The 139,701-nt window shown below is 38.7% G+C and overlaps 1 protein-coding gene, 1 non-coding gene and 2 pseudogenes across 3 annotated transcripts; 3 read left to right on the top strand and 1 right to left on the bottom strand.

The window, feature by feature from the left end:
* The first annotated feature begins 18,397 nt into the window (after window positions 1-18,397).
* DEPDC1B (DEP domain containing 1B) lies at window positions 18,398-102,781 on the top strand. Of its 2 annotated transcripts, XM_047877464.1 has the most exons (12): window positions 18,445-18,523; window positions 19,284-19,424; window positions 26,035-26,300; window positions 54,058-54,193; window positions 58,855-58,982; window positions 59,621-59,751; window positions 61,685-61,732; window positions 65,521-65,661; window positions 90,549-90,715; window positions 92,958-93,134; window positions 100,315-100,500; window positions 101,782-102,781. In XM_047877464.1, the coding sequence occupies exons 3-12, from the start codon at window positions 26,068-26,070 to the stop codon at window positions 101,941-101,943; spliced, it is 1,509 nt and encodes a 502-aa protein (XP_047733420.1). In that variant the 5' UTR covers window positions 18,445-18,523; window positions 19,284-19,424; window positions 26,035-26,067; the 3' UTR covers window positions 101,944-102,781. The 2 variants fall into 2 exon arrangements, with proteins under 2 accessions (XP_047733412.1, XP_047733420.1); XM_047877456.1 differs by lacking the exon at window positions 19,284-19,424 and having other exon boundaries at window positions 18,398-18,523.
* Window positions 81,242-81,987, bottom strand: LOC125176278 (protein YIPF5-like; annotated as a pseudogene).
* On the top strand, window positions 95,863-95,993 carry LOC125147517 (small nucleolar RNA SNORA18). Its single transcript, XR_007145226.1, has one exon. It is a non-coding gene; the product is annotated as a small nucleolar RNA SNORA18 (small nucleolar RNA).
* A 34,358-nt stretch (window positions 102,782-137,139) lies between the features above and the next one.
* On the top strand, window positions 137,140-138,413 carry LOC125167498 (tubulin alpha chain-like; annotated as a pseudogene).
* Window positions 138,414-139,701: the final 1,288 nt, after the last annotated feature.

Here is a 139,701-nt window from a genome sequence, read left to right as displayed (position 1 = left end):
TAGTTGCTTTGCCCTAAACTTTTAATAAAAAATCATGTCTCCAATACACTGAGATTGTAAAACTGAAGAATGAAACCTGCTAGTCTAAAATATTTCAGTAATGTCAGATTACAGAATGTTCTTAAATTAACTTTTTCAAATGCATTCTCGTAGGGGATATGTTTTCATGGCTGTACATACGCAGTTGGCAAACATACATAAGACAGTCTTATAACCAAAGGCAATATAGGCTAATATGGAAAAAGACGTGGAGTGTGCAGATAAATAACTCTTTACTGTGATACATGAAATGAGAGAATGGGACAGAGCATTACCATGGTTTATAAATGAGTGGGTGTGATTCTTCAGCTTTGTGAGGACTACATTTCAAATTCTTCCCCTCTAAGCAGTTGGTGATTGATAATGTATTGATCCTTCACAGTTTCTCCTTTCCTTAGGTTTAAAATAAAAGGAGAAAAAAAGTTGTTAAATGAGGCAGAAATGTGTGGTTTGTGTGTTTAGAGGTAGTAGACGAAAGAAGGGTCTGTGTATCTGCCTAGTTCGGGAAGCCTTTAAGGAGAAGAACACCAAGACAGGCCCATAATGATTTTCTTGTTAAGATGTCATACTTTTTTACCACGTTTACAGTGTGAAACTCCCAACACTCATTGACTGATTGTAACCTTGCACACAATGTGGAAAATTAGCAATTTTGTTCTAGTTTAAATACAGAGTGAGAAGAAACATAATTATTTCCATTGTTTTGGGGTTTTTTCTCCTAATCCTTCTTTTTTTAATTATTTTTAAATGTTTATTTATTTAGTGTTTATTTTTGAGAGTGCACATGCATGTGAGCAGGGGCGGGGCAGAGAGAGAGAGAGAGAAAGAGAGAGAGAGAGAGAGAGAGAGAGAGAATCTGAAGTGGGCTCTGTGCTGACAGCAGAGAGCCCAAAGCAGGGCTCAAACTCACAAACCGATCATGACCTGAGCCGAAGTAGGACTCTTTACCCACTGAGCCACCCAGATGCCCCCATGATTCTTTCATCTTAACAGTAAGACAGCAAAACAGAAACCTTTCATCCTATGACCCGAGCCAAAGTTGGATGCTTAACTGACTAAGCCACCCAGTTGCCCCTCCTAATTATTCTTTTAAATTATATTATTTTTTTCCCACCTCAATTTAAAAGGTAACATAGGCTAAGGTTAGAAAATGTGGAAAACACAAAAAGTGAAAAATCTACCATATTCTATTCATCAAAAGAAATCCACGATTAATATTTTGTTAGAAGTTTCAGGTAACTATTGGCAAGTAATGCTACATATCGATCAACTTCAAAGTCTCAGTAATTTATAACAACAAATATCTATTTTTTCCCACTCATGGGTCTGTGCATTGGTTGGACTGATTTTGGCTGGACTCAGTTGGATTTTGCTTCAAGCAACCGATGTGGGTTAGGTCCCCTTCATGGGATTTATTTTGGGGGCCCAAATAAGACTGAAGAGCTTGAAGGGCACTACAATTTTCTAGTGAGATGATATGGTGGGATGCATGTTGGGCTGGGGAACAGTGGGTGGGGCTGTAGATGAAACAACATTGGCCTTAAGTTGATCATTACTGAAACTGAGTTTATTATACTATTCTTTATACTCTCGTATATTTTTAAACTTTTACATAATAAAGAGCTAATTTATATCCAGGGTACTGCCTTTACTATTAGCAGTTTCTTTAAACCAATCTTTAATGTCTACACACTGTAGCAATAGTAGTATAGCAGTTATTGTTGTTATCTGGTAGCAAATACTGTATGTTAGGTATTTAATCTATAATCCTGTCATGGTCATGAGCTGCTCTTAAGATCAAAGGACCTATCAAAGGCCCAGCAACTTTTATTGAAGCTCCTGACTTGTTATATTTGTATGATTCATTGTATTTTACAGTAATAGATACGGACAAATCTGTGGAAAGCATTTTAATAGTGGACCCACCAGGATCACCACACGAGCCACTCTGCCTGCCACGTCTCCCTGGAATAATCATACCCAAAGCAATTACATGGTTTGTTTACTCATACCCCATCTGCCACCTGTGTATTTACTATAGAATCCCAAAGTTTATTGGCACTATAACTAGCCATGCCACTCTCCTGTTAAACTTCAAGAGAACCCCTGTTAGTGGGCACTGGGCAAAAGAAGGGCCCTCTGCCTCTGACCCAACCCTCCTCCATCTACTACTGCGTCCAAGAAGAGAACAAGTCCTCAGTGAGGGGTTTCATCACACTCTCTTCCAGTCTGAGCTCTAAGGAACTCACAGCCAGTAGGGCCATATCTTCTTTCTCACACATGCACAGTCCTACAGGGCATCTTCTTTGTCATCAAACATTATGGTAATGTCCCACAGACATAGGGCATTTCCACGGATAGGAAACTCAGCCTTAAGATCTAGAATGATCTGCTTCCAAATCCTATCAGGACTTCACCCATAAGAATAACTCTACCAGTGGCAGGGAGTCTGGGTGGTTCAGTCAGTTAAGCAACCGACTTCAGGTCATGATCTCATGGTTCATGGGCTCGAGCCCTATGTTGAGCTCTGTGCTGACGGTGTGTTGCCTGGAGCCTGCTTCGGATTCTGTGTCTCCCTTTTTCTCTGCCCCCTCTCTGTCTCAAAAATAAATAAATATTAAAAAAAAATAACTCTACCAGTGGAATGAAGAGTTCCTAGAAAGTTTGACTGGTTGCTGGATATTCTAAGTTCTTTGCTTTTTAAACACCTATAACCCCAACAAGTCTCCTACCAGACACAGGTGAATCAAGTCTTAATCAGTAGTTAAAGTTATTTAACGATTTGCAGTGCTAATAACTTAACTATTTGTTTAGGTTATCTACTGTTGCACAACAAACTGCCCCAAACTTGTGGCACTGAAAGACAACTAACCATTTGTTATGCTCTCAGATCAGGACAGGACACAACATGCATTGCTTATGTCTACTGTGATATCAGGGCCTCAGTAATGAAGACTTAAAAGGCTGGAATGTCTTGAACGGCTGAAGGTTGAAATCATCTGGAGGCTTTTTCTACATCTGGCATCTAGGCTGAGATGATTCCAAAGCTGGGCTCAGCTGGGACCATCATTCATGCACCAATATTTGACCTCCCACCAGCTTGGCTTTTCACAGAATGGCGGCTGGGGTTCAAGGGGGAGTACCCAGTGAAGGAATTTACATAGAATGAGCAGTCTAAGAAAACTGGGGCAAAGCTGTGAGACCCTTTAGGACCTAATTTCAGAAATCACTCAGTATCACTTCTGATCTATTAGTTGAAACTGTCACAAGCCTACCAGATTCACAAGAGGAGATTTAGAGCTCACCTCTTAATGGGAGGAATTTCAAAGTGCTTTGGGGCAAGTTTTAAAACCGAGACACAGAGGCACCTGGGTTACGTATCCTACTCCTTATTTCGGGTCAGGTCACAATCTCATGGTTTTGTGGGCTCTGCATGTGGTACTGCACAAAGCCTGCTGAGAGATTCTGGCTCCCTCTCTCTCTGCCCTTCCCCTGCTCATTCTCTCTCTCTCTTTCAAAATAAATAAATAAACTTAAAAAAATAACATTTAAAACCACCACATCGGTGTTCAGTGGATTCCAGCTCCAGTGGGAACTGCTGTGCCTTCAGAACTCCCCAGGTAAGGTGCTTTGCTACCGGCATGATAATAAATACATATGCAACTTACAACTCCCACCTGGCATTGCAGTCTTGAATAGAGCACTTTAGGAGTCTTGCCTTTTTTCCATAAAGGCCCCAGCATTCTTTTCTCTGAAACAAAATGTGTAGTTCATCCATCTCACTTGTGTTTTCAGAGCTTTTTAAGTGCTCAGTTTGAAATGCTAGAGCATTTCAAATGCATCATTGGTTTCGGCGTTATGGATGGAAATGTTTCCTCTGGCTGTCCAGCCTCCATTTTCTCACATTAAACGGATACGTCAGTTTGGGTTCTGGTCCTTGCAGAGCAGGACAGAAGCATTTTTGACACCCCTTCTGCTGTAGTAGCCACACAAGGTCCCTTCACTCTTTGTCCTCACAGAGGAAGTGACCAGAGAGCTAGACAGGGTTCCATCCTGTCTCCCCAGCCCCTGCTATCAATCCTTGGACATATTCATTGACTACTTCTGCTTCATCCCTGGCAACCTTCTTGTGCCCATCCTTTACCCACTTTTCTATTAATGTCTTTGTTTTTTTTTAAGGAAAGTCTCCTTTACATTAGCATAGCAGCGCTTGGCTTCCATTTGAAATGAAACATTTTTAAAGTTTTTTTTTTAACTTTCTTCTTGCATTTATTTTTCTTTTTTTATCTCCAATTTTCACAATAAACATATGCACTTTTAAAATTTTTAAAAGTAAACACACACCCATTAGGATGACTACTATTAAAAAAAATAACAGAAAATAACAGGGGTTGGTGAAGACAGAGAAATTGAACCTTGTGTGGCTGCTATGGAGAAAACGATGGTAGTTCCTCAAAAAAATTAAAAATGCAAGTACTGTATGATCCAGCAATTCCACCTTTAGGTATGTAATGAAAGGGACTCAGAGATATTTGTACACCCAGCATTTGCTACATTAGCCAAAAGGTGGAAGCAACCAAAGTGTGCATTGACCAATGGATGGGTAAACAAAATGTGGTCTATGGGCACAGTGGAAAATTACTCATCCTTAAAAAGGAAGGAAATTGTGACACATGCTATGACATGGATGAACTTGGAGGCCATTACAGTAGGTAACATAACCCAGTCACAAAACGACAAATACTGTGTTGTTCCACGTATATGATGTACTCAGAGTAGTCACATTCGTAGAGACTGGGGGTAGAAGGGTGGTTACCAGGGGCTGCGGGAAGGGGTAGTTGTTATTAATGGGTATGGAGTTGCACAATATAGTTGCACAACATTGTGAGTGTGCTTGACCTCTACTGAACTGTACCATCAGAATGGTGAAGACAGTGTCTTTTATGTTGCCTCCTTCCCATTTGCATTTACTATGTCTGTCAGATTTGGTGTCAGAGTTATGCTAGTGTTTTGAAAGGAGTTGGAAAGCTTTTAAAAAACCTTTATGACACTTTGAAATAGCTTATGAGTTGGATGTGGTTTTAAGGAATAATTCAGGTTATTCTCTGGCTCCCTTCCTCCCAGCTATGTCTGCTAACATTCATCTCTCACACATTCCCTGCCCCCACCTTACTATAGACTTCATTCCTTCCTGCTCTGCTTTCACCATTACCCCTGCTCTCTATTTCAAATCATTTCCACCGCTGGGACAGACCAGGTTTTTTTCATGATGCCACATCTTATGGTGGGAAAAGGGCAGATCCTATAGAGTAAGGGCTGGGTGTGGGAAGTCCTGTGCTCAGCCCTCCATTAACCTCTCATCCATCCTTTCCTCCTCCTCACAAAAGAGCCAAACAAGGGAGCCTGGGTGGCTCTGTCATATAAGCATCCAACTCTTGATTTTGGCTCACCTCGTGATCTCACAGTAGTGAGATGGAACCCCATATCCAGCTCCTTGCTGAGTGTGGAGCCTGCTTGAGATTCTCTCACTCTCTCTCTCTCTCTCTCTCTCTCTCTCTCTCTCTGCCCCTGCCCTGCTGTTGTGCGCACTCACATGTTCTCTCTCTCTCTTAATGAAAAAAAAAAAAGCCAAACAAATTTCTACCTCCTATCCCATCTCTTTCCCTTCCTCCAGAGACTTCCACCCTACTTGTGACGTATGTTCGGGTTTTGGGTTCTTGTACCTTTCTGTTCCTAAGCTCTTGCCGAGAGATCAACTCTGACCTCCCCTTTGTGTTTTCCCTACTGTATAAAAGAAAAGCAAGGAGCAGAGAGAGTGGGGGCTGGGAGGGAGATCTTAGGGAGGAGCCCATTAACTAGATTCCCCATTGTCTTTAGAAACTTTTAGAGAGCTGAACATGGGTGTGTGCTAGCTTCAGTGACAGGAAGTGACAGTGATGTTTCACAGCCACCACTCTATAACACATTACTTGGCAGCTCTCTATGCAGTCCTGCAAAGAGCCTGCCATCTGGAGGCTAACATGCATCCTTTCCCCCAGCCAATCTCTTCTGTATTAGCCATTATTCATTTGAAAGTGTAGATCTAATTATGCCTCTCTCCTGCTTAAGTCCTTTAATGGCGTCCCTTTATTTGGAATACGGTAAAGACTAAACCCTGTAACTTGCCCTGAGCTTCCTATGGAGTTAGCATCTGCCCAGTCTTCCAGCAACCCGGCTAGCCTCTTATCCTAGCTCTTGGCTGAATAAAGATCTCACACCCTTCTGTTTTCTCAAGTTCCTCCCTTAACCTGGGTCTGGAACCTACTTGACTGACAACCCCCCTTACCTTCTGCTACCACCATCACTACCCCCAACATTACACAAATCCCCTACCCTTGGACTGAATAACTGCTCTCCATTTTTCAGTTCATATGTTTAATGAAGCTTTCCCAACTACTCAGAGTATATCAGATTCCCTGTTGTACGCTTAGAACTCTAGAATCTTGTGCCTATATTTAGAGTGCTTATGGTATTTTTAAATATTTGTAGGGTCATCTGATGCATATTTGCCCTGCTCCCTAGACTGTGTGCTCCATTAAGCCCACGAATGTGTTTGTTTTGCTTCACATTTTATCATGGGTGCTTAGCATAACACTGTGAACAATAAGCATTAAAAAAATATTTTGAATCAACATAGAAATGTGAAGATAAGGTGTGAGTCTGTTCTTTATCACATTGGGTCATGTGTTGAGGTGTAGGGGGATTAATTCACAACACCACAAATTCTCCTGCAAACATGGAAATAGATGCAGGAATCAAGCAGGTAAAGATAAAAACATTACTGTTACTACTGAACAGAAATGGTATGATAAATGCCATCTCTACTTAAAAGGGATGTCGGCTTCTTGGAGAGATTGTTGATTTCATGTCTAGAGAAGGAAATATACAAAGTGAGCCTGAAGTGTCTTGCAGTAAAAATAAAGGCCCTTCCTAAAGGCTAATGGAGACATGTTGAAAGAACACAAGAGCTGGTTTCAAAAAGACAAATAACAATTATGAATCATAATTTGTCAAATAAGCAAAAATCCATTGGTCCATAATGATACTCAAAAAATCAAGAGGGGCGCCTGGGTGGCTCAGTCGGTTAAGCGTCTGACTTCAGCTCAGGTCGTGATCTCATGGTCAGTGAGTTTGAGCCCACATCCGGCACTGTGCTGACAGCTCGGAGCCTGGAGCCTGCTTCGGATTCTGTGTCTCCCTCTCCCTCTGCCCCTCCCCCGCTCATGCTCTGTCTCTCAAAAATGAATAAACATTAAAAAAAATATTTTTTTAATAAAAATTAAAAAAAATCAGGAAAGGGAAAAAAAGTAGGAAGTGGAGTAAAGGGGAGAAAAGCTCCTATTTATAGTGGACTGTCTGTTAAAAAATGTAGAAGGAATGGCAGAATTAGAAAATTGCTATTGGCAACCACCATTGTCATAACTGGTTATCAGTGGATGCTAAGACCATTGGGTATAAGTATGTTGGGAAACAGGATATTCATATGGTTTAATAGTATCATCCTGCAGATTATTTATTCTGTATAAAGTAAAAACATACCTTTAAAACAAAGAGTTCAGGTGGGTGCCACCTTAACTAAGTGATTAAACTCAGCATTGGAGACAATGGGGCAAACTGACTTTATGATCTTCCTGATGTGATACAACTGGAACCACACAACATCATCAACATGGTATTCTTGCTAAATATTTAAGTTGAATCTTAGGGAAGCATCATGACTTCTGGGGTATTCTGCAACATACTCTGGCTCTTTTAAATTTGTCAATGTCTTGTAAAAAGGAGGGAGATTATGCTAGATTATGGAGAGTAAAGAGACAAGTAAATGCAGTGTGAGGTCCTTAAAATAGGTATAAAAGAGATTTTGAGATGATTAGAAAAATTTACTTTTTTAAAAGTTTATTTATTTTGAGAAAGAGACATAGAAATCATGAGTGGGGGAGGGGTAGAGAGCGAGGGAGAGAGAAAGAATCCCAAGCAGGCTCCACACTGTCAGTGCAGAGCCCAATCCGGGGCCTGAACACACAAACCACAAGATCATGACCTGAGCTGAAATTGGATGCTTAACTGACTGAGCCATCCGGGTGCCCCCAGATAATTAGCAAAATTTAAATATGGATTGTAGATTAGGTAATATTAGTGTATCAGTGTTAAACTTCTTGAGGGTAAAAATGATATAATGGTTAAGTAGAAAAATGCCCTTGTTTTTGGGAGATACCTATTGAACTACGCAGCTTCAGCAGTGGGTGGGGAGAGGTGGCAAATGAAGCACAGCATTAACAATTAATGAAAGTGGGGGCACCTGGGTGGCTCAGGTGGTTAAGTGTCCAACTTCAGGTCATGATCTTGCGGTTCATGGGTTCGAATCCCACATTGGGCTCTGTGCTGACAGCTCAGAGCCTGGAGCCTGCTTCAGATTCTGTGTCTCCCTCTCTCTCTGCCCCTCCCCCATTTGCACTCTGTCTCTTTCTCTCTCAAAAATAAATAAACATTAAAAACTACTCCATTAAAAAAAACAATTAAAAGGGGCGCCTGGGTGGTTCAGTCAGTTAGGCATCGGGCTTCGGCTCAGGTCATGATCTCGCTGACCGTGAGTTCAAGCCCCGCGTCGGGCTCTGTGCTGACAGCTCAGAGCCTGGAGCCTGTTTCAGATTCTGTGTCTTCCTCTCTCTCTGACCCTCCTCCGTTCATGCTCTGTCTGTCCCCGTCTCAAAAATAAATAAACGTTAAAAAAATTAAAAAAAAAAAACAATGAATGTATGTGGAGAGTTATGGAGGTTGACGTTTTCCCAAATTAAAGCTGGGGAGGTAAATGTTCGAGGAAGATGGCTTCAAACCTGTTGACTAAGTGGGATTGCTGAAACTTCCTTATACCTAAATTAGATAGCCTTAACTTGTCGTTGTCACTTGTGCACAACCATAGGCTTCTCCCAGCTCCTGTTCCCTGTGCCCCTTGCCATAGGGCCTAACATTTAAAAAATTGATGTCTCCGAGTAGTAGAACAGATTTGGCACACTTTGTAGGCAGGCAGATCCCAAATCAAACCCAGCAGAGCCTGAGCCATGCTTGTTGTCTCACCTCCTGAACTCACTGCTCAGAGAAATTCCAAGGGCAGAAATATGGCTCTAGAGCAATGGTTCTCAAACTAGATTGTGCTTTATAAGCCCTTTACAGTCTGATGCCTGGGCCATTCGCAGAACAATTACAGCACAATCTGTGGAGGAGGAACCCAGGCATCAGTAGTTTTTGAAGCTCCCCAAGTGATTCCAATGTACAGACAAGCTTGAGAACAACTACCCTAAAGAAGTCTCTCTGTGTGGAAATCACATTAAGGCAAGGCTGGCAACACCAGTCAGAGAAGAAAAGCTCTCCACCAGGGGCCCTCAAGTTGTAATAGGATGCAGGCTCAGAAAGGGAAGAAAGTCTCCTGGGAGCTTACACAATCTAGAACCCTTGTGCCCATAACCATCCAGTCCCTACATTGCTGGAATCTCTATCCTTGGCCACAGGATTGCACAACTTTTGCAGCTATTTTGTAGACCTCATAGGATTTTCTGCATAGACAATCACATTGTCTACAAATAAAAACAGTTTTGCTAATTCTTTCTAATCTGGATCCTTTTTATTTTTTTCTTGCCTCATTACACTAGTTAGAATCTCCAGTACAATGTTGAATGAAACTGATGAGAGCAGACATCCTTGTCGTGCTGCTGATCTTAGGGACAAAGTGTTCACTCTTTCACCAGTAAGTATGATGTTAGCTGTAGGATGTTCATGGGTTCTTATCGCATTGAGAAACCTCCCTTTTATTCTCTGGTTTGTTGAGGTATGTGTGTGTGTGTTTAAATCAGGAATGGATGTTGGATATGGTCAAATGCTTTTTGTATTTTTTCTTTTCCCTTATCTTAAAAAAAGAACTTTTAAGAACAGAAATTGCAAACATAACAACAGTAGACAGAATAGTCATAGGGAGCCCTCATGTACCCATCATCCAGCTTGTTAGAAATGTAAAGTTCTCAGACTGCCAAAAAATCCTACAGGACAGAAACTCTGGGAGGAGGGTCCAGTAATCTGTGGCTCACCAAGTCCTCCAGGTGATTCTGAGGCATGCTAAAGTTCTATGTCCACTGCCGGGAAGAGTAAGGAGGCTTGGAAAAGATAACTACATGGCGATGATCACACCTAACATTTTAAACTGCAATTCCTGATTATCTTCAAGTATTTGCTCAGTGGTTCCAACTCCCAGTTGTCTCTTTTAAAATATTTTAGTTGTTATTATTTTTCCACTTGGTTGAATTATAATTCAAATAATGTCCACACACTGCAATTAGTTCATGTGTCTCTTAAATCTCTTGGGGTTGTCCCTCCACCCTCTGTTCTCCCCCTTCCTTTCAGTGGCAAACACCTGCTCATTACAGCCTCTCCCACATTCCAGATTTTGTTGGTTGCCACCTTCCATATTCTTCCATCCTCTGCATTGCCTGAAAATTGACAGTGGAGTAATAACAGTGAGGTGTGGCCAGGTTCAAGTTCTACTTGTAGCAGGGGTAGGGGGCAAGAATCCTTAGCAGATGGAATTGTGGTCCTTTTCCCTTTAAAAGCTCCTGGCCCAAACTGGGTTCTAGCTATCTGTACTGCAGTTCTGTGATTTTACTCCATGCTCTGCCTCAAGCCCATGTCCTTGTACCTCCTCTGTTCCCATCTCCTTGAGTTCTTTATTTTTCTGGCCCAGTTTGGAGACCTGACTTGACATTGCTTATGGACTTTATTGAACATTCCTTTAGGATGCTACTTCTGGTAATGTCAGCTTTGAGCATAGAACACATGGAAGGCACTCTCTCCTAGAGTGCTGCCCAGGCTCTCAGGACACCTCTTGGAGGGTCAACAGAACCTTACCAACAGCTGTCAGCTGGCCTGCGGGAGGGGGTCAGATTACAACATTTCTGTGGTCATTCCTCTCTTGTCCCTTCTCCCCAGAGCCGTTACTTTCTGGAGACCTGGAGTCAGGTCTGGCATCAGTATTTTCATTAGTTTTCAGTGTTCTGGTGTGTGGACAGCCTGGGGGGGGCCACTTCTTAGTGAACTCTGCGTAGATACTCTTCCGCCTACTCCCTCCTTGGAGCTGGAATCAAATCACTGTCCTGTTGTTAATTCCAGGAGTACCCCAATCTGAGATTTTTTAGAGAGAGCTACATAAGAAAATGCATTCAAACAGGTTTGAATGACTACAACGTTTCTGTTTAATTTTAAATGAACGGAGAAGTCTAAAAATGGTATATGTAGGGATGCCTGGGTGGCTCAGTAGGTTAGGCATCTGACTTCCGCGCAGGTCATGGTCTCGTGGTTGTGAGTTCAAGTCCTGCATTGGACTCTGTGCTGATAGGTCAGAGCCTAGAGCCTGTTTCGGATTCTGTCTCTCTCTCTTTCTGCCCCTCCCCCCCACTCATGCTCTGTGCCTCTGTCTCTGTCTCTCTGTCTGTCTCTCTCTCAAAAATAAATAAGGATTAAAAACTTAAAAAAAATAATATATCTAGTCAGGCTGGAAACCACTGTGTTTTATCCACTAAATAAAATCCTTTCATCTCTTCTCCCTCCACATTCATAGTTGGTTTTTGGGTTGCCATATAGATGGACTAAATTCCTACTAATTTGTGAGTTGACTCCTGTTCCCTCTTTGGTCTGGGATAAACTCCTTCTTGTTTCTTTTTTTTTCTTACACAGCAAAAGACCTGTGACTGTTATCCTTGGGGGTGGAGACCGGAGGTGGTGTGAGAATGTCTGCTCAGGCCATGTTCTGTTTCTGGATTGGAGTGCTTGTTACCAGGGTGTGTTCACTTCGTGAAAATTCCTCAAACTCTCTACAGATAATGTGCGTGTTTTTTGTCTATATATGTTACAATCCAGTGAAAAGTTGAGAGAAAGAAGGAAGGAAGAGAAGAAAGGAAGGAAAGAAGGAAGAAAGGGATCTGTGTCAGGAATGAACAAAAGAAAACTATGAAATAGAAAATAATCATCATTAGTAAGGACAAATGTTTAAAATCATTTTTTAAAAAATACATCCAAACCAGTTTCAGTTCCTTGTCCCTGAAAGAAAATAAGAGTGGCAATGTTGTAGGCAAACACAATAACCATTGTTGCCTTTGTAAGCCCTTCCAGATAGCTCAACAAGTACAGACACCCTGCCCCAACCCCCGCTCACAGACCTTCCTTGTTTGACAACAGCTTTTGCCACAGGATCTCATTTGCATCCCTGCTCCGGCTTAGTAATGCTCACCCTGTCCCACTTACTCTCTGGGCTCCTGTGTGTGTTTGTGGTCCACAGGCCCTGGCTACCAGGATTATCTGTTGCTGCTGCCAGAAGAGGAAATACCCCATTACATATCTTACCTTGCAGGATGCAACCCCTGCTACTACTTACAAGTGTCTGGCAGTGAGACCCGAAAGTAGTGTCTTCTGAAAGTTCTGCACATTATCCTTCTCTGTCTACTCTACTTTTATTTTTCCTTGGAAAATTGAGTTCTTTTTTGGCTATATTAACTACATTTGCTATTTCAGGGACCACTTGTGATGAATCTTTTTATTTTTTATTTATTTTATTTATTTTTTCTAAGTAGGCTCGGAGCCCAACACGGGGCTTGAACTCACCGCCCTGAGATCAAGACCTGAGCTGAGATCAAGAGTCAGATGCTTAACCCACTAAATCACCCAGGCTCCCCTGTGATGAATCTTTTAAAAATGCAGACGACGTCATCCTAGATTTTAGGTTTTTCTTAAAAGTGAGCTTAGGTGCTATGGTCAAGGCAATTGATCTACTGAAGCTGGAGTTTATCATTGGTCTCTTTGAGAGCTAGTCAAAAGTTCGGTAACATGTATTGATTTGCAATTCTGGTGAGGCTAAAACTGGAATCTGGTGCCTTTGGCAGCAAAATGGAAGAGAAGGTCTTTGATAGATGTCCAGAGCGTAAGCTTATAGACAGGGAACCAAGAATGGGGACATGCTCCAGGGAAGCCTGGGGAAATGATGTAAGTGAAGTGACAAGAGTGAGCAGAAAAGCCTAGATTCAGGGGTGAAACAGCAGGTTTGAGGGCCAAAGAAACAGGTCAGACAGAGTAGTAAGCCCAAAGGTCTGAATGGGACAGTGGAGAAGTCCTTTCTTCTCTCCATATTCTTCCTTCTTCTAAGTCCTCATTTACCTGTAGGGTTCCAACTTACCCAACTCTGTCTCTTCTGCCCTTTTGATTTAATATTTTCAACCATGAGTCATCTCTATTTGGATGTTTCACTGTCAGTCAAATGCTGCATGTCCAAACCCCAACTTCTTTTGGCCTTTGACATTTATGGCTTGGGTGAATTCTCAAAAACCAGTAGATATGTTCCCCATACCATGCATAAACATGAAGAGTCGAGAATGTCAGGGTCATATTGAGTGAGGGAATACCTACTCCTACCTAGGTGGTTACGTAGGCTCACTTACAATCTGGATGACATACTCTTGCACAGCAACCTCCAAGGGGAGTTTTATGGTTTTGCCTTATCAGAATTAAAAATCTGTACATGTCATGGATCTCTGGAGTCACTGGTAAAGAGTCAAACCATAAATACCTATGGAATATAGATACCTGGAGGTACTTCTGTGGGTAGAATCCATAAAACTGAATTTTAAACAAGCTACTTTGGTGGTTCTTATGAATAGTAAAGTCCCTTCTCTTTGTTCCTTCTTGCTTATGCAGACAAACCCTGTTTCATTGTGACCAACAATACAATCTTTCTGCCAGTCTTCCAGGTGTCATTTAGAGCCGTATGTGGCCTTTTCTTCTCCCTCATCCTTAGAGCTAACCGTTCACTAAGCACTGACATTTCCACTATCCCCTCTATTGCTGTGTAGTAGCTAGAACAAACATTTATTGAGAGCTTGTGTGTACAAGATGTATCAGTTACCTATTGTCAAATAAGAGAGTACTATACATTTAGCAATGAAACACACTCGTTTCTTAGCTTATGTTTAGTAGGTCAGAAGTCTGGAGTGAGGTGGCTGTGCTCTCTGTGCAGCGTATTAAGTGTCAGAAGCCTGAAGTCAAGACATCAGCCAGGCTTGGTTCCCTTGTGGAGGCTCTGGGAGGACATCTGCTTCCATGTTCATTCAGGGTGACAGAATTCTGTTCTACTTCCAATCTCTGACTTCTGCAACCAGCTTAGAGAAAACTCTCCTCTTAAAAGACTCGTGTCATTAAGTCAGGCTCATCTAGGTAATCTCCATGTTCCGAGGTCAACTGATTTGATATCATAGGCAAATTCCCTTTACAGCAGCACCTGGGTTAGTGCTGACAAAATGGGAGAAGTAGGCACATTGGGCCTGGGAATGTTCGAGACCATTTTGGAATCTGCCTACCATACAAGGGAAGCAGAATTCTCAGAAATCTGCATGTATTTCCTTAAGTAAGTCTTTCAATAGCCCTATGAAGCAGATACCACTGTTATTTCCAGTTTTTGGATTAGAAACTGACACACAGGAGTCTTGCCCAAGGCTACACAACTGTTTTCATAACACTCCACTGCTCTTGGATTTTCATGTCTATGTTCATTTGACTACCTTCTAAATGGCTTTCCTGTTTCCACAATCTTCCTCTTTGAAATTATGCAAGCCAGACCAATGCTAGTTAAAAAAATTTTTGCCACCAAGTGGCTTTCCTATATATAAAGAATCATACTTAGTTCTAGCAACAAAGAAGCATGGTTAATGTGCAAGAAACTGAACTTATACTCAAATATGAGAATCCATTCAGCTATATCCTTGGCAAAGGTTTTATTATGCTAACTTAGCACACAATTATGTAATTGTGAAGGGGCAGGAGGTGTGTGTGTGTGTGTGTGTGTGTGTGTGTGTGTGAGAGAGAGAGAGAGAGAGAGAGAGAGAGAGAGATTATAACACAAGGCATCAGGTATGGATTATGTCTAAGAAAAAAACAGTATAGTAGGTTCAGTAGCAAATTTTATAGGTTATATTGAAAATATAAAAGTTAGCTATTATATTGCAGAGTACATGCAATATAATTAAGACATCGACTTAGAGACAGAATGAATTGATCTTTAAGAGACAAATAACTTACAAAGTTTCATTTTAATTTGTTCATCCATTTATTCCTTCAGCAACTGTTTGTTGAATGGCACTATGTGCCAAGCACTGTATCAACCACATTTATTTATTGTTTTCTATTAGAGTGTTGCAAGCTTCCTAACTGGTTTTCCTGCTTCCACTCCACACCTACCCCCATTCCAGTCCATTACTCACACAGTGGGGAGAGTGATGCTTTAAAAAACCCACTGAGATATTGACACACTTTTAAAACTTTGTAATACATTTTCAACCAATTCAGAGTAAAATCCAAGTCCTGTGGCCCATAATGTGACCTCTCCTCTCTGTGTCCAAACTCATCTCCTCCCCTCTCCCTTTCACTCATTCCACTCCAGTGACACAGGCTTCCTTCCCATGTTCCCTGGGTGGACAAGCATGTGTCCACCTCATGCTTTCACACGGGCTATTATTCCATCATCTTAGAAGGTCTGCCCCCAGACAGCTAGTCTTTTGACTCAGATTGTTTACTCAGCTGTCACTTCGACAGAGAGAACTTCCCTGACCACTGGAGCCAAAATAGCATCCTTATCCCCTCACCCTCTCCTCTTTCTTCTTCTACTTTCCTTCCCAGCACTCAGTTATCCCTTGATATAGTATATATATTTTTAGGTATATAGTTGGCTTGCTGTCTCCTCCCACCCTAGGATGTCAGCCTCTGGACTTTGTTTTTTCTCGTGAAGTATTCCAGTGATTGGAAGAGTGTCTGGCACATAGTGGGAATTCATACATATTGAATAAGCGAATGAATGAATGTAAATCTCTATTTTTGTGGTATTTATTTTTTAAATGCTGAAATAAAAATATTATTTAACAGTTTCAATGAAATAGTATGGTTTTACATTTCCCATATATTTTTATCCTTTCTTTGCCACCCATATCCCCAAAGAATATGATGCCCTTATTAGTGAATAGTATTGATACAATTTCTGGGGGAACATTTCCCAGTAGAGTGATGACAGTACAGACCAATAAGTATGGAAATCAAGTCACGGATTTTGCAACTTTTAAGAACCTCAGCAAATGGACTGTCTTGATAGCTTAAATGCCAAGGAACACGACTGAATGGGGTTACAGCATAATCCAAATGGCTCAAGTCTAATATAAGCAGTGAACGACTTGGGTTTCAGCAGAGGAGTTCTTTCAAAACGACCCATCCAACCTGCCGGGAGACCTTTCAGGCAGCAGGAGGAATGAATGCGGCAGTCAGGAACCCTCTGGGCAGTGAGGGACTTGCTCCCAACCACTCCCTACTCAGTGATTGAGAAACACAATTTCCAAACCCACATTAAATATACTTGGTGCCTATGTTGCTTTTTGCTCCACAGCCTGGAATTTCCTAACGCCAGTGATAAGTTAGCTGGTGATGGTGAAATTGCCAATACTCACTGCACCTTATAAAGATGTTCTGAGGCTGAGTCAAAGTTTCTACAGGATCTTGATGGTGTCACACTTAAACGTGCCAGAGAAGAGTATGTAAGCAGTTTCCCAATTGTTTTTATGTGATGCTGAAAGACCGGTAGATTATCAGCAGCCCAATTTAAACTCCAGTCACAAAGACTGTGGCCTCTGATATGTAGATCATTTTGAAATATGTTTTTCCAGTAAAAGTAATTATCTTGTGTATGGCTCATGATGGACTCTTGGGAAAATGCTCAGGAGGCAGGGCATGACATTTTGTATCAGATTGCAGTTTACAACCACAGTGGCTGGTGACAAGTCCCGGATGGATAAGGTTCTGAAGTTACATTTCTTCTTTCTCTTGTGCCTCATTGGAATCCTTTCTGATAAGGATTCACTCAGTGGAGGCAAAAATTACCTTTATGCTATCTGTATTGTTTTTTCTGAATATAAAAGTAATACATACATGTCATCTCTGAATTTTTCTGGGCTTTCTAAAATGCAGCTAACTATATATCTAAAGGAGCAAATGGAGGAGGGGTGTCATGAAAGTGGGGGTTTGATCTTATCCCGGGTACTCACTGAGGTGACCAGATATGAACTTTTTTTTTTTCATATTTGAACTTTAAACTCCAGTTGTAGGTATAGAGTGGTAACCTCATTTTTCCTTTAACAATAGCAAATCAGACCAGCACTTCATAGGGGGAAAATTCTGAGCAGAAAAACAGCCCTCTGGCAAAAGACAGAAATTTTTAGGCTGATATAAAATATAGAATTCAAATTCAAGGGATAGACTATCAAAAGAAAAAATAGATGAATTGGCACTCTTCCTGCTCTTTTTTTTTTCATTAAAAAAAGTTTATTTATTTTGCAAGAAAAAGAGAGAGAGCGAGAGCAGGAGTGGGGTAAGCACAGAGAGAGGCAGAGAGAATTCCAAACAGGCTTAGCTGTCAGCGCAGAGCAGGACATAGCGCTCTATTCCATGACCCCGGGATTCTGACGGAAGCCCAAATCAACGAGTTCAGATCAAGAGTCCCACGCTTACCTGACTGAGCCATCCCCGCGCCTCCCCTCTCCGCCCCCCGACCCCTTTTCCCTCATTTTATTTATTTTAGAGAGAGAGAGCCAGCGGGGGAGAGGGGCAGAGGGAGAGAGAAAGAAAATCTTAAGCAGGCTCCACGCTCAGCACAAGCCTGATGCGGGCTCAATTCCACCATCCTGGGATCAGTACCTGAGCTGAAACCAAGAGTTGGATCCTTAACCTATTGAGCCACGCAGTCATCCCTGTTTCCAGCTCTTTACTGCTTCTAGGGGCTGTCGACACTCTTTGGGGTCAAGTGACCTTATCCAGTGTTTCAGTGTCCCTCCACTTGTAGATGCCGTTCACTCGCTTCATTTCACTGCCCACTTCTCCCAATCCTACTTAGTAGCACCTGCAGGTTCACTGTACGTATGGAATGCTGACTCGGATTTGTTCACAGTCCACGATTTCCATCACCGAATTATACACTCTTTATTGACCCTCTACCAAAGAAAGCGTAGGTATGCCGTTGTCTGAGGTCGGCCAGGTTCGCTCCAGTGCTAAACAGAGACACCCCGCACGGTCAGTGCACATCCTGGCGTGAGCCGGGTGGGATAAGGGAGGACAGCCGACTCGGTCCCCGGCCGGTCTGAGCTCACAGGAGACGCCAACACAGCCACCAGTCGCCTACCAGGCGGGGCCCCGCCCCCGCCCCTCAGTTCCCGTCACGTGTCTCCGTGTCGCCCAATCAGCGTCTGTAGCGCTTAGGCTCGCGATTCAAACTGCTGCGCCGCCAGCCTGCAGGGATCCGCGCAGGGGCGGCCGGCGCCGCCACTGCTTACCAGCTATGGAGCACCGCATTGTGGGGCCCGGCCCATACCGGGCCACCAAGCTGGTGAGTGACCATGCCGGGGCTGGGCGCAGCCGCCGGCCGCGTACTGGTCAATCCTCCCCTCTACAGGGCTGGCGGGGCCCGGGTTTGGAGGCGGGACATATTTCGGCCGGTGCGGACGGGCCCCACCGGAAAACCGGCCGTTTTCCGGGCGGTGCGCTAGGAAAGGCTTACCGGGTCTGGAGCTCAGCACGTCGTTGGGGTGCGTGCAGCTTCGTCCCCAGACGTCGGCCTGGTTCTCGGCAGTAAGTGACGCCTTCCGATATAAAGCATCCGAAACACTAGGGTGACCGTACCCCCCACCCCCTTTGTCCTCTGGAATCGAACGCCTGCTGCCGGGAGAGGAAGGACCCACCTCATCCGTAACCTCACGGCCACCCACCCTTTCTAACACTCACCCTTTGCCGCAATCCAGGCAGGGCGTGTCTCCGTCTTGAGTGTCTCGTGTGGTGACACTTGCGGTTCTTTCTAACGGTGCCCCCGGGATGGTGGTGGGTCTTAGCCGCTTTTCTGGCTCCCAGCGTTTCTGGTTCTGGCAGCACCGACCTAAATCAGCGGTTGACCCGAATGGTTGTGAAAGGGACTTTGCAGCCCCTGATGGTCCCGGATGCTGTCTTTTCTTCTGGGAGAAGAACTTTGGTGTTCAGGGCTCTTAGGTGTAGTTGATTTCTTTGTGACCTGGAGCAAGTAATTTTAGTGCTTTGCGTTTCAGAGGATTACTGTAATGGAGTAAGTGGTGACAATTTGTCAATGTCACTGGCAGGTTTTTAGAAGCTTTGTATGAAAGCCTGCTGATAATTTGGCAGGAAGGACATCGCTCCTTGGTCTGTTACCACTTCTGGCCACGTCTAACTTGGGAATTCGTTTCATTGTTCTCTGCCACCTAACGGATATCCAGGAAAAGGTAGGAACAGCACGGGAGGAATTATTGCACTCATCCTTGCAAACAATCTGTTTGTTACAGGCATTCATAATGATTCATTCATTAAAAAAAATTCAGCAAATATAAATTTAGAATTTCCATTGGGCTAGCCTCTTAGAGGTGTGGATGGTGCTGACAGAGAACAGATAAGGGTTTTAAAAAATCGTGTTTTCATACCTGCTTCCACTTCACAATTGCTTCTACCATTTGAAACCATCTGGGGTCGGGGCTATTAGTAGGTCCATCTTTAGGGATGAGATATAGATTGTGCTTCATCAGGAACTTTGAAAAAGTTTACTGTCCTTTGTGGAGGGAAAAGACACATCCCTCTCTCCCCAGTTTATTCACAGTAGTTAGCAAGGGAAACAGAGAGGCTCAGGATCTTGGAGTAACTAGTTTTCATCCTTCCTGCTTTAGACTAAAACAAGTTACATCAGAATTGGAACTGTTTTTAATCTCATTCACTGAATTGTATGAATCACTACTTTTCTTGGATGCAGAGTACCTATGTAACAAGACACCGCTTCATTCTGAGTCACATTAAAATATTATCAAAGGAATTTATAAAGGAATGTGTTCTTTGTCCTCCAGAGGCTGTCATCCTCCAAGGAGTGATACACAGGTCAAGGTTAGCCAAGCCTGATCAAGTTAAGCAGAAAATTATGCGAATCATTAATGAAAGCACCTCAATTTTACCAGAATTTCCCAGGTAGTCAGTTCATTTGTCAGCTTTATTCTGTTTGAGATCCTTGATCCTAAACTAACATTTTGAAAGCCCAAAAAACATTAGCAAAATTTTTTTAAAAAGTGAGACTTTCTGATTTATCAGTCATCTCAGTCATCGTTACAGGTGCTTTCTCCCTCATTATAAAATGTATGTTTCCCCAAGCATAATTCACTTGTGTCTTACACCTCTTACCAGGTAAATCATGAAGTTTGTGACCAGTCCTCTCTTTACTTATTTATCCCAGCTCCCCTTTCCATCTCCCTCTCCCCACTTATCATTTTCCCCTTCTCCCAGCATCACCCTCAACCCAATCTTCAGGAAAAGCTTGGGAAAATCTGTTGGCATTCCAAGAGCAGACCATTACTTCCTCCTTTCATGCCTTGCTGTACTTTTTCAAACCATGTACAGCTTCATTTTCTAAAGCATCAAAGTCTTATCTGAAAATAACGTTTTATGGATTCGGTGAATTTTTTATGCCAAAAATCAGATGACAGATTCTAAGTCATTACATGATGAATGTGGAAGTTGATTAGCAACTTACTCATCTTCTTTGAAATAGCTTTCACTTTTGTAACCCACATACAAATACAGTTTACCCTTAAACAGTATGGGGGTTAGGAGTGCCCACCCATGTGCATTTGCAAATTGGGGGTGTTTGCTGGCTCAGTCAGAAGCATCTGACTTTGGCTTAGGTCATGATCTCATGGTTCCTGAGTTCGAACCTTACATTGGACTCTGCTGTCAGCACAGAACCCATTTCAGATTCTCTGCTCCCTCTCTCCCCTGCACCCCCAAAATAAAATAAACATTTTAAAAAAAGAAAAGCTGTGTATAACTTTTGACTCTCCTAAAACTTAAGTACTAACAGCTTACTATTCACCAGAAGTCTTACCAATAACATAAATAGTCAATAAACACATACAATAAAACCTTGGTTTGTGAGCATAATTTGTTCCGGAAACCTGCTTGTAATCCAAAGCACTTTATATCAAAGCGAATTGCCCCATAAGAAATAATGGAAATTCAGATGATTTATTCCACAACCCAAAAATATTCATATGAAAATGATGACAATCCTGTAATATAATACAAAATAATAAAGAAAATACAAAATATAAAGAAAAATAAACAAATGAACATGCACTTACCTTTGAAAACCTTCGTGGCTGGTGTGAGGGGGATGAGAGAGGAACGTTATGGTGTAGGACGACTTTCACTGTCATTAATGGAATCACTGCTATCTATTGGCTCAATGGAATTTTTTTCTGCATAGGGGCCATTGTATACACTCACATCGATGTTGACTACAGTCCAGTATTAATAAGCTCTTGTCATATACTGTATTTAATGAGACTGGCAATAAGGCAGCAGAGGATAGGGTCTGTATCTGCAGGCAGCCTAACCTAGAATGAAGCAAAGCATTCCTAAGCTTACTCTTGTATGGAAAAGCAAAGGACCGTCCATAGGTGCTTTGAAGTGACAAAAAATACACTGGTGCCACTTGTGGGCACCTTCCAGTGTTCTAAAAAATCATTGATTTCTGCTAATCACCGTGGCCTGAGACTGAGTGTCTGAGCATGGGAGATGATCACCCACAATCCCACAGAGAGAGAGAGAGAGAGAGAGAGAAGAACCATTGGGTCAGTTGTGATCATATGATGTTTGGCGTCATGTACAACTCATATTGCAAGACACCTCTCGTTTAAATTTATTAGAAATGTTTGCTCATCTTGTGGAACACTTGCAGAGCAAGTTACTTGTAATCCGGGTTTTACTGTATTGTGTATGTTTATGTATTATATACTGCATTCTTAGAATGAGCTAGAGAAAAAAGTTACTAAGAAAGTCATAAGGAAGAGAAGATACGTTTACAGTACTGTACTGTATTTATAGACCAAAATGTGTATAAGTGGACCCATGTATTTCAAACCCGTTGTTTAAGGGGCAACCATAGTTGATCATTTTAATAGAAATAATGAGGAGAAAGAAAACAGCTTTTTAAAAACTCCTCTATTATCTATGGATTCTTTGAACTTAATTCTGAGTTATTTATAGCATTTGAAGCAACTGTTAAACTTTAAAACACAGCTGTCATTGAATCTGAGAACTAGAATGGATGTGAATGATTGTCTAGTCCAGTCCCGCCATTCTGTTGAGACCTAAAGGGGTGAACTGACTCGATTAGGCCTGTCTTGTTAGTATGCGGCAAGTACAACTAGATCTAGAGTTTGGTTGTCTCTGCTCCCAGGTGCTATATCATTGTAGCACCATTATCACAATATTTTTGGTACTAAGAAGGAAGGAAATAGAATAAATATCCTGGAGAAAAGAACAGGAAGCACATTTCAACCCTCAGTGCTGTATTTTGTAGTTTGGCTCATGATGTGAAGCAAAAACAATTGTTTGATTCCTTATTTCAGATCCCTAGTTTAAGAGATAAATAAGTAAAACAAAAAAAGTCTTTTAATCACAAAGAAATCTGTTTTATCCCCTTTGCTATAAAGATTATCTCTTCAAATGTAATATGTTGTAGAACAAAATCATTCTGAAGCTCTGCCTTGTTCTTTGTTGATGTAGGTTATTTTCCTTCTAAGTGTGACTGAGAATTGTAACTTGTTTTACGCAGAACTTAATTCTTTGTTTTACAGAGTAACGAAATAGCAACATTATTAGTTTTGGAAATAAGTGGGAACAGAAATCATGGTTCTCACTAGGTTTTAGAATTCTAAAGCGTTTCATGGATTAAGTAAATATAATCCATAATGATAAATGCCATTAAAAAGCAACATAAATTAAAAGTTCTTTTTATAATTTATGTTTGATAAATATGTCTTATTAGCAAATTTCTAGTGCATAATGAAAACCAGCTGTCCACAGAGTCAGTAAAAATGTTATCATAATGAATTGTTTTTTTCTCTGTGGAAAATGCATTGAATGAAAAGCTCATACAGAATAGTAAAAGTATGTTCAAAAATTTTTTTTTGGAAAAAAAAAGACTGTAGGTGACCTTGACCTACCAGAAATTTAAACTTAGTATTAATTGATTGTAATCACAATTAATTAATTGTAATTAATTAATTGTAATTTCCTGTGGTATAGTATAGCACAGGAAAACACAAGTAGCACAGTGGGATAAAAAAGAGTTCAGATCTTGATTCAGAACAGAATCAAGAAAGATACTATGTAAGGTAATTTACTATTTCAATTCATTGAAAAAAGGGTATTCTTCCTCCTCCCATAAAAAATTCCAGTTGTAGATTCAAACAGTAAAAAAAAAAAAAAAAAAATCACTCTAAAATATTAGAAGACTTTGATGAATACTTTTAATACATCAGGATGGGAAAATGTCCAACTTCCTTCCCCTAAAGGGGAAAACCCTGAAGCTATAAAGAAAAAGAAGATATATTTGTTTCATTAAAATATCATCATCAACAATAAAACCTTCATGTAGCTAGAGACTACATAAACAAATTGATAAGCCAGGAGAAAACATTCCTAATATATTTAAAAATAGATTAATATTCCATATTTTTTAATTCAATACACCTTTATTAAATACATGTACACTGCCTTCAGTTGTGGGGATATGGAACTGAGCAAAATAGACTAACTTTCTTGACTTCTTTGCGCTTTGACTTAAATGCTAGATGTAAACATTAAAAAAAAATTAAGAGACTACCCAATAGAAAAATGTCAAGTCTCAGATGAGTAAATGAAACTTACTAAAGATGAAGAGAGCAACATGCAAACAAAATTTAAGCGATACCATTTCTTGAACGCAGATTGGCAGAAACAGTAACATCTAGATGATAGTAACATCTAGTGATGGACAAAGGTAAGGTAGGATGCGCATACGCTGCTGGTATCACTCTAAATTGTTACATTTGATTTAAATATGCTGATCCTCTCTAGAAATCCATTCTAACAAAAATAAATAAAAACATTGGTCCTTTAGGTTTTTAAAATAAGAATATTTTGAAACAACAAATACTCATTATTTGAGTACTCATTGAAACAACAACTCATTGAAACAACAACTTATTCATAAGAATGAGTAACAACTCATTGAAACCACAATACTCATTGAAACAACAACTTATTCATAAGAATGGGCTGGATCTACAGGTATTGATATGGAAAGACATCCATGCTATGTTCAGTGCAAAAACAAGTTGGGTAATGTGTGCAATAGGATTGATCGTATTTCTTTAAAAAGGAAGCAAACAACAGCAGTAATAATAAATAACACACATGTATAAAAAAAGGAAAAATCTATATATATGTGCATATGTTTGATAGGTATGTGGGATTGGAGAGAGACTGGGCAGGCTCTATTGTATACACTTCTGCATTTAATTTGTTACAGTGTATATTATTACTTACCTAATTAGAATAGAGGAACTGCTTACCATCTTGAGTCAATTAATAGGCATGTTTACTTCTGTTTTGAAATATTGGATCCCAGGAACCCATGTCTCCATTACATTTATTAAGTAATATATAAAGTATGATGTATTAAGTTTAACTGATAATGATTATGATAATTCAGTCAACCTAAAATAAATGCAAATCTTTTTTATTAACTCTTCCCACTCCCAATATGCTTGATCAGGACTAACGTGAAGGCTAGGTGTCAGCAGAGAATAAACAACAATGGTTAAAAATATGTGGATATTGTTTAAAAGTATGTTTATATTTATAGCTATAGGTGCTATAATGAAATGACCACTTAATGAGGAAACTACAGAACAGATTTCAGATTATATTCTGAGACTAACTGCCTGAGGGAGATGTGCCATTTTGCACATCTTCCTTGGGTCTTGGTTTTGCCCCAATTTCTTTCTAGCCCTAGAATAGTTTGCACCCCAAATTTGTTGTAAGAGATTACCCTGGGGGTGCCTGGGTGGCTCATTCCAACTCTTGATTTCAGCTCAGGTCATGATTCCAGGGTTATGGGATCAGGCCCCTTGTTGGGCTCCGCCCTGAGCGTGGAGTCTGCTTAAGATTCTTAAGATACTCTCTGGCTCCCTCTACCCCTCTCCCCCACTCATGCTCTCTCTCTGTCTTTCTAAAAAAACAAACAAACAAAAAAACCCAACTATAATTATTAGAAAAAGATTTTCTGATTTCAATGGGAAAGGAGGTGAAAAGTAAAAATTCACTTGGTGCAGTGATACAGAAAGAGAAGAGTGGGAGAAGGGACAGTGGTTAGGAGAGTAAGACCGTGAGGTTTTAATACTTTTAGGAGTACTGGCAGGAAGCCTAGAGTCCTAAAAAGAAATTGGTATAATTATGTAGGAAGGATACCTTATGTGAACATTTCATTTAATTTAGGGAAGGCAGATGAAGGGGTGGATGTCTAGATTTTTTTTTAAGAGGGAAATATTTTGCAGGAGTTTTAAACATGTTTTGACATCAGGACTATATCTTGTACATCTACCTTTTCTTCTCTCCATTTGATGCTTTTCATGTAATAAAAGATACATATTGCTTAATGATGTAAAATCATATTAGAGCTCCAAGAAGTGAATTAGGCATATTGGGCTCTGGTTTATCAATTTTTTTGATCATATGTTTGTCATTAATGTAAAAATCCATTAAATTCACATAATGGGACAACTTTCTGGTCTTATCTCCAGTAAATACCTATTGAATGAATAAAATACAGTTTTTAAAAATATAAAATACCGTTTCAAAAGTTATTTTTCTTTCAAGTGTGAAGGTCGTAAATAAAAAAAAGTCGAGGCTGTCATTAAGACGGTTTTCTAAGTGGAAAAACTGCCTTCATCATCTTAAATATTTGGGATGTAATAACTTGAACAAAACCAGTTGATTGCTACATGCTTTTCTCCCTTTTTTCCCCAGTGGAATGAAACAGTTGAGCTTTTTCGCGCTAGGATGCCCTTACGGAAACATCGCTGTCGTTTTAAAAGTTACGAATGCTGCTTCACGGCGGCTGAAGCCGTGGATTGGCTGCATGAGCTGTTGAGGTGCAGTCAGAACTTTGGCCCCGAGGTGACCCGTAAGCAAACAGTCCAGCTGCTGAAAAAATTCCTTAAGAATCATGTTATTGAAGACATCAAGGGAAAATGGGGTCAGGAAGATTTTGAAGACAATCGTCACTTGTACAGGTAACGGTGACAAGTAAACCTTAAGGGGGAGGACGGGCGGCTCTGGTCAGTCTCTTGAAACTGCCTCATGTGAAAGAATCTCTCTTGTCCACTGGAGTGATGCTCGTCCTTGTGATTTGTTGAGTGAAGACCTGAATGTGTTGTCACAATAAAGCCTCTTGCCGTGTTCTTAGGTCTGTAGAGTGCCCCCTGGCCGTGTTTTGTTGTAGTGAGTTTTCAGAGAGGACATCTTTTCTTGCCTTTTGCACATCTGGGAGGGTGATCACAGTGGCTCAGTGCTTCTAGAGAATAGGAAAGGGTGAAATAGCTCTGGACCGGGCCTCTCTGGCAGTGAGAATGTATTTATTCAGGGGATTAGCGGCAGAGTGGGTCTGATCTTTAGGCAGATCTCAGAGCCTGTATGAAGCGTTGTACTAGAATTCCCTGATGTATGTCTGCTTTCCGCCAAATGTTTTTGCTCATGTTTTAGTGCTATTTTGTGATTGGTCACTTACCACCCGATCGCCCAAGGGAAAAATGCATGTCTCTCACTCAGACTTTCCTTCTCACTACATGCTAGGTTGTTTTACTGCTGGAGGCGGACGGGACTTACCTAAGTAAGCTTTAGGGACTGGGAGAGTATTAGAGGAATGAAGCTGCACATGTCCTGAAAAGAGTAAGTATTGAGTTACTGACAGGCCTACCAAAGGGGTGAGAACCTGAAAGGGATTAAAAGAAGAAATGGAGAATATGGATCCTTAACATTTGTTTTCTTTTACTCCAAAAGAAAATCGGGCATGCTCTTACAACACATTTAGTAAGGGAGTTTGGGGTCCCTGGGACCCATGACTTTGAGCAGAGAAAACCTGTTTATTTCCTCCCTGAACCATTTGGCTCTTTTGTGGACTAGCTGCTGAGGAAGCTCACAGAGCAGTGTGAGGGTTGCCACCAGCCCCAAGGCTAAGACCAGACACTGCTGCACATTTAGCATTAACTTCTTTATGGAATTTCATCGGCAGTCTCCAGCTTCTAGATAGCAAGACTGTCATGGGACATTTAGTTGTCTCTCCATTTGGCAGTTATTTCTGGCTTGTTCATCCAACTTTTAATTAGGATCTTGGGTGATTTGAGCTTATTCTGAGACCGTAGTGCTTGTTAGCATCAGGCAGTGGAAACTCCAGCCCTGGTTCTGCATGCCATACTTCCCTGGGGATTTGTAAGTGATTATTTCTCTTGGGAAACTGTAATTGCTTGTACCCCATCACAACTTAGTTAGAACACTTGTGAAAGATTGTCTGGATGAGTAACTTGCAATCTGTTCTCTTGTGACCACCTTACGTTGGGTAACATCCCTTGCATCTCAGGAGGCTTTGAGGGTCCTCAGAAGAGTGAAATGGGAGAATGCTCTAGGAGCCGGCCACCCCGCCCTGGCAGAGCATGCTTCACGTCAGGATGAAGATTTAATCAGGTGTCCCGCTTTAAAACATCGAGTGCATAGCCAGAGTACATTTGTCCTTTAAATAGCGATTTTCTCTTCACTTTCTCTAATACTTGTGAATCATAAAGGGAGCACTATTTTCTTCTGTTGTTTACCACCTGAAAACTCATAGCTTTCCATTTGCCCCAGTGGAAGTATTCCGAGTTACCACTGGTGTTTGCCAATTTCTCAGATTACTGTCAGATGAAATCTATTCAGATAAGTAAAGCATTTGTTAAGGAGCATGTGCCCTGAATTGAGAGTGAGCTAATGAGAGAGGCGGCAGCTGTTGCCCGCGTGCAGCTTCCAGGACCGGAGCTCGGATCCTCGCAGCTGTGTGCCAGGGCTCCAGAGAAGAGTGGGACGGGGGCTGCCCTGCCTGCTCTGCTTGCACCTGCTTTCCTAGCAGAGTACGTCCTGCTGCCGGATTATAATGGAAGCAGATGAGGGAGATGAGGATCTAGAGGCAGGTTAGATTTGAAAGTAGATGGAGAGTCAGTAAGGTGGAGAAATTCCAGAACATGCTTCTAAATATCAAGCCTTCCTAGGTAGTATCAAGGAGGCTGGAACAGATAGCCGAGGAGTCTTGCTGGCAAGGAAGGAGCTAAGGTACTCACACACTGATGATGTGCTGACTTGTCACGTTATTGTTATTTAATTCAGCATCTGTCGATGTAGCGTATTATCCTGATTTTAAAGATTAGGAAGTTATTAAGGCCAAAGTTTCTAACTTCTGCAGAGTCACTCAGCTGGTAGTAAGAGTCAGGATTTGAATTGAGGTGTCTGTGTCTGAAGCCTGTGTTCTTACGATAGGCTATATTGCCTCCATTTCCACAACGTGAGATTGACTTAGGTTATTAGATAGTGATTGGATGAGTAAACACACAGTAATAAACAAGATGCATTTGGTGTACCCAACATGCGTTTATGTATTTACAGAATTCCAGTAATGTTTTAACTACCAGGTAATACAGTTAATGATCCTCTGTCTTCAGGAAATTGTCAAAGGATGACTGGGTGGCTCCGTTGGTTTAGTGTCTGACTTCAGCTTAGTTATGATCTCACGGTTCATGAGTTTGAGCCCAAGATTGAGCTCTCTGCTGTCAGCGGGGAGCCTGCTTTGGATCCTCTCACTTCCTCTCTCTCTGCCCTTTCTCTGCTCACGTGCTCTCTGTCCTTGAAAAATAAGCATTAAAAGAAAGAAAAGAAGTTGTCAAATAAAGGAAGTGAGGTAAACATCATCAACCTAAGCACTTACAAATATAGCAGGAGGTGGGTGGTTTCTTGGGTTTGTGAATTACAGAAAGCTACATGAAATACCAAAGGCTCTTACAGCATTTTTTGGAAGTCCGAAAACACACACACACATATACACACACACACACGCATGCACACACAGTATATGTGGGAGAATTTTGTAACAGAAAGTTAAGCTTTTATTTTGGAATGTACCAAATTTTATTTCTAGTTCTTAAAGACTGTGTGTCATATTTCTTCTGTGACTACAGTTACATTTGTTAACCATGATTTTTTTCCCTCCAGAATCAAAGATGTAAGTATAGAAAATAGAAGGAAGTAGTGAATTTTAGCGTGCAAGAAAGGAAAGCAAGATCCCAATATCTGAATGTCCATCATTGTCAGAGATGTTGTAGAGAACTGCCCAGAGCTAGTTACCGAACCACATCCTTCTTGTTAATAATGCCGTTGTCTGGAAAGAATTATGAATTTGCTGCTACTAAAGACCATTTTAGATTTCACTAAAGGGTCTATGTAGTTGAGCCAGATGCTTTCATCTGTGTCTGACAAAGTTTCCTGGTCCTATACCTCTAATGAGGAGAGGCATTGATATATATTTGTATGAAAAATTTCAGTTTATGAAGCAGTTTCCCTTCCATGATCTCCTTTGATCTTCATGGCAACCCTGGGAGGTGGACAGGGTGGATAGTTCATCCAAAGAGAACCAAGGATGTTTCTCTTTGAAATATCTAAACCAAACACCAGGAGTGTTCTAGTTAAGGAAAGTTCATGCTGATCATCAAATGTGTCCGTTTATTTATGTGAACAGGCAGTTATATAGGAGTATTTAAGACTAATGTAATGGGTCATATAAAAATTGAAGTCGATATTATGATAATTGCTTGTTTTGAATGATTTAATGAGAAAAGTGTTTGTCCTACTGTAGATTTTTAGGAGGATGAGGTTCCTGGTCTTGTGAGATACCTGGCCCTTGACCTGTTCTCATTACTGATGCTAGCTCTGGTGGATCGTGTAAGTGGGAAGGTGTTTGGTGTTCACAGATAGGAATTTGCTTGGCTCAGCTTTAGTGGTTGAGATCTGATGTGTAGGGAACCACTTCCTCTGTTTTCCCACCTCTCCCTGTCCCCTTTATCTCTTCTTTTCCTTTGTTTCTACCTCTTTACGTGTGTCTCTCTCATGTTCCTACTTCTTTCTCTTTGTTTCCTATATTCTTTCTGTTCCCTTGCCTTCATATTTGCTTTTTTTCCTGTCCTATTTCCAAAACACTGATTTTAATTTGAAACTAGAATTTGTTAGGTAGATATTGCCAGCTCTCTTGAATAATGTTACTTCCACATTCTTAATTTACAAAAGCAAGACTCATGCTGCCCAGTTTTAAGACTTATTACATAAAGCTACAGTAATGGAGACTGTGGTGTTGGTGAAGGAATGGATGCTTAGATTGCTGGCACAGAATTGGTGGTCCAGAATCACACACAAACTTGGCCACTTGGTTTTTGACAGAAGTGTAAAAGCAGTTTAAAGGAAAAAAGAGTAGTCTTTTCAGCAAATGGTGTTAGAACAATTAGATATATATCCTCTATATTAAAAAAATGAACCTCAAATGTAAACTGTGTACTTTATGCAAAAGTTAATTAAAAGTGAATCATAGATTTAAATGTAAAACTAGGAAAAATTTAGAGAAACAAGAGAAGCTCTTTATGCCTTGGGGTTAGGTAAAGAGTTATTAGACATGACACCAAAAGCATGATTCATAAAAGAAAAAAAAACATGATAATTTGGACTTCATCAAAATTAAAAACCTTTGCTCTGTGAAAGACACTAGTAAGAGTCTGAGGAGACAAGGTACAGATGGGGAGAGACTTTGCAAGCCATATATATGACAATGGACTGGTATCAAGAATATATAAAGAACTTAAAAAACTCAACAGTAAGAAGACAAACAACCCAATTAAAAAATGAACAGAACACTTAAATGGACATTTCACCAAAGATAACTCAAGAGCTACTGATGCCTAAAATGATTTTTATGATTAGTATTAGGGAGATGCAAATTAAACCTGGATAAGATACTACTACATATTTATGGGAATGGTTAAAATAAAAATACTGACAATATCAAGCGCTAGAGAGGATGCAGAGCAGTTGGAAATCTGCTCTACTGGTGGTAGGAAGCTTGGATTGGTTATCACCGTGGAGAGAAGTTTGGCATTTTCTTTTAGAGTTGAACCTCTATGTACTGTATAACTCGGTATTCCCATGCTTGGGCATTTACCCTAGAAAAATGAAAACTTATTTTCACACAAAAACTTGTATATGAATATTGATAGCAGCTCTATAGTAATTGCCAGGAGCTGAAAACAAACCAGATGTTCTTCAGTGGGTGAGTGGATAAACATTTTACATCTATAAAATGGAATGCCACTGTGTGTGTTGGGGGGAGATGTGACTGTAAAATCAGAGGAGGGAGTTCTTGGGAAAAATGGAACTGTTCTGTTTCCTGATTGTGGTGGTTGTACAGATGTATACATGTATTAAAATTGATAGAATTGTGGACCAAAAAAAACACATCAATTTTACTGTATGCTAATAACATTTTTTTTAATGCTGGAGATTTGAAGATCTCCGTTTGTACCTCTGGAGAAAGAAATTTGAATTGTTTAGGTCCGTGGCTCTTTAGTCACATCCTGTGGCCCTGGGAAAATGTTTTCATTATCCGTTTGAGGGGAACACTTTTACGGACCTCACCTTCAAGTTAATGGACTATGGCTCCCTCTAGTGGGCATCCTGTATTCTCATAGTAAGCTCAAAATGTGTGTGTGATTTTTTTTTCTTTTGTTTTTATTCTTTTCATCAAATCCTGGGTCGTTGTCCTGTCATAATTGGAGGGGCCAACATGGGGGAGAAGTAGGGGGTCCATACTTCCTGTGTCTCTCAAACAAAGAAGTGCAGAAGCCAAAGGACTTTGAACATCAGAGCCTGGGAGGAAAAGAGACTGAATCTACCAGGAAGAAAATGGGAAAGCTGGAAAAAAGGGCTACTGCAAGAAACAAATCAAAGCACACCTGGTGGAGGGTCCAAAATATCACTATGAGTACGGTAATAAAATAAGCAAAGTCACAATAACAGAAAGCAAGTAACAGTCTGAGAAAAGACACCTCCTGAAGGGCCAGGCCCTGGACAGTGTATGACCCTCCTTTAATATAGCAGTGCTTACAGGTGCAGAGCACACAACAAGTTTTTAAAATGCATAAGGGACAGAAAACTAGCCAAAGTGACGAAACGGAAGAATACTCCTCAAAAGAAATTCCAGGAAGTAGCCACAGCTAATGAATTGATCAAAACTGATTTAAGCAATATAACTGAACAAGAATTTAGAATAATAGTCATAAAATTAATTGCTGGGCTTGAAAAAAGCATAGAGTACAGCAGAAAATCTATTGCTACAGAGATCAAGGGACTAAAAAATAATCATAATGAATTAAAAAATGCTGTAAATGAGGTGCAAGATAAAATGGAGGTGGCCACAGTGCGGATTGAAAAGGCAGAGGTGAGAATAGGTGAATTAGAAGATAAAATTATGGGAAAAGAGGAAGCTGAGAAAAAGAGATTAAAAAAAAAATCCAGGTGTACGAGGGGGAGAATTAGAGAACTAAGCGTTGCAATCAAATGGAACAATATCCGTATAATAAGAATTCCAGAAGATGAAGAGAGAGAAAGGGGCTGAAGATGTACTTGAACAAATCATAGCTGAGAACTTCCCTGATCTGGGGAAGGAAAAAGGCATTGAAATCCAAGAGGCACAGAGAACTCCCTTCAGACGTAACTTGAATTGATCTTCTGCACGACATATCATAGTGAAAGTGGCAAAATACAAGGATAAAGAGAGAATTCTGAAAGCAGTCAGGGATAAATGGGCCTTAACATACAAAGGTAGACACATAAGGGTAGTAGCAGACCTATGTACTGAAACTTGGCAGGCCAGAAAGGAATGGCAGGAAATCTTCAATGTGATGAACAGAAAAAATATGCAGCCAAGAATCCTCTACCCAGCAAGTCTGTCATTCAGAGTAGAAGGAGAGATAAAGGTTTTCCCAAACAAACAAAAACTGAAGGAATTCATCACCCCAAAACCAGCCCTACAAGAGGTCCTAAGGGGGACTCAGTGAGTGAAATGTTGCAAGGACCACAAAGTAGCAGAGACATCACTACAAGCATGAAACCTACAGACATCACAATGACTCTAAACCTGTATCTTTCAATAATAACACTGAATGTAAATGGACTAAACGCTCCAACCAAATGATAAAGGGTATCAGAATGGATAAAAAAAAAAACAAGACCCATCTATTTGCTGTCTACAAGAGACTCATTTTAGACCTGAGGATACCTTCAGATTGAAAGTGAGGGAATGGAGAACTATCTATCATGGTACTGGAAGTCAAAAGAAAGCTGGAGTAGCCATAGTTATACCAGACAAACTAGACTTTAAATTAAAGGCTGTAACAAGAGATGAGGAAGGGCATTATATAATAATTACAGGGTCTACCCATCAGGAAGAGCTAACAATTATAAATGTCTATGCACTGAATTCGGAAGCCCCCAAATATATAAAACAATCACAAACATAAACAACCTTATTGATAAGAGTGTGATCATTGCAGGGGACTTTAATACCCCACTTACAACAATGGGTAGATCATCTAGACCCAGGATCAATAAAGAAACAAGGGCCCTGAATGATACACTGGATCAGATGGACTTGACATATATTTAGAACTCTGCATCCCAACGCAACAGAATATACTTTCTTCTCGAGTGCACATGGAACATGGAAAAATATTCATGGTCATGGATTGGAAGTATAAATATTGTTAAAATGTCAGTACTACCCAATCTACACATTCAGTGCAATCCCAATCAAAATTGCACCAGCATTCTTCTTGAAGCTAGAACAAGCAATCCTACAATTTGTATGGAACCACAAAAGACCCTGAGTAGCCCAAGTAATATTGAAGAAGATGACCAAAGTGGGAGGCATCACAATCCCAGACTTTAGCCTCTACTACAAAGCTATAGTCATCAAGACAGTATGGTATTGGCACATAAACAGACACATAGACCAATGGAATAGAATAGAGACTCCAGAATTGGACCCACAAATGTATGGCCAACTAGTCTTTGACAAAGCAGGAAAGAATGTCCAATGGAAAAAAGACAGTCTCTTTAACAAATGGTGCTGGGAGAACTCGACAGCAACATGCAGAAAGTTGAAACTAGACCACTTTCTTACACCACTCACAAAAACAAATTCAACATGGATGAAGGACCTGACTGTGAGATAGGAAACCATCAAAACCCTAGAGGCAAAAGCAGGAAAAAACCTCTCTGACCTCAGCTGCAGCAATTTCTTACTTGACACATCTCTAAAGGCAAGGGAATTAAAAGCAAAAATGAACTATTGGGACCTCATGAAGATAAAAAGCTTCTGCACTGCAAAGGAAACAGTCAAGAAAACTAAAAGGCAACCAATGGAATGGGAAAAGGTATTTGCAAATGACGTATTGGATAAAAGGCTAGTATCCAAAATCTATAAAGAACTCACCAAACTCCAAAAAACATCCGAAAAACAAATAATCCAGTGAAGAAATGGGCAGAAAACATGAATAGACACTTCTCTAAAGAAGACATCCAGATGGCCAACAGGCACATGAAAAGATGCTCAACGTCACTCCTCATCAGGGAAATACAAATCTAAACCACACTGAGATACCATCTCACGCTGGTCAGAGTGGCTAAAATGAACAAATCAGGAGACTATAGATGCTGGCAAGGATGTGGAGAAATGGGAACCCTCTTGCACTGTTGGTGGGGATGCAAACTGGTGCAGCTGCTCTGGAAAACAGTGTGGAGGTTCTTCAAAAAATTAAAAATAGAGCTACCCTATGACCCAGCAATAGCACTGCTAGGAATTTACCCAAGGGACACAGGAGTGCTGATGCATAGGGGCACTTGTACCCCAATGTTGATAGCAGCACTTTCAACAATAGCCAAATTATGGAAAGAACTAAATGTCCATCAACTGATGAATGGATAAAGAAGTTGTGGTTTATATATACAATGGAATACTACTTGGCAACGAGAAAGAAGGAAATCTGGCCATTTGTAGCAACATGGGTGGAACTGGAGAGTATTATGCTAAGTGAAATAAGTCAGGCAGAGAAACACAGATACCATATGTTTTCACTCTTATGTGTATCCTGAGAAACTTAAGACCATGGGGGAGGGGAAGGGGAAAAAAGAAAGTTGTAGAGGGGGAAGGAGACAAACCATAAGAGACTCTTAAATACTGAGAACAAACCGAGGGTTGATGGGGGGTGGGGGAGAGGGGAAAGTGGGTGATGGGCATTGAGGAGGGCACCTGTTGGGGATGAGCACTGGGTGTTTATGGAAACCAATTTGACAATAAATTTTATATATATAAATAAAAAGAATGAACAGAAAAATAAATAAAATGACGTGATAACCTAGATCTTTAAGGACTTTTAAAATTCTAAATGCTTATGATTCCAAATATTCAGTAGTTTTCCCACGTGTTTGTCATTCTAATGCAATATAACATGATTCATTTCCTCCCTAACTTGGCATTCTCTGGAGAGATAGAGTATACATATATGAAAAAGATAAGTAGCAGAAACAGGGTGTTATTTAATTAATTAACCAAAATGAACCAGAACAAGTAATAAATTAGAGGTGTTACACTGTTAGCCCTTGGATTGACACATCTGTTTTGTCTCACTGGCATAGTGTTTTTAGTGATAAAAATGTTTTCATCTCGTTTTTTTTTTTTCCCCAATTTTGGATATTTTGGGAAGATAATACTTTAATGTAGTTCAAAATTTATAAAGTATAATAGAGTATTTGCAATGAAAAAATCTCCATTCCACCTCTCTCCTCCAGCTACCCAGTTCCTTTCCCCAGAGGCTCCTAATAATTCTGAGCTTTGACGCAGTGTCTTAAGAAATTGTGAACCTGAAAGTCTTTAGTTGGGGCAAACCCACTGCACTTGATATTCTTGCCACCATTCCCTTCCATTATACTGCACTGTATCATGGTGATGTTGTCTGCCTGGCCACTGCAGGATTTGTGTTTGTGACCCACTTGCTGTGGGAGTGTTTTGAGATCTCATGGAGCAGGAGGTGGAGGACTTCAACCTGGGTCCCAAGAATGTGGTGGGATCTGGTTAATGAGAAGAGAGAGGGTATTTCAGGTGACAAGGATAGCAAGACTGAGGCTATTGTTCAGAAATGTCTAAGTGGGCTTTCCTAGGAGAGGAGAGAGGAGAATGGCCTGACTGGAGAAGTTTAAGGTCAGGAAGTCATAGGGATAAATTTGGTGCAGTTACTTAAATATGTGGTTGTGGAGCAGACTTTAACTTTTAAAATTTATTTTTAATCAAAGTATAGTTGACATATAGTATTATGTTAGTTTCAGGTGTATGACGTAGTGATGAACAGTTATATATATTACAAAGTGCTTACCACGATTAGTATAGTTATTCTCCATCACCATACAGAGTTATTACAATATTATTGATTATATTTCTTCTGTACTTTTTATTCATGACTTATTTACTTTATAACAAGAATTTTGTACCTCTTAATCTCTTTTGCCTGTTTTACCAATTTCTCTCCCCGCTCCCCTCCAGCAAACACCAGTTTGTTCTTTGTCTTTATGAGTCTGTTTTTGTTGTTGTTATTGTTCATTTGTTTTGTTTTTAGATTCCATGTGTAAGTGAAATCATATGGTATTTGTCTTTCTCGGTCTGATTTATTTCACTTAGCATAATACTCCTTGGGTCCACCTATGTTGTTGTGAATGACAAGATTTCATTCTTTTTTATAGCTGGAAATCCATCCTTCCTTCCTTCCTTCCTTCCTTCCTTCCTTCCTTCCTTCCTTCCTTTCTCTTTCATCTTCTTTATCCATTTGTCAGTTGATGGACACTTGGGCTCCTTCCATATCTTGGCCATCGTAAATACTTCTGCAATAAACATAGAGGTGCATATATCTTTTTAAATTAGTGTTTTTGTTTTCTTCAGGTGAATACCCTAATATGGAATTACTGGGTCATATGGTATTTCTTTTGAATTTTTTGAGATACCTTCATGTGGATTTCCACAGTGGCTGCACCAGCTTACATTTCCACCAACACTGCACAAGGGCTCCCTTTTCTCCACATCTTCCCAACCCTTGCTGTTTCTTTTTGATTCTAGCCATTCTGACTGGTGTGAGGTGGTATCTCATGGTTTTGATTTACATTTCTCTGGTGATTAGTGATGTTGAGCATCTTTCCATGTGTCTTTTGGACACTGGTTATGTCTTTGGGAAAATGTCTCTTCAAGTCCTTTGCCCATTTTTAGTTGGATTATTTGGGTTTTTTGCTATTGAGTTGTAGTTCTTTATATATTTTGGGTATTAACCCCCAATCAGATGCATCATTTGCAAATATCTGCCCCTACTTAGTGGGTGGCCTGTTTGTTCTGTTGATGGTTTCCTTTGTTGTGCAAAAGCTTTTCAGTTTGATGTAGTCTCAAAAGTTTTTTTTTTTTTTGTTTCCCTTGCCTGAGGAGGCATAAATATGTTGCTAAGGGCAATATCTAGGAAATTACTGCCTATGTTTTCTTTTGGGATTTTTATGGTTTCAGGTCTCACATTGAGGACTTTAATCCATTTTGAGTTTATTTTTGTGTATGGTGTAAGAAAGTGGTTCAGTTTCATTCTTTTTACATGTAGCTGTTCAGTTTTCCCAGCACTGTTAATTGAAAAGACCACCTTTTCCCCCATTGTATGTTCTTGCCTCCTCTGTTGTCTATTAGTTGACCCTATAGGCTTGGGTTTATTCTGTCCTCTTCTTTTCATCTACGTGTCTATTTTCATGCTAGTACCATACTGTTTTGATTACTATAACTTTGCAGTATAGTTTGAAATCTGGGTTTGTGATACTTCCAGCTTTGTTCTTCTTTCTCTAGATTGCTTTGACTCTTCAGAGTGTTTGACTCTTCAGAATGGTGATACAGAATTTAGGATTAGTTGTTCTATCTAGTCCTGTGAAAATTATCATTGGAATTTTAATAGAGATTGCATTAAACCTGTAGATTGCTTTGGATAGTATCAACCTTTAAAAAATTTTTATTTTAGGGGCGCCTCGGTTGGTCAGGCGGTTAAGCGTCTGACTTCAGCTCAGGTCATGATCTCACAGTTCATGAGTTTGGGCCCCACATCAGGCTCTGTGCTGACAGCTCAGGGCCTGGAGCCTGCTTCTGATTCTGTGTCTCCCTCCCCTCAGCTCCTCCCCTGCTGACACTCTGTCTCTCTCTCAAAAATAAATAAAGATTAAAAAAAAAAATTAAAAAAAAATTTTTTTAAGTTTATTTATTTATTTTCAGAGAAACAGAGACAGCTTGAGTAGGGAAGGGGCAGAGAGAGAGAGAGAATTCCAAGCAGGCTCCCCATTGCCAGTTCAGAGCCTGATGTGTGGTGCTCAAACTCATGAAACCATAAGATCATGACCTGAGCTGAAACTGAGAGTTGGACGCTTAACTGACTGAGCCACCCAGGTGCCTCTCAACATTTTAACCATATTACCTTCCAATCCATGAGCATGATGCATCTTTTCATTTGTTTCTGTTGTCTTCAATTTCTTTCATCAGTTTCTTAGAGTTTTTAGAGTGCATCTTTTACCCCCTTGGTTAAATTTATTTCTAGGTATTTTATTCTTTTTGGTTTTTGGCTGTCTTGAGGTTTATTTATAATATCCTAAATATATAGCAGTCTGTATTAAGTCTATGGTCACTTAAGTTTGAGCACATTCTAAAAACCGACACTTATATTCTCCCACCTGTGTATTTTTTTCATTTCAGAATTGCCTTATACTTATTGGCCTTTTCTACTTAAAGAAATTCCTTTAACATTTCTTGTAAGGCTGCTTTAATGGTGATAAACTCCTTTAACTTTTGTTTGTCTAGGAAATTCTTTATCTTTCCTTCAATTTTGAATGATGTCCTTATTGGGCTGAGTAACTTGGTTATAGGTGTTTTCCTTTCAGCTCTTTGAATATATTATGCCACTCCTGTGTGGCCTACACAGTTTCTGCTGAAAAATCAATTGACAGCCTTAGGGAGTTTCTGTTGTTTATAACCACAGCTGACCCTTGAACAACACAGGGTTTGACTGCATGGGTCTACTTATACGTGGATGTTTTGCAGTACAGTATTATAAATGTATTTTTTCTTTATGATTTTCTCAGTAACATTTTCTTTTCTCTAGCTTACTTTATTGTAGGAATATAGTATATGACATATAATACACAAAATATATGTTAATTGACTGTTTATATTCATCGGCAAGGCTCTGGTCACTGGTAGGCTATTCGTAGTTAAGTTTTGGGAGAGTCAGAGTTAGACTTGGGTTTGGGGTGCATGAGGGCAGTGAGTGGGGTGTCATTGCTCCTAACCCCCAGATTGTTTAAGGGCTTCATTGTTATTTTTCTGTTGCCCCTGTTAAGATTCTCTTTTTATTTTTAATTTTGGGCATTTTAATTATTAGGTATCTTATTGGGACCTGGATGGACATTTCTTTCCCCAGGTTAGGGAACTTTTCTTCAAATAAGTTTCTGTGACTTTCTGTCTGTCTTCTTCTGGGACCCTTATAATGTGAATGTTAGTATGCTTGTTGTACCAGAGGTCCCTTAACCTATTATCATCAGTTTTTAAAATTCTGTTTTCTTTTTGCTCTTCAGCTTGGGTGTTCTCTCTTACCCCATGTTCCAGAATGCGGATTCGTTCATCTGCATCCTTTAATCTGCTCTTAATTCCCTCCAGTGTGTTTTTTTATTTCAGTTATTGCGTTCTTCAGCTCTGGTGGTTCTTTTTTATATTTTATAACTTTGTTGAAGTTCTCACTAAGTTCAACCACTCTTCTCTCCAGTCTGGTGAACATCTTTATGAGCATTACTTTGAACTCTTTATCAGGTAGATTGCTTATCACTGTTGTATTTAGTTCTTTTTCAGAGGTTTTGTTAATTCGTTTGGAGTATATTCTTCTGTCTCCTCATATACACTTTGTGTATATGTTTCTGTGAATGAGGTGGTTTGGGCTGGCTGTGTGCAGCCGGAGCTGGAGTGGGGTGGAGGACCCTGCAGAGGGGACATGCTGGTGGGATGGCTGGAGCTAGAGGAGGCATGGGCCGGGAGGTTTCCCAGAGTGGACCATGCGGTAGCCCTTGTTGGGCTGGGTGGAGCTGGGACGGGTGTGGGTGGGGTGGCCACCTTGGCAGCATGGCTGGAGCTGGTGTGGGCCAGGGACCCTGCGCTTGCTGAGGCAGCAGGCTGGCTAGAGTGCCTTGGCCCTGCCCCCCTCTGTGCTGTCAAGATAGGGGAGGAACAAAAACAGGACCCTCACTGGCATCTCCAACCTTCGAGAGAGTTTCAGCAGTTCCTGCACTGTTCCGTGGGTGCTCTAGGGTTAGTAAATGGGATTCCTCCATTCAAAGTCTAGTTGCCCTTGAAACTGCTATTTTTTGCTGTGCCCCAGGTTGTGCAAATCTGTTGAGGGCCCTCTGTTGCTATCCCTTCCTTCTGCAGTTTATAGTGTGGGGGGGTGGTGTTCTCATCATCACCTTGTCTCTGTCTCTCCTGCCCATTCTCTGTGTGGTCCCTCTATCCTTGGGTGTGCAGAAGCTGTTCACTGACCCTCAGTTCTTTAGGAGTAATTGCTGTACATGTAGGTGTAGATTCCATTTGTCTCTGGGATGAGGTGAGTTCGGGGTCTTCCCATGCTGCCATCTTGGATCTCTCCCTTCACCCCTTTGCATTTAGAATCTTTACTGATGTTTAACATTTTCTTTTACTGAGGTCTGGAGTCTAACTCTTACCTTTGTCAAGGCACCTGTCAATCTGTAAGTCCTTGCAGTTCTTCAAATACATCTGCGGTTAGTGAACATCTAAATCTTTAGGATTTGTTCCTGTATAAAGTCTCTGGGAGCTTAGACCCTTTGGAGCTGGATGAGTATCTCAGAGTCTCTGTACCCACTCCTCCCATAAAAGTCAAGAATGAATGTCCAGGTTTCCATGTCATAGTTGTGGGGATACTGATAAAAAACATATACTGGACATTTCACCTTTTTTGCTGCCAAACATTTTAAGCTCCTTTTCTGTTTTGTGAGATTCCCTGTTTTTGTGAGCCTTGGAGGGAGGCAGAGCCCTGTCTTCCTTGTAGAAGCCGAGATAGGTGAGATTCTCCGTCTTTCAGCAGTTAGGGTTCAGGGACCTGTCCTGCCCTTGGAGGTTGATACACTCCTACCTACGACTTTGAATGTCAAGTGAGAGATGTGAAGGGGAAGGGACAGCATAGAATTTCTTGTGACAGCAGTGGTGGCCTGCAGGAGCAAGGGCAGAGCACATAGAGGCAAAGGCATGCAGAGGCCATGGTGTCAGCCGTCGCTCTCACACTAGACTGTCCCTTGTGGTTCCTGCTCTGTGTGCTGCTGTGGCTTCCTTTCTCCCTAGCACGTTTTTTCCCCCTTTCTGATGCTAGTTCTCCAGCTCTCCCTCCTATTGATTTTGTAACCTACTTGGATATTTTCAATTTTTTTGTGTCTGGTTAAATTAGTCAGAATCGGTTTTTGCAACCAACAACTCAAACTGATATAACAGGCAGTGCCTGTTAAAGGAGCAAAACTGGGGAATTGTTTTGGGCAGAGGAAACAGGCCATGATTATGGTGTGTATATAGACTGCCCAAAAGGTAAGCAGCAGTGCAGTCTGTCCCAAGCTGTGGGGATGGATTCCACCTGAGGACCCTGGCAGTCCCTGAGGTGCAGGAGCAGAATCCGCTAAAAATAAGCCGTAAGCTGATCTTTGCCCTGGGGCAGACAGTTCTATACCAGGCTCAGCTCATCCTGAGGTTACATTATGGCTGCCCTCTTTGGATGTAAAATGTGCCAGGGAAAGTAGGTGTGTTAAACAGAGTATTGAATAGACTGTCTTGACTCATGAAAAGCATCTACTGGTTACTGATAAACTTTTGTGGCATCCTTTTTTTTAGGCTTTTTGGTGATTACCTCAGGTTAATTTCGAACCTATGTTTTATCTTTCTACCCTGGCCATTCATGTGTGGTCATATTCCTGTGTTTCATGTTTTGTGTCATGTTTCTTTTTCCCTTCACTTTGTATTTGTTTCACCCACTTGGTCTTTAATTCTTTTTTCCTTTAATCATTACCCAAGTTTCTTTCCTATGAATTCATGATGCCTAGTGATTATAATTAATAGAGAATGGAGTTTCATAAGTAGAGAATCCAGAAAAATCAGTGAACATAACCCACTGAACGCTCCCCTTAGAGGAAGAGAAAGGTATTTTGGCCAAAGAAGGTAGATTGAACAGTTCTTTTTTTTTAAACTTTTTTTAAAATGTTTATTTATTTTTGAGAGAGAGATAGATAGAGAGTGAGCAGGGGAGGGAGAGGGGGAGGGAGAGAGAAAGGGAGACAGAATCACAAGCAGGCTTCATGCCATCAGCACAGAGCCCGATGTGGGGCTTGAACCCATGAACCATGAGATCATGACTGGAGCCGAAATGAAGAGTTGGATGCTTAGCCATCTGAGCCACCCAGGCGCCCCAGGAGTAGTTCTTAAATACTCTGACCTCAAAACAAAATGATCCCATGGGGATCCATCAGTTTTTCTCAGTTAACCCCAGACCAGAAGTTTCTGAGAAGAGTGGGAACTTGCCTTGAGGTGCAGGCTGTAAGAGTGGACTTGTGAGGGCTGTGGAAGGGTGGGGCAGGCTACTCTCTGAATTTGATAAGCCTGCAAACTAGCAGTGGGAGAGGCCTGACAGGTGTTTTATGGGAGTGTCAGAAAGCATAGTCTGTTTCACCGTTTTTGTTTTTTAATGTTTATTTATTTTGAGAGTTCATGTGCAAGCTGCTGAGCAAGCAGGCTCTTCACTGTCAGTACAGAGCCTGACATGGGGTTTGAACCATGAACTGTGAGATCAAGACCTGAGCTGGAGTCAGATGCTCAACCGACTGAGCCACCCAGGTGCCCCTGTTTCAGTGTTTTTATGCAGCTGGTGTCCAGTCAGCATTTCACCACTTGCAAAATACTTCTGGGTTCTTTTTGGTGTTGGTCCTTGTTTGTTACGGTCCTTGTTAGTTAGATTGTCAAGTGTGCTGCTTGTTGCTGTCCTCTTTTTGCTTCCCTTTCTCTTCTCAGGCATCTAGGAATACCTACTTTATGCCAGGCACAGTGCTAAACACTTTGGATGCATGACCCATGCTTCAAAGAGTTCCATTTTAGTTAGGAAGACAGATAAATCTGAATTCATTATCACAGATGCCATGATTAGGGTGTGTTATAGGAGGACTGAGGAATCAACTCTGCTTGTGTATGTCAGAGAATATTTTGCCCAGAAGTGATGCTTGGGTTCAGTCTTGATGAGTCCGTGGGTGTTTCCAGGCAAGGGAGAGGGTCAATCAGGGTGGAGGGAATTGCTTATAAAAGTGGTCATCACAAGTGAGCTTGAAGGATATAAGAACGTGGAGGGTGTTATTAGGAAGGGTGTGGTGGAAGATAAGGCTGTGAAAGAATTTGCTGTTATCTGTGTCCCCCACACCTAACACAATGCCTAGTATTCATTGAGAAAGAAGTTCAAAGGTTAATAAGGTCCCTTTAAACTGAGAAGTTAAGCAATAATCACTCCACCTGTTCCTGAGTCAGAGTGGCTCAGTCTTTTCCCACATCAAGTGAGCTGCAGTTAAGTATAATTGTGAAGTCAGTAATGGAAGGACTGTAACAAACACACTGGAGTGAGACAGGCCTGAGTCTGTTAGTTCAAGTCTCTGAGAAGAGAAGGAGATGCCACGATGGGGCTAGATGTGAAAGGAAATTAACGCTAGTATTTGGGGCCTGTCTGGAATGGTTGAAGGGGGAAGGGAGCAAGGGGCTGGGACTCTGATGCAGGTCTGATCTCTGGGAAAGCAGAGGGGAAAGAATTGGGCAGGAAGGACCTAAGATGATAGGGTGCAGTTCTGAGAAAGTCTTGGCCAGGTTGATGGGGAGTCCTTGGGCAATAGTTGCTTTCTAGAGGAGTCCTATGTCTTCTGGTGGAATTGGCCCAGCTCCAATACCCACTGTGTACTCACTGATGTGCTGGAAGCATCGTGGCAAAGCCTGAAAGGCACAGCGGTTAGAGCCTGGGGACTGTCTTGGAGGCTGTTGGCCTCTTGAAGGAAGGTAGGGGCCGTGCACCTCCATGGCTGGCATAGTCAATCACTTGTGCTGCACACATCTGCTTCTCTTTGCATGGGCATGGGACTTTCCTCCTGAGACGACATGCAGGAGATGGAAATTACTGAGAAGAATATATCCCTTGTTGCCACAGCTGGTCTTAGGGCTACAGCTGGTCCTCATCCTCTTTCTTCTCCTCTTGCCACTGTAAAGTTCCTCACCCTCAGCTATCACCTTGACAAGCTTTGGGTGTGTTACCTCATAGTGTGACCCTAAAGTTCATTCCTGAAAGTGTCTGGACCTTTGACAACCATACACTTCTCAGGTTGATGTTTCTGTCCATACCCATGTACAGTTACAGTGGGACAAGGAAGTACCAACAGGTGCCATAGGTGTTCTTTTTTTGTTTTTTTTTTTTCAATATATGAAATTTATTGTCAAATTGGTTTCCATACAACAAGGTGTTCTTGCCCCCACAGGTGAAGAGCAGCCCACCCTCCTCCTGCTGGTCAGGGTCAGTTACCCCTACCATGACAGCAGCCCCTCTTCTTGCCTCTGCTCCTTGCCGCAAGGAGTCTAAAGTGTACTTAGTATGTCTCCTGGCAGGAATACTTGTTTCTCTTTTGGGAACAGGACCTCTAACTGCAGAACCAAGAGTTGTGGGGATGGGTCACTGGGAGGGATGGTCAATAGGGCTCTTCCTACTTCTACTCCTTGATCCTGGGCCGTACTCTTGCGGATATGGGACATAACATCATATAAAGTCCTGTGACTTAATTTATATATTGTTCCACTGTCCTGTATGTCCAGCTTGTCTCCAGTACAACAGTCTTGATTACTGCAGACATATAATAACTCTCAAAATCAGTTAATGTAAGTCCTCCAACTTTGTTATTTTTCAAAATTATTTTGACTATTCTAGTTCTTTTGCTTGTCCACATAAATTTTAGACTCTCCTTGTGCATTTCTATAAAAATTTTGTCAAAATTTTTAATGATATTGTATGGACTCTATAGATCAATTTGGAGGATTTGACAAATTAACAAAATTGAGCCCTCCAAATCATGAACATAGCATAGCTCTCAGTTCATTTAGGTCTTTAATTTCTCAGCCGTGCTTTGTTGTTGTGCATGTACTGATGCTGGACAAGTTTTGTTAGATTTAGATCTAAGTAGTTCATGTTTTTTGCTGCTATTGTAAATAGTGGTGATTTTCTTTGTAGATCTCACACATTTCTTTAAGTTATATTTTATATATTTTCTTCTGTTGTGAATGGAATTCATTTTCTAAATAGTTATTGCTAATAAGGTAAGAGTGTCTTTCAGACCAGATCACATTTCTCCCTTCCTTAAAAAAAACTTATTTGATCCTTTACTCATAATGGAATCTTTATTCATATGGAATAAGGAATGATTTCTGATCTCAGAGGTCATGGCTTCCTTAGTTTGGCAACTGTTTTTTCCAGCTTCATCTTTTATTCTCATTCTCTCAGTTACTTTATGTTTCTGATACACCTTTAAGCAGTTTTTGTGAAATATAGTCATTTACGGTTTTTCAGCATTTACACAATACTGTACTATATACCACTACTGGTCCTGAACAATACATTGAATGGGTACAGAGCACATTGGAGCCCAGCAAATTGCTACCGGTTTGCCTAATGCTTGGGTTTCTTGGAAACCACAGTCTCAGAGAGGTCAGCTCCTATAATCACTTTCTGCCTGGCTTTTCTTGTACAGAGGCTTAGGTGACTAAGGCAAAGAGGCAAGCTGGCAAAAGCTGTAGATGCTGCAAATTTCTGCTGATGCTAAAGAAACAATTTTAGCATATGTAATGGGAAGAACTTTGTTAGTGCATTGTGTCATTTATGACTCAAATTTATTAAGATTTATAAACTATGTTCTCCTTGCAGTTTAGATGCCCTAGAATATTTTAATTGATTGATTAGTTAATAAATTCTAATTTAAGTAAATTTGTCAAAATATATTAAGTTCTGGGATAGTTTATTACTATTCATTTTATTTTTAGTGAGACAGATGCATGAGCTGGGGAGTGAGGCAGAAGGAGAGAGGGAGAGAGGGAGAGGGAGAGGGGGAGGGGGTGAGGGAGAGAGAGAGAGAGAGAGAGAGAGAGAGAAAGAGAATCTGAAGCAGGCTCTATGCTCAGCACAGAACACGATGCCAGGCTTGATACCATGACTCTGGAATCATGACCTGAACCAAAATCAAGAGTTGGATGCTCAACCAACTGAGCCACCTAGGCACCCCGGAATGGTTTATTTTTAACTGCTTTTTTTCCAACCAAAAATTTGGCAATACAGGTAAGACCTGGATTGTTGTTGTGTTGGATGATTAGCTGGTGCTGATTCCTTTTCTGGTCTCATTTTATTCAGTGTACAACTAGATCATTTCTAAGAGACTCTAATTTTGGAAGCCATGATCATAATGGTAGAATTAAATTTAGAATTTTAAAAGCAAAGACCAATATAACCCACTGGAGGGAGCTCTGCTCTTTTTAAATGTTGTCAGTTGTATTTAAAATATATGCCATAGGTGAGTGTATAAACTATCTGAATGATTTATATAAGAATAGTAAACACCTGTTCACTGACAATTTGCATTTTCTTCTGCAAGAGATCATCACTCTTGCCTTATGTGTTAATCATTTCTTTGCTTCTCTCTATTGTTTTAACACTTATCCTTGGATCATTTTGGCTCCTGAAATATTTTTCTCTGCTTTGAAATTTATATAACAGATATCAAACAGTATGTATTCTTTTCTGACTTTTAGTTCTCATGATTTTTGAGATTCATCCATGTGTATTGGATTGGTGTATTTAATTATAGTTAAGGAATTTTCTCAGCTACTTTATATTTTATCAGTATACCACAATCCATTATCTCTTCCTTTTCCAATGAGATTTGGGTTGCTTCCAGTTTTTTGCTTTTATAAGCAGTGCTGCCATGAACATTTATGGACTTGTCTCCTTTTGTACATGTGTAAGAGTTTCTTTAGGCTACCCAGAGTTACATAGAGTGAAATTAGTTTAGAAGATACTGCATATTTCTTCACCTTTACTAGGTAATGCCAACATAGCATAGGGGATATGCTAAGTTTTATCCAGTAGTAGAAAACATTTGATATTGACTGACTTGATCTTTTGCCAATCTGGTAAGTATGAAATGCTGTCTTGTTGTGATATTATTTGATTATCGATGGATCAAGTGTCTTTTATATGTTTATCATCATTCCTGGTTCCACATCTGAAAATGCCTGGTTCATGTGTTTGCCCTTTTTCTATAGGATTTTTTTTCTTATATGTTTTTAGGAGTTAAAAAAAAGTATATTCTGGATATTAATCCTTTTTGTCAATTATTTGGATTGATATAATTTTTTTCAATTATTTGGATTGCAAAGATCTCCTTTTTTTCATTTTATTGTGTCTTGATAAGCAGAACTTTTTTTATTTTAATGTAAGTGAATGTGTCAATCTTTTTTTTAATAGTTTATGTTGTTTTAAAGTTTTTAAAATATTTATTTATTTTTGAGACAGAGATGGGGGTGGTGGCGAGCACAAACAGGGGAGGGGCAGAGGGAATGGGAGACAGAATCTGAGGCAGGCTCTAGGCTCTGAGCTGTCAGCACAGAGCCCAACATGGGACTCGACCTCACGAGCCATGAGATCATGACCTGAGCTCAAGTCAGGTGCTCAACCGACTAAATCACCCAGGCGCCCCATTTACTTTATGGTTTTTGTATCTTGCTTAACAAGAGTCCTTTTATTACTGAAAGTCAGAGAGATATTTTCTTATATTATATTCTAAATTTTAAGGTTTTTACCGATGATTTTTATTCATGGTGTGAATTTGGGATTGTTCTGGTATTCTCATTCTGAGAAACAACCTATCTCAAACATTAGTGGCTTTAAGCATTTTATTTTGCTCATAATTTTGTGTCAAGAATTGAGAAAGAGCACATCTGGCAGTTTGCCCATTACCCATAAAGCATCAGTTGGGCTGCACAATTCACTTCCAAGATGACTTATTTCTCTGCTCAGAGTTGTGGTTGGTGCCTTTGTGCTTCTTGGCCCCTCTCTCTTTTCACATGAGGTTTGATCGTATCGGGCATTTTCACATGGGTTATACTTTTCATGACATGATGTTGTTAGGGTGGTCACTATTCTTATATGGTGGCTGGCTTCCAAGAGGTTATGTCCCAAGAATGAGCATCCCAAGAGCAAGTATTTACAATAGGCTAAAAGAGGAAACTGCCAGCTAGGTAAGGTCTATTCCTGGAATCAGCAAAGTGTCACTTCTGCCATGTTCTGTTTGTCAAAGCAGCCAAAGGGCCTGTTCACATTCAAAGAGGTAGAGAAATCATCTCATCCTGTTGAATATTTGACCTCATCAAAGTTACACTGAGGAAGAGTCACACTGGAGAAGAGTCACATTGGGGAAGGATGGGCAATACTGTTGTGGCCATTCTTGCAAAATACACTTTGGCCACAATGGCATTCATTGGCAAACTGCATTCATCCTCTGCATCATGACTCTCTAAATTTGTCCCATTATGGCATCACATAAAACAGTGTTAGTCTATAGCACTTCTAAAATGCAGTTGAACATCTGTCTGCCATTCCTTGATTAGCGCCCAGTTCTGCTTCCTGTGAGTGATGGTACATGGTTCCTGGCTCTTCCCCCTAGAGTCTTGTCTCTGCACACTTAGTCATTTTTCCTTTTCCATAAAGAATGGCTCATGTTTGCAGTGACATAACTTTCTGATAAACTTCCTGCTTACAGAAGCTTGAGATTCTTGACTGGTTTTTTTGCATTTTGAACTGTTCACTTTTTAGTCCAAGTGGATGGTGATTCTGCTAGTATTAGTGTCTTAAAAGTGCTGTGGCTTTTCTGTGAATTTTATTTTGATTTATTCCATTAGACAAAAGTCACACAAGTGTCTTTGAAACAGGCTCTTTTCTCCCTGGGCTACTTATAAGTCTGCCATGATACAACACCTTCAAGATTCTTAAACTCTAACTTTAACCAAGATGATCTGTAAGGTACTGCCTTAAATCTTTTTAAGGTTATAGTAAAAGTATTTTATAGCCACGCATGCAACTACCCAAGAACCATGTCTTACTAGAAACATCTTGAATTTGATATTGGTTGTAAGGCCATTTTACTTTGAGAACCTTTTGTTGAGAGAGACTGGGGATGAGAAATAGTTTTGTTTATGAATCAAGTCATAGCTCTTTTATGTTTCCTTTAAATTCTGCTTAAAATTTGAAGTGGTCATTCTCTAGTTTATCTTTGTCCATCCATACCTGGTTATCAAAACTGAAAGAGACTGGTTGGCACTTTCAACATTCATCTTGGAAAATTCCTTATCCAAATCCACCTTTCATATTTTCCATGTCACTGCAGGGGACAATTTTGACTGGAATTGTTGCCACTAGGCAACATGGGTCTTTCCTATCCCTCCAACCTCAGCCTTCTCACGGCCCTTCCACGTTCCTGTAACAAGTCTCCCTGAGGCTCTTCAGAGGTCCACTGACTGCCTGTTCTGATATAAATAAATTTCTTTTCAGCTTATCTGTTGTTGTGTAACAAAACTATGCCCAAACACAGTGGCTTAAGACTGTTGTTGCTTTTACATAATTTTGTGAGGAGTTTGGGAAGTCTTAGCTGGACATTGGCTGGGACTGCTGAGCCTGGAAAGTGCACCTCCATGGTGACCTCTGCATGCACAAGTCTGGAACTGCCATATACTTGACCTCAAGTTTCTTTCCATGCAGTGTCTCATCTTCTAGGACCTCTTTTTGATGCTTACGTGCCTCGCAGTATTCTGGTCTCAGAGTACTCCCCCTTCTTTACATGATGGCTAGTCTATAAGAGGGAGCTTGGCAAGAAGAGTGGAAGCTCTTAGAGGCAGGAAGGGCATTCCAGGCCATTTTAAGGCTAATGCCCAGAACTGGCACCCCCCCCCCCCTTTTTTTTTTCACACTTGAAGTATAAAATTTGTTTCTTAATGATCTGAAGCAAATACAGGCTGTAGAACTGGCACCCTCTTACTCTTGCCATCCTAGTTACTAAAGCCCTTGGAGGGAGTCTCACCCAGAACCAAAAGAGTAGAGAAACACACTCTGCTGCCTCTTGATAGAGTGGTGGCAAGATCACTTGCAGAGAAGCATGTGGGAGGGAAGTGCCTTTGTAAAACATCTTTGGAGGTGCAGTCTACAGCAGGGGTGCAATTTCACGTTTCCCATGTGTGAAACTCTTGGACCAGAACTCTTTATTGAACAGTCCATACATTCTCACTGATCTGTAATGTCTGGTCTGCCATAAACCAGGTTTCTAAATAAATGTGTATGTTTGTTTTAGATTATCTGTCTGGGCCCATGATTTTCCACTGGGGGCCATTTTGCTGGGGACAGTGTCTGGAAATATTTTTGGTTGTCACACTTGGGAGGGTGTGCTACTAGCATCTAGTGGGTGGAGGCCAGGGATGCTGCTAAACAACCTATGGAACACAGGATAGCTCTCCACCACAAAATTATCCAGCCCCAAATGTCAATAATGCTGAGGCTGAGAATCCATAGTCTATGCCATCAGTATAGCCCTACCATATTATCTTAATTAGCCTTGATAGCTGGTAGGGTAAGTCTCCTCGCTTTGTTTTTCTTCTTTAAGAATGTCTTGATTGTTTTTGGCCTCTTGCATTTCCATGTAAACTTAGAATCAGTTTATCATATTTCATAAAAAACTTTATGTTCTAATTAGAATTTCTCTGTAAGTGTATATCTTCATGAGGAATATTTACATTGCCATTTTGCTGTTGAATATTGATATTGAATCTTATTTACCAATATGATACATCTATCAATTTACTTCATTAATGTTTTTCAATAAAGTTTTGTGATGTCCTTATTAAAGGGCTTACAAATCTTTTGTGCAAGATGGTTTGTTTGCATGGCCAGTTAGTTGTGAGTCTTTTAATAAGTTGCTTTCCTCTTTTGGGCCTTGATTTCCATAAGTAAAGAACGTGACAGTTGGATTAGATCATCTGTGACTGCCTTTGAAGCCTGAGAAGACATGATTAAAGTGTTAGAATTAAATGGAAAACTTTCAATACACACAATAAAAACAGTCCACGAGAGGGAGCTCTTCTGCATTTCATCTCTGGCCAGGTGGCTGCAAAGACACCACATCTGTTATTGATCTTCCCAGGGCATCTTCTCAGGGCAAAGGCAGAAAGTGACTCCCTGGTATCTCTTCAATCACAGTTCTCCACTTAGGAACTGCTGCTGTGGGTTTTGGAAGCTATTACTTGTTTCAGGGTGTGGGAATACAAGAAACGCATTTTGAACCCAGGAGGAAATTTATGGATCATCCAATTTAATCCCTTTGTTTGACAAATGAATAAACTTAGAGACACTGTTATTTTCCAGAGGACACAAAGACTGTTCCGGAGAGAACTAGGGCTGGAGCACAGGTCAAGTTTTCACACTTTAGTTGACAGAGTTGGGGAATAAGCAGTGGGTGTTAGTGGTGGGGTGGGAGTAGGGATGGTGTTTAAATTTTTTTTAATGTTTTTTTTTTGAGAGAGAGGATGTGTGAGAGAGAGAGAGTGGGGGGAGGAGCAGAGAGAGAGAGAGGAGAGTATCCAAAGTGGGCTCTGAACTGACAGCAGAGAGCCTGATGTGGAGCTTGAATGAATTGTGAGGTCATGACCTGACCTGAAGTCAGACACCTAACCGACTGAGCCATCCAGGCACCCCGGGATGGTGTTTAATTTTTAAAGAACTGAGAAATGGGTGATCTCCGAATTCCCTGGAGACAATTTGCTACACCACATGTGTTTTTGAATGTGAGAGTGTTTGTGTGTACCTGAGTGTGTGCCTACGTGCTGTATGTTGGCAGTAGGACTTGTGTTATGATTGTTGGCTTCTTAGAAATAAGCTGGCTTAAGTAAAAGCCAGCCTTTACTTAAGGAGTAGGGGCAACTGTGTGGCTCAAGCAGTTAAGTGTCCAACTTTGGCTCGGGTCATGATCTCACTGTTCGTGGGTTTAAGCCATGCATCTGGCTTTGTGCTGACAGCTAAGAGCCTGGAGCCTGCTTCGGATTCTGTGTCCTTCTCTGTCTGCTTCTACCCTGCTTGCACTCTGTCTTTCTCTCTCTCAAAAATAAATAAAACATTAAAAAAAAGAAGTAGAGTGACTTTTATGGGCTTTAGAGATTTAATTTATATTTTGGAATTGTTTGAAAATACCTGTCTTTTAACTTGATTAAAAAATTTAAGCTTTCAGTTTATTTATCTTTGATTTAATGATTTCATTTTTTTCTCATTGACTTTTCAAATAAAGCAAAGTCATTGCATATTTTTTTCAGAGAAGATGAAACTTATCTTCATTAGCCATCACTTTTTTTTTAATGTTTATTTATTTTTTTTTTTTGAGAGAGAGCGTGCAAGTGGGGCATTGAGAGGGGGAGACACAGAATCCGAAGCAGGCTCCAGGCTCTGAGCTGTTAGCACAGAGCCAGACTCAGGGCTCAAACCCAGGACTACAAGATTATGACCTGAGCCAAAGTTGGACGCTTAACCAACTGAGTCACCCAGGTGCCTCTAGCCATCCCTTTCAAGTCTATTGTGACTATTTTTGAAATGTTGCTTCATAGTGCTTATTACTTGTGATTCTTCTGATTCACCGCAATACAAACTCTTTTGGTAAACTATAGGCATTTGAAAACTATTTCTGTCTTCATTTGCCTTAGGAATAAGATCTTTCTAGTTTATTTGGATTATTTTTCCTACAGGTATCATGGATAAGATTTTAAACCTTTATTTTGGCTTAAATAAATGAAAAGTAAACTACCTACTGACTTCCATGTCAACATGAAGAACTAGAGATCTTGTGTTACCTTTTCAATGTCCTGCAGCCTGTCTTTTTCTAACAAACTAACAAGAATAGTTACTCTGAGGAAAATATGTATTTAGTTACCTTTCTATTGTTGTTTATCAGGTATGGCCTAGACTGATTTAAGGAGGGTTAGCATATTTAGGTTTCTCTGTGTTGGTCCAAGGAGTGATGTTGCCAGTGACTTGGCGGTATGGGGACAGAGGAGGGGATCAAAAGGCAGAAGGACACTGGGCAGCTTTCACCTCCTCTAGGACTGAGGCTTCCATCTCACTGTGAAGTGTTCCATATTCAAGGGAAAGAGGATTGATTAATCTTCTTTTGAAATAGTTATAAAAATGAACATTAGGGTAAAAGATTCTTGTGCTGATATGATCTTCCTCAGCAAGTAGCGCTGAACATTCATCGGTCCATATTTTCTTTTGCATACGTACCACCTAGACATTTCAGAGAGTTGTGAGGTACTAAGGATTTCCAGCTGGGTGAAAGAACTGGCTTGCTCCAGCAGTCCATTAAGAATATCTTTATTCGTGAAAATCACTTGATAAGAGAACAAATTTTATTTATTTATTTAATAATGTGTCACAGGTTTGATTCCTGTTTTCATAAATGTTTTCTAGTAGACATAATGAATGAATTTTGAAAAAAATCGTATGTTGGGCATAGTGAGCCATGTGTAATAATTTGAGCATTCATACTCTGATTGATAGTGAGAATTCCATTATCTGAAGTTTGGAATTATTACATAAATTATCAAGGACAGAAGAAATGGGGGCTATTGTTAAAATATCTGTGTCTCCCACTGACTGAAATAATAGAGATTTCCTTCTTGGTTTTTAGGTTTCCTCCTTCCTCACCCCTGAAACCATATCCAAAGAAGCCTACATACCAAAAAGATGCTATAAAATTTCCAGAATGGAATGACCCCCCACCAGGGACTTCACAAGAGAACATCCCAGTGAGGCCACTTGTGATGGTAAGTGTGTTACTAAAAGAGTGGGTGGGATGGTCGGGGCGGAGTGGGGTGATGGTGGTGGCGGTGGCTGGGGCGGGTCTAGCAGCTACCAGAAATAGGATATGATCTGTGAACCACCAGCCTTAGTCTTTTTTCTACTGGTCCCTTAGGAACAATGGTCTGAAAGTACTTTAAAATATCTTAGGTGTCAGTAGCTGAGAGAACAGTGACAAGGAAAGATTAGCTGTTGAACTCTTGCCTGTTGAGGCTTTGGCATATATATGGTACCTATTTTCATATGTTCAGAACAAGTAGGTTTATGTGACAACTTCCTTATAATCTCATTCTCTTGTGTTCTAGAATTTACTCTTTTGCCTCTTTGTCTCCTGGATTTTGTTCTATTACTAGTTGAGAATGAGAAGGTTAGGATGTGAAGTATTGTGGAATGACCCCTGACACTATAGATGATCAAAGGTAGATTCTGTTAGTTTTGGAAAACCTAAGCTTATTGTTGAATAATCTAATTTTTTTGGTATCCTTTTTCATTAAAATATTCCCAGTAGAAAACTACCATGATTGAGACGATGCTAAAAGATAAAATACAAAGAAAAACTTTTATATGGCAGTTTTTAAGAATTGTACTCACACCAGTGTTTTAAGTTAGTCTAGTCCAATAGGACTAGATGTCCAGTTCATACGTTTGTTTGCGAAGATGGGATGTAAACATTTTTAGGCGATGTAATTAAAAGAAAAAACACTTATTTTTAAAAGAGATTGTATTTTCAGTTTGAAGAGAATAGCTAAGAAGCTTAGGCTTTATTAAAGATAATTCTAGAAAGAGAGTGGCACCAGTAACAGAAATAAGGACTCCTTTAAGGACTTGCAGGTTTGTCAGTCAGGATGGTGATGAATTTGGTTTTAAATATGATTGGTGATAAACCTGGCTTATCTTAAATGGAAGTGTCTCATAGGCAGATGGAGATAATGATCCTGGAACTTAAAGGCAGGATCATATTTGGAAGTCATTAATTAATTTATTTACTCAACAAAGATAATATTGAATCAGCGTCTACTGTGTGCCATGAATTGTGCTAGGCTCCACAGACACAGTAATATGTGATACAGTTTTTACTCTAAAAAGGCTCATAGTCTAGTGAAGCATACAGTACCAAAATAGATAATTAGAAAACAGAGTCAAGTGACTTAGGGTATTTGAGGACTTTTAATTAATTCCTAATAAGGAGTACTTAATTGAGGTCTAGTTGATAGTTTCTGTCCCAGAGAAAATTAGAATATAAGTTCCATGAGATCAGGTACATTTTTTTCTTTTAACATTTGCATTTAAACATTTGATATGACCCCATTGGCAGAGTGGCTATTCAACAGACATTTTTTTTCATTATAAGGTCTTCAGTGCTGTTTATACAAAGGAGATAAAATCCCGTAAATTAATATGTATTTATGTCATCGATAATAACTACTTTCCTTTTCTATTCCACTTGGTTCTATGAAGTTGGAATATTCCTGGTATCACCTGCAGAAGACCAAATGCTCATTAGCATACTTTAATGCCCTAGTGACAATGACTTCTGTCTTTTCTTGTCATTTTCTAATTTTTCAGGAGCCCTGAAGTGGTAGACCAATGCTCTAGATTCATCAACCATTTTAGCCCAAAGCTTATCCTTTCCCAGGTCATCTGTACCTGTATTTGTTTTGATGCTTTTGTCTCGCCTTCTCTTTCTTATACATCCCCCTTAATTCAAATGGTAGAGGTTTGAGCTCCCTGCTCATTGTAATTCCAGCAAAGCTTAGGCTGCTACCTCTTGAGCATGGTTCACAGGAAGAATGGCAGAGCAGGATCTGTGTCCCCGCTTGGGCCTTGGTGTAGGTTTTAGAATGATGAGGTTATTAATGTCAATAAAGAAATGTCATCTTTCTTAAAAAGAACTTCAACTCATCATTTATTTCTATTTTACTTTCCCTGTTTCTATCTTTGCTTCCTCTTTGCTCGGTGGTTTTTTTGTTTTATCCTGTCTTTTCTCTTGCCTAGCCACTTACACAGTTAAAACATAAAAGAGTAAAATGAAACCGTTGTGTTTGCTGAGGGGCAGAATAGTATGGAAAGTAAGATTGTGCACTCTGGAGCGAGTCGACCGGGTTTGGATCTTGGCTCCTCCATTTACTATTTATTTGGACTTGTTTCTCTGTTTTAGTCATTGTGTTTGTGTCTCAGTTTTCTTATTGGTGAAACTGAGATGATAATAGTACCCTCTGAGGTAGGCTTGTTGTGAGAATCAGGTGAGTTCATATCTATAAAGTGCTTAGAATGGTGTCTGGCCCACAGGTAGTCAGTAACTTAACTGCTATTGCTGTAATTCACTTATTCAATAGAATTGTTTTCAGGCAGAGATGAAAAAAAAAATCACCCATGATATCATCCAGAGAGAATTAATATTAACATTTTTCTTCTGTATTCTTTTTTCTGTGCACATTTTTACCTCCAAAAGAAGATCATGTTGAGTTTTTTGTGGCCTGTGTTCTTCACTTACAACAATGTTTTGCTTCTTTTTTCATGTTATTATTTAAAAAAAAAAATTTTTTTTTTTAATGTTTATTTATTTTTGAGACAGAGAGAGACAGAGCATGAATGGGAGAGGGTCAGTGAGAGAGGGAGACACAGAATCCAAAGCAGCCTCCAGGCTCCGAGTTGTCAGCACAGAGCCCGACGCGGGGCTCAAACTCACAAACCACGAGATCATGAGCTGAGTTGAAGTTGGACACTCAACTGACTGAGCCACCCAGACGCCCCATCATGTTATTATTTTTAAGTTTATTTATTTTGAGAGAGAGAGAGAACAAGTGTACAAGCAGGGAAGGGACAGAGAGAGAAGGAGAGAGAGAGAGAGAGACAGAGAGACAGAGAGAGACAGAGACAGAGAGAGAGAAAGAGAGAAAGAGAAGAGAAGAGAGAGAATCCCATGCAGATTTTATACTGTCAGAACAGAGCCCGATGAGGGGCTTGGACTCATGAATCATGAGATCATGACCTGAGCCAAAATTATGAGTCAGATGTTTAACCAACTGAGTTACCCAGTTACCCCCTTTTTTCATGTTATTAAACATTTGACATCATATTTAGTATCTGTATCTTGTCTAATATAAAAGCACTATAGTTTATGTATCTAGTCCCTTCCTGTTAGTACATACCATGTTTCTAGTTTTCTGGTAAACAATGTAATGAGCAATGTCTTTACACATAATTAGTTGAGTATGTCCATGGTATTTCTTTAAGCTAACCTTTTGGAGGCGCCTGGGTGGCTTGGTCAGTTAAGCGTCTGACTTTGGCTAAGGTCATGATCTCGTGGTTTGTTAGTTTGAGCCCTGCATCGGGCTGTGTGCTGACAGCTCAGAGCCTGGAGCCTGCTTCAGATTCTGTGTCTCCCTCTCTCTCTGACCCTCCCTCACTTGTGCTCTCTCTCTGTCTCTCAAAAATGAATAAATGTAAGAAAAAATTTTTTTATAAAAGGTAACATTTGGAAGTAGATTTTTTTGTGTGTGTGTTGCCTAGTGGCAATTTTTTTAAATATGAAATTTATTGTCAAATTGGTTTCCATACAACACCCAGTGCTCATCCCAACAAGTGCCCTCCTCAATATGCCTCAACCACCCTTCCCTCCCTCCCACCCCCCATCAACCCTCAGTTTGTTCTCAGTTGGAAGTAGATTTTCTAGGCAAATGCAACAATTTACATGCCTGCCTTCAAAAATGAACACCTAATTTAATTTAGATACTTAAAAAAAATTCACAAATCCACATGGTCTTCGACTTTCTTTTGTAATTCAGTAATTCTCTAAAAACAAAATCATAAAATAACTTTCTGGCTCCTTTCATCCAAATTTATAAGATTTTTCTGTAATGATACTTTCGTAAAAAACTATTACAGAAAATCTTTATAAGTGATTTCTTACATGTTTTGTCTGTAAAACCTCAATGTTTCTCTTTGTGATTATAAAAAGGAAGTTTTAAGAATTAAACGTTTAGTAGACTATGTGAGAAAGGAGATACTAAGAATGTTGAACTGGTAAAGCTGTGTGGCTTTGAGCAAATTATTTAACCTCTCTGAATTTTAGTTTTTCTTCCTACTGTCTCAGTTTTCCGGGGAGCTCTTGTTTTTTCTGCCTTCTGCAGTTGCCTAAGATCTGGGGGTTGCTCTTCAAATTGTACTTATTTGATTTTTGCTTATAAAAAATAGAGAGTTCTTAAAAGTAATAGACTTTAATTTTGTTTTAAACAATCACTCAGTTTGGGCAGCGTGTGAATATGGATAGGTATTCTTTTTTTTTTTTTTTTTTTTTTGGATAGGTATTCTTTGACTTAATTTTGAATTAATACAATTTTATTTCATGGCTACCTCGTTGATTAGTTGAAATTTCCACAGGAAAAAAATAGCTAGTCAATGTCATGTTTATTGCTATAGTTCTTTTGCAATTTACAAATACGCATTTATGATATAACCTGATCTTTAACAGTTATACTTCTCTGCAGTCAGTACAAAGAAAGTTAGTTTATATTTCTAGTTATTATTTTAAATCAAATTACAAATAACCAAGTCAAAGAAATTTCTCATACTACTGCCTGTTGAAATATTTATTCTCTTTTTCTTTCTTCTCTCCCCCAATTAGAACTCTGAGATGTGGTTCAAGCGTCACAGTATTGCTATTGGAGAGGTGCCGGCCTGCCGTCTTGTCTACCGCAGACAGCTGACGGAGGCCAATGTAGAAGAGATATGGAAGTCTATGACATTATCATAGTATGTGCATTTGATATTAATGAGAACTTTCAGTGTTTTTTTTTTTTTTTGTGGTTTGCTTCTCTACTACTCTCTGCATATTTAATTTTCTGAAATTATGTATTAAAAGCTTAACTTTGCATTTGCAGCTATGCTGCTTAGCAAACATAATTTAACTGAATTCTGGGAATTTTCTCTTGTCATTTATAGGACAGTTAAGAATAGAAGTTTAAAAGTTCTTCAACTTTCTAGTAACACTGAAGTTTTATGTTTAATGAAACACAGTGGTAAATTTCATCTCCTAGATACTTGCTGTACTGTAGGTAATTAAGGTAAATGATGTTACAAAGCATTTTCTTTCCCTCACAAACGTGTACTAATAGCAGTTTCTCATCATTGGATAAGCTATTTTCTGTTTTTATTGTGTCTTATGAAATCTTTTTCCTGGCATTGAAGGTGTTATATTAAATTAGTGAAGCAACATGTTAATGACCCAAGGATCTTTTAAATTTGTTTTGTCATATTTAGTTTCTAGCCTTTTTGCCAAAGATTGTATAAAATGCCTAAAAGCAGCACATTTTGAAGATTGATCTTTTACATGCCGGGTTTTTGGGTAATAATGATTTTTTAAAGTAATTAATTATCATACATCTTTTCAGTTTACAGAAAGTCCTTGGCCTGGATTCTTTGGAAGAAGTCTTAGATATTAAACTGGTCAACTCCAAGTTTATCATCCATAATGTATATAGTGTGAGCAAGCAGGGAGTTGTCATCCTTGATGACAAGTCAAGTAAGTGCATAAAAACCACTGTGGTCCCATTTGATCCACTATGCTGGCTGCACAGCTCCCTCAGCTTCTTTTTGACCATTCCTCAAACCCTCAATGAAGGTACCTCCTCAGTATGTATAGCCTTCTCTCACTTTCATGCCTTTTAAATGATTGTGTGCATAAAGGAGATGTCATGGAAAGTCAAAGCCTCAGCACAGTCCATCCAGAGGCTAGTTCAATGTTTGTCACACTGGGCATTAAGTGGTTCTATATTATTCACAGAAAATCCCTGAAAAGTAGGTAAGTTTAAGACCTGAGTGCTTAAGTCAGTTAGAACTGGGTCTTGGAGATTAATTTTAGGTTTCAGGTGAGTTTGACTGATTTTAGATTCTCCCCGACCTTTTCATTATGGAGTCTCTGTGGTAGATTTTCCAGAATAGTCTTGGTTTATGTCGGTTTTTTTTGTTTTTTTTTGTTTTTTGTTTTTTTTTAATTAATAAGGGTAGTTCTGTAAATGCTGAAGGTGCTTCAATTTTTTTTATACCTTTTATTCCAAGCCAGTTTACAAATCAGGAAAAAAAGACATTAGGCAGCTGCCTATCCTCTTTTTTTGTTTGGAAAAATAAGGTCATGGTACCCATTGTGGGCCAGAATCCCCGAACTGATTTACTGATTTTAAAGCTTACTTCGCTTGGATCAGGGATGGACCAGAATTAGATGGGTTTTTTGAATAGTTCTTCCTTTACTTCCAACCCTTGGTCCTGGAAATAGCTGGAACTAGAATGACCTTTGGATGTGGGAAGATGCTATAGTACTTTTGGGTTTTTATAAATTATTATTAAATTTAGAGCTGGAGTCGCCTGGGCAACAAGATGGAGCTCTACCAGAAGGAGCCTCAGCAGCTGTGAGAGGGGAAGAGGTTTTTCTAGGCCATGTTTCCTGACAGGAACAGAATGTGTCATTGAAACTTGAAACACTTCTTTCATATAGTCCCTGTATTGGGAATGAAGGACATTAAGGAAACAAACGAATTTGTGACCTTGTGAGTTGTCAGGTTAATATCAACATATAAAATTAACTTACATAGAATGATGGAAGTATTGCCTTTGAAATATATCTAAAATCCTTCCACATTCTTTGAGTGCAGCAAACATGAATACTTTTACCTACCAGTTAGATGACCAGTCATCTTTTGTCTTATCAAGTTCTTCAGAAAGAAGAGCCTCAGGTTCATTAGATCTAGCACAGTTCAGCCAGTATCTTTGCAGTTTTTAGAAAGTGGAGAAGGGGAAGCATGAGTGATGGTCCATCTCATCAGAGGTCCATCTCATCAAAGGAGGGGAGAGACTCCAGAAAAAAGGCTCAGCTGGGACTTTTGGTAGCCGTGTTAACAATTATTATTTTAATACTGTCCTAAAAGAGGTAGCCTATATTAGTATGTCAGTAGCACTTTCTTGCCCTGAAACATTTTGAAAATTGAAATGTGTAAAATGATGCTTATATTGGACATTGGACATACAGAATTCACCTTTTTTTTTTTAAGCTGTTTGCTGAACTGAATTCACAAATACAATTGATAACTAATATTTTTGCTTTTTCTGTTTTTTCTTTTCCTTCTTTAATTCCTAGGATAACTGATCTGTTAGTTTGCTTCTTTGCAATAAACTGTCAGATGTATACTTTTCACCAAAGCTTCAAAAGGTGCATCTTATCCTTAGAGAAATTTGTAGGCATGATTTATAAAAGCATATTGGAACACTGCTGCAAAAGAAAAATTTCCATGTTTTTAAAACATTCGGCTATATTAATAGGTGATTTGTGGTTTGCGATTGGCAGATAGGTTTCATATTATTTGGGCAAGTTATATATTCTTATGATACTATGTATGTATATAATTCTTTGAGTTATATGCAGTTGAGTAAAATACCTTCTTTTTATTTTCATTTCTCTGCAGAAGAACTTCCTCATTGGGTACTGTCAGCTATGAAGTGTTTGGCAAATTGTAAGTACTAATTATCCTCCAGTTTTATGAGATTAACAGAAATTAGTGCCCTGAATTAGAAAATATTTTTGCTCAATGGCTGAACATTGATTTGACACCTGTGAGACTGGCAGTTAATTATTTTGGGACTTGTGTGCTTTTAGTGATGAATTTGTGACTCGGTGAAAGGGCTGAGTTATAGAACATTTTTAAAGGTATTTTGTGCTTCTTTTTTCTAGTGCATATAATCACACTACAGATTTGCCCATACTACTACTTCTGACTGCACAGTAAAGAAAAATTAGTAGTATTGAATATAATATTGTACAGATAGCTGCCTGTTGACCGTTTGCACATTTTTATTTCTAAAGCATGTATTTTATTCCTAAAACATATATCCCTAAATATGCCCTATATTTACATCTCCATTTGCTCAGCAGCTCCTATCTACTATTGGCTTTTTATAGGGCACCAGTTGAAATGGGAAAGAAATATTTTAGACTAGTCTGACTGATAAGCAGGCTGGTTTGGAAGGAGAAGAACTTGGCGTGCAGAGAAACAAGAAGGGATGTTTCAGTAATTGGATGTAAAACGAAGGGGCTTGGATCACAATGGTCCTTCTGAGGATTTTCATAGGCACCCACAGTCCATTTCACAGGCATGTGATATCCACGTCATTGGATGCTGTAGGCACTGTGAAAAATGTATTATAGTATCCCACTAACATTGCCATTTTTTTCTGGGGATTTTTTAGAAGGGTTAACCCAAAGAAGGAATTCTAATAGTTAATGGCTTAACCCAAACAAGTGATTTTAATGAGAAGAATTCTAGTTCTTTTGCTAATAGTGGTGACATTTGGTCTATGAGGCCTTTAAGCCTCACAGATGGCCTGAGAGAGGTACCTTTTGGGTAGAACTAGCATGTACAGAGACAGGTATAATAAAATTTTGAGTTAGTAGACTCTGAATGATTTATTTAATTGATGTTAGTTTTGTTTGATTATAGAATGAAATTAAGATAACCAAGCAGCTTACTGTAGGTAATTCCAGTCATAATATGTGGACAATGATTATATACTATCATTCTGAATATGAATACCAATTATTAGCTTGTATGAAGCCCAAGGTTCTCTGTGTTTAACTATTAAATTTTCATTGGTTTTGGTTAATATTTTGGGACGTCTGAGACATAGAGTGCTTTTAGCTTGGGAGAGTGCTTTTTATTATTCCCAATCAACCATTTGAGGTAAATTAAATTTAAATTATATCTTTGGACAGTGTTGGCAATGACGAGATAGAAGGTCTAAATGCAAAGTTAAATTACCCATTTCTAAATTCCTGGCAAACCAAGCATTTGGTAATTGATGAACTGGGAAAGAATAGAAGAAGCCAGTATGACAAATCTAGGCTATAATATGTTGTATAATGTATATTAAGGTGGGATTATGATACAGATTTATCAGTGATCAAAATGTTGTGAAGAGTGTAACTTTTCCTGCAAGTAAGATGTATACATAAAGCCACAAAAACTTCTGCAGGAATATTATAATAATTGGAATTACTTATTAATGGAGAGGAAAGATGTAAAGAGCAACTTAATAATGTTCTCCATGTGTGTGGTGGTGTTATATTATTAGGTGGAAATTCTTGAGAACAGGGACATGTCTCACATGTATCAAGTGCAGTGTTTTACAGATAGTTGGCATATCCATAAAAATGCTTATTTATGTTTCAAAGACAAAGTGACCAAAAGGCAAGAATATCCTTTTGAATAGTTTTGTGACATTATTAAATTTTCCAAATGCTCCTTGGCCCCTTGAGTTTACTTTGAGTCTATCAAAGTGATGACCTGTTACTTATCCTTCTTATCCTTATTGAGTCTAGGTTCCCATTACAGTCATGTAATAGGGAACAAAAAGGATAGGCTGGCTGGTTTATGTGATATTTTGAAGGCTTCTTGCCTCCTTTTCTGTAAATTTCCTGCCTACCTCTTTCTCTGAGGCCCATTGGTAGACCATGTGCACATAGGCCTGCATTCTTTCCTTGTCCAGCCTCATGGTTGGCCACAGGATGATGAACTGATACTAAGTATAAAACCAGGTTAACTGTGTCTTCTTTGTGCATGTACATTGCATTCAATAAAAAAAAAACAAAAAACAAAAACAGATACAGACAACTTTTTTCCAAGATCTGTCAGGAATAACATTTATAAAAGCTATTCTGAAGTTCAAGATGATTAAGAAACAGAAGATCTTAGAAATATGGCCTCCTCTCATGGGGCCTACTATGCATTTGCATTTGTATGGAAACTGTTTTTGTTTTGTTTTTGCATATTTTTAGCAAGAATGATGAAATGTTTGTTCAGGGATACAGCTGCTTACAATCAACCGCATACTTCTCTTGGGAGGAAGTAATTCATGGCATTATGGATTACTGAGACATTAAACTAATTGTTTCAATCGATGAAGCTTGGAGTATTTCAAAGGAGGAAGCAGGCAAGAATGATGGTTATGTTGGCTGCTAGGTTAACATGGTACCACACAAGAGTCTCTCATAATTTTCATTATTTTAGTCAATCAAATTAAGTTATTTTATGACAAGTGTATACAGAATATTAAAAGGTGAGAGGGTTTTTAAGAAGACCAAGAAAAAGCCATTTTCACTTTGTCCCATTGGCCTTGGGATGTGAAGGCCCAGAATGTTTATCTGTTCTTTTTAGTTTGATCCTTTCTCTTTAGTTACAGTGGTGCTGGAGGAAGGCTTTCTTTTAGTTTTTACTGGCTTTATCTTTCACTCTCCTCTGAGGGTAGAGCTCTGTTTGGATCTAGTTGTTTAGTCTTGTATTCTGCTGGCCCAGAACCGGCCATTGCACTTGCACTGCTTCTCCCTTCCACGCTGTCAGAGCAATTGAGAAGACTGGCCAAACTCTCCCTCATGAGGCTACTTGCCATTTCCCCAAGGCATGGGCAGCTCTGGTTTGTCTCTCCACTTGACAATGTCAATCTGTAGTCTGTGTGTGGATTCTTGGGGGCATTTACTGCTATATCTGTAGAGGGCTAGGCATTTCTTCTTGTTCCTCTTTGGTCCCAGATACAACTGGATCTTTGCCTTGCTGTCTGCATGGGATATGGCTGGGACCACGTTGTTCCAGGCTTTTTATTGTTACCCTAACTTTGGAATATGCTTTGCCTGATACACTATCTTTTAAAGGTTGGTTGGGGATCACATAGAGTTTTACAATCAAAATGAATCACAGGACCCAGTGTAAAATCTCCTTTTTAGAATATCTTTATGAAAAAGAGTGTAAGTTTTTATTAGTCTGAAATAATTTAGTTAGAGGCAGACATCGATTAACTCAACTCTGATTCTAGGATTTCATAATATAGCAATGACAAAATACTAAAAAGCTTTGAAAATTGCTTTATAACTTGTCTATTACATATGTGAGATAATTATCACCTTGGTCAACTGTGTCAAGCCTAGGAAAACATCGAATATTTCAAACAAAATAATCATTGTCTACATTTAATAAAAATGCCTTTCAGAAGATGTAAAAGAAAAGAGTGGGTTTCTCTTAAAATGCAAGTAAGCCATTGATTTTCCTCCTTGTTTTATAATAGATTTCGATTTAGACATAAAGTATTCATGTAAGCAAATGTATAATGTCCTTTTAAATAACATCAATTTTCCCCATGAAAACTTTTGTGATCTTGACTATCTATACACACCATACATATGCACAGAGACTAATCCTCATAAGTGATCATCCCAGTAATGTTTCTTCTTTCTCTCTTTCTCTTTTTTTAACAGGGCCTAATTGTTCAGATTTGAAGCAGCCTATGTATTTAGGATTTGAAAAGGATGTCTTTAAAACTATAGCAGATTACTATGGTCACTTGAAAGAACCTCTACTTACATTTCATCTTTTTGATGCCTTTGTCAGTGTATTAGGTAAGTTGGAATATAATGAACGTGTGTCTGTATTATTGATATGGAATCATTTCATTTTCCAGTGTCTTGAGATTTCCATTAGTCAAACCTCCATAGCGTTTCTAAAATAAAAATGGATGAGGTGCTTGCCTGGTTACAGTCCTGCTCTGTGAAGGAGGAAAAGAAAATGGTTAAGCTCTGTTAAGAAGCTGAAATCAAGGACCAATAGTTTTTACTTGATAAGAAAGAATAATATGCTATGTGTCACTTTTGTGCAAAACAGTACAACTTCTTTGGTAGAGAAGAATGTCAGTTTGATATTGACTGTTGCAGTAGATCTACTACTCTGGATGTGCCTTTATGAACAGTCATGTATGGGAGACAGATTTTCATTTAGAAATCTAATTTCTTTTCATAGAAGGAACAGGTTTCTGTAGGGCTATTTGTTATTTGTAACATGAAAAATAAATATAGTAACTTTATCATTCTCTGAAACTTGTTACTGTTCTTCACATAGATCTGTATGCCAGAATTTATAGTGTCACAAAAGCAGGGTAGAGAGGAAAAAAAAATCAATGTTATTGCTGTAGGCCTTTGTGGTATTGTTCCTTTCTTCTTGCATATCAGATTTTCCTGTTGCTATTGTGATTGTTCAATAAATATTATTCTTTTATTGTTTGCTTTAATGACTGATCATTGTGTAGATATCATACTCTGTTATGTAAATTTGTAGGAATTTGCATGCTCTTGTTCCTGAGTACTGGGGGGCTTAGCCCCCTGCCCTGCCCCGCCCTGCCCTTTCTTCTGCTTTCCATCTTATTGGAAAGTATGGATGCTACCATAGAAAATACTCATAGTATGAGTAATTTACCTGATCTCATAGTACAGTACTTTAAATTTTAAGATTCTATAAGTTTTCTGATAAGAAGAAACAAAGTACAAAACTATAAATCATGCGCATAAGAGTGAGTTTGTTTTTAGAGGGATTAGTATTGGGAACAGATGAAAGGATTAGGCCTGTTACAGGTGTTTGAGACCACTGGGCTGTCTTGGTATTTTGTTTTCAACCAAAGAGGATCGAGTGCTTATGTCCTTTTGAACATTGTACCTAATGATGAATACTTGCTGTTGTTTAATATGCATTTGGACTCATTGAGTAGATTCTTTTAGCCACTCACTGCCATGTGCCACTGGTAAAATAAGAATTCTAAGGACTGGAATAAAAATTACTTAGGTTTTCTTTTCATTTTCCATTTTCATAATGTTATGTAGTAAAAATGATCTGGTTTGGAAACACAAGTACTTGGAACTTTTTTTGGAGAACAGATTCCAGTTTGAATCAGCTGTGTTTATGACATCACTGGTCTGTTCTACCACAATTGTTCATTTTGATCTCTGCTAGGAATTAAAGCTGATTATTTCCAAATTGATGTCAGAATCAGCCTCCTTCTAAAGTATCACTTATACAGGGTTTAGGGTGGAGAAGGATGGATAGATTGGAGAATTTTGGCAGTTAAGTATCAGCAAGAATAGACTAATGTGTGCAGATAGTCAAGATTTATTATCCTTCTCTGATCCAGTCCTTCTCAAGTGAACATGTTTGAGACACCTTGCATTGAAAACCATATATTTTAGATCCTTATGTAGTAAAAGGAGAAATATAAGGACATATAGATTATCATAAATTTGATCATCATTTGATCAATGAAGATCATCTAGTATAGTAATCTTGTTAAGAGTCTGTGGGAAAAGGTGTTATATATAGATATGTGCAAAGCAGATATATAGGTTGAATCTTGGTGTGGTTGACTCAATTCTTCAAACTTTTTGACTTACTTGGACTGCAGTAGGATGCTATTAGATTAGATAAGTAAGTAATAAAGTAGGTAATCAGCATACTTTGTGTAGCACCTAAAAATCCTATAGCATTTTCAGTGGAAATAGTTTTCAGTTTAATTAATGGGCTTTTTTGAGGCTGATTCCTTTGCTTCTAGAATGAAATAATGCTAGCTTGATGTAAAAGTTGTGACCTTGAGAGCTGTTAGTTATTGATATATGAAAAAAAAAATCTAAGAGTTCTTAAACAAAAAAAAAAAAAAGAAAAAGAAAAAAGACTTTTTGGAGAAATGAGAATTATTCTTTAATCACTAGAAAATGATTTAATTTGGGTCAGCAGTCTGACCAAACAACATAGCTGTATATAATAATAAATTTTCATTTCTAAAATGTCAGTTTGTTATTAAGATAGAATTTGGCTGACTCTTAAGTGGGGTGAATGAGATGGTATAGCATCCTTCACTCCATTCCATGTGTACCCTAAAATCCACTGAGCTGTGTAGCTTGCTGTAATTTGTCATATTGAGGAAAAATGGACACCCGTAGGAGGCACAAAAAGGCATAGCAGCAGGGGATGGTGTTTGGACAGTTGAGAGACTTGTGGGTTGTATAATGTTATAGTCTTAGTTCCCAAACTGGTGATCTCTGGGCCAGATCTGAGTTATAAATACATCTGATTTGACCTCTGTGTTTTGTTTTGTTTTGTTTTGTTTTGTTTTGTTAATGTGTATTTATTTTTGAGAGAGAGAGACAGAGAGAGATGGAGACAGAGTATGGGCGGGGCGTGGGAGAGGGAGACACAGAATCAGAAGCAGGCTCCAAGCTCTGAGCCATCAGTGTGGCTTGAACTCACGAACTGCGAGCTTGAGCTGAATCAGACGCTCAACCGACTAAGCCACCCTAGCACACCGACCCCTGTGTTTTAAAAAGAAAATGTAATTAATTGCCAAACTTTAAGAAACAGGAAGTTCAGGTAAGAATTTGTAAATTTGTGAAGAGAAAAAGTGGAAAATGTGGCTGCTCTGGGCTTGAATTTACATGGGCACCAACTGTTGCATCTGTGTGGCTAGTGCCGCCACTAGAAGGAGCAAGTGTTCCAGGGACACAAACTCCAATTTGCAGTGCTTCCCACTGCTTCTCAGACTCTCAAGCTAAGTTCACTTGACTCTTTGCTCATTTATCCCTTTTGTCTGCTCCTGCAGGCACTTGGGCTTTTGGCTCCTGGTTTATTTGCTCAGAGGCTGGAATACTGAGTAGCTCTTTCCTGCTCTCTACCTTCTAAAATGTCAAGTTTAGAAGATGCCATTGAAATTCACTAGATTGATCGTACACTGGATTATCAAACTAAATAGCTGAGATCTTCTATGTATTTTTTAAGCCAGAGACACCTATAAGGGTTAACTTTCCAATCTTTGATTCTTTTGTCTGATGACTTCTCAGATATCCTGTGGAGCTATATGCCATCATGGACTTATTACCTCTTGTTATGTTCTTCAAGTTATCTTAGGGTCTGTGTCCCATAGTAATTCTTAAGGGAAAACAATTCTTTTTTTCAGAGAGTGCCTGGTTGGTGTGCTTGACCAGACAGAGGGCTCTTGCCCATGTTAGTGCAAAGTTCTTGCTGGTGGTTCTCTTTGCTCTCAGAGCCCAGGGCTTATGGCTGGAGTTTTTGAAGATGTAGATGAGCCAAGGTAAGGATGTTGAATCACCTCCAAATAAAATGACTACTGTTAAGTCAATTGCTGGAATAAAGTGGGGTTAGCTGCTCCTTAAAGATAGCAATTTAGGGAAGTGCCTAGGTATTTCTTGGCTATAACAAAATATCTAAGCTGTTTGTAAATATACCAGTAATCACTAGGATAGCTGGTAAAACTTCTGGGGGAAAAAACTTAAGACTTTTCTCATACCATTCATCAGGATAAATTCCAGCTGAATTAGAGAATTAAACGTAAAAAATGTACATCTAAAATATAGTTGATGTTGGGTGGGTGAAGGACTTTCTCAGCCTGAAAGCAAAAGAAGTCATAAAAGTCCTATAGCAGTTTGGGACTCTTCATGTAGGAAAGGGCATCATGTTGTGGTAGGTGAATCTGTGTCTACTTTTAAGCAATTCAAAGACGACTTGTTTGTGTTTCCTTAAAAGCCCCTAGAAAAATAGTCTCTCTTGATATGTCTTTCTTTAGGCAGGGAGTTCTGACCAATTGATGTGTAGTCTGAATTCTTTTACCTTAGTATAAACCTTATCCTTTTTATACCTCTTCTCTGTGAAAATGAAACTTTTTTTTTTTTTTATTCCTTTCGTTGTTCGAAAAACTTGAGTCTTCTTGAGTTTCTCCTTCTCTGGCTGAACAGACTCGATCCCCCTGGCCTTTTGGGGAATGCTGGGCCCTTTCAAAAGTCTTCATATTTTACTATTTTTTTTTTTGAAGCTCCCATAAGGGTTCGCTTATTGATAACATAGCATATATTAGTAGAAATGCCATTTCTACTTTACAGAAATAAAAATTTGTGTTTGTAATGATTTGAGAATGGAAATCTGATGTAACCACTGGAGAATGGGAAGGAGGGTGACAAAGGTAGTTGTCATACAAAGCACTGACAACTCTGAAGCCTGTCATGTGATCTTCATGGCTGAGGTGTCACCTAATCTCTAATCATAGAGAATATTATTTTAATTTTACTTATTTTTATCATAAGGAACACTTGGATTTTTTTGAGTATTCAATTATTTATTCACTCATCCTTCATCACTGGGGCTAAATAATGAAATGTTTCTTTTCATTATTTTATTCTTTTTTTGTTTGTTCATTATTTTATTCTTATTTTACCAATGGAAACATCTCCAAACTCAAGAACTTGGTTTGTTCACTGAGGTGTACCCACTTAGATGACTCACTCTGCCTTTCTAGACCCTGGTTTTTTCATTGGTAAATGGCAGTAATGCCTACTATATTTGTAGATATGAAAACATGAAATTTAAAGTAGTGGGTTACACTTGTTTTCCTACTGAGTTTCATTTTTTTTGTTTTGAAAAATACAAAAAAAATGGCAAAATGTGTAAATTAAGATAGGATAATCATATGTTGCTAGCTAGCCATATCTTCTTTCAAATGATAGCAAGATTTTTTTAATGTGAAACTACTTGTGATACATCTTTATAATCCATGATTGGGATAAGCACTAGTATATCACTCTGAAATGCAAGAAACGAGTTACCTTTGGGGCTGCCAAAGGTACTTGTCATTTTCTTGCAAAGGAAGACTCAGTATTTTTATGGTGATGTTGAGGTTGAAGAAATGATGAAAGATGAAAAGTTACTCTTTTAGCTTTTGTTCAGCAAAGTGAAATTAATCCAAAGAATAAAGTAGTTAGTCTTTTAAACTCTTTGGTTATAAAATGAGGAGAGCCTACTAATATCCCTCAGGAGCTCTTAAAACCTAAAACACCCCCCAAGAAGCTCTTTAAAATCAGTAGTAGTTTATGATCTTGAAGAATCCAATAGTACTTGTTGAAGATGTGTTTTGAGTTCAACTGTATACCATCATGTGTATTTTAAAACTAAATTCTCTTGCAGTCATTTCCCCGAGTTCTGTAATGTGCTTTTGTCAGTAACATTTTATGAAAGAAAATAAACGTAATGGTCAGCAATGAGAAAGAAGTTAGGAAACAGAGAAATCAGATTAAACTGTTTTTGAGAATCTAAGTATTCTGCATGTGTTTGAACTGAGGAAAGCATTATGTCGCACTCCAACATTCAAAAGCAGAACTAAAAGTGAGTCCTGCTTTGACATTTGGACAGATTGAAAAATAACATCCTTGGAACTGGTTGCCAAGAAGGGCTGAAGTATTACAGGCGCTTCAAATCTCAGCTTTTCCCCATACGTCTTCCCTTTGATCATATTCATACTACTTCATAGATGACCCATGTGCTAAGGATTTCCACTCCTTACTTTCATCCTCTATCTGTCTCCTGAGCTCTGACCAGAATATCTCTTTGGCTCTGGCTGTGTATTCCTGGATGTTCGTTATACAAGAGCCTTGGTTCAAATTCAGGCGTCTCTGTAAGCCACAATTTCAGAAACTGTGTGTTGGATGTGAATTCTCTGTAGTAGAACAGTGTTAAAAAGACAGAATATACATAGTAGGTATATTTGTAGACTTTGTTTTAAATACCTTTGTATATGCGTATATATTGTGATGTAACATATATTTCTTAATTTTTGTTGTAAAAAATTTTTGAAAAAAAACCCTACTTTAAATTTCATCTCCATTTACCTACATAGTAAGATGACTATGAGGATTTAATGAATGAGAAAATCTCTCAAAGTGTAATATTTCTCAGATATTACTAGTAATAGTAGTGAATGGTGAAAGATGCTTATGCTATATGTGGTTTGTCCTTTAAACTTCGATAAAAAAAAATAACTTTTTACTTATGGATCATATATATTTTTTTAAGTTTATTTATTTTGAGAGAGAGAGTGTGGGGGAGAGGGAGAACACAAACACAGAAGAGGCAGAGAGGGAGAGAGAGAATCCCAAGAAGGCTCGGTGCTGTCAGCCCAGAGCCTGATGTGGGGCTTGAACCCATGAACTGTGAGATCATGACATGAGCCAAAATCAAGAATCGGCCACTTAACCTACTGAGCCACCCAGGCGGCCCCTATGGATCATATTGTTTAGAGTTACATTCAATTTTTCCTTCTTTTTGTGGTGGAATTAGCATTTTAAAGTGGTTTGGAGGTTTCTTCAGGGTTATACTACATTGTAGTTTTACTTGATGAGAGAGAAATGAGGAGAAGAAATGGTTTTATGTGCTCTCTCTGGTATAAAGGAACTAGTTTCAGATTTCACTATGTTGAGAAATTCTCTTCTTTTTACCATCTACTTCTTGCCCCCAGTTGAAGAATGCAGAGTGATATTTTGACTATCTGCGTATGAAATATTTGTGCATATTCTTTGAGCCAACATTTCTACTTATAGGAATTTATCCTTAGGAAATAATTGGCCACATGGACAAAGTCAGTAATATAGAATGGTATTGAGGTGTGTCTGCCGTAGACCATGTGAGTAAGCTCACACCCCACTTTGCCACTAACTAGCTGTGTGATTTGGGCAAGTGACCTCATTTCTTTAAGCCTCACTGTCTTTATCTGTAAGTGGGATTAATGATGGTTAAATACCTTATAGAGTTTTTGTAAAGATTAAATGAGATAATGTTTAGTGTTTAGAACACTATTAGGTACATAATAAAGTATGTTTAATGTTAACTCCATTAATGTTAACTATTTTCTTCTCCCATAGAAAAATTAGTTTTATTATTATATATATTATATATAATATAATATATATAATATATATATTAGCTGCTCTTATTTTTTTATTCTGATTTTTAAAGACAGAAAAATAAGCTTCAAAACCACTATCATGCTTTTAAAATTCCTTTCTGTAGTGGAAGATCTTGTACTTTAGTTCAAAAAGTATTTTATGAAATTCATGTGCTTTTACATGTAGTAGACCTATCTACTCTCATCAAGATTAATGGCATGGAAGTGTTGCAAATTGCCACATTCTACAAATATTTTTACTTTTAATCTAGTCTTCTATTTTTCTCTGGTATGTATAGTGATGTGATAAACTGGGGCCCAGTTAAATGTCTTTGGGACCATGTTTTTCCCCTTGTCTATAATATCTATATTTCTAATGCTAAGGGAATTCTAGGACTATGACTTTTTATGCTATTGCCTCTTGAAACTTTCCAAAATATTTAAAAAGAATAATTTATAAAGTATTCCCCTGCCAGTTTTCTAAACTTCCTACCAGTTAATATTTTTGTGATTACAAGTTGTGGCTTTGACGTGGTTGAGCAATGCTATTAGTTTATGTCTCCTTTATTCCCTAGGTTCAATTTCTTTTAAAATACAGATTTACTTAATGGGTACTAGAGCTTGAAGACTTTTTTTTCAGGTTCCTGAAGATTTTGGTGGTAGACTCCTTAATGATATAACACAATGATGATGGATGGCTGACAGATAAACTTTTTAAACCTACTCCAAAATTATTATTTTTTTTCTTTAGGACTCTTAGAGTAGTCAAGAAAAATATATCTGTCAGTGTTAATAAAGGATATAGAGTATGGTATTAATTCAAGAGTGTAATCTTTTAATTAGCAATTAATAATTGCTGACCATCAATTTTAAAACTAAATTAAAACCAAGTAGAGTTTATTGGAAGCAGGTTGATGATTATGTGTTGATAATTATGTGTGTAAGGGAGGAAGAGCACATTGGTGTGAATCCCAGGTGTATTTTATGTTTATTTATTTTTGAGAGAGAGATGGGGGTGGGGGAGGGGCAGAGAGAGAGGGAGACACAGAATTGGAAGCAGGCTCCAGGCTCTGAGCTGTTAGCACAGAGCCCAACATGGGCCTTGAACTCACAGACTATGAGATGATGACCTGAGCTGAAGTCGTATGCTCATTTGATGAGCCACCCAGGTGTCCCCCGGATGTATTCTTGGGACAAGTCTTAACTACTTTGGCATAGCCTTTTTATAAAACATTTTGGCATTTCTTTAAAAAAAGTTAAACATTGCCATATGAGTCAGCAGTTCCACTCTTAGGTATATACCAAACAGTTGATAACATATGTCACACAACCACTAAATGTTGATGGCAGCATTATTCATAACAACCAAAAAGTGGAAATAATGGAGATCTCCATGAAATGATGAATGAGGGAGGAGCCAAGATGGCAGAACAGCATGGAAGCTTTTTGTGTGTCTCGCATCCATGAAATACAGCCAGACCAACACTAAACCATCCTACACACCTAGAAAACCGATCTGAGGATTAACACAACAATCTGCACAACCTGAACCACCGAACTCAGCAGGTACATGGTGGGGAGAGGTAAACTTGGGGAGCGAGAAGCCATGAGAAGGGAGGTGCTTTTGTGGGTGGAGAGAGGACAGATACGGGGCGGGGGGGTATGGGAAAAGCACCCCTCCCCAAAAGCGGCTGGAGAGAAAGTGGAAAATTGGAAACAGCCGCAGGGACTAAACTGAAAAGGGAGAAAGGAGAAAGAAGAGGGTTTAAATTCCATTAAGACTGTAAACAAGGGGAGCGCAAAGATTGCAACTCCACAGCTTGATACCTGGTGGTCGCAGGATATATTCAGTGTGCTGAATCAGAAAAATATGCAGCCAAGAATTTTTTATCCAGCAAGGCTGTCATTCAAAATAGAAGGAGAGATAAAAAGTTTCCCAGACAAAAATTAAAGGAGTTTGTGACCACTAAACCAGCGCTGCAAGAAATTTTAAGAGGGACTTTTCTGAGGGGGGAAAAGATGAAAATATATATATACATACCAAAAGCAACAAAAGATTAGAAACGACCAGAGAACACCACCAACACTCCAACTCTACAAGCATCATAATTACAACAAATTCATATCTTTCAGTACTCACTCTAAATGTCAGTGGACTCAATGCTCCAATCAAAAGACATAGGTTAACAGAATGGATAAGAAAACAATATCCATCTATATGCTGTTTACAAGAGACCACTTTAGACCTAAAGATAACCTTCAGATTGAAAATAAGGGGATGGAGAACCATCTATCATGCTAATGGCCGATGAAAGAAAGCTATGTTTATATCACTCAATCTAGACTTTAAAATAAAGATTGTAACAAGAGATGAAGAAGGGCATTATATCATAATTAAGGGGTCTATCCACTAAGAAGACCTAACAATTGTAGACATTTATGCTCCAAATATGAGAGCACCCAAATATATAAATCAATTAATCACAAACATAAAGACACTCATTGATAATAATACCATTATAGTAGGGGACTTCAACACCCTCCTTCAGCAATGGACAGATCATCTAAACACAAAATCAACAAGGAAACAATGGCTTTGAATGACACACTGGTCCAGATGGACTTAACAGATATATTCAGAACATTTCATCCTAAAGCAGCAGAATATACATTCTTCTCCAGTGCACATGGAACGTTCTCCAGAATACACCATATACTGGGACACAAATCAGCCCTAAGTAAGTACAAAAAGATCAAGATCATACTGTGCATATTTTCAGACCATAATGCTATGAAACTCGAAATCAACCGCAAGAAAAAATTTGCAAAGGTAACAAATACTTGGAGACTGAAGAACATCCTAGTAAAGAATGAATGGGCTAACCAAGCAGTTAAAGAGGAAATTAAAAAGTATATGGGAGTCAATGAAACTGATAACACCACAACCCCAAACCTCTGGGACGCAATAAAGGCAGTCATAAGAGGAAAGTGTATAGCAATCCAGGCCTTCCTAAAGAAGGAAGAAAGATCTCAGATACACAATCTAACCTTATGCCTTAAGGAGATGGGAAAAGAATAGCAAATAAAACCCCAAACCAGCAGAAGACAGGAAATAATAAAGATTAGAGCGGAAATTAATGCTATCGAAACCAAAAAAACAGATCAATGAAACTAGAAGCTTTTCTTTGAAAGAATTAACAAAATTGATAAACCACTAGCCAGTTTGATCAGAAGAAAAAGGAAAGGACCCAAATAAGTAAAATCAAGAATGAAAGAAGAGAGATCACAACCAACACAACAGAAATAAAAACAATAATAGAATATTATGAGCAATTATATGCCAGTGGGTAATCTGGAAGAAATGGACAAATTCCTAGAAACATATACACTACCAAAACTGAAACAGGAAGAAATAGAAAATTTGAACAGACCCATAAACCAGTAAGGAAATCGAATTAGTAATAAAAAATCTGCCAAAAAACAAGTGTCCTGGACCAAATGGCTTTCCAGGGGAATTCTACCAAACATTTAAGGAAGAGTTAACACCTATTCTCTTGAAACTGTTCCAAAAAATAGAAATGGAAGGAAAACTTCCAAACTCTTTCTATGAAGCCAGCATTACCTTGATTCCAAAACCAGACAGAGACCCCACTAAAAAGGAGAACTATAGACCAATTTCCCTGATCAACATGGATGCAAAAATCCTCAACAAGATATTAGCCAACCAGATCGAATAATACATGAAAAAAATTATTCACCATGTGACCAAGTGGGATTTATACCTGGGATGCAGGGCTCGTTCAATATCTGCAAAACAATTCACGGGATTCATCACATCAGTAAAAGAAAGGACAAGAATGATATGATCCTTTCAATAGATGCAGAGAAAGCATTTGACAAAATACAGTATCCTTTCTTGATAAAAACCCTCAAAGTAGGGATAGAAGGAGCCTATCTCAAGGTCATAAAAGCCATATGTGAAGGACCCAATGGCAATATCATCCTCAATGGTGACAAATTGAGAGCTTTCCCCTAAGGTCAGGAACAAGACAGGGATGTCCACTCTCACCACTGTTATTCAACATAGTATTGGAAATCTTAGCCTCTGCAATCAGACAACACAAAGAAATCAAAGACATCCAGATTGGCCAGGAGGTGGTCAAACTTTCACTCTTTGCAGATGACATGATACTCTATATGGAAAACCCAAAAGATTCCACCAAAAAACTGCTAGAACTGATTCATGAATTCAGCAAAGTTGCAGGATATAAAATCAACACACAGAAATCAGTTGCATTCCTATACACCAACAATGAAGCGACAGAGAAATCAAGGAATCGGTCCCATTTACAGTTGCACCAAAAACCATAAAATACCTAGGAATAAATCTAACCAAAGAGGTAAAAATCTGAAAATTATAGAAAGCTTATGAAAGAATTTGAAGACACAAAAAAATGAAAAAGATTCCATGCTCCTGGATAGGAAGAACAGATATTGTTAAAATGTCGATAATACCCAAAGCAATCTACATATTCAATGCAATCCCTATGAAAGTAACACCAGCATTCTTCACAGAGCTAGAACAAACAATCCTAAAATTTGTGTGGGAGCAGAAAAGACCCCGAATAGCCAAAGCGATCGTGGAAAAGAAAACCAAAGCAGAAGTCATCACAGTCCCAGACTTCAAGCTATACTACAAAGCTGTAATCATCAAGACAGTATGGTACTGGCACAAGAACAGACACTCAGATCAATAGAACAGAATAGAGAACCCAGAAATGGACCCAGAAACCTATGGCCAACTAATCTTTGACAAAGCAGGAAAGAATATCCAATGGAATAAAGACAGTCTCTTCAGCAAGTGGTGCTGGGAAAACTGGACAGTGACATGCAGAAGAATGAACCTGGACCACTTTCTTACACCATTCACAAAAACAAACTCAAAATGGATGAAAGACCTCAGTGTAAGACAGGAAGCCATCAAATCCTCGAGGAGAAATCAGGCAAAAACCTCTTTGATCTTGGCCGCAGCAACTTCTTACTCATCTTACTCAACTTCTTGCCTCTTGTCTCTGGAGGCAAGGGAAACAAAAGCAAAAATGAACTACTGGGATCTCATCAAAATAAAAAGCTTCTGCACATTGAAGGAAACAATCAGCAAAACTAAAAGGCAACCGACAGAATGGGAGAAGATATTTGCGAACAACATATCAGATAAAGGGTTAGTATCCAAAACTTGTAAAGAACTTCAACACCCAAAAAACAAAGACTCCAGTGAAGAAATGGGCAAAAGACATGAATAGACACTTCTCCAAGGTAGACATCCAGACGGTCAACTGACACATGAAAAAATGCTCAACATCACTCATCATCAGGGAAATACAAATCAAAACCACAGTGAGATACCACCTCACACCTGTCAGCTTGGCTAACATTAACAATTCAGGCAGCAATAGATATTGGTGAGGATGTAGAAAAAGAGCATCTCTTTTGCATTGTTGGTGGGAATGCAAGCTGGTGCAGCCGCTCTGAAAAACAGTATGGAGGTTCCTCAAAAAACTAAAAATAGAACTACCTTACGACCCAGCAATTGCACTACTAGGCATTTTTCCACAGGATACAGGTGTGTTGTTTTGAAGGTGGAAACATGCACCCCCATGTTTATAGGAGCACTATCCACAATAGCCAAAGTATGGAAAGAGCCCAAATGTCCATCGATGGATGAATAAAGAAGAGGCGGTATATCTATACAATGGAGTATTACTTGGCAATCAAAAAGAATGAAATCTTGGGGGCGCCTGGGTGGCGCAGTCGGTTAAGTGTCCGACTTCAGCCAGGTCACGATCTCGCGGTCTGTGAGTTCGAGCCCCGCGTCAGGCTCTGGGCTGATGGCTCAGAGCCTGGAGCCTGTTTCCAATTCTGTGTCTCCCTCTCTCTCTGCCCCTCCCCCGTTCATGCTCTGTCTCTCTCTGTCCCAAAAAAATAAATAAACGTTGAAAAAAAAAATTAAAAAAAAAAAAAAAAGAATGAAATCTTGCCATTTGCAACTACGTGGATGGAACTGGAGGGTATTATGCTAAGTCAAATTAGTCAGTCAGAGAAAGACAAAAATCATATGACTTCACTCATATGAGGACTTTAAGAGACAAGACGAATTAACATAAGGGAAGGGAAACAAAAATAATATAAAAACAGGGAAGGGGCCAAAACAGAGGAGACTCATAAATATGGAGAACAAACTGAGGTTTGGTGGAGGGGTTGTGGAAAAGGAGATGGGCTAAACGGGTAAGGGGCATTAAGGAATCTACTCCTGAAATCATTGCTTTACTGTATGCTAACCAATTTTGATGTAAATTTTAAAAAATAAAAAATGAAATTAAAAAACAAACTAAAACAAATGAATGAAAATATTTAATATATCCACATGATAGAATATTATGCAGCCATGAAAAGGAATGAAGTATTGTTACATGCTATAACATGGTTGAACCTTGAAACATTATTCTAAATGAAAGAAGCCAGACACAAAATACCTTATTTTGTATGATTCCATTTATGTGAAATGTTCAAAACAGGAAAATCTGTGGCTGTGATTAGTGTTTTCTACGAGGTGAGGGGAGGAGAGAATGGGGAGTGAGTGTTAATTGGTATGAGGGTTTCTTTTTTGAGTGACAGAATTATTCTGGAATTAGATAGTGGTGATGGACCTAACTTAATAAATATACTAAAAACTGCTGAATTGTACATTTAAAGATAATTTCATAACAAAAAACAGAGAAAAAGAACCAAATTGGACTTTAGGACTTAAAAAAGCACAGTATTATAAGTGGAAATTTCATTGAATGGGTTTAGGAACAAATTAGACATTGCAGAAGAAAAGATCGGTGAACTTAAATATACAGTAATAAAAGCTAGCCTAAAGAAAGCACAGAGGGAACAGGGTCTAGAAACAAAACAAACAACATGCGTCAAACACAGCCCTAGTGACATATACAGCAATATGAAGTAGTCTAATATACTTGTAACTGGAATCCCTGAAGGAGGTCCTTAAAAACTAGCTCATGTATTATATATTTTTTAAACCACATCCCTATCATTCTTGGAACACTTTCTTATTTTCTGGCAGGAAAGGTCCTTATTCTTTCTTTCTCAGGCATTTCTTCAAGGATTCTTGCTTCCTGTGAGTAGAGAATGATATATAGAAGCCAAGATTTAGTAGTTGTTGTGTTCATTGTTATTGGAAATATTGTCTGTAGAAAAAATAATTCTCCAGTGACATGAAATGAGTGACCCTGAAATCTGATTTCCAAACTTTCACTTTAAGTACTATTTGGGAGGAGGATAGTGGTTAAATTGTCAGTGTGGAGAGTAATACAAGAGACATCTATGTGCCCATCACCCTAATTTAACACATATACTGTGCAGTGATACAAAACATCCATGTCTTTCTCTATATCTAGAAGCTGAACTACTGGGTTGTTTGCTATTTACATCTTTACTAGTTGAAGCAAATTGCTTTCCAGAGTCACAGCAACTTACACATATATTAGAAATATATTTCTGTTGGACCATTTTTTTTTTTTTTTACCAATGCTTGGTTTCATCAGGCATTAAATTTTTTTAATTGGGAAAAATTTAGTTACTAAGCATCAAATGCACTTTACATCAATAACTGCAGTACTGAAATTGTGACATTTTAAGTATTTTTCTCAAAAAAGTGTTGATTTCTGCCCCCCCCCCCCCCCCAGGAAACTTGGAGATTCAACTATATACATTAACATGGCCAGTCTATGTCATTATGGTTTATTTAATGCTAATCTCAACAGGTGTTCATATTTCCATCTACAATAAAGTAGATTGTGAACTTCTTATATTGTTGAATTTTAGCAAAACTCCATGAGATAATTTAAAGGAATATCAAATTTTTGAAGGGCAAACTCCTAAAACTCTACATTGGGATTGCATTTTTGCTTCAAGCTCATCTAACTGGAGAATACAGGCGATTTTTCTTTCTTAATCCCTTGGAGAACTATTTCTGCAATAAGTCTTGTGTCTTCTTAACTATGACTGGGTGGTTTTGAGAAAGGTTATCAGCTCTGTGGTTAGTTTCCCACAGTTGTTAAAATTCTGTCAAAAGCATTTTAATAGTTTACAAGAAAAAACACTTGTTTTTTCAAAGGCCACAGGAACAGGAAAGAAGTAGCACTTCTTATTTGTATAAGCACAAACATTTAAAGCTACTCATGCTGCAGGTAAATCCAAGATAGTATTCAGAAGTTCTATAAAAATGAATAAAAGATAATCTTTACTTCTACCGCGCCAAAAGCCAAAATTTAGATCTGCATGAGAGATGCCCTGTAGCAGTTCACTGGTCTAGTTTAAGAGTTCAGAGTCCTTTTTGGCCCAGTGATGTCCACATGCCAGATAAATTCAGTTCATTAAATGGAAATTAGGGCAAAGACTCCGTTCAACAAAGCACAGGGATATGCTACTAGAAGTGGCTGTTCTTCCATGGCTAATGCAGAATTAAAAATTTTGGAAGGGGAAAAACTGCACCATCCAATAATTCCAGCAGTGAGAATGACTCTTGCCATTCCTTGCAGAGCTGGAAAGTAGGATCATGGGAAGGAGACAGTATCCACGGACACTTGCCACACAACCAAATGAAACACCTGTCATACTCAGTTTAGTAGACAAAAACATTCCTAGACATCCAAGTGCACTTATGCCACATACATAGCCAAACTGGATTTTGCCAGCCAGTAACGATGTGGCTCCAAAGACAAGGCAAAAAACCATTGGTTGTGCCAAATCAGTCACATTCATGATGCTGCCATCTGCCACTTGTAATGGATGTAACACTGTTCATGTTTTTTGCCAGATGTGGTCACAAGTGATACCTGATTCTTCTAATAAAGGTGGCTTATCCTCAAAGTGTTTTCCATAGACAAGCTAATGTGTTAGAGTGTATGCCTGAGTTGGCTGGAAAATTGGCCCAGTATGTGGCTGTTATGGCTGCCTCATGTCTAGAGGGACAAATTGGCCTTGCTGTGAGTAGTCATAGCCAGCAAACTGTTTGCTATAGGGTTCTCTACTTCCTCCATAGTCATAGGATTTCTGTGATTGGTCATCAATGCTGTAACTTGTCTGGTAGAAATCTGTGTTTGTTATCAAAGCCTGTCATTGCACATGATCAAACTTGGCAGCAGTGTCAGCAACCCCCCAAAACCCCCAAACGTGGCTTAAGATCCCCAACTGGCCCTGTTGCTACATGTTACAAGGCCAAACAATTGCTGGGGCTTTTTAATTTTTGCAGTCTGATATGTGTGAAAAGGAATCTTGTTGCTGTTTATTGGTCATATGGATTTCTTCTTGGGTGAAATACTTTTTCTGTCTTTTACCCATTTTTTTCTCTTGGTTTCTTCCTTCCTTCCCTTTTCTTTTTCTTTCTTTCTTTCTTTCTTTCTTTCTTTCTTTCTTTCTTCTAAAAATATATTCTAGGTACTAATTCTTCATACCTTGTGTCTTGCAAATATATTTTATAGTCTGTGGCTTCTCTTTTGGTTTTAATCAAAAGGTAAAAAAAAACCTTTTATGTTCTATTTTGGTCAAATTAATTTACTTGTGTATCTTAAGAAATCTTTCACAAAGAGATTCTGTACTTTTAAGATTTTTAAGTTTTGCATTTCTCATGTTTAGGGCTCTAATTTCTCTTGATTTGTTTAATTTATTTAAATGAATAAATAATTTATTTTAACTTTATAAAGTTGACTTTATTAAGGTATAATTAACATACATAATATACAATTAATATGCACTCATTTTAAGTACAGTTCAGTGAGTTTTGATGAGTTTATACTAGTGTAATTAGCATTAAATTAACAGGTCATTTCCATTAGTTCTGAAGGTTCTCTTGTGCTCTCTCTTAGTCCCCAACGCCACCCCTGGCACCAGACAACGAGAAATAGAAGCTTTTTATCTGATAGATTAGGTTTTCTTTTTAAGCGTTTCATACAAGTGGAATTATACACTATGTACTTTGTATCTGGCTTGTTTTGCTGAGTATTCTAGTGCATGGATATACTACAAACCATAATTGGTTTATCCATTTACTTGTTGCAGAACAGGTGGATTGTATCCATTCTTGGGCCATTATGAATAAAGCTGTATGAACATGTATCTTAACTCCTTTTGAGTAAATAGTTAGGGGTGGAATTGCTGAGTCATATGATAAATGTATATTTACTTTCATTATGAAACTGACAAGGTATTTTCCAGAATTGTTGTGCCATTTTACATCCCCATCAATGATGTGTAAGAGTTTTGGTAGTTCTACATCCTTGTCAACATTTGATACTGTCAGTCTTTTGTTGTAGCTCACTTAGTAGGTGGGTAGTGCTATATCTGTGGTTTTTAGCTGTATGTATCTAATGACTAGTTATATTGAGCATGTTTTCATTTGCCCAATGGCTTTTCTGTTATCTTCTTTTGTGAAGTGTCTATTGAAATATTCTGCTTTTTATTGGCTTGTTTGTTCTCTTATTGAGTTGTAAGAGGTGTTTGCATATTCTGCCTATAAGTCCTTTCTTTGATTATGTATTGTAAATATTTTCTCCCAAATTGTGGTCTTTTGTTTCTTTTCCTTAACAATGTCTTTGAAAAAGCAGAAGCTTTTAGTTTTGATGAAGTCTATTTTATCATTTTCTTTTATGGTTCATGCTTTTTGTCTCAAGAAACCATTGCTTACCTTTAAATATCATATTTCTTCACATATAATGTTATCATGTTACCGTATCCTTTTTTTTTCTCTTTTCTATCCTTTCTGATATTATCATCATCCATTTTGTGTGATATATTCTTTTATAACATTTGTAATCAACCCTGCTGTATGTTATTTTTTCTTTGGGTAGGTAATTTTCTTTTAAAGAAATTAAGGAACACAAAGCAATCTTTTATTCACATATTATTCTTTTCATTTATTCACATATTAATCTTTTCTGGGAATCTTCATTCCTTTATGCAGATCCATCTGGTATCATTACCATCTGGTATCATTTTCCTTCTGCTGGAATAATGTCCTGTGACATTTTTATGGTATAGGTCTCTTGGCTGTAGATTTTTAGAGGGAGGTTGGGGTTCTGAAACGTCTTTCTTCAGACTTAATTCTGGAAAGTATTTTCAATGGATATAGAATTCTAAGATAATTTTCTTTATTTAGCACTTTGAAGGTGTTTTCTGGCTTGAGTAGTTTCTGAAGAAAAGTCTATGGTCATTACTTATTTTTGTTCTTCTGTTTGTAATGTGCCTTTTTTCCCTCTGACTGTTTTTGAGATTTTCTTTATCACTGATTTTGGGAATTTAATTATAATGTGCTTTTAAGAGTATTTTTTTGTGTTTTTTGCCCTTTTATTCATTGAATTTCTTTATTCTGTTGATTTATCGATTTCACCAAATTTGGAACATTTTTAGCAATTATTTCTTCAAATATTTTTTTCTGTGACTCCTACTTTTCTAATGACACAGAGTTTAGGTCATCTGATGCTTTCCCACAGTTTGCTGCAGCTCTGTTTATTTTTTTCCCTACTTTTTTGCCTACTTTGCTTCTATTTTGGCTGATTCATTTACTGTGAATTTAAGTTTTCTTTTTTCTTTTTTTGAAGTGTTAATCTGCTATGGTTCTCACCTAGTGAGTGTTTCTTTTGAGGATGAGGATTTTTCATTTCTAGAAGTTCCATTTGGTTTTTCTTTATATCTTCCATTTTCTCCTTCCTGTATTTATATATTTTCTAATAATATGAGAACATAGAATATCTTTTGTAACATACTTTTCTCTAAGTTCTTTATCTGTGGCTATTTTTATGATTTTCTACTAATTTTTTCTCCTGCCATGGGTCATACTTTTTTGCTTCTTGGTATGTCTCGTGATTTTGTTTGAACAAAATGTTTTTCCTTGTTGAGTATCTGAATTTTGTTATCTTCCTTTGAAGAGGTAAGCTTTGTTCTCTTAGGCAGTTAATTTAATTGAATTTCTTTTTGATTCATTTGTGTCTTATTTTTAAATCTGTTTTTAAGGCCAGATTAGATTAACCTTTACTGAAGTGAAGTTTGGTCCTACTATTGAAGCATAATCCTGCTGGGCTTTCTGTGGAATGCCTTCAGTGATCAGCAGGGCTCTCTTCTATGTGAGCTCTGGGAACTGTTCAGCTCAAAGCTCACTGGTTGTTTTTTGTATGACCTCCTAGAGTTTTGCCTTAATCATGTATATGCATTTCAGTGTTCATCAGAGTCTCAGGGGATTTCTATGCAGGTTTATGGAACCCTTCTTCTGTTTAGTTCCCTGCAGTTGGAACTCTGCTTTGCAATGTCCAGCTGACTCAGCCTCCACAAACTCCAATCTGTCTCTTCCGTCTGCTTGAGCTCTCTGTCTCTGATACATGATTTAGAATGTGCCTCTAGGCATAATGTGGGGAAATTGTAGAGCTTGTTTGTTTTGTTCTCTTTTCTCAGGAATTATGGTACTGTTTCGCTATCCCATGTATAGAAATTGTTATTGCATAAAATTTGTCCAGTTTTCTAGCTGTTTGTGGAGGGAGGGTTAGTCTGGGCCTTGTGTAAATTAATAATTTAATTTTAATGATTTAATTTTTTTCCTGACATATGGTTATTAGGCTATTCCAAACACCTTTTTTGAACAGACCATTCTTTCCTTGCTGATTGGTGATGACATTTCTGTGATGTATCAGGTTCCCAAGCATACTTGGGCCTGTTTCTAGACTTCCAAATTTGTCGTGTTGGTCTTTTATGTTTTCTCATGGTAGCATCATACTGTTTAATTAACTATAGCTTTGTAGCAAGTCTTGCTTTCATGTCAGGTGAGTCCCTACTCCTAATTCTTGCCACTTATGGACATGAGATAATTTCTTTGGTGTTTTTCTCAATGAACTTTTTATCTATTTGAATTACTTGATTGGAGTAAGCAACAAAAGCAGGTCAGCTGTTGTAGTTCATCCTTGAAATGTTGTGTTCAGCCACACAGTTGCTATGTCAGTTAGCAAATTAAACGCTGTTGAAAGGTAAGCCTTTTGCCTAAAGAACAACTTTCACCTAAGTTTTAAGACTGTAGCGTTGTACATTATACATTAGTAGTTAATTCTAACAAAGACTTCTATAATCTTTAGGTTAACAAGGGGCCAACTACCAAATATTGTGATAGTTCTGTCATTGATGGCAACAAAGGCATCCACATTCTTTCAGCTAAAAAGTCAAGAAAAATTTAAGGGTTGTTATAGATCTTCTAACATCAGTAAGTCAGACATAGCTGTTTTTACCTAATAATAATGTGGGCATGAGATTGTTCCAGTGACCCAAAAAGTCATAATTGTGAGTCTTTCTGAATTACACATGGTCAAGTTGACATAACCATTGCATGAGATGATGTTTACATATGTTTATATTTTTTTCCATCCTCTGTCATGGGGTTATGCAACTGCTGAGGCATATAGGCTTGAGGAGGGCATTCTTAGATGATTTGTTACTCAGTAATACAGTTCTGCTGGGGCATTGTGGGACTTTATTTATTCTCTCATCACAGAGATCCAGAGCCAAATTCATGTCTGTGTACTAGTGTACAGTACATTTCTTAACTGACTTTTTAAGAAAATCTAGCCAAAGTTGCATCTGATTTGCATCCTATTTTCCACCCTGGTATTAGTCTTAATGCTTTAATTTAGTAGTAGTAATTGTAGTAGTAGCAGCAGCAGCACCTATCATCAATGCTATTAAAAGTTTCAATTCACGTAGGCTTTCTTTTATAGCCTATGGGCCCTCAGTTCAGTACAATGATTCGGTTTTATGGCCGTCCACCACAATTTACTGCTGGGTTAATTGGGATTCATGGAGGTTAAGTGACTTGTCCAAGCATATACAATCAATGGGACCGGGGACTTAAGCCAGATATTCTAGTTCCAGTCCTAGCAAGGGAGGACTCATTGTTATTCCTTCATTCATATAGTCATTCATTCACATGTTCACCACAGAATATATTTAGTAAGCACCTGTGATCTACCAGGTGGTGTTCTACCTGTTGGAGGTATCAGTAAACAAAACTGAAAGGAATCCCTGCCCGTGTAGAGCTTACATTTTAGTAAGGCAGAGGGGAAACAATGGTAGATAACAAAAAAGTAAATTCTGTAGTGTATTAGGAGGTGATAATGTATAATTAGAAAAAACAGAGGTGCCTGGGTGGCTCAGTCGGTTAAGTGTCTGGCTCTTGAATTTGGGTTCAGGTCATGATCCCAGGGTCATGGGATTGAGCCCTGCCTCAGGCTAAGTGTGGAGCCTGCTTGAGATTCATTCTCTTTCTCTCTTTCTCTGACACCCCTACCCTCCCACTCATGCACACTCTCTCTCTCTCTAAAAAAAAAAAAAAAGAACAAGTAGGGGGCATTAGGAGTACCAATTTTTATACCTTTTGGGAGGTAGGAACACTTTAATTTTTTAATTTTATCTGATAAATTATTAAATTATGTCAAAATGACAGGTTTTGTTGTAAACCTTTCAGAGTATGTTGTTTAGAACAATGTTCTGCTCCTTGCCTCCCTCCCCAAGAAGCAGTGCTGTAAAGGACAGCTAAGTTATAAGATCAATTTATAGAATGTACTTAATTCATTATGATTTTAGCTGTAGTTAAAAGCTAATGGTACTGTAGGCCTAATCAGTCCCTACAGTGTTTTGTTTTGTTTTGTTTTGTTTTGTTCTTCCTTCCTCTGGTAAAATACATTCCAGGCTCCAGGAGGGAGTATTAGGAGCCCCATAGTTTCATGTTACTCTTCAAGCTTTGGGCATAAGCAACTCTCCTTCCTTCCACATTCTAGAGTGTTGTTCAGCAGGAGCTTCCCTCATTCAAACTATTGATGGTGGCTCCTCCACAGCCAGAGGCTGCGGCATTGTTTTGGGGGAGATTAGGAATTTAATGGAGGAAGGTATCAGTAGCATTCTCTTTTTACAGGAGGTGGGAAGTTGGCAATTGGAATGAATTGCAGGGAGTTCTCACTTGGGATCCATGGCAGAAGGAAGGGAGTCCCTGGCTTCACAGGGGGCCCAGTGAGTTATTGGGATGTATGCGAGTCAAGGGTGGACTTTGTCTCCTATTTGTGTAGGTTTGTGTAGATTAATTCCTGAGATGGATTTACTGAAACATTCTCACCCTAATTTTCATAAAACCCAGAATCATGACCAACTCCAAGTTTGGGATTTAAGCAACTGGAAGTTTAGAATTTAGACTTTTTAAAAGATTTGATGAATGTAACTTTTATGTGTTAGTTTAACAGTGTCCCAACAAAGAAATCTGAAAATTAAAAGCAAATTGATGTAGTCTTGATCTTTTTCCTTTTTACTACCTTATTTTTATAAGGTTTATTATTGTGATTTTCTTCATAAATATTGTACTGGAAATATTGTTTCATAACTTCAAAATTTACCATTTTTTAATAGCCATGTAATACTCTATTGACAAATAGGTATTTGAATGTTCACCTGTACTTTATCAGGAAGTAAGGCTTGCCAAAGGAAATGGATTATGCTTTCAATTAGCTTGCTCTCTCTTTAATAAAACAGTACATATATACAATATACCTATTGTATATATACATGAATCATAATAAAATAAGGTAAAGTCTGTCAAAAGGTGTTTATAATTTGGAAAAAGAAGGGATTTGTGGGCTAATGTGATAGAAAGCTTTATGGAAAAAGTAGAAGGCTTTGTGGAGAAAGAGATTTAGAATTTAATTAGTTCTTACTAGTTCCACTTCTTCTATCTTATCCAGACTGTCATCATGCTTCTCATCTTCCTCCTTCTGTGTTACCCCCTTACAATCTCTTCTCTCTAGAGCTGCCAGAATAAAAAGTAATTCAGGTTAATGATTCCCCTGCCCAGAACCCTCCAGTGTTTTCTGAGGTCACTCATAATAAAACTCAAAATTCTTAATGGTAGCCTACGGGGTTCTGCCTGGTGTGGCTCTTACCTTCCACTCTAACCTCCTTTCCTGTTTGAATGCTCTTATACACTCTTCTGTCTTCACACTGGCCTCACTGCTTTTCCTCACACACTCCAAACATACTCTCGTGTCACAATCTCTGTCATTGCTCTTTCCTCCACCTTGGAAATTTGTCTCTCAGATAACTTCCCTGGCTTACTCTCATTTCCTTCAGATCTCTGCTCAAATTTCACCTCCTTAGAGACTTTTCCCAAAAAACCAGAAATGTTTTTCTGAGCACATCCCATCACTCCCCTGCTCCTTTCTTTTTTCTCCATAGCATTTTTCCACCTGCCATATGTTTGTACCTCTTTGCTTATTATCTGCTGGAAAGTAAGCTCCATGACATCAGGCAAGGATTTTGTTTTTATTTCCTACTGTATGTCCTCTTCTAAAATAGTTCCTGGAATACAGGCAAGGCTTAATAAATATTTGTTGGATAAGTGAAAGAAAGAATTAATATTTGATCATAAACCTTTTTTCTTTTCATAGACCTGATTATATAGAGTTGAAAGAAGGTCTAGTGATGAGAATCAGCAGCAGTATTTTCAGTGAACATCTAGGATTGAACTTGGTGTATTAAAGCTCCCCTTCTGCCTCCTTTTCTCTCCCATGCCCACCCACTGCCATCAGGGCCAAACCCAAGCTCCTTAGTCTGGCGTTCAAGGCCTTTTCGGATCTCATCTCTGTTGACCTTTCCAGCTTTACTTCTATGCCAAGCCTGTGCTGTGTCCTAAGGAATGACTTATAATTTCCCTAATGTTGCCCTTGCAGATGTCTCTTGCAGCACCTCTCACATTTTGCCATTTACAATTTTTTAATGGGTGTCTCCTCATAGCACATCAGCTCTTCAGAGTGAGGGACCTGGCATATTTTCATATTTCCAAGACTTGGCACAGTTCCTGGCATATCATAGATGGTCAGAAATACTTACTGGGTGCCAAAGATGGTTTTGCCTCTAAGAGAAACCATTGGGAACTTGAAGAGGTTGGACATGGAACAAATAAATTGATGAAAGCAGTTTCTTCTCATTAGAGGGTTTGGATGTGGATGTGTCTGGGGACAAATGTGGTTGAAGAGAGCACAGTATTAGAGAACCGTGATTTGTAGCACAGTATTAGAAGACTGTAGTTTGGTTGAGGAGGGCTGGCATATAACATGATTGAATCGGTACACTTAGCTAGGAAGAACAGCTTATGTGTGAGGAAGGGTTATTTGATGTGTGTTGTTTGGAAAGAAGTGCAGCCATCTGGCAGTGGTCTGACTGTAGGCCAATCGGACCTGTTTTCAGGCCGTGAGAATCCTGTTAGATGGTAACCCTGCTCATCCCAGGGACATAATACAAGGGGGCAATTCAGGGCAGCAGTGGCACATTCATATCTTTGCTCATGCTGTCTTCATCCTGTAGTAACTGTGAGTGTTGAGTGTTAGGTTAGACTTAACCTGACTGCTCTTGGTTTGCTGGGAAAGAATACTACAAAAAATCTGAGAGAGGGAAATGGCTGTATTTGTTTTATATATTTGTCATCCTTAGTTGATGGTTTGTATTTTTGGTGCCAATGCATTAGATCTATAATCATTGGGCCCAGCGTAGTTGGATATGTGTACATGTTCTATATAATTTTAATGGTACATAATTTGAAAAATGTAAACATAATGGAGTCAAGTTGGCTATTGGTTTTAAAAGATTAAAAACTTCTTTCTAAATCAGGTTTGTTACAGAAAGAGAAAATGGCTATTGAAGCATTTCAGGTTTGCTGCCTCCTCCTGCCACCTGAAAATAGGAGGAAGTTACAGCTGTTGATGAGGATGATGGCAAGAATCTGCCTAAATAAGGAGATGCCACCCCTGTGTGATGGCCTTGGTACCCGAACACTGGTAGGTTGATCTCTACCATCTAACTTGACTTCAGTTTTGGCAATAAAATCCACCTGAGTACAGTTTACTAGCTTGGCAGCCAGAGGAAGGTGCAAGGCAGGCTTGCTTGTAGAGCCATCGCTTGGAAACCACCCCAACACTAAACACTTTGGGTGTTAGTGTCTTAAATAACATAATGCAAAGTGGAGAGTGAGTAGGGATAGGCTCTGAGTTTAAAGGGGTCTGCTGCCTAGGGCCTACTGTCAACATAAAGAGAAGGAAGGGTGGACAGTGAGGATAAGCGGTCTCTCAAGAAAACAGTATTCTTTCCTCCACGACAAAAAGGGTGGTGAAGCATTTGTCACTATAACAAGTGGATGCAGCCTGTATAATGAGGTAAAGGGGAAAGAAGTAAAATACAGAGTTGGATCAGATAGCCTGGTAGGGAGATTGAGAACTTGTTCACTCAGGTTATGATCTTAGGGTCCATAAAATATTCTCAGTTTTGCTTACCAATGTATGCTAATTTTATTTTATTATTTTTTGAAGTTTTTATTTATTTTATTATTATTTTTTTAATGTTTATTTATTTTTGAGAGAGACAGAGACAGGATGTGAGTGAGCTAGGGGCAGAGAGAGAGGGAGACACAGAATCCGAAGCAGGCTCCAGGCTCTGAGCTGTCAGCACAGAGCCCGATGCGGGGCTCGAACTCATGAGCTGTGAGATCATGACTTGAACCAAAGTTGGACGCCCAACCAACCGACTGAGCCACCCAGGCGCCTCTATCTATCTATCTATCTATCTATCTATCTATCTATCTATCTATTTATTTATTTTTGAAGGAGAGAAAGAGCAAGCAGGGGAGGAGCAGAGAGGGAAGGAGGGAAAGAGAATCCTAAGCAGGCTGTGCTCTGTCAGCGCAGAACCTGATGTGGGGCTCAAACTCATGAACCGTGAAATCGTGACCTGAGCCAAAGTCAGACGCTTAACTCATTGAGCCACCCATGTGTGCCACATACGCTAATTTTAAATTCTACTTTGCTAATGTTAGTATGTCTTTTAAAATAGGGTTTATGTTTAGAATTTCTTATTACAAAAATTTTTAATTTTCCTCAAAATTGGAGGCCTTAGAGCAAATTTAATGCTTCTTTGAGGTGTATGTCCTTTTCACGTCCAGGTGAACCATGGTGTACCTCTGGGGGTCCTCTGGTCCAGTTTTAGAAGTGTGGGGTGGGGTAAGATCAGAGGAGCACTCAGTGCCCAATAGAGGGATTCTTGACCTTGGTTTTGGTTGGGTAGATAGGTAATGGGGCTAATGGGCCTTTGTGAAAGGCTGAAGAAAACTTTGCACTGTTCCCCAGGAGGATACACATGTAAAATTTTGCATACAATTTCAAGGCATTCAGATTCCCTAAGGTCCATAGTCTCCAGGTAAAAAATGTCTGTCTCCGTGTCTCTCTGTACACGTACATGTGAATGAAAAATAAAGGATCCTCTGCATTAAGTTGATGAAATGAAGTCTAATTAAGCAGAATTACATGATTCATGCTTGTAGGTTTCAAAATAAGATTGTCAGCAGTAAAATTAGTAGGAAAAGGAAAAAGTATCTATCCAAAGGATAGTATTAAAGAAGGAAATAGTTAATATGCCTTCTATGAAAGCAGCTACATAATATTTTTTATATTTCTGCTTTTTGTAAAGTCAAATCATTTAATGAACTTGTTACAAAGTCTGATGATTTTGTTCAAATGTGATTGTTAAATGTACACCCAAAATCCTAGAGAAAATTACAATTAACTGGGAAAAAACATAACTGTTGAGGCATTTATGTTGTGCTAGCAGATTTTAAAAAAAATCAATAGTGAAATAAGGATATTAGTAAACTAAATGGCTTTAAAGTACTTTGAACTTTGAAATGCAACATGATTCAAGTAATGGTAGTGATAATAATTTTCAGAATTCATTTATAAATGTTTAAAACTGTCTGTAAAGGGGTGTGCTTTAAAAACTGCTCAGACAAGCATGTGTGCTGAGTCTCTGTGAGATGAGACGCACCTTCTGTTTTGCTGGTTGATAAAAATCAGCCCATCTCAGATGACCAGGTATGGCCAGGTGCCAGATTAGATGTGTACCCTGTCCTGTGGGCCATTTCTCCCTGACTAGTCACATTTGCTTTTGCAAATTAGATTGAACTCAGTTCATTGTAGGGAAAGAAGACTTCATCTGTGTTTCATGAAAAAATACCTCCCCTTCTTGTTTCAGATGGTTCAGACATTTTCCCGTTGCATCTTGTGTTCCAAGGATGAAGTAGACTTGGATGAGTTATTAGCTGTGAGGTTGGTGACGTTTCTAATGGACAATTACCAAGAGATTTTGAAAGTCCCTTTGGCCTTGCAGACCTCCATAGAGGAGCGTGTGGCTCATCTACGAAGAGTCCAGGTAAAGAAAGGGATGGTACCAGTCCTTTAAAATTGCCAGAAGAAAGTCATGTAAACTTGCTAGGTTTCTTGGAACCTCTTGTTGGGAAGAAGTCAGTGAATAAATCTGTACAAAGTGCTTCCAACAGGGCTTGCTGCATGGTAAGCTCTATATGTGTTTGGTATTATTGAAAACTTATAGAATGCTTACTTGGTTTGGTTATGTAATCAATGCTGCATACTTCTGATTGCAACTTCCTTAAATGAATTTGTTTAGAATCTGCATATACTTCCTGATGGAAATGATTTATGTGTAATACATGTCTTGATCATAATCGCCCTGTGACCTACATACAATTGATATTTGCATTTTTTCGATCAGTGAGCTAAGGCATGGAGAATTTACGTCACAGAGCCAGGATTCACACAGATAAACTCAATTTCCAGAATCCGTGGTCTCTCATACCACACTGCCTCCAAAAAACGTGGTGTGGTAGAAGAATGGCCTTAGAGCTGTAAAGTCCTGGCTGGGCCAGTTCCTGGTTTTCCCTTTTCCTGGTTTTGTGGCCTTGGGCAAGTCTGTTAACCTCTCTGAATTGTAGTTTCTACAAGTGTTAAAATGGGCCATACCTGCTCTATAAAATTGTTGCTAAGAGTAGAATACTGTATTGTAAAACCCCTAGCATAAATGTCTGACTTATAGCAGGTACTCGTTGAAAGGTAGCTTTTACTATTGTTCTGTTAAAATGATGCAGAAGAAATGTAATGCATAACTATTATATGGGCCCCAAGTGGGGTTTGTATGTCAGCCTGTGGGAGCAGAAACTTGATAAATGCAAGCAAAAGGTCTGCTTAGCTCCTTTGGAATGATTGGCCCTCTTTCTGCTTAAGCACTTTTTGAGGTTCCACGATTAAGGACCAGTGAGCTGCTACCTCCCAAAGTATTTTCAGGGTGAATAACAGTTCACCTGTTTCAGTGTGCAATTTAAAAATTAAAATAAAAAATTTTGGGTAATTGTCAACCTAATCTATTGAAAGAATTTGGAAACTATAGAAAATGTACACCAAAAACTCTAAGAGTAACACTACCTATTCAGTTAGTATTATCGTCTTTCAGATGTTTTTCTGTGTCATGTCTTGTCTTGCCTTGCCTCCCCCCTTCTTCTCCCTTCCCTTCCATTCCCTCCCCTCCCCTTTCCTCTCTCTCTCTCACTCTTGCTCTTTTCTTTTATGCCTTATTTTCTTTTGATAGTACAACAAGAAATATTTCCCATATCACTAAATATTCTTGACTGACACCAGGGTTGTTGAGAGCTCAGACCCTGGAGCTAAGTGGTACTTGTGTTCTTGATATACCCTTTATTGGCCCTGTGACCTTGGGCACATTTTATAAAATGTCTCTGCTTCAGCCTCTACCTGACAATACCTACCTCCTGGGGTTGTTTTAGGGATTGAATGGCTTAAGATGTGTAAAGTGCTTAGAATAATATTTATCACATACTAGGCCCTCCGTTGGTAGCTGCTGTTAATATTATCATCATCATTAGTGTTATGTCATTCCACAGTATTGTTATTATTGATAGTATAGTGTTCGGTAATATGGATATATACCATAATTTATTTAAATGGGTTTCTTTGGTTAGATTGTTTCCATTTCCCCCTCTATTTTGCAAACAACCTACCAGTAAATATTTTTGTAGCTAGATTTTTTTTGGGGGGGGGTGTGGTGGTAATCCTTGATTATTTTCTAAGAATAATTTGTTTTAAGTTTATTTATTTATTTTGAGAGAGAAAGAGAGAGAATCCCAAGCAGGGTCCATGCCATCAGCACAGAGCCTGATGCAAGGCTCCATATCGCAACCATGAGATCACAACCTGAGCTGAAATCAAGAGTCAGATGTGGGTGTATTTTAAGTATTGATTGCATATTGCCAAATTTCCCTTTAGAATGATTATGCCAATGTATATTCCCATGAATTGTCTAAGAAAGTGTTCATTTCTTTGCACCCTTGTGCTACTTTGGGTATTATCATTAACACATATACCTTTGCTGTTTTAACGGGTAAAAAGTATAACCTTAGTGCTGTTTTAGTTAAATCTTCCCTCCGCCCAATATTTCTATGACCCTAACCTATAAAAAAGGTAAAGAAGAAATACTTCACTGAATTTCTGCAGGGAGAATTGATAGCAGTAGCTATGTTCCTCTATATGCTTGTTGGGTTTGTGTGTCCCATAGCACAGGCATATGCTGCAGCAGCTTATAACTGAGCCCTTTGCTCTCAGTTGAGGATCAGAAGGCTGAGCTGTGCTGATTCATTTAACTGCACATTATCATGATCTTGAGGAGGGCACTGCTCTGGCACTACATAAAACCAGTAAGCACTCATTTGTCCAATTACATTTTCTCTGTTGGAAGTACTCAGTAGAATTGCTGACCAGTTGTTTGAGTATCAGATTTCTGTTCTCTCATGTGGACTACTCAGCCCCTACAGCATGTGAGATTTAGGAAAGTGCTTCTCTGAAAATGAACAATGTTACTTGGATTGTTCTGGGGAAATTACACAGCTGATCCTGGGATAGATAAATTGTGAGGTAGGTGTTATTTTTGACACCAACCTTTTATCAGCCTTGACTACAGTCCTCTTCTTCCTTTGCTATCTTTAATCATAGATATCTAGAATTTTCCTTACTAGGCTTCTGGCTGCAGAAGAACAAAAGGTGTTATATTTTTGGGAAGATGGAACACTTTAACTGAGGTCTATCCTGATGGGGCTTTGTCTCTAGACCTACATCATTGGAAACTCCTCATAGAGTATATGTGTGGTTTACTGTATTCACAGAACTATGTGTTTAGATCTGTAGGAAGAACTACAAGACGTCTTTCTGCTAAAACTATGTGAAAGATGTAATAGTCAAATTTTTTAAGTCTTAGGTATTGGCATATCCCAACAATCTCTACAGTTTTAGGGTGGGATAGTTTAGGGGTGATTATGATTTGCACTCATTTACATTTAGAGGTTGTCTGAAATTGAGCACCAGGAAGATCAGATCCATCTACTCTGACCCTAAATGTGTGGGGAATTTTTGAAGTCTGTCCATATTCAAGTGGAGATCAAAGAAGTCCAACTGAAAAGAACTCTGGAGTGACAGTGACAACTGGGGATTGAACCAAAGTGCTTTTCAAAAGGGCTATTTTGAAGATTATGATTCTGATTTTGGAGAAACTGTGGTGATTGGCAGTGCAAAGAATCACATGTAAAATTCTTTAATTAAAAATTTATTGACCTAAGGGGCGTTCAGGAATCTACTCCTGAAATCATTGTTGCACTACATGCTAACTTGGGTGTAAAGTAAAAAAAAAAAAAAAAAAAAAAAAAAAAAAAAAAAAAAAAAAAAAAAATCATTGTCTACTAAAGTCTGAGGCCTGTGTTTTGTTAGGCTTGCTTTCTGGAGATTTAGGATTTGATTTTAGTGGACCATGTTTCCAAGTTTCTTTGTATGCCTTATGATCTTTTGTTGAAACTTGGGCATTTGATAAAACACCCACATCACCTCTTTGCAGACTGGCTCCATGCAAAGAAAAGTCTTCCCCTTCAGCCTGGCATGAAGGCCTTTATTGGGCATGGGTCTTCCCTGCGTCTGTGGGTGTGCTTTGTTCCCAATCCGCCTGTAAAAATGTCTGCTTTTTAAATGTATTAATTTCTATAAGAGTTTCACAAGTCCAAATCCTAGACCATTTGACCACCTTCGCATTGACAGACTCCACTGTTCTTGTTTTTTAAAAGATTTAATTTTTTTAAAGTAATCTCTACACCTAACGTGAGGCTTGAGCTCACAACCCCGAGATCGAGTCGCGTGCTCCCCCGACTGAACCAGCCACATACCCCAATACAATCCCATTGTTATTTATGGTTTGTGGTCATCTTTAGCAGTACAATTCATTCTACCTCTCTCTTTTTGACCACAGATGTCATCCTGGTAATCTTTGGCAAGAAGGCACTGGCAAAACCGTGATGTAAATTTTTGGAATTAAGAATAATGAGAAATTTAATAAAATTTAATAAAAAATAAAATTGGAGGAAAAAATATTTGAACTTGTATGCACATTATGATCCTCAGAATGTATAATGATGACAAAATTACAAGTTGACTTGAAAATCCACAATTGCAATGGGACGTTTTAATATATCCTATCAGGAAATGGATAAGATAATATTTGTTAATATCTAACAGTTAATAAAACATTTTAAGGAACATGTACAGAAAAAAATTATTACCTAAAAAAACACTTTAATTTCTTTCTAATTGAAGTATAATTGCCATAGTGTTACATTAGTTTCAGGTGTATAACATAGCCATTCCATAGTTCTGTACATTACTCAGTGCTCCTCACAATGAGTATGGTAACTATACAACATTGTTACATTATTGACTGTATTCTCTATGTTGTACTTTTCATGTCTATGACTTATTTATATTTTCTAACTGGAAGTTTTTACCTCTTAATTCCCTTCATCTATTTGCCTATCTCCCCCCATCCCTGTGCCCCTTCTTCTGTATATGAGAGTAAATTTGTTTTTTTTTAATTTGTTTTTTTTTTTTTATCCCAGATGTAAGTGAAATCATATGGTGTTTGACTTTATCTATCTGACTTCACTTAGCAAAATATCTTATAGGTCCATCTATGTTACCACAAATGGCAAGATATCATTCTTTTTATGGCTGAGTAATGTTCCATGTATATAACACTTTTTTTTTTGAAGTTGCAGTATAGCTAACATACAGTGCTATATTAGTTTCAAGAGTGTAATATAGTGATTCAACAGTTCTGTACATCACCCAGTGTTCATCATGACAAGTGCACTGTTTAATCCCCATAACCTTTTTTTACCCATCCCCCACCATCTGTCCTGTGGTAACCATCAGTTTGTTCTCTATAGCTAAGAGTCTGTTTCTTGGTTTGTTTTTCTCTTTATCCCTTTGCTTGCTTTTTTATTTATTTATTTATTTATTTATTTATTTATTTATTTATTTATTTATTTATTTATTTATTTTTGGTTTGTTTCTTAAATTCCACATATGAGTGAAATTATATGGTAATTTTTTTCTCTAAGTAACTTATTTCTGTTAGCATTATACTCTCTAGCTCTATCCTTAATTGTTGCAAATGGCAAGGTTTTGTTCTTCGTGTGTGATAAACGTAGGTGTGTGCATATTTATTTTCAAATTAGTATTTTCATTCTGTTTGGGTAAACATCCAGAAGAGGAATTACTGGATCATATGGTAGTTCTGTTTTTAATTTTTTGAGGAACTTTCATACTATTTTCCAAAATGGTTGCACCAATTTCCATTCCACTAACAGTGCACGAGGGTTCCTTTTCTCCACATCCTTGCCAGCAGTTGTTATTTCCTGTCTTTTTGATTCTAGCCATTGTGACTGGTATGAGGTGGTATCTAATTGTGGTTTTGATTTCTGTTTCCTGGATGATTAGTGATGTTGCGCATCTTTGCATGTTTCTATTGGCCATCTGTACGTCTTTGGAAAAATGTCTTTTCCGGTCTTCTGCCCATTTTTAAATCAGATTATTTGTTTTTTTGATGTTGAGTTATATAAGTTCTATATTTTGGATAGTATAACCTTATTGGATATATCATATGCAGATATTTTCTCCCATTCACTGTGTTGTCTTTTTGTTTTGTTGAGGGGGTTTTTGTTTTTGTTTGGTTTGGTTTGTTTTGATTTGGTTTGTTTGTTTGCTATACAAAATCTCTTTATTTTAGTGTAGTCCCAGGAGCTTATTTTTACTTTTGTTTGCCTTGCCTGAGGATACATATCCATAAATATGTTGTTTAGGGTAATGTCCAAGAGATTATAGCCTATGTTTTCTTTTGGGAGTTTTAAGATTTTGGGTCTCAACTGACTAAGCTACCCAGGTGCCCCGGACCATTGTGTTTTCATTTTCATTTGTCTTCGTGTATTTTTTTTTTTAATTTCTTCTTTGATTTCTTCATTGATCCATTGATTATTTAGTTGCACATGTTTTTGTTTATTTCAGGTTTTTTGTTTTTTTGTTTGCTTTTGATAACTGATTTCTACTTTTACACTGTTGTGATTGGAAAAGATGCTTGATATGATTTCAGTCTTCTTAAATTTACTGAGTCTTGTTTTGTGGCCTAAGATGTGATCTATGCTGGAGACTGTTCCATGTACATTTGAAAAGAATGTGTGTTCTGCTGTATTTGAATGAAATATTCTGTATATATTTATTACGTCCATCTAACCTTGTTGATTTTCTGTCTGGATGACTTCTCCATTGATGTAAGAGGGGTGTTAAAGTCTCCTATTATGATTGTATTACTGTCAGTTTCTCCCTTTATACCTGTTGATATTTGCTTTATGTAAATTAAATATATGTATTTTTAAAGTTTTTACGTACTTATTTGTGAGAGAGAGAGAGAGAATGAGCAGGGAGGGGCAGAGAGAGAGGGGAACAGAGAATCTGAAGCAGGCTCTGTGCTGACAGCATAGAGCCTGATGTGGGGCTAGAACTCACAAACCATGGGTTCATGACCTGAGCAAGGTCCAATGCTTATTCAACTGGGCCACCCAAATGCCCCTGAAATTAAATATTTTTAATGGATGCTCGTTTATTTATAGGTCTTGGTATTATGTTTCCTCTTTTTTCTTCCTTCTCCCTTTTGCCCTATACAATGTCTGAATATTTTTTTTCTTGATTTTCAGTATTAACATATTTGGAGATGGTTGTAGAACTTCTCTCTACATAACAGCCAAGCTATATGTGTTTCTCTGTCCATCCCCAAGAAAGAGAGGATCAGATTCTCCAGATGTGGGAAGGGATCCACAAAGTGTGGTCAATATTATAATTGTTTTGAATCATTTTTGTCAACATGTTTAGTTTATGTTTCAACTTAAGATTTTATGTAAAAGAACACGCAGGTTTTTTATTTATTAAAATGGATCTTGGGTTTAAAAAGGTAAACATCTCTTACTTAAAACTGTGACTGTGATATTTTTTTTGAAGTTATAGAAACACTGTTACCTTTTACCAAAGAGTTTTCCCCAAATTGAAGAATGATGTGGTACCTTTAGTAGGAGATATGCTGTATTTGATCTGAACTAATTTTTGCAGTTTATGTGAAAATATACTTATGCCATTCACTATTAATCCTTTTGCCTTAGATAAAATACCCAGGAGCTGATATGGATATCACTCTATCTGCTCCCTCATTTTGCCGTCAGATCAGTCCAGGGGAGTTTGAATACCAGAGAGCATACGGCTCTCAGGAACCTCTGGCAGCCTTGCTGGAAGAAGTCATAACAGATGCCAAACTCTCCAGCAAAGAGAAGAAGAAAAAACTGAAGCAGGTAAAAGAAGAATATTCTTTAGAAGTCATTTCTTCTTCTGCCTGCTGTTCTTATATTTTTTCTTTTTATTCTCTGTTTTACTAAGTTTCACATAAATCTCATCTTCTATGACATAGCAGTTTTGAAAGTATATTACTCAATTTATACATTCCGGCAGTCTCATTGTTTTACACAATTGTGGTCTGTTTTCCACGTCTTTATTTTCCAGTGTAGATATTTTACCATTGTTGAACTCTTCATTTGTGGAGCTCTTCTCTATTATTTGTCCTTTGTTTTGGTATGTGGCTTGATGTGTTAGTGGAGTAATTACTTTAAATTCAGAGAAACTATCAAATGAGGACAGGTTCCTTTTGATTTTTTTTTTTTTGAAAGGCAAATTATACTGAATTTGCAAATAGAAAATGTGTAAAACTGGAAAGGCTTTGGTTTTAGATCACCAGTATCAAATTGTTTTTTTGCCTCGGGCAGCACTAAAAGTTTTTAGTTCCTGCTAGGAACAAGGTTTAGGGTTTCATTGAATAGTGTTTAACTCACACTAGATTTACTTCAACCATTCTTAAAGTATTGATTCCAGATTAAGTGAATTGTTTTTATTTTTGAAGTCTGACTCCTGCAAGCTTGATCCCTGATCACATCATGCATATAGGATTATACACAGATCACCAGAGTTCTAGACTCCCAATCGTATTTTTCTCAGTAATTTTGGAGAAGAGTTCAGTGTTGAGGATGAAGGAAAAGCATATTGCCTCTCTTTAAGCTTTTCATAAAGTCATATATACTGGAATGTTTTCCCTTCCATTTGAGCAGAAGCAGGTGGGACTGAGTTGGAGAAGCTGGGAGATCGTGAAATGTAGTTGGGCCAAAATTTTCTTTAACTGTGTAGAACATAAGTTATTTTCAAGTCAGGATTACTTGTGAATATTTTTAAAGTGAAGTCTATTTATAGTTAGCAGTGGGGGAAATTTTAAGAAATAAGACCAAAATGAGAAGTGTATTTGAAGCTTTGATCAAATTTAAATTGAATTAGATCTATAGCAAGTGGAATCAAATGATCTTACCAAAAGAAATGGATTTGTGTTGGAGTGAATTTGATTACGATTAGTTGTCTTGTTATTCTCTTTTCTGATAGAGAACAATAAACACTGAAACAAAACAAAAACAGCTTGTATGGAATCAGATCAGAAAGTCTTTAATTTTAAAATTAGATCTCCTAATTTTATTGGCCCTTATGTGGGTTTTTTTTGACTCATCTTGAATCTTTTTTTTTTTTTTTTTTTTTAGTTTCAAAAATCCTATCCTGAAGTCTACCAAGAACGATTTCCTACACCAGAAAGTGAAGCACTTCTGTTTCCTGAAAAACCGAAACCGAAACCACAGCTCCTGATGTGGGCACTAAAAAACCCTTTCCAACCATTTCAAAGAACTAGAAGTTTTCGGATGTAGTACTTACATTGCTCTTAGAGATCTCTGTTGCTGTTGCCTCGAGCAAATTGGTGGTTATAGGAGGATTATGGCGATGGAAGAAAGAAGAGCAGAAAATAGAGGCTACGGAAAACATAAAGTTACCGGACTTCCTAAAATGTTGAGCCATTATCAGTATTTTTGTAAAACCCAATGCTATTTTTAAAGTGTACAAGTCAGTTAAAAGTTGAGACAAATGTATAGTGGTATGGTTAATATGCGTGTCTGTAATTGTTACAAAATTTGTGGGTAGTTTTATTTTTTTATTTGTTATCTTTCATGGTGTTAATAAAATAATTGTACATTTCAGTTACTGATGTCTTTGTTATAACCAAGTTTTAAAAATAGTGTATGTACTTGAATAAGAGAGACACTGGGTACTGCTACTGTGATGCTCTTGACTTCACAGCTTAATAGTTGTGACTTCTCTTTGTGTAAAATTTGGTTTTCATTGTTGTACAGAGAGTCTTAAGGCTCCACATTATGACTGTGTCTTTTATTGCAGATTCGTTGGATGTTATGACAGCTTTAACTAAAGCTGGTTCTTTTAGAACATATATTAACTGGTGTTCACCTATATGTGGGGTTGATTTTCATTTGCCTGCAGTGGTATAATTTCAGTCTTGGCTGGAGATGGAAAATTGAACTGAGTAATCTTTTTGGGTCCCCTTGTTCCTGTGATTGTGAGTCAGGTCTTTGTTGTTTCGTGAAAAGCACAAATAGGTTAAGTAAAACAAGACTACTTCCTTTGTATTTCTCCCACCTTCCTCGTCCTTTGGAAAGTAAATGGAATGTAAATAAATACTGGTTTTTGTTTTTTTATGCTCTGTGGTGTTTCTTTTTTGGTATTTATTTAGTTCAGTTAGAAAACATCTTCAGATGCTGAAGTTCATCATCTTGGCCAGTGTCCTCACATCATTCATTTATTTCTATGATAAAATGAGTGATGTTTAGGCTTTTTATGAGCCTTCAGGAGCCTTTGTCCGTTGTGGCTAAGTGATAGGATATCTCTTGAGATTAGAGTACATAAAGACCCAGTTTGCTTTGCCCTTTTGCAAATAATGGTACACTTAGAGTATGGAGCATCTGGAAGCCTTCTTCTGTAAGTAATTACCCTAAATTTTAAGAGTAACAGTCACTAGTTGGCTTTGGACTGGATTTCCTTGCCTTTGCCCTCTGGCCCTGGTCTTTTGTTGCAGAATGCCTCCTACATGTGACTCAGATTTTGTTTACTTACAAGTGGATAAAAGTATTCCTCTTGGTTTGGATACCACCTTTCCCTCCGAATAGGTAAAAGAATGGGAGATTTTTAGTATTTCAGGATTTGTTTTCAGATCTTAGAATGATGTTTAGAGCAAAGAATAAGTCTACTTCTGCTTTCTTTGCGCTCCGGTAAACCTTCCCATTGACAGTGTCTAGGAGTTCTTTTTGCTTAATGTCCTCACCAAAACTTGCTATTGTCAGAGTTTGAATTGTTGTCAATGTGGTGGGTGTATAATGGTATCTCATTATGGTTTTACTTTGTGTTATGGATATGGTTTAGCCAAAGACTTCTACTGTATATGTTTTTTTTACTTTTTCCATTTTTATTCAGATTTTAGTATCAGCCTGTCAAGCTTTACACATGTGCGCGCGCGCGCGCACACACACACACACACACACACACACACCTCTGAGATTTTGATTTGGATTGTATTGAATTTATAAATCAATTTGGAGATAATTGCTATATTTACAATATTAAGTCTTCCAGTGGATGAACATAGTTTATCTTTCCATTTATTTAGAATAAATGAGAAAAAAAATCTCTGCGAAGGTTTGCAAATCGTTTGTTAGATGTGTTCCTCCTAGGTATTTGATACTTTTAAAAAATATGTTAGTATCAAAAATTTCAAGTATATGCAAAAGTAAATAGTATCCATCCCTAACTTCACTAGTTATTATTGAACTGAAAAATACCTCTTGTTTGATCCTATTATGAAGGGGGCTATTTTTAAAATTTCCACTTTCAGCTTCTTGCTTATATATAGTATAAAACTGATTTTTGTGTACTGATATTTGTATCCAAACTCCCTGCTAGGCTTTCCTGTTTTTTTTAATGTGTATTTATTTTTGAGAGAGAGAGGAAGGCATAGAGAGAGAGGGAGACACAAAATCTGAAGCAGGTTCCAGGCTCTGAGCTGTCAGCACAGAGCCTGATGTGAGGCTTGAACTCAAGAAACGTGAGATCACGATTTGAGCTGAAGTTGGACTCAACTGACTGAGCCACCCAGGTGCCCCTAGTCTTTTCTATTCTAAACATCTAGTGTGATTTTTTTTTTTATTTCCTACATATTCACTACATAATAAGCAAACAATGACAGTTTTTGTTTTTCATTTCTGCAGTCTATGGAATTTAAAATGTCCCCAGTGACCCCTGCCTGTTGGTATTTGTGTAATCTTTCCTTGAATGTTAAGTTGGGTGTAGTGACACATTTGTAACAAATAGAATATGACAAAAGTGATAGGATATCTCTTGAGATTAGAGTACATAAAGACCCAGTTTCCGTCTTGCTTGCCCTCCCTCTCTCTTTCCCAGGCCTGCTCTGAGGGGAAAGCCAGCTGACCTGCGTGAGCTGCCCTATGGAGAGGCCCCTCAGGCCAGGAACTCCTGTCTCTGCCTTCTAGTGAGCAAGGACGTGCGGCCTGCCAACAGCTGTGTGAGCAATCTTGGAAGTGGCTGTTCTGAAGCCTGCCAGCAGTCACGTGAGTGATCCTGCAAGCACACTCTCTCTTAAACGTTGAGGTCAAGGCAGCCTTAGCTGACGCTTTGACTGAAGCCTGAGGTCCTGAGCCAGAGGACTCAGCTTCATTGTGCCTGGATTCCAGACCCACAGAAACAGTGAGATAATAAATATTTGGGTTTTCCAGTCACTTAATCTGGGGCTAATTTGTTATGAAGTGATAGATACAATACACCTTCCAATTCGTCTTCCCTCCTTTTCTCCCTCCCTCCCTCCATCCCTCCTTTCTTCCTTCCCTCCTTCATTTTTTAGAAGTATTATAAACTGTCACTCTTTATGTTTAGCAATGTACTTGTTTGCAGTCTTTCCATATTATATTTTAGTTGTGTCCCTTATAACCATCATATAGATTATTTTTTAAGATGCCAACTTGACAATTTTTGTTTCTAGTCAAAATTTTGTAACAAATTATATTTAATAAAATTCTATATTTGTGTATAAACATTTATTGATGTTTTACACCTCTTTGTCTCTACTTTCTTGACTTTTTTTGAATCTTACACCTAATTTCATGTTTTCTTCTAATTTGAAGCTCAATATTCTGTTTCTAATTTTCTTATTGGGTCCCTAGAAATTACATTTTACATACTAATTTATCAAAGTTTAAAGTCAGTAAATACCTTTTACCCTCCACGGAGGCTGTTCAGGGACCTTAAAGCACTAACAACACCCTCCCAAATGAGGTATTATTCTTCTGATATATTTTAACTTTATTAGTTTTAAACCTCATACTATATTGTTTTTATATATAGTATTTGTTTATTAGACTTACCCATGTTTTACCACATTTCTCCTTAGAGTACATTCTTCAGAACTTAGTATTTGCTGGTTTTTGTCTTTTTCATTTTGCCCTCATTCCTTTTTTAAATAAATAACTTTATTGAGATGTAATTCACATGTCATGTAATTAACCCTTTTAAAGTGTATAATTCAGTGGTTTTTAGTATTTTACGTTTTATGTTTTTCTTATATCAAAACTTGCCATTTTAATCATTTTTTAGCGTACAATTCTGTATAAAGAATGCCTTCATTCTTTACAAATATTTCTGCTGCTTACAGAATTCTAGGTTGAAGGTTTTTGTATCTCAGTACGTTTTAGTCATTCATTTGTTAGCTGGCTTCCATTGTTACTGATGAGAAGTCTGTTGACACTCTTTATAGATAGTGTGTCATGGTTTGGCAGCTGCTGTGTATGATTTTCTCTTTATCTTTGGTGGTCTGCAGTTTACAATGACATTTCTGGTTTATATAATGTACTCTTTCAGTGATTATTCTGATTGGTTATTTGTGGGGCCTCTTAAATAAGAGGATCAAGGTCTTTTACTCTCTTAAATATTCCCTTTCTCACAATCTCTCCTCTGCTTTTGATTCTTTAAACATATTTTAGATCTTTTCATACTATTCTCTGTTTCTTAATCTCTCATGTACCTTCCATATTTTTGCCTTTCTGTGCTGCATTCTGGATAATTTCTTTACTCTTTCTTCCATTCCAGCACATTTCTCTTCAGGTATGTTTAGTCTACTATTAAGTTCTTGTATTTGCTACTTTCGAATTTATATCCAGTTTACAGCTCAGGAAACAAGACTCAGTAAGGTTGGGTAACTGCCCTAAGATCACCCATCTTGTGAACAGCATAGTAAGCGGTCATGACCAGCTGTGACTGCATTGTCCAGGCTCCTGACTCCGATGTCTTATTGTCTCCCATTGAGCATTGTTTCATGGTTTTTATGAGCACCGTTTGATATTTGTGTATAAGCTCAGACATTATTTTTTTGGCCTATGCTTTGTAAAACTTAAGAACTCAAATTTCTTTTTTATCGGCAGTGTTTTCAGTGGCCCTACCTACCTTGCCAAATTCATTTCCACTCTTTTTCTGGTCACTTTCTATGAATATCTACTAAAGATTTTTCACTGAATTTCCTACATATCCCTATAAAAAAAATTGCAACAGTGATGAAACTAGAGTGTTTTGTAGAAGCTCTCTGGTGCAGTCATGTATCGGCTTTGTAGGTATGCCTTTTAAGGTATTGTGATAGGCAGGATGAGTAGAAAATGTCACAGGGATTATCATTGATCTGAGAGACTGCGATCAGGAATTTATCAAACGAGTGTTCCATACAGAAAATTTGGGGGTTCTAAGGCACATTTCAAGATTGAGTATATCCCATGTAATGGAATTCAGCCATTCTTCATTCTCATTTCTCATACATCATTGTGTTCCTGCATCTACCTTCAGGGAAGTCATATTTGGGCTCTAGCAAATGCAGCAGATGTATCAGTCATGACTTAGCATTTGTGTCCTCCAGGAGCTCTGTTTGGATTCCCACAGCCAGAAGAGCGTTTCTATACATTTTTATAGGAAATGTAACTTAAAAAGAGCCAGTATTTGTGAACTGTTAATGTATAAGAATAGGTAACTGAATATTTCTATGTTTAGAAGAGCACAAAATCTTTTCGCATGATTAAGAAAGGAATCAATTAAAATGCCTCTTTACTATACGGGGTGGCTGAATCTTTAACATCTTTCCTTTTGCCTTGAAGAACAAAAACGGACATTAAACATTAAAGTCCTGGAGTAATTTACTAAAACCAATATTGTTACTAAATAAATATTTATTTACGAAATAATTATTATTTACTACAATCAGTAGCAAGAGGCAATTCAACTGTATGTCTCTCCATCATTATAGCATTGGCCCAAATTTGAAGTGTTTACTTCAAAATGGAGCATTGGAAATTCTAATTTTGTGGCATTTGGAATCATTTTGCACTTGCATTTTCTTGCCTAAGACAACATAATCTGCAAAAAAGTATACTACCTTGAATCATTACATGTTGGGTCTCCCAGGCGAACAAATTACTGTAAAACAAACTATGATTATTAGGACTTAAAGAAAATATTTGCTCCTGGGTATGCAAGTAATTTGTAAGTTGGGATCTGGTACAGCATTAATAAACAGAGAATTTGCTTCTTTTTATCAACTTGAAAATGCATTTGTTAGTTAATTTTGTAGAAGAAATATACTCCCTGGGATAACTGGAGGGTATATTCACTAATTTAAGAATATAATGAGTAACTTTTCGTGGATTTTTTTGTGTTTTAGTGTCTGTATAACCTCAGTGTTTCAACTTTCCATTTGAGGAAATGAAATGGGAACAACAATGAGATAATAAGGTACTAGCCCATTAAAAAATGAAATTTGTTGCTTGTTCAGTGTAGGTTTGTGTTGCTCTGTAAGTTTCATAATTCAGTGAATCTAAGATTTAGTTAAAAAACTATAGTTTTTGCAAATTCCATCTTGGAGAATTGTTAAGTGAATTTGCCTCAAATGTTTGCCTCATTTGAGGACCTAGAATAAATTCTATTTCCCATAAAACATACCTGTCTCAAAGCAAAAAATAATATATGTGTTTGGCTGGGTGTATTCATTATATAATATCTCTGTTGGGCCTCTTCTGTCAAAACCGAGAACAGATTCCAGATACTTTTCTAGAGCATATAACAGAAGGTGTTCTCCCCTTTTCCAGCCTCCACAAATTTTCCTTATAGCTGCCAGCCTCTCTCTCATAGTAATAACAAGGTAGTCTTCTTGAGCATTCTAGTAAAACAAAGAAAACACCAGAGGACTGAAGATTATTTTGTTTTCATAAGAACTAGGAAACTATAATTGATATTTAAAATAGAAGTACTTTTAATCAGTGTAGGGTTATCTGACATGGGAATGAAGAGGTCTTTTGCTCACTGTTTGCAACTAAGAACTTGTGCCCTTTGGAAGACTCTTTGCAACAAACATTTCAGTGATAATTTACTAAAGTAGCAGAACAATTTCCTGTGAAAAACAGTTATGTTAGGATAAAATGCAATCTGTGATTTTAAGAGCCTTTGATTCCAGTTTATTTCTATTTCTATATATATATATATATATAAGTATTTATATTTTTAAAAAATCAGGTGTGTTTTAGACTCAGTTATTAAAAAAAGCAAAATCATACCATGCGAACGATGTTTTGAAGATTAGAATCATGTGGCTGAAAGTTTCTTCACATGAGATCTTAAAACAGACCGTAATACAGGCATAGAGGACATAACAGCAGAAATGAGCCTTTTTATCTACTGATTCTGCCTTTTTTTTTTTTTTAATCAAACCTGGGATTTTGCCCATATGCAAGTTTGTCTTAAAGATTCCAATCTTATTTAAAAAAGAAAAAAAAGCTTTCTGATACTTAGAAAAAATTTAAGACTTTTCTAAATGGCATGTAGAGGGTGGTAAAATCTGATTGGATAATACTCCTTTCACTGTTTACCTCTTAATAATTACCTGAAGCAATAATTAACATTTGAAACATACACTGACATCATTTGTAAATTTCTTTGAACTTTCTACTCATCCAAATGCCAAGTATGATTAACCACCATTATTGGTTAAAGACCATAAAGGCTTTGATTTCAGAAAGTTCCTCACTCTTCTCTTCACAGAGAATGGAATTCACTGATCTATTAAAAGCTGTTGGAGGTGTCTGGTTTAGGAAGACTCTTCACAAGTCCTGACCATCCAGTGAGGACAGATGGACCCAGTGGGAACAGTCTTGTGTTGGTAATGATTGTACCATAAAGGAAAAGCTAGGGATTTTATTTAAAAGTTATGTATATTTTACATAATTTGTAATCCATTAGTTGTGGAAAGAAGAAACTTAAAAACTGATAATCTTTATTGTAACATAAGTAACTATGGGTACTGTTTTGACTCCTTTATCACCATATTTTTCTCCAAAACCTCACAGGGCTCTATTGCTTGCTAAACACTCTCCAAAAGTGGGCTATCTACATGGTGAGAATACACAGTTATCTCAATGCAGCAGCAGATAATTTGGGTTAAATGTCAGATTACTAGATTTTAAAGTGAAAAAAATTGTCTACAAAATTGAGTTTGAGAAAAAAAAAACAACAGAGGTAGGATAATTTTGTGCAAGTCGGCTGTCTTTTCTACAACGTGGGAGTAACTGCCGGCTCTCTTTCCTTAGAATAAATCTTGGTTACCTCTTATTCCTCAGACTCATTTTTCATCTCTTTACCAAGCACCTTATAATAAGTGCAGAAGTAGAATCTGAGATAAAACATGTGTTTGCAAACGATGCTTTTGGAGTTGACGACACCAACCTACTGCAAGGAGTCCAACAAGCGTAGCCCAGAAAACACCTTAGAGGTCACTGAGAAGATTAAGTGACTTTACCAGAGATATACAGGCGAGTGGAGAGAACACTGTGAGCAGTGGCAGTGGTACCAGGGCATAGCTGGGGGAGACTTTCATCTCCCGCACCTGAAAGAAACAGAACTAAGGAAATGGTATATTTGCTGTGCAAATGTCAACCTTAAGGCAAGACTCTTAGTCCCTTCTTTCTATCTGAATTGTTACCGAAAGGTCCTTCCCACTAGAATTTGTAGCACCTATCTTGGTTAGTGAGTGACACTAACTTGAGTGAATCACAGCCTCTCTGGGCTTTGGTTTCCTCAGTAAACTGAAGGGATTGGATTTCAGAGGTCACAAACTCCAATGTCTTCTGGGGACAGGAAGATAGTAGAGGTTGTGAGTAGTGGAAGGGCCACTAGAAGATGGAACATTCAAGTCCTGCGCCAAAGTATTTGAAACAAAAACAAAATGCCAGATGCCAGTGTTGGCCAAAAAAATAATATGGGCAGAGATGACAAAATTTGCATTAGGTGAGTTGTTAGGTCTCTTCTGGTTCTGGTGTTTCGTGATTTTTTTTTAAACCTTTTCCCACACTTGGCCCCTTATTGCTTTATGCTTATTTTCCTATTTCTGTCTCTTGAGCTCTTCTGCTTTTGTTTTGAGTAAAACACATGTCAGCACACTCAGTTCTATATGAAAATAGAAGAAAGCCTGTCAGGGTAAGTTTAAAGTGAATGCTAATGCATCATGAATCGCCTTTTTCCAAAAGAAATTTTATCTTCATCCTTAGGCTTGTTAGAATGTGCCTAACCTGGGGCATCTGGGTAGCTCAGTCAGTTGAGCATCTGACTTCACCTTAGGACGTGTTCTCGTGGTTTGTGAGTTCGAGCCCTGCGTCGGGCTCTGTGCTGACAGCTTGGACCCTGGAGCAAACTTTGGATTCTGCATCTCCCTCTCTCTCTGCCCCTCCCTGCTCACACTCTGTATTTCTCTCCTTCAACAATAAGAAAAAATAAAAAAATAAAAACATTAAAAAAAAAAAAGAATGTGCCTAACTTAACTTGAACTGCTGCTGTTTGTCTCTGTTTAGATGATTAGGCTGGTTGGTTTAATCCCCAATAGCTACCAGAACATTTTTCTTCATCAGTGTCAATACTTGTGTTATATGTTTGCACCTGTCATCACAGTTGTTGATAAAATATTCACAAATTTTCAGTACTCATTGTGCCAACCGAAATTGCCAGAGCCAGCCTTCAGTCTCTGTGCATGTTTATTTTCGCTAACAGGTGGCTTTTATGTTATTATTACCTACATTGTCTTGTTGGTTAGACCAAAAAACAAACAAACAACAAGAACAAAAAACAAAAACCAAACAAAAAAAACCCCAGTACTTTTCATTTCTGGAGACCTTGGTGCAGTGATTTCACCTGCACCAAACTCTTTTCAAATCCCAGCGGGCAAACAGATGCAGATGAGGAGGCAGGTTCAGAGAAGTGCTCAGACACTAATGCAGAACTTCAGGCGTGCTCTTCTCTTTGATGATCCAATACTCTTGCATTTTACCACACTAATCCTGTTGCTGTCAGGTGAGGTATGTGGGCTTGATCCAAGCAGATCTCCGAAAGAGGGCACTTCTGGGGGGTTTCCCTCTATCCTCCATGTGTGCCCCTTCATTTTGGGTTCTTTTCTCTTCACCCCCACCCCCCATGTCAGCCATGCTCGTGTATGTACTGAGCATTGGTGTTTATATGAGACGCCATTTACGAGCTGTCAGAAGGGCCCAATGTCTGCATGGTGCTGCCCTCTCACTTCAGGGTCTCCACTATCATGCCGACCTTTGCCCTCAGCATAACTAATCCAGGCTGCACTTCGTTTCTTCAGAAAGACTATTAGCTATCCAAATAATTAGAGCTGTTGCAGTTATTCTTTGTTTTGTTTTGGTTTGGTTTTTAGACCCTTAATATGCAGACCCTCAGCAATGATGCAGGAAGAAAGGTCTAACTCTGAAGGCATGTAGCAGTGAGGAAAATGCACATGCCTCCACGTAACTGTAGGTGATGACCTTGGAGCCACAGAGCCCCGTAGCGTGCAGGGACACAGAGAAGAGAAAGGCAATTTTTCCAGGGCAGTTGGAGGCATAGGGAAGATGTCCCTGAGGAGCTAATATTTAAGCTGAGCCCTGAAAAACATGTCCACCAGGACGAAGGCAGGGCAAAAAGACATTTCCTAGGTGGGTCTGGTGCAAAATAAGGCGCTAGTGGCAGTCAGAAGTCATTTGTCATTCCATGTTGTCAGTATAAAACTAGTATTTTAATAAAGAGTCTTAAATGACTTTATCTAAAGGAGTGGTTGATAAGGGGATCTCATGACCTGTGGTAGAGCAGGCAGGGAATTATTTTAAGTGAGGAGCTTTACCGCATCTCTCAAGTAACATCTCCAAGGTGACTTCCTCTTCTACTTTATTCCGGCCCAGTACATCCAGACACCGTGCTCTCTGGACTTTGCTTTGGAATCCTGCTTAGGCTGGGGCTTCATCATGGTTTCTCTTTCCAAGTTTTCACAAGGCATGCCTGTGTTCATTTATACTGGTGTATTTACGAAGGTTGCAAAAAATCATTGGTATTGATGAACCTTCCTTGTGCTTTATTTAAAAGAGTGATCCTTTTATTTGCCCGTTTTCTATTTTACCCTCAACAGCCTGATATATTCCATGCCTCTGGGTCTGTACTGTTCCGTTTCATAACATTTAATGAATGTTAGAACTGGCTCCACAAATGCATCGCCTTAATCTTGTTGCCTGCAGTGAGATGCTTTTAATATTTTCTCCACATGCGAACTCCGTGTTTTCCTTTAGCTTTTCTTTCATTTCCATGTAGTTAATTCCCTTCGACTGCAGGGAGTCTGGATATTTATAGATTTCTTCCTTTCACTCTTCAATAATATTCTTTTTACATTCAGTGAACACATCCATCACAATAAATGGTCCTTTCCCCATATGTATTGACTTGCATTTATATAAACCAGACTCCCTTTTCATATCATTATTAACATTCCTGGCAATTTTCAGTAGCTTGGCCACATGGGTAATAGAGTGAGCACGGAGCTTCAAGTTGTCCTGTTAGATCAAATGACTCATGTCATAATGCCTAGTTTCAAATTTTATCATTAAGTCAAAACCAAAGTTATGTAGTTTTTTTTTAATTGACTCAATATAAAATAAGAGTATTAAATAAGCATCTCTAAATTATTCCTCATTTCATTAAAATGTTCTTGACTTGATAGCCTTTTTATGTGTGGAAAGATGTGAATATTCCCATTACCAGGGTTGAATATTTTCAAAATCAAAAGCCCAATTTTATAAACTTTTATAGCCCTCGTAGATATAAGCAGGGCATTGAGTTAGAAGCAGTTAACATTGGTCATACTTAGATGCTATGCCTTTCTGTAGTTCAGTTTTTTTTAATGGAGTATAGTATAGTATAGTTTGAAAACTCATTTGGATGCTTCATTTATATACTAATGTAAGGAAACTCTTTTCCCATCACTATGCATGTTATCAGTTTGTAGCCGGTAAGGAAGGATGTAATCAGCAGGACTTGTATTGCTGTTCTTTAGGCAAAAAGATGTATCTAGAGATCATCAAACGCCTTACAGCTTGTGCAGTTGTCTCAGAGGACATCTTTCAGAGGGACATCTGGGTGGCTCAATTGATGGAATGTCTGTCTGACTTTGGCTCTGGTCGTGATCTCATGGTTCGTGAGTTTGAGCCCCACATCGAGGTGTGTGTGGCAGTGCAGAGCCTGCTTGGGATTCTCTCTCTCCCTCTCTTTCTGCGCCTCCCCCATTCGTACTCTTTCTCTTTCTCTCTCTCAAAATAAATACACTTAAAAGAAAGAAAGGAAGAAAGAAAGAAAGAAAGAAAGAAAGAAAGAAAGAAAGAAAGAAAGAAAGAAAGAGAAAACATCTTTCAGAGTAGCCCTGGGTGCTTTCGCAGACCTTGCAAACCTCCTGAACCAGCCATTCCACGGGAAGACAGAGTCCCGTGCTTTCCTATGATGATTTTGACCGCTCAGCAGCTTTTCCAGGAAGAAGTGGCATTTCCATGATTCTACTTTGTTATATTCCTTTTCATTTTTTAATTGCATTTTGGAAGACCTTAAATACCTGTTTCAAAACCCTGCATCCTTGTTACATTTTTCTGTAGTATTCTGTGTGTTATAGAAATGGTGAAAATTGGGGCGCCTGGGTGGTGCAGTCGGTAAGCGTCCGACTTCAGCCAGGTCACGATCTCGCGGTCCGGGAGTTCCAGCCCCGCGTCAGGCTCTGGGCTGATGGCTCAGAGCCTGGAGCCTGTTTCCGATTCTGTGTCTCCCTCTCTCTCTGCCCCTCCCCCGTTCATGCTCTGTCTCTCTCTGTCCCAAAGATAAAAATAAACATTGAAAAAAAAAATTTAAAAAAAAATGGTGAAAATATTTTTGATTATTCTAGTTCTTATTTCATTTTTTTTTTTATTTTGGTAGCAATCTTTTTTTGTATCTCTAACATAACTGAAAGTGATCAGTTAATTTTTGTTTTTAGGATTCATTCATCTCTGCTACCATATTTTATTCCACCTAAGACATTTTTTTCTCCACATTTTAACATCTCTGAAACTCGGATGCATCTCTCAGTTGGTGGTGAGTCATTGTTTAATTGGCAGCATCTAAAAATTTTTTTAGTGGTGGAAAAATTAATGGTGTCCCAGATTTTATAAAATGTGGCATTTTATTTCTATCTCCTTTCTAAGCCACTTTATTAAGTTTTTATTGACCTACAAAAAGATGTATGTTTCTAATGTATACAGTTTTATGGGTTTGGAGATAAATATATATTCATGAAAATCAGCACCACATCTATGCCGTAAACATCTTTCACCTCCAAAAGTTTTCTTCTACCTTCTTTATTTTGTGTGTGTGTAGTGTATGATAAGAACATGTAACGTAAGATCTACCCTCTTAGCAAGTATTTAAGTACATACTACAGTATTGTTACAGGCACTGTGCTGTTCAGTAGGCCTCTAGGGCTTATTCTTCTTGCATGATCGAACTTTGTACACTTTGACTAATACTTTCCTATTTCCCCTCTTCGCAGTCCCTGGTAACCATCCTTCTACTCCCTGGTTCTAGGAATTTGGCTACTTTAGATTTCTCATATAATGGTATCACATCGTATTTGTCCTTCTGTGGTCTGCCTTATTTCATTTAGCATCGAGTTCTCCAGGTTTATCTCTGTTGTTACAAATGACAGGATTTCCTTCATTTCTTAAGGCTGAATAATATTCCATTGTATATATACACCACATCTTCTTCATGCATTCATTCATCTGTCAATGGACGTTTAGGTTGTTTCCATATCTTGGCTATTGTGAATAATTCTGTGGTGAATGTGGGGGTACAGATATCTCTTTGAGATCCTGATTTCAATTCTTTTTGATGTATTTTTATTTCCTAAGGACAAATAATGGGGAGCGGTTCATGGTCTCAGTGACTTTGTTTATGTATCAAGCAAACATTCCTGAGTGTTCTGTGAGCTTGCTTCTTTTCTGTCCTGTTATTTCTTATGCAAGTTTATCTTGCCCTTGTTCACTTATTTATTCATTCTCTTCACTTAGTAGAAGTGAAGTATTTAACAGAGGGTAATTTTTTTTTGAAATGTGCTATGTACTCTCCTGTCCTGAATTTCTGTGTATATGACTTTATTTCTGGTCAGGCCAAGGCATCTTTCTGCAGTGAGGGTAGGAGTGTGAGAAACTATGGGACTAGGAGTGGGATTAAGACTTTTATAATAAGAATGCAAAGATTCAGTGTTCAGCTTTTAACTATGATAGAATTTTGTTAAAGTTTTTATTTAAATTTTAGTTAGCATACACTGTAATATTAGTTTCAGGTGTACAATACAGTGATTCAACACTTCCATCACAAGTGCACTCCTTAATCCCCATCACCTATTTCCCCCAACCTCCCCCCACCTCCCTTCTAATGACCATCCGTTTGTTCACCATAGTGAAGAGTCTGTTCCTTGGTTTGCCTCACTCTTTTTTCCCTTTGCTCCTTTGTTTTGTTTCTTAAATTCCACATAGGAGTGAAATCATATGGTACTTGTCTTTCTCTGAATGACGCATTTTGCTTAGAATTAGATTCTTTAGCTCCAACCACGTCATTGCAAGTGGCAAGATATCATTCTTTTTTACGGCTGAGTAATATTCCATTGTGTGTGCTGTTTCCATAATTTGGCACTTATAGATAATGCTGCAATAAACATTGGGGTTCATGTATCCCTTTGAATTTTGTATTCTGTGGGTAAATAGTAGTGCAATTTCTGGATCATAGGGTAGTTGTATTTTTTAAAATAGTGTGGGCAGCATGGAAAGTTTGACTTTGTCAAGAGAAGGAAGGAGTTTCTAAATTTCTTTTTTAAAAATTTTTAAAAATGTTTTATTTATTTTTGAGAGAGAGAGAATGAGAATGAGAATGAGCAGGGAGGAGCAGAGAGAGAGGGAGACACAGAATCTGAAGCAGGTTTCAGGTTCTGAGCTGTCTGCACAGAGCCAGACCTGGGGCTCAAACTTACTGTGAGATCATGACCTGAGCTGAAGTCAGATGTTTAACTGACTGAGCCACCCAGGTCCACCTCTAACTTTTTCTTATATGGGCCCTAATGCCATTTCTGAGGTTAGAACCCTCCCAAAGGTCCCGCCTCATAATACAGTTGCATTGAGATTAAGGTTTCAGCATATGAATTTTACTGGGGGACATAAACACTAAGGCCATAGCATGAATAATGTAGAAATCATATAAAATCTTAATTAAATTAATTGATCTTAATTAAATTAATTGATCTCAATTTGACAAAGAGGAGAAGCAGAGAATCAAATCCAGAACTAGTATAGGTCAATAAAGCCCTAAATGTTACCATTTATTAAGTACCAGATTGAATCAAGAGTTAAAAATAGTTGTATAATTAAAAAGTGGAACAACTCTGTTGTGAAAAATCATGTATCATCTTGACAAGTTAAATGGACTCACTTTATTAAATGTATGTATTTATGATTTAAATGAAAATGATTATAGTATTTGTTATATATTTTATAGTTTCTCATTTTAACTTTTAAATCAAATATTAATCTTGATTGCATCAGATAAGAAGTTATCCGATATATTTAAATTTAGTTAATTTAAATCCTGAGTTTCTTACTGCCCAGCAGGATAGTCTAGTTAGGAAGATGAGACTAGCAACCATAAATAAACTGCTTTGATTTGCCTTCTCTTCTCTCCCTCCTCATGCCATCTCCATGTAGGGAGAATGAATTTTCCACTCCACAGCTATATACGATTCATCAGACAAAATAGCCACAATGTGGGCTTGTGTATATGTCTGTTGGCCATCTGTATATCATCTTTGGAGAAATGTCTTTTCAGGTCCTCTGCCCATTTTTAAACATTTATTTATTTATGTATGTATTTATTTATTTAGCAACAGAGTGCGAACAGGGTGGGGGAGGTGCAGAGAGAGAGAGAAAGAGAGAGGGAGAGAACTGCACCCAGGCTCCATGCTGCCAGGTGCAGAGCCCTATGCAGGGCTTGAACAAACAAACTGTGAGATCATGTCCTGAGCCAAAAACAAGACTTGGATGCTTAGCTGACTGAGCCATCCAGTCACCTCTTCTCTGCCTATTTTTAAATCAGATTGTTTGTTTTTTTGGTGTTGAGTTCGGCTTGAAACTTGAAAGGGAGCTCCTTTTCTGTCCCTTATTGCTTTGGCTACTGCCTCTTGAAACAAATCACAGCTGTGATGGTTGAGCAAGTCTGTCAATATATTAAAAATCATTGAATTGCTCTTTTAAATGGGTGAATTGTATGGTATGTGAAACATATAAATAAAACTGGTACAAAAACAATCACTGGAGAAAATAAAAAACTTCGTGCCCAGTTCATGGAATAGATTTGAAAATAAAAATGTATTCCAGCATCCACTAAATGTTAGACAATTATACATGGATGGATATGAGTATCAAAAGTGCACGGCAACTTAAAATAAGATAATCCAAACATTTGCTTCTGTTTAAGGTCATAAAAATGCTATTCCAAATAGTGGTTTTATTTATGTAGGTGTACTGTCAGGAGAAAGCTATTTTGTTTTTATTATCATAGTGTGGAAAATATAATATTGGGCAGACCAAAACTGAATTGTAGTTTCTAGGTTTAAAGTAATTAAATTATGGATCTGGGAGCCTGTCTTTTTCTTATTAAAATAAAGAATTTCAGGGTGCCTGGGTGGCTCGCTCAGTTGAGCGACTGACTTTGGCTCAGGTCACGATCTCATGGTTTATGAGTTCGAGCCCTTCGTCGGGCTCTGTGCTGACAGCTCAGAGCCTGGAACCTGCTTCTGATTCTGTCTCCCTCTCTCTCTGCCCCTCCCCCACTCATGCTCTGTCTCTCTCTGTCTCAGAAATAAACAAACATTAAAAAATTTTTTTTAAATAAATAAATAAATAATTTCTAGGCTCTTCATGAGGTCCCATTATGCCTGGGCTCATATAAAATGCATACCAGATAGGTAGTAGTAAGACTGATTTTAATTTACAAAAATAGAAATAAACATTGACATTAATTTCATCCTTTTAAAGAGTGAGCTCTTAATGTTAAAATGCACTCATTTTAACAATGTTTCCATTGTTCAAGACATTTTTGGCACCATTTTCTTTAACTTCATAATGATCATGTCTCATTCATGTGTGTGTGAGTGTGTATGTCCATATATAGTATTCATAGTATTCATTAGTATCATCACTTCTTTCCAAATGCCTTTTGGCTGTTTCAAAACTCAAATCTACCCTTAAAGGCAAAAAATTTTGCCAGTATTGAGAATATTCCAAATTATGTGCTAAATGGGGCTCACAGAACTAGTTGGAAGATTAATATAGAAGAACTAGGCTCAGGAATTTGGCAGGGACTTTGGGCATGGAGGACACAACAGAGGTCATGTCACAGAGCAGTGTGGTTTAGAATGTCCATAATAGCATGGCCACCATTAGACTTTTACCCCTACTGGTACCAATTGGCCATGGAGTCTTTTCTCAATTCCGTTGAATGCATTAGTCCAGCTAGGGGTGTTGGTGCAAGCTAAGTGTGTGTGCCCTGCACCAGACACCAGTTGGTGGGGATGTGTGAATCCTTTGGGAAGAGAATACTGTTTCCCCCTTGAACATGTTCACACCCAAATTCACACAATGAAAGATTTCCCCACCAATGTCCCTTACAAATGTGTTTATGTTAAATATTGTTTATACCACAGGTGCATCTTTGGATTATTTTATCAGTTAAAATGAGCATGTATTAGTTTTGCAATTAAAAAAGTGGAATACAAAATAGTTACTAAAAAGAGATGTTTTTCTTTCAGGGTCTAGGTACAGAGTTAGAACCTGGGCTGTGATGTTGGGCTGTTACCTCCCTAGCTCACTGTTCCACAGGCTCTCTGAAGGAAGGAGAGAGGTTTGACCTTTAGAAAATTCCACTGAGTGGTGCAATTACTTACAGGCAGTGTGCGTGGTGGGAGACATCAGGCAGAGAAAGAAATAGTAGTAAAATGTGCACACATCCCTTTCCCCCCTAATCATCAGTGAGCTCCACTCAGAACTTCAGTTTAATCTATTGTCTGATTTGGAAAGGACAAACTATATTAAAAAAATAAATAAATAAAAACAGGACAACAAGAACACCATGCTGGAAAGGCAAGTGTTTTCTTTTCTTTGTTAAGAGACCCATGTGTCTAAACCCCCCAGGGACCCCTCGTGGCTGTTGTGACCATTGTTAGTTGGAGAAATGTGAGCTTAAGGAAACTCAGGGGAAACATTTTTCTTCATTTTCTTCTGAAAATAGAGGCAGGAATAAGGCAGAGGAAAATATAAAGGAGTAAATATAGCCATTGTCGCCTTAGGATAATTGGTGATAAAGTGCTGGTGGATCTTATTTTCATTCAATCAAGCCATTTACTAATTGGCTGTCCTTGGAATGGTGGTTTTCTCAGCTTTCTCCTTTGCTTCTATTTTCCTATGAATGTCCTTTTTTAGGGGTAGGACAGCTCTACTCTGGCGAATGATCAACTATTCAGGCAAGTATATCTTGTTATAAGCTCATTAAATTTCTTGTCATTTCTTCTAGTATGCAGGGAAGTGCTATTTACAGCACATTTTTGCAAGGTAGAACCCGTCTTATGTGAGACGCTGTGGAAGCTTCTGCTTTGATAATTAGGCTCCTGCTTTAGTCAGAGCCATTAAGAGCTCTGTATAAACTGCCCACACCTGTGGATGGGCAGAGCCCTGTGCGTTTCCTTTAGCTTCAGGTGGAGATGCCATTTTGAGATGCTTCTGGAAGTCTTTCTCAATTTACCTTAGAGCAGGGGTTCTCAAACTTCAGTGTGGATTAGAATCACCTGGAGGGCTTGTTAGAGCCCAGATTGCTAAAGTTGGTTCTGTAGCTAAGGTTGGTTCTGTAGATGCGGCCTGATAATTTGCATGTCTAACAAGTCCCAGGTGATAGAGATGGTGTTGTCGCGAGACCACACCCCGAGACCCACGGGAGTTTATGCTCCAATGGGCTTGTAAACCCCCTAAATAAAAGGGAGAAACCAGTGCAGTGAGTCATAGAATTAATTTTTGCCACATATGGCAAAGTTCGGAGTATTCTGTGAGGACTTGGGGGAACGTTTCAGGTAAGCACATACAATTCCTTTCACCTAGGCTTTTAACAGTGAAATGGCGTTTCAGTTTTCTAAATTTATTGATCCCATAATGTTATTTAATGAATTTCTTCTCTTTTGCATTAAAACAGTAACCTAATTGTTTTCTGTTCAGTATAAGAAATATATTATTTTACAGAAGCTACAATTGACTTTTTAAGGGTTCTTGCCCTGTAAAACACTTGAGAGCTACTTTAACATAGAAAAGGTGTGGGCTTCAAAAAATTCTCTGCAAATGTGTTGCAGTAACAGTGATTTCACTGTCAAAATCCACTTGAAAAGCAGACTTGACTTACCGTTTTGGTCCTATCTTTAACAAATGGTCAGAGTTGCTTTTTAAAAAATGATGTACCTCATGATTCCCTGAACCCCATGGAGATTATGAGCAGACCATGGCTCAGGAGCTTGGTTGTGGGCTCGTTTTCACCTAGGTTTTTTAAGTGAATTATTTATCAGTAACATGTTTTTAGGCTTTTTTGACCTCTGTATTGTATATTTGTTTTCTATGTCCTATCTTTATTGTCTTCACTTGGTTTCCTTGTGTTAATTTGCTCTTGTTTCAGTTGTGTGAGATAAACACTTAGCCTGCAGCCAGATTTCATCTTATTCTAATAAATGCCTATAAGGCTATAAATTTTCCTGTAAGCACGGCTTTAGTAGCTTCAGTTGAGTTTTAATAGGTCTTATTTTTATTGTAAGTCAGTTTGAAATGTCTTCTAATTTCTATTGTGATTTGAGTCTGTGAGTTCTGTAGAAGTATATATCTTAACTTGTGAACCTATGGGAATTATTTAACATTCTTTGCCTATATAATGGAGTTGTGAGGAGGATTAAGTGAGCTAATATCACTAGAATGCCCTGCACCATGTCTGGCAAAAGTCCATTCACAGTGAATGGTGGCTCCTGTTCCCCACCGCTTCCCACCCCCTGCTGTGCTTCAGCAGTCCAAGGAAGAAACTTACATAGCTTTCCTTCTTATACAATAGTTTGGGTTGGAAAAGTCCCTATTTTCTATCCATAACATATATGAAGCACCCACAATATTTGTACTTGACAAATTTACCCTGTGGAAAATTTCTGACTGATGGATCTACCTATTTTTCAGAGCTGACTCTCCTGACTTTATTGCATAATAATGAGTATGAGAAAGTCTGATTCTAGTCTTTATTTTGGGGACTTTGTATCCTAGAGTGTAAAAAAAAAAAATAGATTTTTGCTTTAAAACAATCTATGCATCTTGGTTCTTTGTGTGTATTTAATGAACATAAAACTTTTACTCACAACTGTATTTTAAGAATTGTTGCTTCCATAGCTTGGAAAATGCTGACTTACATGTATCATAATTTATTTCTGGGGGCTGGCAGGTTACATTACAGGGTTCTGTGAGCCACCATGGTTGAGTGTGAGCCACTCAAAGGTTTTTGAGTGGTTTCAAAAACTCTTCTTTTGGACTGTCTCATGTACAGTCTTCATAAAACTGGAAGATATACTGCACAGAGGATAGGGCAGAATTATGTCCTATACCACCAACTTTGTGAACTTGGGTGCAGCTTTATTCACTTAAACATTTTGGGGGAGATGTTTGGTAGAGTAAACCGGTTTATTTTCTGTTTTTTGTTTTTTCTAAGTTTATTTTTACAGAGAGTACGTGCACACAAATTGGGGAGGGGCAGAGGGGCAGAGAGAAGGAATCCCAAGTAGCCTCTCTCTCAAAATAAACATTTTTTAAAAAAGTAGAGAACCAGAAGTTAGTCTGGGGAAACTATTCGAATTTGTACACTGCTAAGTTTGTTCTCATTAATTTCCAGTCAAATGGTAATTGTCTCCTGTCAACAATACATTTACTGCATATGAGTTACCAGTGCACCATACATAGATATTTTGAGAAGAAATGTACAAAATAGAGTTTATCAGAATTTCTGATTAAGATCCAAACCTGTTGCTATACTGCAAATAGTGTGTATGTGAGCTCACGTGTTTTAAGCTTCCTAGTGTATTGGATTGTTTCCGCACTTCCCATGTATCCTATGCTGCTGAAATTGCATGGTTCCAGAGGAAATGGCTCACCCTATTGCCAACAATGAAGGAAAACAGAAGAAAGAAGTGTCGAAGGGACCAAACTCCTAATATTCACCAATAAGTCAGTGTATGCAATCTAAGAATTGTTAGAGGAGATTGGTAGTAGGAGTAATTGTGTAGGTCAATAGAATGTAGCAGCAGTTTGAAAACTGATTTGAGGGGCGCCTGAATGGCTCAACTGGTTAAGTGTCCAACTTTGGCTCAGGTCATGATCTTGGAGTTTGTGGGTTTGAGGGGTTCATGAATATGAGTCCCACGTTGGGCTCTGTGCTAAAAGCTCTGAGCCTGGAGCCTGGTTTGGATTCTGTGTCTCCCTCTGTCTCTGCCCCTCCCCTGCTCGTGCTGTCTTTCTCACTCAAAAATAAATAAACTTTAAAATTGCTCTTGGGTAAGGTTTGACAAACTATGGACTGGGGACCAAATCCAGGTTACTGCTGGAACAAAGTCATGGCCATATATTTACATAATGTCTGTGGCTATTTTAGTGTTGTGAAAGTAGAGTTGTGTCATTAAGATGGACTGTAAGGCTCTCAGTGCTGAAAAGTACATACTATGTGACCCTTTATTAACTAAAGAGTTTGCCAGCTCTTGTTTTTGTTAGGTTCTGATGACAGATGAATTATGTTGTACAAGTTAGATATTTTATACTTGATATTATTTAAGTTATTAAATAATTTATGACACTATTGATATGAAAGAAGTCTCCCTAGAGGGAGAGAAAAAACAAAAATTGGATGAAAGAAGGTAGCATAAGCTTCAAAATTAAAAAAAACCATGTCACTATATAAACTAAAAGCTCTGATGATCAAAATCATGAAGATAGGGCAAAGAAACAAGATAACCAAAAATTACAGTTAAAAAAACTGAAGGCAAGACATCCAGATGTTTAGAACCAGGACCTCCTCAAGCAGAAAGTAAAAAAGCAGATGGAAAATGAATATGACACTGTAGACACAGCCAAGTTTTATAGTCAACAGAAGGGTGTGAATGTCAAGACTGCATTATGACCAGGTTATTGATTTTGATACAACCTGCCCTTTTTTGTTGGGACTTGTTAGGGTGAGCAGTATTTCATTCAACAATGTTTAATGACTTTTTCCAGAATCATGATCCCGTCATACTGACAGAGAACCCAACAGAACGTACAATGGACAAAAGAGATGGTTCTTAATGTTTTGTAAAATGTTGTCCTAGGACAAGGCACCCAGCAAGTATTCAGCTAAAACCGTAGGAATAAAAGTATTCTAGAAATGTATCAGGCAACTAATAAAAATATATTTTTTCCCCAAATTTTCGAACACTTGTTATCTTTATCACTTTTTGCACACTTGTACTTTGTTGTATTTTTTTCATTTAAAAGAAGTATTTACTTTTTATTGTATGTCTGTATCTTACGGCATTAATGTATATCTTTATCAAATATCCTATACATACTTGTCTTGATATACTTTTATACTCTACATACAAATTCTACCTATATTGTACATATGAAAGCATATTAATAGTGGATATTTAATTTTTTATTTTATATCCGATAAAGGTTGTCTAGTGCCCTTTCTGTCTTCTGGGTTGAAGGTTTTCATTCAATGAGCATCTGACCATTGTGCATACCTAGGAAAATAAGTGAGGTGAAATTTGAAGCAATAAAATTAAAATTGAAAAATCCTTGAGCAACAGCTAGCTTACAGTTCACTGAAGTAAACAAATTGCTTAAGCCATTTTCAAAGCCTTGATAAAATGGCATCAGCATGATTTAAATGTGAGATTAGTTAATATGAGTAGCAATTAGAATTAGATTTAGCTTGTCCATTTGGAGTTAAGATGGAGAGCTCTTAGGGGGAATCTTTCATTGCACACAAAGAAGAAATAGGAGAAAGGAAGTAACTGTATTTTCCTGTACTTTTCCTGAGGTTCATTGCTTTGCAAGATCCTCAGGGAGCAAAAGAATAGATGAGTAATGTGAAAGAAAACTATATAAAGGATTTAATTATTTCAAAATTGCCCATTTTTTTAAAACCAGGAGTAACTACAGAAGCTTTTATTAAAAAAAAAAAAAAAAAAAAAGGAATTAGCTACTTAGGAAAACTGGCAACAAGTACAGCAAGTTTTGTAACCTCATTCAAAGGTCCTCAATCTGAAGAGTCCAGTTTACTTTTTGATTGCCATCTAGCCTGTCCTTGATGTTTGTCTGGTTTCCTAAAGAGCCTCTCTGGTGACCCTGGAGGGACCATGGCCCTGGGCATATTTGATACTCATGTAGGCCATCACACCAAAGTATTCAACAGAAGTCTGCTTTCATTTGCAAAATGTGCTTACATTCCCCAGCCCCCCCCCCCTCCCCCCGCCCCCCCCCAGAACAAAATCTCAGCCTCCCAGAATGTTGGGGACACAGATGTTCAGAGACCATTTGTCTCAACATGCTGATAGTACAGATGAGCAGAGAGGTCCAGGGTGGTGAAGGTGCCTTCCAAAGCTCTAGTCTCTCTTCAAAGAGCTGGAACCAGAGGGACACCCTGTGGCATTTTCCATCACACTTTCCTGGTTATTATCTCTTTTGAGGTGATCTTTACCATTGATTTAGAATCATTAAATCACATTCACAAAGCATACCCTTCAGGCAATTGGATGAAACAGCCTATTACAAAACCTCTGAGAAAAGTCATCCACTCTCCTCTCAGATGTTTTTCAAAAACAATTTTTATTAAAAGCAAATCAAATGAAACCAAGGAATAGATAAAATGTTAAAAGTTTTTGTGATTTATTGGGTTTAGTTCTTGGTTTTATTTTCGCTTCCCTTGGATACATTTCAGGAGCTACGCTGGCAGAGCCAAAGCCACTTTTAGAAGGCAGAGTTTCAAAACTGCTGTATTAAGACATAACTCACATACATTTAAATTGATGTATTCAAAGTGTACAGTTCACTGTTTTGAGCATATTTTTCAGAGTTGTTCAGATTACCACAATCTGAGAACTTTTCCATGAGAAATCCCCTATCCATTAGCTGTCTGTCCCCATTCCTGCTCATTCCTCTTGCCCCAGCTTTAGGCAATGCTAATTAACTTTCTGTCTGTATAGATCACTGTGTCCTTGAAGTGTCATTCAAATGGAATCCTACAATGTATGGTCTCTGATAACTGGCTCTGATTTCTTTGAGTTAGCATGAAACTTTAAAGATGCATCCATGTTAAAACATGTAAATCTATTCTTCCCTCTTTTTTAATGTTGATTTTTAAAAATTATTTTTATTTTTGAGAGAGAAAGGGACAGAGGATCCAAAACAGGTTCGGTGCTGTCCTGAGGTGAGGTCAGATGCTCAACTGACTGAGCCATCCAGGTGCCCTATGTTCATCCCTTTTATGGCTAAATAATCTATTTTATGTGTGTGCCACATTTTTTTCACCAGTTGATGGATATTTGGATGGTTTCTACTTTTTGGCTGTTATGAATCATGCTACTATGAACATTCACGGACAAGTTGTGTGGTGTATGCTTTCATTTCTCTTGCATGTGTTGCCTAGAAGTGGAATTTTTGGATTATATGGGAACTGGATGTTTAACATTTTGAGCAACTGTCAGACTGTTTTCTGAATTTTAGGGGTGCCTGGGTGGCTCAGTCAGCTGACACCTCAGAGCCCGGAACCTGATTCGGATTCAATGTCTCCCTCTCTCTCTGTCCTTCCCCCGCTTGCACTCGATCTGTCTCTCTCTCTCAAAAATAAACACTACATTTTTTTTAAAGGCAAATATTATAATTCCAACTGTGAAACATACTGTTCAAAGTGCTGTAATGTTTTGATGATACTTATTTGTGGGGGGAAAAATTAGAAAAATTAGAACTTTTCTAAAGGGGATTCTTCAAGGGAACTGTATCACTCAGTGTCCAGAGAGGAGACCAAAATCACACCAGTAATTTGAATAGGGAAAATTTAATATGGTGAATTATTAGTTAGAAAAACCTGTTTAATTACAAAAGGGGTAGATTACACTCTAAAAAACAGGAATACCAATTTAGGAAGTAGCTACGATAACTACCACATAATAAAGTATCTGTGGCTACTCCATGTAGAGCTGACAGTCAGTCCTCAAGGAATGAATTCATTTGGAGATGGTTCACTCACCCTCATCCCAAGGCTGAGATCCAGATGTTACTGGAGAAGGACAGGCTGTGTGTAGCCCGCTGCCGAGTGCAATTCTTTCAAGTGTCAGCAGCCAAGGCTGCTGAACAGTCAGCTGTCTTTTGGGGTGCCAGCAGTCTAGTACCATGAGCAGGAAAGTGCCTACTATGGTTTGGCAAATCTGCTGGAAGGGGGGTACCACTGAATGTTCTACATATTGCTGGCAAGAAAGAGGTCTCCTGGGATGGAAGTGAAACTCATTTGGAAGCCCTCATTGGGAGCTGGTGAAATTTGCCCGAGGGCAGGTGCCACTGGGTCTCCTACATGCAGCTGGTGACAGAAGACCCAGGAAGAATGGAAGAATGTTCATTCTGCTATACCTTGCTGTTTCTCCCCTTGAATTGTACCAACTAAACAGAATATGGCACCGGCTGTCCAGGGAGAGGTGTTCCCAGGGTGTAGAGTAGGGCAGGGAAGGGTGGATCTGGAGTTGGGAGGTAATAAATCAATGACTGGCAGTGAACTCCTATGGCACCTTAGTCTCCACACACATCCTTTGATAAATATTTGGACTTTTTTAAAAACAATTTCAGTGTTTTTTTTTCAGGGCGCCTGTGTGGTTCGGTGGGTTAAGCGTCCGACTTCGGCTCAGGTCATGATCTCACAGTCCGTGAGTAGGAGCCCTGCGTTGGGCTCTGTGCTGACAGCTCGGAGCCTGGTGCCTGTTTCAGATTCTGTGTCTCTCTCTCTCTCCGCCCCTCCCCTGTTCATGCTCTGTCTCTGTCTCAAAAATAAGTAAATGTTAAAAAAAAAACAATTTTAGTGTTCTTTAATGTTTATTTTTGAGAGAAAGCGAGAGAGAGTACAAGTGGGGGAGGGGCAGAGAGAGAGGAAGACACAGAATCTGAAGCAGGCTCCAGGTTCTGAGCTCTCAACCCAGAGCCCGATGCGGGGCTTAAACCCACAAAGAGTGAGAATGTGACCTGAGCCCAAGTCGGACACTTAACCAACTGAGCCACCCAGGTGCCCCTTTAAAAATTTTTTTTTAATGTTTATTGTTTTAGAGAGAGAGTACAAGTGGGGGAGGGGGGCAGGGAGAGGGAGAGGGAGGGAGGGAGTCACAGAATCCAAACCAGGTTCTTGTCTCTGAGCTGTCAGCACAGATCCTGATGCGGGGCTCAAACTCCCAGACCGTGAGATCATGATCTGAGCTGAAGTCTAATGCCCAACCTACTGAGCCACCCAGGCACCCCCACCTTTGAACTTTTGTACATCACAAAGCCAGCTCTGTTCTTCAGAGAAGTGCGGAAGTTCTCACCCCTTCCTCTGAATTAGCCTGTATTACTTATTTTCCAAATTCAGTCACAATCCCATTGGGTGTTCTCTTATCTATAGGCTAAGTTAAACAACTTATATATAAAATAGTGAAGGGAAGAAAGGAAGAAAAAAGAAAAATGGTTAATATAAGCTCCTACAAACAGCATACAAAGAGAAAATACAAACTATACAGTTCTTATTTCAGTAATTAAGAGGCTGTCATTACTACTTGTGGTTGGTCTCTTTTACTGCCTGCCCTTGTTCTCATTGCCTTTAGATCAGGGTTCTCTACCTGGCTGAGTGACCCAAACCTTCATTGTAAGGGTCTGAGTTCTCAATAATAGCAGTTTTGAAAAAGTTGATTCCTATAGTTTAACATTAAGTTTGCTGCTGCTTCCAGAGGGTCCCTTATATGTCAGATACAGTCCTCATTGCTTCCAGTGTTTAGTATCATCCCCAGTTCTCTTGGTAAACAGAATCATTTCAGCCAATAGAGGTACTTCTTTTTTTTTTCCTCTGTTGACTGAGTGGCATAAGGAGTTCAAAGTGGCCTTTTCCCCCCACAGTTTAATGGAACCATTGTTAGGTCCCTTGGTAGAAGTGCTGCCTCCTTGAGAACTTAGACCTCCAAGTCAGCAGTGCTCAGAGTGGCTGGGAAGGGAAGCAAAAATTCTGCAAAAGGATTGTTAGGTATTTAGTGAGAAGAGCTGCTTTTATTTCCACCCTTTAAGTTCCAGTTCCATGTATTCTGGTTATGGGGGAGAGAGCACCATATGAAGTCTGAGTCAAGGCATAAGCTTTAGTCTTTCAGTGTTTTGTCCCAAACAGAGCTATAACTGAGTGGTCAGTAAGCCATTAAACCAGGGGTTGAATCAGCCCAGTTGGTTCTGGGCAATGGTATATGTGATGGAAATAACATAGGATTAGTTGGGCATAAGTCCACTGTTGTATTTAATTTGCTATGAAATAAGTCGATCAGAAGCAGTGTTGTGTGGAATACGATGATGGTGGATGAGGCATTTTTTGAGTTCATGGGTGGTTTTTACAGGGGTGTTATGGGCAGAAAGACCAATCCCTATCCAGAGTATGGGTTTAGTACAGTGAGGATTAATCCCCATCCTCTCCTTAATGGAAATAAGTCCAAGGTAATGAAGCTGTTACCAGGTGGCTGGCTGGTTCCCTTGGTAAATGGTACCACATCAGGGGCTCAGTGTTGATCTCTGCTATTGGCTGATGAGAAAATAGGCAGTAATTGTAGCCAGGTCAGTCTTACTAAGGAGAGATCTGGTTTGTTTTTTCAGAGCCTCCAACCCTGATACTCTGGCCACTAAGCTCAGGGGGCCTTTGAGTAACACTGGAATATCTTGGGAAAGAATGTGACTGGTGTCAGCCAGCATGGTTTTAAAGAACTTCCATAGATGGGGTGCCTGCGTGGCTCAGTCAGTTGAACATCCAATCTCAGCTCAGGTCATGATCTTGCAGTTTGTGAGTTCACGTCCCATGTAGGGCTTCATGCTGACAGCTCAGAGTCTGGAGCCTGCTTCAGATTCTGTGTCTCCCTCTCTTTCTGCCCCTTCCATGCTCATGCTCTATCTCTCTTTCTCCCTGAAAAATAAACATTAAAAATTTTTTTTAAAAGAACTTCCATAGCGGTTGCCCTTGGGTAGGAATTCACATACAAGACAAATTTTTTCCCACTATGCCCTCTTTGAGAAGTCTTCCCCATACCTTTTCCCTTTCAACTCAAGCCAGGTATTTGGCCACCAGACCTAGAGTTTTTTCTTGCTAAATCCTGTTAACAGATCACCATTACATACCTGGTCCCCTTCATTGTGAGTGTGTTCTCCTGGTCTTTGGTGGTAAGTTGCTGCCTCATGCCTTCTCTTCCTCTGGAATCCTATCCTCCCAATGACATCAGGGGTCTCCTATCAATGAAACTCTTCATGGTCACTCTTGGTCTGCAAGGTGAGCAATCCTTTTTGAGGATATAGGTGCTCTACCCAATTATATACTTATCAATGTTTAATGAAGTGAGTATATTCTGGGCCTTGGGGAGTATAATTGGGACTCTGCAGGTAACACATGATAAATCTGCTTGAACCTTCCTGTCTACCTAAGCTTTTGTATTCCCTGATATTTCAACCTCATTAAATGTAGACCACTTTTGAGACCAAGTTTCAGTCAACCAGCCACATCAGTTGTTACAGCCATTTCTCTCTACATGAGCTAACACATTAAATTCAGAATCTCTAGTAAATACACTCCTATCAATGAATGTAGCCCAATCTAACATTGTTTGGTCCTCCTATTCTAACACTCTTAGAATCTACTTCCACGTGTATTTCTTAGATTTATGCCAATAATTTAGCAAAATCTTTGAGTTCTTTTGGAGAGTGAGCTCTTTGCTCCCGTGTTACATTGTGTGACTGATACCCTGAAGCCTGATGAGAATTATGCTTTTGGAGAAGAGAGTGGCTACAAGAGGCTGATGTCCCCAGACAAAAGAGGGCAGGCTACTTCCACTGATAGGGAGGACTCAGGGGGACCTGGCCCTTCAGGTTTGTAAGTTTCATTTCAGTATAACTAGCTGTGGTCTTTCCACATTCTAGGACTTCATTCTTTCCAAATCTGTGCTGTCATTTTCACATAAGAACCTGGGCAAGACTGTGACTTCTGCTGAAGTTGAAAATTCAACAACCTACATTTAAATTTTATGTTTGATTTTTAGCAGGGTTTCCCCCTGTGGCTACGCTCAACAAGAGAAAGCAAATGTCTCTAGACTTAGTGATGCCAGACAGTTAGTTAAACAATACTTATATTGGCCATTAGGATGTCTCATGATACAGTGGTTGGAATAATTTCTGAGGACGACACAATATATCAAAAATAAAACAGAACTACATTCAGTTCTGTCACTCACCTGCTTTGTTTGCTTTTTATGTCTTAATGTTTTTATCTGCGGGATCATAAACTTTGACTCCTGACCTTCAAGTAGTGAGAATACTGCATAAACATAAACATTTGAAGATTTTAGGTTTTCTCGCAGTGTACCAGTTTCATAATGCAATAAAAGTGGATAAGGTCAATGAAATAAATAAGGTCACTGTCTGCTTAGTTGAAAAACAAATTATGAAGATTAACTATTTCCTTGATAGTGGGTATGAGTTTCTGTCCACATATGCTGGTGTTCTCCCTATAATCCATCATAATTTTTTTTCTCACCCCCCCCATTCTGCTTGTGTCTGACAATGGCAGTCAGGGCTGGGTCGACCTTTTCTCTCATTTCACACTTGGAGCCCAGATTCTAGGAAATGTGGATAATGTTGAAGATGACTCGGTCCTAAGCACTTGTTGGGGGGAATGACTGTCTATACATGTGGTCCTGGTCCTGAGTCCCTGGGCCTCGCAGAAGCCTGCCCAGTCACTGCCAGTGCCTGTCTGCATGGCATTTTTACTGTGGTGTCTTGTCTTATTACAGTCATCCTCTACTTGGAGGGCTGTGTCGGTACAGTTTCTTACTTTTCTGAAGGGCTGAGAATCCGGAATCCCTGCATGGAGGCTGGCTGCAGCCACTGTCTTTCTGGGGGACCCTTTTCTTAGGACACCCTGGCCCCTAGGCTCTGCTCTCCTTTGTAGAGAAGCCTTTTTATTTTCTTCTGGAGTGGTGGTAGGGTGAGGTGAGAAATTCTTTTCTTTTCCTTTTTAATTTGTCTCAGACACTTTGTAAAGACCTCAGTTCATTTTTCTTAGCCTTAAGTGTTTATTGTCACACACATACTCAGAAATCAATGCTAGGAAATTTCAGAGGCCTTGTCCGCTTTCTGCCTCAGTTTACCACTTCGCTAAGACAATGGACAAAGAACTGACCATATGCTTGTAAAAGGGGAGTATTTAAAAAAAAAGTAGATAATATCTCAACTCCTTCCACCCTTTCATAAATATTGATAGAGCCTATTTGAAAATTTTACAAAGTAAATTCTAGAAATTATAAATTATACATTATATAATACATATGTTACAAATGTCATTGTGGCATAAATATACATTGAAATTACTTCCTTTAAAGCACTTTCTCTTGAACTTTGAACATTTTGAATTGGATTAAGAATACAGAACAAGCACATCTCTTAAAAGTGTCAGACATGCTAGATTTCTTTCTTGGCTCCCATGGAAAAAGTAAACACAATATAAAACACCCATTAAATTTTAGAGGTTAAGAATGTCTTTTATGTAAGTTATGCTAAAAGAATTCTTTAGCTCTATAAACTTGTAGATTACAAATGAGTTACCATTTACAGAAGATGGCTGAGCATTTGTCAGATGAAGTAATTTTCACACAGAGGTAAAAGACTTCTTGAAACAACCAGGATTTCCTTTAAAGTCTAACTTATCGATTGATATATTTGGAAAACAAAAAAACAACTGAAATGTCATGCAGCTAGTTTCAGAATGTGTAAAATTGTTGTAATTTCTTGCAATTGATCTGGTTTGATTATTGCCTGTGGAGTTGGAGGACAGGTCAGGAATGTCACAAATGCTAAAACAGGAGTAAGTGAAGTGAGCTTATTGTGAACATGGCCTTTTTCCTTGAAAAGAAGGATGGCAGATTGTTATATTGAGAATTACAGAGTGGGAGGAGCACAGTAGCCCTTTATACACCTGAAAAAGAGTTTTCCTGGCCCCAAATCCTCATTCCCTGCCCCCAATTCTTCAAAAACAAAAACAAACAAAAACACACCAAAACTCTTGATGTCTTCTCTTCTGGAATATTTTCTTAGTTGTATTTATCACATCTTTAAGTATAGATGTGATAAGCAGTACAAATAACTTCATGGCATGAAATTATGGAGGAAATAAATTTTCGGCTTTGTACCCTTTGGGCTGAGGGTAGCCAGAGTTTTATGTGGATGTCTGAGTTCCCCTCTCTCCAGGAGAGAATTAACTGGCTATTGTTGTCTAGACCTGTGCCCCTGAGCTACTGCACTGCACTGGTGCTGAGGGAAGACTGGAAAGTTGAAGGGTTGAGGTTGAACCACAGAGGATGTAGCAGTGCTGCGACCCCTGAGGATGGTGCCTTCTGAAGAGACACTGTGACTTTCAGTGACACATTACATTTTGGAAGAGCAAAGTATCATATTCACATACTTGGTTTTGCTGTGAAGAAAACTCAAGCCTTCCAAAAATAGAAAGGATGGTCACTGAAGATGAGGTCACATATCAACAAAATATAACTTTCTGTGTCAGTGAAGTTGTCCCTATTGAGGTCAGAGGAGAATCAGAGGGAATGGTGGATCGAGAACCAGATGAGTGAAAGGTGAGGATTTTCAGGAAGGGGGTGACCAGCCCTGCCACATGCTCCTGGCACATCTAGGGGCTGACCACTGGAAGGAACAACATGGGGACATTATGCCTATGATGCACACTTTGACTCTGGTCGCAGTGGGCTCCAGAGAGAGCAGGTTGGGAAGACAAGAATACCAAGTGAGGACAACTCGTTGAAGCTTTGTTGACAGGTTATTACACCACGTAAATTGCAAAGGAGAATTTTATGATCAAAGAACAGCTTTCTTTGAGATCTGGGTGTAATCGCTTTTGAGGTCATAGAGAGTCAAGGTCATCTGTGATTAAATCGTTCAGGAAAGTTCCTCCCTAGAAAGTTTACTTTCCTCAAAGTTTTTCTTACTGGAATGTCCTTTCTAACAAAATGCATCATGGACTCCAATGCAAAGCTAATGAAATTTCTTTCCCATACGAACTCGAGATTTGCATTTATCGATTAAAAAAACAAGAGCTTGTTGGCTTGATTTGGTGCCGGGCAGGATCCCACAGAGAGCACTTCTGCCTTATCACTTCTCCTTCCTTGATTTTCTACCATTAGTTTCCTCAGAGTTTCATGGAGTGTCTGCTAACAGCTCTGGCTTCTCCCCCTGCCATGTGGTGACCCTCCTCTTGGAACACATTGGCTCACTGGGTAGGGGGTGGAGGTCAGGAGGGATGAAATCATCGTTGCACTTCACTGTCCCCTTTTCCTGAGAGGACTTCCACAGCAAGGGAGTCTGTATTTTTAGAATTAGCATGTTCTGTTTCAGTGTTGTGAACATTCATTTTAAACTTACTATATTTAGTAAAGGTTTAATTATCCACGTAGGGAAACTAGTTTCAAGCTGTCACTTTTCATTCCTTGCTCATCAAAACAGCCCCCTGCAGCTGAGAATGGCACTTTCCCCTACACCTGGTGAGGGCAGTAGACAGGAACAATTGCACTACTGGAGCTGAGTGTGAGCACAGCAGCAGGGGAAGCTCCTCTCAGTGTCTCCCACCCCGTCTGGCCCCTCCTCTGTCACTGGGACCTTCCTGCTGCAGCACATTCTCTCTGAGCTGGGGCTGTGGGCGCTGGGTGTCTGCTCCAGTGCCAGGGAAATGTCTTCCCTTCCCACACAGGAATAATGATTAGATTTTCCAAAATAACACTCAGGTAACAGGATCTCTTTGTGCTGTTTACAAGTACGTAAGATGTTGGAAAATGGCACTGAATGATGAGATTTCTTGGATTTTCTGAGATACCATTCATTCCTTTGTTTCCTTGCTCAGTTCTAGCAGGTGGATATAGACATGGATGAGTTGATGCATGGAGGCCACTGAAGGGAGAATGAGCAAGGGCCAATGGGCACTGAAGATGGTTTGAGACATTAATAGAATATGGTAGACGTGAACTTACTCATTCAGCAAATATTTATTTATTGGTTGTGGGATAGTTAGGGAGCTTGGCACTACCTTAGTGGGGGACATACAGATGAATATGTTTTTCTAAACATATTCTAGTAAATGGATAATTACAGAGTGAGAGCTCAGAAGAAATGTTTTTGGAGTGTGCAACAAAGGAGCCTCAGATGACTGGGTCAGCGGAGGGAAGGGATACTAGAGCTGAGACCAGATGCTGCTATCCAAACTTACTGTGTATGTGAGTCACCTGGGAATCTTGTTATAATGCAGATTCCTATTTTGAGCTGGAGTTAGGGCCTAAGATTGTGCATCTCTAACAAGCTCCCATCTGAGGCTGATGTTGCTGGTCCACAGACCACCTTTTGAGTACCAAAGTTTCTAAGGGGTGGTATAAGACAAAACACTGGTGCTGGGGGGAAATGAGTTTACAGGGAGGGACTAGCATATACATAGTCCAAACATGGGTTCTTTTATCCTCAGCTGAGGCACTGATAAAGTAATTGTTCCCTCCCTTCCACGATCAGTTCTCAGGATACGTGTCTACCTGCCAGCACATTTTCCCCCTAAAGTTAATCTTTGTGTTCACTTTAATCTATACTTTTATAAATACTGGGGCTTTGATTTAACAGGACATACTAAAGATATTTTTCTATACTTCTTAGAATTTTCCAGAAAGAAAAATGGAGGGCAGAAATAAGATAAAACTAAAGACTACCCTGCAAAAGATAATACATGTGGAGAGCTGCCAATGCAGTAAAGATCAAGTACAGGTCCAGGAAGGCTCCCGGAAGGGGTGTTTGTAGGTGTAGATTTCAGACACAGTTGGAAGGAAAACATTTTCTTACACAGATGGCGTTCTGAGGGGGCAAAACCAATTTCTTCTTCTTTGGAATCATAGGAATGGCATCTACTTGTGGTGGTAGGGAACCTAGATCCCTAGACCTTACTTCATCACACAGAGAAATGGGAAAGGCAGAGTTGAATTAAAAAAAAAAAAAACTGTGGAAATGCCATTTTTGTCTGTCTCCTGGTGAGGTGGGTGGAAGAGAAGCCAAGTTATGCCTTGCGCTGTAGCTGCCTGTGTTTGTTGGCTGGAGAGAGGGAAAAGCTAAAGTTAATTGCATATACAACCTTGTCATGATGCGTTTCTCCCTGAACCAGGGAGAATTTCTGCTAGCCTGGAAGTACTGCCCTGCCCCTTCCCAACATGAACTAGTTCCAAAGTCCCAGAAGACTGTATGTAATTGACAGATGAGTGCACAAAGGCAACCAGAACAGGTTCCATGTAAAGATGGTGTAAGACAAAAGGCATGGGGGAGGGACAGATGTATGTATGGCAGAAAGGGTTCTTCACAATAATAAGTGGCCACCAAGGTGTTGAAAATGATGAGTAAGTAAATGGCTATGAATTAAGGCAAGTTAACAAAACAGGTGTAAGCAGAGCAAGTGAGAGCTTGGGGAAAATAATAGGGTCATCACAGATGGAGATGAAACAAGAACTTCTAGAGCTCAGGAAGGAAGCAGAAGAGAAAAATAGAGCCGCCATTGAAATGCAAGCACCTTGGAATAAATGCAAAGAAGAACAGGCACTGCTGACATCCGTGATGAAGAGGGGAACAGGATTAAGAAAAGCAAGCAAAAATAGACTAGAAATGAACAAACATAGAATGGATGAAAGAGAATCCGAAAGATCTGGAAGGCAAAAGAATGGCAGCGTATGCATTATTGGTATCCTTTAAGAAGAAGCCTGGAGATGATACTCAGTAAAATGCTTTGGAAAATTAAATAAGACTTGAATCTCCAAATGAAAAGGCTGCACTGTGGCCCAGAGAAAATTGATACAGAATGATTAGCATTGACATGTATCCAAGAACATTTACTGGCCCTTGAAGACAAAGTCTTTCATTTAGGCAAAAACAAAACAAAACAAAACAAAAAAAAAAAAAACACCAACCAAACAAACCAAAAACCAAAGAAACAAACAAACAAAAAAACCTATTAAAAGGAGGAAAAATCAAGGTGGCATTATAGCAAAACAGATTACACAGTGGAATATCAAAAGCAAGAGAAGGGAATAAGAACATAAAATATGAGTACCCGAGTGTGCGACTTACCTTGACTCTTAGTTTGTTGGCAACAGTAACCAGGACCCAGTGTCTGCTTCTGTAGCTGGTGCCTGCTAAGCTGTAGCCACCATGTATGAGGGCATCTTCATTCCTGTTGGCCAGGCTGGTGGTCAGATTGGCAGTGCCTGCTGGGAGCCATATTACTTGGAACATGGCATCCAGCCTGATGGTCAGATGCCAAGTGAGAAGACCACTGGGGGAGGGGATGGCTCTTGCATCTTCTTCAGTGAGATGGGTGCTGGCAAACATGTGTCCAGGACAGTGTTTGTAAATCCAGAACCCACCATCATTGATGAATTTTGCACTGGCACCTACCATTAGCTCTTTCACCCTGAGCACGTCCTCACAGGCTGCCAATAACTACTCCCTAGGGCACTACATTGCTGGAAAGGAGATCATTGACCTTGTCTTGGGCCGATTTTGGAAACTGGCTGACGAGTGCACATGTCTTCAGAGTTTCTTGGTTTCCACAGCTTTGAAGGGGGAGCTGGTTCTGGGTCCACCTCCCTCTCTCTGTTGATATGGGAAGAAGTCCAAGCTGGAGTTCTCCATTTACCCAGCCCCCCAGATGTCCACAGATGTAGTTGTGCTCTACAACTCCATCTTCACTACCCATCCCACCATGGAGCAGTCTGATTTTGCCTTCATGGCAATGAGTCCATCTGTGGTGTCTGTTCTAGAAACCTTGCTATTGAATTCCTAAATCACTGCTTCTCCCTGATTTGATGAAGCCCTGAATGTTGATCTGACAAAATTCCAGACCAACCTGGTGCCCTAACCCTGCATCCACTTTGCTCTGGCTGCATATGCCCTGTAATCTCTGCTGATAAAGCCTACCATGAACACCTTTCTATAGAACAGGTCACCAATGCATGCTTTGAGCCAGCCAACCAGGGGGTGAAATGTGACCTCCACTATGGTAAATACATGGGTTGCTGCCTGTCATGCTGTGGCATCATGTTCCTAAAGGTGCATTGTTGACATGCCCCCATCAAGACCTGTGCAGCATCAAGTCTGTGGACTGCTGCTCCACTGGCTTCAAAGTTGGTGCTAATTACCTGCCTCCCCACTGTGGTACCTGGTGGAGATGTGGCCCAAGTACAGTGAGCTATGTGTATGCTGAGCAACACCACAGCTATTGCTGAGAGGCCTGGGCTCGCCTGGACCACAAGTATGACCTGGTGAATGCCAAGTGTCCCTTTGTTCACTAGTAGGTGGGTGATGGCATGGAGGAAGGGGAGTTTTCTGAAGCCTGTGCGGACATGGTTGCTTTTGAGTAGGGTTATGAGGAGGTTGGTATGGATTCTTCAGTAGGAGAGGATAAACAAGGAGAGGAATACTAATTACCATCCCTTTCAGCCTTCCTGCATGTCCCACTCATGACTTGAGCCTCAACGTTAGCTAACAAATATTAAAGCTTTCTGATTAGATTGTCTTCACTTTCGACTATGATCATGTCTTACTCTGCCATGTGTACCTGTAAGATTTTCCCATCATGTCCCAAAGCAAAGGCTTAGAAAACAACAAAATGAGTCCCCAAATTTGACCAAACATATAACCTTAACAATAAATGTAAATTGTCCCACTCACCTGTTAAGAGACTCGTATTTACAAAGAATGTGGAGTTCAGTTCTATGCAGTATAGGAGACGTGTGTAGAACAGTGAAACCCAGAAAGGCTGAAGGTGTAGAGAGTTGGGCAGAGATTGCTTTAGCGTGAGTCATGTCCCAACCTGCCCCACCCCCCAGTTTATATGTTGAAGTCCTAACCCCTCTATGAGATTATATATTGGAGATAGTTTTTAAAGAGTGGTTGAGGTTATATGAGGTTGAAAGGGTGGGGCCCTGATCTGATAGAGCTGATGCTCTGGCAAAAACAGAGACACTAGAATGTAGTCTTTGACATGGGAAGATGCAGAAAGTGGCAGTCTCCAAGCCAGGAAGGTTTTACCAGAATGTGACTATGCTGGCACCCCCATTTTGGACTTTCTAGCCTCCAAAACTGTGAGAAAGTAAATTTTTGTTTTTAGAGTCACCCAGTCTATGGTATTTTTTTAGGGCGGCCCAAGCCAACAAAACAGACAACAAAGAAAATGCCAAGAGAGCGAGGGAGAGGGAGAGAGAAAGCAACAATCATAACTATATGGTTGTGTTCTAAATAAAAAGCATTAAATTAGATACAAAGGACATTTGATTATAGTAAAAGATGTAACTCGTGATATAACTTAATGTGTTAAAAAAATTTGTCGTGAAAACCAGTGCCAAAGTTACAGAAAATATAGGAATAGATAAAAATGTTCAAATAACAGAAAACTTAAATCTTACCTATTAACTACGGCCAGTAGTTATAAAGCTAAAAGAAAGAAAGAATATGGACTCTGAATGACCTGAGTAGGATAGCTCTAATGGATACACATTAAGCTATATACTCAGAAAACGTTATACTGTCCTTTGATTGAGCAGTCAGAAAAATTAACTCTGTATTAACAGAAATTAAAACACCATATTGGAGACTGAGATCTTGGTAAAGCAATGCCAAATTGCAGAGGAAAATTCATAGCATTAAATATTTAAAATTAAGAATTTAGTGAATTTTAAATACCCAAAAGCAGAATTTATGAAATAATGTGAA

The sequence above is a fragment of the Prionailurus viverrinus genome, chromosome A1 (assembly GCF_022837055.1).
Source record: "Prionailurus viverrinus isolate Anna chromosome A1, UM_Priviv_1.0, whole genome shotgun sequence".
In the NCBI taxonomy this organism is placed as follows: Eukaryota; Metazoa; Chordata; class Mammalia; order Carnivora; family Felidae; genus Prionailurus; species Prionailurus viverrinus.
Note: the sequence above shows the minus strand (reverse complement) of the source record. Positions and strands in the feature narration are given on the sequence as shown.

Bases quoted from the DNA above. Each gene is read 5' to 3' on its own strand.
- DEPDC1B (XM_047877456.1), top strand. From the start codon at position 18,476: ATGGAGCACCGCATTGTGGGGCCCGGCCCATACCGGGCCACCAAGCTG. The intron at 90,716-92,957 runs GTAGGTTGATCT...TTCTTGTTTCAG, and splicing joins GCCTTGGTACCCGAACACTG to ATGGTTCAGACATTTTCCCG. The intron at 100,501-101,781 runs GTAAAAGAAGAA...TTTTTTTTTTAG, and splicing joins AGAAGAAAAAACTGAAGCAG to TTTCAAAAATCCTATCCTGA.